General features: G+C 51.4%; 4 protein-coding genes across 5 annotated transcripts; 1 reads left to right on the forward strand and 3 right to left on the reverse strand.

The window, feature by feature from the left end:
* The first annotated feature begins 30,485 nt into the window (after positions 1–30,485).
* On the forward strand, positions 30,486–74,225 carry SOX13 (SRY-box transcription factor 13). The gene is made up of 14 exons (XM_068538463.1): positions 30,486–30,568; positions 62,210–62,408; positions 63,645–63,756; positions 63,842–63,928; positions 65,109–65,281; positions 65,709–65,777; positions 66,218–66,332; positions 68,756–68,841; positions 69,076–69,238; positions 69,748–69,857; positions 69,995–70,091; positions 70,406–70,549; positions 71,417–71,633; positions 72,332–74,225. Exons 2-14 carry the CDS (start codon positions 62,211–62,213, stop codon positions 72,606–72,608), a joined length of 1,848 nt encoding a protein of 615 aa, XP_068394564.1. The 5' UTR covers positions 30,486–30,568; position 62,210; the 3' UTR covers positions 72,609–74,225.
* A 3,532-nt stretch (positions 74,226–77,757) lies between these two features.
* ETNK2 (ethanolamine kinase 2) lies at positions 77,758–95,669 on the reverse strand. The gene is made up of 8 exons (XM_068541552.1): positions 95,412–95,669; positions 93,499–93,758; positions 90,395–90,517; positions 85,623–85,765; positions 84,947–85,030; positions 82,359–82,504; positions 80,583–80,656; positions 77,758–78,954 (listed from the first exon to the last, which is right to left on the reverse strand). The coding sequence occupies exons 1-8, from the start codon at positions 95,667–95,669 to the stop codon at positions 78,882–78,884; spliced, it is 1,161 nt and encodes a 386-aa protein (XP_068397653.1). The 3' UTR covers positions 77,758–78,881.
* Positions 95,670–97,816: 2,147 nt separating this feature from the next.
* On the reverse strand, positions 97,817–108,123 carry REN (renin). Of its 2 annotated transcripts, none has more exons than XM_068538464.1 (9): positions 107,997–108,123; positions 104,796–104,946; positions 104,116–104,239; positions 103,398–103,516; positions 102,232–102,428; positions 99,710–99,829; positions 99,157–99,301; positions 98,771–98,869; positions 97,817–98,145 (listed from the first exon to the last, which is right to left on the reverse strand). In XM_068538464.1, exons 1-9 carry the CDS (start codon positions 108,074–108,076, stop codon positions 97,984–97,986), a joined length of 1,197 nt encoding a protein of 398 aa, XP_068394565.1. In that variant the 5' UTR covers positions 108,077–108,123; the 3' UTR covers positions 97,817–97,983. The 2 variants fall into 2 exon arrangements, with proteins under 2 accessions (XP_068394565.1, XP_068394566.1); XM_068538465.1 differs by lacking the exon at positions 107,997–108,123 and adding an exon at positions 107,355–107,436.
* A 10,635-nt stretch (positions 108,124–118,758) lies between these two features.
* KISS1 (KiSS-1 metastasis suppressor) lies at positions 118,759–121,089 on the reverse strand. The gene is made up of 2 exons (XM_068537643.1): positions 120,987–121,089; positions 118,759–119,072 (listed from the first exon to the last, which is right to left on the reverse strand). The coding sequence occupies exons 1-2, from the start codon at positions 121,087–121,089 to the stop codon at positions 118,759–118,761; spliced, it is 417 nt and encodes a 138-aa protein (XP_068393744.1).
* Between the last annotated feature and the right edge of the window lie 807 nt (positions 121,090–121,896).

Consider the following 121,896-nt stretch of genomic DNA (forward strand, 5'->3'; position numbering starts at 1 on the left):
CAAAGGAAGGAGGCTTAAAGGAGCCCCTCAGCCTTTACAGTTGAACAGGGGAGTTGAGTCAGCACAGCCCTCCATCTAGGAAGGGAAATATCCGGAAGGATCTCTCTCCACCATGACCTGGACCTCCTAGCCCTGTTCAGGGGCCCCACGTTTGCCTCATCAACCCCCAGGTGAAGGGCCCTATATTGTTCACTCAGCGCAGGATAAATCTAGGCCCCTGGGCTGAATGCCAAAGAAGTGAAAGAGACAGCTTCACCCTGATGGTCCTTCTGCCCCTCTGTTCCCCGGGGATCCCACGTGTGCTCCTGAGACGTGAGCCAGGTCCTGGGCGTCATGGCCAGGTTGACACTGCAGCTGCTGTGGAGGCAGCTTTTGTCTGCCGTTCCCTCAACCCTCTTCCTGGGCATCCTGGGAGCACTGAGGCCCATGTCATGAGGGTTTCCAGACAAACTCTGGTGATCCGGGCAATGCAGAAAATAAAGAGCAAACTCAGGGATAAGCAGTGAAACAAGAGTCTTCACCGTGTTATCACTTTGCCACCTTTGTGAGGGGATGTTAATCCTCTAGTTAATCCTTACTAATGTTTCCTTCTCTCTCCTTCAAAGGTTCCTCTGCTTTTCCTTCTTGGCCTGCCCTCCAAGTATCCTCCATCCTCTATTCTTCTCACTATCATCCTTTATTCATTTTTATGGCTTCTAAATCTCCTGAAACCCTGGGTCTCTTTCCCCAGCCCAGATGTCCTCCTAAGCTCCAGCCTCAAATGCCCAGCTATTTCTTGCACATCTGCACCTGGGCTCTAGAAACTTAATATATCCAAAACATAAATTTTTCTTGTCCCCAAATCTTCTCCTACCCCTTCATGTCTTAATGGCACCAATACCCACTATATTAATTTCCTGTTGCTGCTATAACAGATTACCACAAACCTAGTGGCTTATAACATTGTACATTTATTATCTTACAGTTCTGGAGATCAGAAATCCAAAATGGCTCTCACTAGGCTAAAATCAAAGTGTTGGCAGGGCTGCATTCCTTCTGGAGGCTCTAGGGGAAAACCCATTTCCTTGTTTTTCTCCAGCGTCTAGAGACCACCTGCATTCTTTTGCTTGTGGTCCTTTTCCATCTTCAATGCCAGGAATTGTATCACCTTAACCTCTGTATCTGTTATCACATCTCCTTCTCCAAAAGTCTGGCTTCACTCTTTCACTTAGAAGAATTCTCTGGATTACATTGGACCCACCTGAATAATCCAAGATTATCTCCCCATCTCAAAATCCTTAATTTAATTACATCTGCAAAGTCCCTTTTGCCACTTAAGTAACATTTTCATAGTTTCCAGGGATTAGAATGTGAACATCTTTAGGGGGTCATTATACTGCCTATCATACTCACCTAGACTCTTCCCTTTAATAATAATCGCTACCATTTACTGAACTTTTTTTGTAGTTTAGGCTCTGGGCTGTCTTTTTTTTTCCCCTAAGTATTTTCATATACTACAGAGACAACACAAAATGAAAAGAGGCCTTTTGACTCCCAAAATTCAACTGGTAGGAAGCAAGCTAGGAAACTACTCAGCTGCAAACACATGTTAGCTTTCATGAAAAATGAAGGATGACACAGAGGTCAGAACCAAGAACTCAGAGGGGAAAGCCAAGAGCCATGAAGAATTATTCCATCTGCCTGGCTGGATTTCAGAATTGCTATGGACCACTTTCCCCCTTTTTGAATAGCTATTTTATGCCTTTCCCAAAATGTATATTGGGTGTGTAGTGGGTCGGGGGGTGGTCAGATAACTCATCTCTTTGTTTAACTGGTCAAGAGGAACCTTTCATGTACTGAAGGAACTACACCAGAGGAGCCTTATCTGCACCTGGACTTGATTTAGATGATGAGATACAGCTGATGCTATAATGGGGCAAGACTTTTGGGTCTTGGGGGGGTGGGTGGTGAGTGTATTTTGCATGTAGAAGGGATGTGAACACTAGGAGCCAGAGGGCAGAGGTAGCCAGCCTCCACAATGGCCCCCAGTGATCCCAGTTTCCTGATAGTCACACCTTTGTGTAGTCCCTTGAACACTGCACCAACAGCATACGGCAAAACTGATGGCATGCCACTTCTGAGATAGCTTATCAAAAACTGTGGCCATTGTTTTGGGTGTGCTATCTTTCTCTCTGTCTCTGTCTCAGATTACTCACTCTGGACAAAGCAAGCTGCCATGTTGTGAGTAGCCCTATGCAGAGGCCCACGGGGTGAGGAAGAGAGACCCTGAGCCAGAAACACCCAGTTAAGCTGCTTCCAGAATCCTGATCCTAAGAAACTACGTGAGATAATATGTTCATTGCTTTATGTCACTAAATTTTGGGGTAATTTGTTATGCAGCAATAACTATTTCAAGGCGCTAGAGAAGTAGGAGTGAGGGGATCATTTAAACCGATTCCACTGTTCAAATGTCCTCAAACAGCTCTGTTGACTGGGGCCTCATTTGTAGCTGTTTCCGCTGCCGGGATGCCTTATTTTCACATGGTCAACTTTCTTATTCAGTTGTCTCCAGAAAGGTTCTTCTGGCTTCCCAACCCAAAGTAGTGCCTCTGTCACTCATCCACGTGCCTTCCTGCAGTGATTCTCTGCTTGCCACTTATCACTCTGATATGTTTGTTTGCTTGGTTTTTACTGTCTCCCCCGCTAGAATAGAAGCCCCATGAGAACAGGGAGCTAGTCTCAAAACAGTGCTTGGTATAAATAAATGAGCCCAACCAGCTCTCATTTCCTGCCAGCACTTTCCTACGGCCATCCCTCCTGTTTGACCAAACTGAGTTACTTGACATTTCTTTTCAGTCATTCTGTTTCACACATTGTTCTTTCTCCTAGAATGCTTTTTCCCTTCTTCTTCAATTGACGAAAACCTACATATCTTTTAAGAAAGTTCAGCCTCCTGAGTCAGATGTCCCTCCTGCTTGCCCCCATATCATCCAGAGCTTTCCCCACCCTTTTTACCATCCATAAGGTGTGATCAAATGTCTCAGTGTCTGTGCCCTGCCAGAGGCTGAACTCTGAAGGGTCTGGGCTGTGTCTCCTTCACCATTGCATCGCCAGAGACCCAGCAGAGTGCTGAGCCTGTGGCAGTACTCAGCAAGCGTTTGACAAGTGGAGAGATGAATCACAAGAGAGGGAAAAGCCCTGTGAGAGGTGGCTGGCATTGACATGTATCCACACCGTGTCCTTGCTCCTAGGGCCTCGCTCCATCTAAGTGAAACTCACTGTGTGAAAATATCCTTGAGAGAGCCAGGTGAACTGTGGGCATTGGAAATATCCCTGGGGGTGGGCCACGGAGCGACCTTGGTGGCCAGGCACTCAAACCCCAAGGTGAGATGTTGCTGCTTCACCTATCCCCCAACTCTGGATTGGATGGGTTCTATGGAGCTTCCAGTGGTTCTGGGACTTCAGTAGACTAACAGACTGCACTACCGTCTTCCCTGCTCTCCTACCACATAATGGTTGGAAAGCTAAGTTGGGGGGGTGATGGCATTGGTGATAGGAAGGAAGGTATGAATTAGACAGAAACAAAGTGGGGGAGAAGAGGAGCCACTGCTGGCTTGGATGATTCAAGACTCTTCCACTTTGAAACTCCTAACAGCCCCATGGATGCACAACATTCCTCCCAACCCCAACATAAAAAGCCCTTTCTCAGAACAAAAGCCCTGTCACCGAAAGCACTTATTTAACAACAATAACAGCAAAACACACAAGGTACAAAAACATTTTTCTCAATTCAACAAATATTTATTTTCCTGAAAAAGCTGAGCTATATAAAGAAATTTAAAAATGTGGATTTTTTTTCTTGTTTTTGATTGAAAAGCCTATTGGAACAACCAGGAGAACAACATTGCCCCAGTGAGCCAAAGCACAATGGGAAAGCATTTTTAAAATAGAAAAGAACTCTAATATATAAATATACCAAGGTAATTTTAAAACACGGTAGAGCCTCAATGCTTGAGTACGGGATGGGTCTCATGCTCACAGGCAACTTGTGTTGTGACTACCCAGTGGGCTGCCTGGGGATACAGTTTCATCCAGGGTGAGCCTCCATCGTCATGTTAATAAGCCATATGACATAGGGGCACATGTAAAGCTATCATAATAAAGATATACCTAGCTAGCAAAAAACACTGTGAAAAGTCATTTAGAAAGCAAATGAGAGTCCAGACAGCCAGCTTTGGGTTAGGAAAGAACACTCAGTTTCCCCATCTGTAAAATGAACTTGGAGACCTTTACTGGTCCTTCAGATGCTAAAAGGCTGTGATTCTAAAGGGGTTACTCAGGAATCCAAGGGCAAACATGGTAGAGGAGATATAAAAATCCCATTAGGGTCCTTATGGGTACCTCTATTAGAAACAAAGGACCATGGGGCTTCCCTGGTGGCGCAGTGGTTAAGAGTCCGCCTGCCAATGCAGGGGACATGGGTTCGAGCCCTGGTCCGGGAAGATCCCACATGCCGCGGAGCGGCTAGGCCCGTGAGCCACAACTGCTGAGCCTGCGCGTCTGGAGCCTGTGCTCCGCAACGGGAGAGGCCGCGACAGTGAGAGGCCCGCGCACCGCGATGAAGAGTGGCCCCCGCTCTCTGCAACTGGAGAAAGCCCTCGCACAGAAACAAAGACCCACCACAGCCTAAATAAATAAATAAATTTAAATTTCTAAAAAAAAAAAAAAAAGACACAAAGGACCAGGCCAAATGAATTGCAATCCTAAAACTCCTCTAAGAAAAACCAGTGGGCCCAGCCCAGATCCTAGCAGGAGTATGTAACCTGTGTGCCATGATTCCTTCACAGGTTTCAATCATGTGTGAAATTGATCTCTGCCACTGCTGTGATATATTTTAGTGATGTATGTCATGCAGAACGTGGATCTGGGCAAGTTGGGTGAGACCGTACCAGGCCTATCGCCAAGTGGAGGCAAGAGGCTTTGCTGAACGTGAGAGAACTTTGCCGGGATGGTGTCAGAGAGAGAGAGACTACTGCAGTGGTGACAAGCGGGGTGAGTAGGAGATGACTGCAGATACTTTCCTGGACTCTGTGTCGGCCTGGACTGCAATGGTGAGTGCAATAATTAAGCTGACTTGTTTAGTGTTGTTTTGAGTTCTTTCAGTCCCTTCGAGGATACTGCCAACAACTGTAGTATTTGAAAAGGAGCCATTAAAAGTGTAAAGGACGCCTCGGTATGAGGACTCCACAGAGGACAGCTTTCCCCAGGTACCTACCTGCCTTACTGGGCAGAGAATGAGGACCCTCGGGGCTCACTCTGGTTTTCTTCCTGGCCCTGGAGCTCTTGTCGGCCTCAGCTGCCTCTCTACCTCTTCTCCAGTCTCGGTCCCCAACCCTCACCCAACCCACTCAGATGCACCGAGAGGGACCTGCCACGCCCTCTGTCTCCCCCGACTCCCCCCAACCCCCGCCCTATACCCACAGACACCTCTTTCGTGAAGACTATTCCCTGGCTTAATTATTTGCAGACCTTCTTTCTCTTTTAAGTTTCTCAAAGTCCAAAGACTCTTCAGATAATTAAACCTGGAAGGACAGGAGGAAGAGACCCACCCCCTGGGCCTTTGAAATGGGCTGGGCGATTAGGTCATAACTGACCTAATCTTTATTGTTGCAGCTGAAGATTATTTACCTCATTCCCAGAGGAGTTTGTGTCACCCGCCTGCCCCACCTCCAGCTCTGCGAAGCTGAAGCTGACCTGCCTTGGGCCTGGAGCCCTGCCATCAGCCTCCACTGAGAAACCAGGGACAGTGGCTGGCCTGTTTACTCATTTTCTCTCCTTGGGGGCCTCAGCAGTTGTGTCCCCGCCCCCCACCCCAGACTTTATTGCATTTCTCACTCTCCTTGTCTCTGCCACACCTTTTGTCTTTCTGGCCCTGGGCCTCCTCCCCTGTTCAGCCCTCCTGGGGACCAAAGCCCAGGGTCAGAGAGAACTGTTCAAGAACATCCCTGCAGCAGCCTCTGAGCCCAAGTTCAGAGAGCTTTCCCAGGCATGCCCTAGAAAGGAAATCAGGGAGGGAGGAATGAGTTTCCCTAAAAATATATCTAGATTTCCCAGTGGAGGGACAAGTGGGAGGGTGGAAGACAGGACCATGGACTACACACTGGACACTCAGCTCCTCTCTGAGCCCGAGGTGAGGAGGATGCTACTGGAGAAAAGCCTCCCTGGAAAAGAACGGAAAGAGGAAAATTCTTCTACCCGCAGATAAATCTCCAAGGGCTGTCCTGGGCCATGGAGATTAATTACATTATTATTTGTGATAATAATACACTTCATAGAGTACTCTAAAATATTTTTAACTGATTTCATTCTGCTCATCAGCATGACCTCATTTGTCTGGGGCTATGAGGCAGGCAAAGAGGAGCTCCATGTCCTAAAAGAGAGAACTGGGAACAAGAGCAGCTAAGTGACTTGCCCAAGTCAAAACCAGAACCCTAGTGCCCTGCCTCTCCACCTCAGATCATTTATGTGGTTTCCTTGTGACAATATGGGGGTCTCCTCTGGGAGGTTGTGACTTCCACTTTGCTGGGTTGAAATCCCCTGGTAAGATCACCTGGAGATGCAGAGTTTTACCTACTTTTTTTTTTTAATTTATTTATTTTTGGCTGCATTGGGTCTTCGTTGCTGCGCGCGGGCTTTCTCTAGTTGCAGCGAGCGGGGGCTACTCTTCGTTGTGGTGCGCGGGCTTCTCATTGCGGTGGCTTCTCTTGTTGCAGAGCACGGGCTCTAGGTGCGCAGGCGTCAGTAGTTGTGGCTCGCGGGCTCTAGAGTGTAGGCTCAGTAGTCATGGCGCATGGGCTTAGTTGCTCCGCGGCATGTGGGATCTTCCCGGACCAGGGCTGGAACCCGTGTCCCCTGCATTAGCAGGTGGATTCTTAACCACTGTGCCACCAGGTCGTACTTCTTTTAAGTGGCAGGTCCTTCCTGGGCCCCCACCCCCATCCCATGCCATCTTGCTTTAGAGAGCAGTAACCCCTCAGAATGAAGGACTGACCACTGCTGCCATTCATTACTGCACACCCATAGTGTGCCAGGGTCTGTCCAAGAGTTCACATGAATTATCCTACTTAATTCTCCCAGTAACTCTGGGTAACTCTGATGGGATCAGAGACGTCAACCTTCCCTAGGTCACACAGCTAATAAGAGGCAAGATTTAAGCCCAGGACCTCCTGGACTCTGGAGCACATGCATTTACCTGTGAAAGATGTACTGCAGAGGAGAGATGAGAAAGTGGAGGCCCACAGAGAGAGAGGGATTTGCCAGACGTAGAGCCCGGGTATCCTGGCTTCCAGGACCAGAGCGGTCCCCTTGACCCATCTCAGGTCATTGGCAGCTTCCTCCTTCACAGTCATAATTTTATCCCCCACTGCCTGCTATGTCAGATGATCTATGACCATCACCCATTTTCAGTTTATAAAGAAACTTCTTACATTAAAAACAAACCCCCAAAACTCAAGCAAACAAACAATTCCTCAAATAATTAATGAGATCTCTGAGTTATCCTCCTATAAGTGTCCTCACAGATGCCTGATACGTTCAACTCATGTGGTCTCCCAACCCCATCCCCAATCTTTGTTGTGTTTGAACCAGGCCAAAGAAACACCAGAGCAGAAGTGGTCTTCAGCACCCAGCTGGAGTTTTTGGTTTGGCTCCCATCCCTCAGAGCTCAGTGTGGTATAGAAGAGACAACTCTTCTCCTAGCTCCAGCACTGAGTCCAGTAACCTACATCTCACTGGCCACTCCTGCCCCACTACTGCCTGGATGGGGGCCATTAAGCGCTCAGGCCTCCAATCTCCAGGGGCCTCTGTCCAGAGGGCAAATAAGCCACATCTGCTCAGTGAGACCTGGATGGGGAGTGCAGTGGGGTCAGAACAGCACTGAGTGAGCCTTCTGCAGACCCTGTCTGAAAAACCAGCTCTCAAAAAAAAAAATCCTGATCTGTAGAGATTTCCGATTTCTACAGTTTTAAAACCCCTATGGCAGCTGATTGCAAGCTACCATTGGATTTAACACTCCTGAACATTGAACACTTGGCTCTCGCGATCCGGCATAGGCTGGCTCCAGCACACCATTGCCCCCTCCTATGCTGCTCACCCTTGACTCCCAGATGTCCTTGACACAGGGGCAGTTTTTACGCTTTGTCTCAGTCTCTGGCAGGTGTCTGACAAACAGTCTAGGAAAACTGGGTCCCAGACTGTACATCTCCCCAAGCTCCCAGGTCCCAGCTACAGTGCAAAGAAGCAAACAGTATAAAGCCTTGATGTCTAAAAGTTTTTTTTCTTCCAAGGAGTTCAAAGCAGTTGCTGTGTCTGATCTTACCTTATCCTCCCAACACCCTGGGAAAGTAGAGACACAGCAGGAATGATTTTGGTATCCCTTCCTGAAAGTTGGAGACACTGAGGTCCAGAAAGCTTAGCTTGGTCAAGGCCACCAGCAGTTTGGAGCAGAGGCTAGAATGGGAAGCCCAGTTATGCCTCCCATTCTCAACCTCACAGCCCCTTCCCCCACTCTGCCTTCTCATGACCCCATAGCAGGAGGCGGATGGGGATGGAGAAGCATGAGATCTCCCTGTGGTTTTCCCAGACAGAACAGAGGTCTCTACTTCCCAGCTCTCCCAGTCTCAGACCACACACCCTTAGCTCCTCCAGGGGAGCTGGCCCGACAGGCTTCCCTTGGGGCTGTGCCAGCTCTGTCTCCGCTCATTAGCAGGTCTGTTTCCAGGTGGATCCACTGTGGGGTCATTAAAGCAATAAACAAGTTCCCGATGGTGGGCTGGACCTGGCACCCACTGATCCCTGCATTGTGCAGAGTTCCAGCGGGCCCACACAGCCCCCGAAACAATGCCTCACTTCCTCCCAGGAAGACGCAGACCTGAGCCAGTCTCCTGGGCTCGCCCACGTGCTCTGGCCAAGTCATTGTCTTCAAGTCGGATGGGTCCAGCCATTCCCATGACCAGGGTAATTGCATCCTCTTTTCTGTCCAAAAGTAGGAGGAAGACAAGGGGCTGGGGCCAAAGAACCACGGCTCCCCTAAGGATGCTGTTGCTCAAACCCCCACAGTTTCTGGTCCTCACTGCCCACCTGGATTCCACGCTTCAGCCTCTCACTGGAACGGGGGTGCAAAGAAGACTCTAGAAACAAATGCAGGGCAGGAGCCCTAACCAAGCCTCTCAGCTCTCTTGGCACCCTTTTTACGTGCTTAGCTAGGATTGTTTCCTTTGTCTCCAAATGCTTTGTATATATATCTCCCCGGGGGAGGGAGGGGCGAGTGGTGGCAGGGTCCATGAATAATGTGAGCAACAAGGTCATCCAGCCTTGCAAAGAGTCATTCGCCTGCTGGGGAGGAACACTGGCCAGCTCAGGCTGTTCTTTCTCAAGGGATTCTAATGGGTCATCAGTGGGGCCGTGAGCCACAATCACTGCCAATCTGGATTTCTTTCTTTTAAACAGTTCTATTTGGGATTTCCTAGGTGGAATGATGTCTTAGGGGCAGGAGAGGACCTGGGACAGAAGGAGCTAGGATCCGAAAAGAGGATGAGACTCCGGTGGAGAAGAGACCAAGAAGCCTAGGCCAGGAACTTCACGTACAGGCCAGAGAGCCTGGGCCTGTGGTCCACAGGATAAGTGTGGAGGTCTGGAGGCGGAGGTGCCAGAGAGTCTATGTGCAGTCTCTCACCCTTGCCAAGACCCAGTGAGAGCTGGTGAGGCTGATGTGTTTAGTCGAGGGCCAACTCTGCATCAGCTGAACACATTTTGCTAAGACTGGTCAGCTTTGGCCTCAAGCCCTTACCTGGGAAAACACAGACAGCTTATCCTTAAAGCCAGCTGGTCAGGGGTACAGGAGGTTCTGGATTGTGGAGGCTGGTGAAGAAAGGCCTGGCTGGGGGTGGCAGGTGGGGAGGACATGCTGGGAAAGAGACCTTTCCCAGAGAAAGGAGCCCCTGCTGTGGGATGGCTTTGGGGTAAAGATGTTGGAAAAGGGGGATGCTGAAGGGAGATGGGAAGATAGAGACTGAGACCAACCTCAAACTCTACTCCTTCAATGTAGGATGTGGCCAACATTGCCTTTTTTTCCTTTTAAATTAACTTTATTGAGGTGTAATGTACTTAAAGTAAAACATACCATTTTTAGATGTATAGTTCGATGAGTTTTGACAAATTTTTAAACCTATGTAACCACCACCACAATCAAGATACAGAACATTTCCATCGTCCCCAAAATGTTCCCTCCAACCACTGGCCCCAGGCAACCACTGATCTGTTTTCTGTCACCATAGACTAGCTTTGCAAATTCAAGATTTTCATATAAATGGAACCATGGAGCATGGACACTTGTGTCTGGCTTCCCACAGTTGTTGCATGAACCTGTAGTTTTTCTTTTCATTGCTGAGTAGTATTCCATTATGTGACTTCACCACAATTTCTTTCTTTATACTTGTTCATGGACACCTGGGTTATTTCCACTTTGGGGCTGTTATGAATAAAACTTCCTTCAACATTAGTATAAAAGTCTTTGTGGGGCTTCCCTGGTGGTGCAGTGGTCAAGAATCTGCCCGCCAATGCAGGGGACATGGGTTTGAGCCCTGGTCTGGGAAGATCTCACATGCCGTGGAACAACTAAGCCCGTGCGCCACAACTACTGAGCCTGCACTCTAGAGCCCGTAAGCCACAACTACTGAAGCCTGCATGCCTAGAGTCCATGCTCTGCAACAAGAGAAGCCACCACAATGTGAAGCCCACGCACCGCAACGAAGAGTAGTCCCTGCTTGCACAACTAGAGAAAGCCCATGCGCAGCAACAAAGACCCAACGCAGCCAAAAATAAATAAATAAATTTATATAAAAAAAAAGTCTTTGTGAGTATATATTTTCACTTCTCTTGGGTATATATCTAGTAGGGGAATTTTGGGATCGTATGCTAAGTGTATGCTAATTTTATAAGAAATCATCAAAATCTTTTCCAAGGGGGTGCATTTTATGCACCCTTCAACAATATATGAATGTTCCAGTTTCTCTGCCTCCTTGCTCACACTTTGCATTGTCCATCTTTTCTCTTTTAGCCATTCCAATAGGAGTGTAATAAAATCTCGTTGCAGTTTTCATTTGCATTTCCTTGATAACTAAAGGTGTTGAATATGCCTTATTGGCCATTCACAGATTTTCTTCAGTGAAGTTATTGTTCAAATATTTTGTCCATTGTAAAAAACTTGGGTTGTTTGCCTTATTATTGAAACATAAGAGTTCTTTATATATTCTGAACACAGGTCCTTTGTCAGATACATGTATTGTAAATACTTTTTCCCAGGCTGTGGCCTGTGACTTCCTTTATTGTTTTCCCAAAGTGTCCTTTGAAAAGCAGAAGTCTCCACTTTCAATGGAGTCAAATTTATTGTTTCTTTTTTGGTGTCCTTAGAAATCTTTAATAACTCCAAGGTAACAAATATTTTCTCCTATGTTTTCTTTTAGAATTTTATTATTTTTGCTTTTATGTTTAGGTCTATGATGCATTTCTAGTTTATTTTTGTATGTGTTATCAGGTTGTGGTCAAGGTATATTTTTTCCCATAAGACTATGCAGTTGTTCTAGCTTCATTTGTTGAAAAGATATCCTTTCCTCTTTAAATTACTGTGGCACCAAGGAGCCCACCTGCTGCAACTAAGACCTGGCACAACCAAATAAATAAATAAATATTTTTAAAAATAGGCTTAGCATCATATTAAAAAAAAAAGTTATGGGAAAATAAATAAATAAATTCATTAATTACTGTGGCACCCTTGTCAAAATCAATTGACAAAACATGTGTAGGTCTATTTATGGACTCTCTGGTCTGTTTCACTGCCCATCCTTACACCAACACCACACTGACTTCATTACTATAGCTTTAGAGTATGTGTTGAAGTCAAGTCCTACTTTGCTCTTCTTTTTCAAGATAGTTTTGGATGTTCTAGGTCCTTTGAATTTTCCATGTAAATTTTAGAATAAACTTGTCAATTTCTGCAAAAATTACTGGGTCCCTGGGGCTTCTATAACAGAATACCATAGACTTACCATAGGCTTAAACAACAGAAATTTATTTTTCAGTTCTGGAAGCTGGGCAGTCCAAGATCAAGGGACTAGCAGATTCAGTGTCTGGTGAGAGCCTGCTTCCTGGTTCATAGATGGCCATCTTTTTTTACTGTGTCCTGACATAGCAGAAGGGGCAAGGGTTCTCTCTGGGGACTTTTTATAAGGGCACTAATTCCTTTTGTGAGGGCTCTGCCCTCATGACCTCATCATCACCCAAAGGCCTCACACCTAATGCAATCATTGGGATTAGGATTTCAACATGTGAATTTGGAGAGGGGAGACACAAATTCAGTCCATAGTGATTATGATTGGGATTGCATTGAATCTACAGGTCAATTTTGGGAGCATTAACATTTTAACAATATTGAGTCTTCCCATCCATGAACATTGCATATCTCTTTTTTTTTTTTAAAGATAATTTTTTAAAATTTTTATTTATTTATTTATTTTTGGCTGCGTTGGGTCTTCGTTGCTACACGCAGGCTTTCTCTAGTTGCAGTGTGCGGGGGCCACTCTTTGCTGCGGTGCGTGGGCTTCTCATTGTGGTGGCCTCTCTTGTTGCAGAGCACAGGCTCTAGGTGTGCGGGCCTCAGTAGCTGTGGGATACAGACTCAGTAGTTGTGGCTTGCAGGCTCCAGAGCGCAGGCTCAGTAGTTGTGGCACACGAGCCTAGTTGCTCTGCGGCATGTGGGATCTTCCCGGACCAGGGCTCGAACCCATGTCCCCTGCATTGGCAGGTGGATTCTTAACCACTGCGCCACCAGGGAAGTCCCAACATTGCATATCTCTTCATTTAGATCTTTAATTTCTCTCAGCAATGTTTTGTAGTCTTCCATATAAACGTCTAACACAACTTCATTAAACTTATCTCTAAGTATTACATGGCTGTTGATGTTACTGTAAGTGGCATCTTTTCATTTCATATTCCAATAGTTTGTTACAAGTATATAGAAATAGAACTGATTTTTGTATACTGACCTTGTATTCTGCAACCTCGATCAATTGACTTATTAGTTCTAGCAGTTTTTCGGTAAATTCATTAGTTTTCTACATACATATCATTTTAGCTGTGAATAACGTCAGTTTTATTTCTTCTTTTACACTGTGTATGTCCTGCATTCCTGGACTATCCCATTTGGTCCTGTGTATTATCCTTTTGTATATTGCTGGGTTCTATTTGCAAAAATTTTTGTTTTTAATTTATTTATTTTATTTATTTATTTTTGGCTGTGTTGGGTCTTCGTTTCTGCATGCAGGCTTTCCCCAGTTGTGGCGAGTGGGGGCTACTCTTCGTAGCAGTGTGCCGCCTTCTCATTGCGGTGGCTTCTCTTGTTGCAGAGCTTGGGCTCTAGGCACACAGGTGTCAGTAGTTGTGGCACACAGGCTCAGTAGTTGTGGCTCGTGGGCTCGGTAGTTGTGGCTCAAGGGCTCTAAAGCGCAGGCTCAGTAGTTGTGACTCATGGGCTTAGTTGCTCCGCAGCATGTGGCATCTTCCCGGACCAGGGTTCAAACCCGTGTCCCCTACTTTGGCAGGCAGATTCTTAACTACTGAGCCACCAGGGAAGACCTATTTGCAAAAATTTTGTTAAGGCTTTGTGTCTATGTTCAAGGGATATTACTCTGTAGTTTTCTTTCCCTGTAATATCTTTGGTTGTGGCATCAGTGTAACGCTGGACTCATAATATGAGCTAGGAAATGTTCCTTCTTCCTCTGCTTTCTGAAACAATTAATGTATTATTAGTATTATTTCATCCTTAAATCATTGATAGAGTTTTGCAAGTTTTTCAAAAAATTATGAACTCAAGTCTTTAATAGATAGAAGGCTATTCAGATTTTCTACTTCTTCTTGGACCAGTTTTTCTAATGTATATTTCAAGTAATTTGTTCATTTCATGTAAGTTGCCAAATTTATTCTAAAAAGTTGTTAATAATACTCCCTTCTTATCCTTTTAATGTCTACAGGATTTGAAGTGATGCTCCCTCCTTTTCATCCTGATGTTGGTAATTTGTGTCTTTCCTCTTTTGTTGTTGATCAGTCTAGCTAGAAGTTTATCTATTTTACTGATCTTTTCAAAGAACCAGCCTTTACTTTCATTGATTTTCTTCATTGTTGGTCTGTTTCTTATTTCACTGATTTCCACTCTTATCTTTATTATCTTCTTCCCAACATTGCTTTTTGAAGGTCATAGAAGGCATAGGTTCCCACTCCCATCTTCAATCATAAATCATGGAAGGTCTGAATGGAAAGGGGTCTTAGTCATAAACTTGTCCAATCCCTTCATTTTATAGATGAATAGAAATCTGAGGCGGAAGGAATTTTCCTCAGGCTACTTAGTTTTTTTCCAAGGCCAACTCATTTATTCATTTATTTATTCCTTCCTTCATTAATATATTCTTATTCATTCATGTAAGACATATTTGTTGATCTTGTACTATGGGTCAGAGACTGTTCTGTTCTAAGAACAAAGTTGAATAAGTCACAGTCTCTGCCTTGAAAAATCTCCCAGCCTAATGATGGAGATAGCAAGTAATCAGACAATTACAATGCAGTGCCAAGTGCCATAACAGAGGTGTTTTCAGAGTGCCATGGATGGCTGGTGTGAAGATAAGGGTGGAGGTAGGGGTGGCCAGTAAAGACTTCAGATAAGACATTTTAACTGGATTCACCAGTCAAAATAACTCTTCTTCACTCCAGAAGGAGCTTTGCGAATCTACAAACTATTTGTTCTAAATAAGGCAAATAGAAAGCAATGCAAATCTCAATAAGCAGTCATCAGTTAATCAATTAGCTAATTTTGTGTCCAGCATCATGATATGAGGTTTGGGAGAATACAAATTATGCAGATGATTAAATCATGCTTTCCAGAGAATAAATATTCTCTCAGATTCCTGTCTACATATTGATTTTCTTTTTTGCAGATGGCTGATCCCATCCATAGAAGGTAAATATATGTCTAAGCTATGGAGTTATCTTACTGATACTGACACCTTATCTATTATCTCCCTACCTATTGCTGCATAAAAAATTACCCCCAAACTTTGCATCTCAAAATAATAAACACTGTTATCTCACACAGTTTCTGAGGTTCAGGAATCCAGGTGTGCTTAGCTGAGTGATTCTGGCTCAGATTCTCTTAGGAGGTCTCTTGGGAAGTTATCAGCCAGGGCTGTAGTCTCTGAAGACTTGACTGGGGCTGGAGTGTCTGCTTCCAAGCTCACTCACATGGCTGCGGGCAGGAGGCCTGAGTTCCTTACCACATGGGCCTTTCCACAAGGCTGCTTGACATGGCAGGTGACTTCTCTCAGAGTGAATGATCCAAATGCCAATCTGCCTTTTATGACCTGGTCTCCAAATCACATATTGTCACTTCTACCTTATTCTGTTCATCAGAAATGAGTCACTAAGTCCAGCTCACACTCAGTGGAAAGGGATTACAGCAGGGCAAAGGCATGCACACCTAGAGGTGGGCATCACTGGGAATCCATCTTGGAGACTTACTAACGCAGATATCTTCACAGACTGACTACAGTTTTAAGAATCTAGAAGCTTAGTGACATTGAGATTGAAATGGCCAATTCACCTTTGCCTCATTTTCCACATAGAACTGCAAAAAAGGACCTAATTCTTAGAAATGAAATTATTTCATAGATCTAGTTACATCCTAAAATAAAAAGTAATAGGAGTTTAGGGCCAAGACGGAGGAGCAGGAAGACCCTGAGCTCACCTCCTCCCACAGGCACACCAAAATTACACCTGTTTACAGAGCAACTATTGATGAGAAAGACTGGAAGACTACCAGAAAACAGCTTCTGCAACTAAAGATATAAAGAAGGAACCACAACAAGATGGGTAAGGAGGGCAGATATGTGGTATAGTCAAGACCCATCACCCCAGGTGGGCAACTCACAAACAGGAGGATAATCACAATTGCAGAGCTTCTCCCCGAGGAGTGAGCGATCAGAGCCCCATAGCAGGCTCCCCAGCCTGGGCGTCCTGCACCAGGAAGACGAGACTCCAGAATGTATGGCACTGAAGGCCAATAGGACTCATTTCGGGGGAGAGCCAGGGGGCTGTGGGAAATAGAAACTCCACTCTTAAAGAGCACACACAAAGTCTCACACGCTCTGAGACCCAGGGCAGAGCAGTAATTTGAAAGGAACCTGGGTCAGACCCACCTGCTGATCTTGGAGAGCCTCCCGGAGAGGCAGGAGGAAACTGGAGCTCAACCTGAGGGCAAAGACACTGGCAGTAGCCATTTTGGGGAGTTTGTTCTACCATGAGGACCCTGGCGCTGGTAAGTGCCACTTTGGAGTCCTCCCTCTAGCCTATTAGGGCTGGGACCCAAACCTGCCCACCAGCCCGTGGGACCCAGTACCGGGATGCCTTAGGCCATGTAACTAGCTGGGCAGAGTCTCAGCCCCACCCACCAGCAGGCCTGCTGCCTTAAGACTCCCTGAGCCCATAGCGGTCCTGAAACCTGGGCCTGTGCAACAGAGGACCCAGGACCCAGCACCACACACCAGTTCACTGGCACTAGCCCTGGGACCCCTAGGGTCCCGCAGCCAGGACACAGCTCTGCCCACCAGTGGGTCAGCACTAGCCCCAGGACCTGGCCTCACTCATCAATGGGCAGGCACTAGCCCTGGGATCCCATGGACACTGGCCCCACCTGCCAACAGCAGAAACCAGCCCTAGGACTACCATAGCCTTGCAGCCTCCCAAACCAGGACACAGCCCACCCACAAGCAAGCTAGCACCAACTCCAGGACCCCCTGGGCCCCAGCCCCACCCACCAGTAGGCCCATACCAGCTCCAAGACACCTTGGACCCCTCAGCCAGCTGTCCCAGGATCCAGCCCCACTCACCAGCAGGCCAACACCCCAGACCCTGCAGCCAGCCATGTCAGGAACTGGCCCTTCCCACCAGCAGGTTGACACTAGATCTGGGACCCTCAGACTCACAACCACCCACTGCAGAACCCAGCTCTACCCACCAGTGGGCCAGCACTAGCCCCAAGATCCTTCAGGGCCCTGCAGCCTGCAGCCTTGTGACTCAGCCCTGGCAACCAACCAGACCAGGGGCCAGCCATGCCTACCAGACTGCCCACAGTAGTCAGCCTGCCACCAGAGGAGGACCTATGCAGCCCAAATATAGGGCATCCCTAGAACATATAGCTCTGATGACCACAAGGGAGAGCACTGCTGGAACGTACAGGATCTTCAAAAGGCCATTTCTCCAAGGCTGGGAAATGTAACCAACCTACCAGACACATAGAAATAAAAATAGCAAATTAGGCAAAATGAGATGACAGGAATATCTTCCCAATGAAAGAACAAGGTAAAACCCCAGAAGAAGAACTAAGTGAAGTGGAAATAGGCAATCTACTCAATAGAGAGTTTGAGGTAATGACTGCAAAGATGTTCAAAGAACTTGGGAGAAGAATGGATGAACAGAGTGAGAAGTAAGAAGTTTTTAACTCAGTTAGAAAATATAAAAAAGAACCAAACAGAGATGAAGAATACAATAACTGAAATTTAAAATACACTAGAAGGAATCAACAGTAGATTAAATGATACAGAGGAACAGATCAGCAAGCTGGAAGACATAGTAAGTGGAAATCACTGAAGCTGAACAGAAAAAAGAAAATGAAAAAAAGGAATAAAAAGAAATGAGGACAGTTTAAGAGACCTCTGGGACAATATCATGCACACTAATATTCACATTACAGAGGTCCCAGAAGGAGAAGAGAGAAAGAAAGGGACAGAGAGCATATCTGAAGACATAATAGCTGAAAACTTCCCTAATCTGGGAAATGAAACATCCAGGTCCAGGAAGCACAGAGTGTCCCAAATAGGATCAGCCCAAAGAGGACCACACCAAGACACACTGTAATTAAAAATGAAAAAAAAAAAAAATTAAAGATAAAGAGAGAATATTAAAAGTGGCAAGAGAAAAGCAACAAGTTACATACAAGGGAGACTATCAGGTGACTTTTCAGCAGAAACTCTGCAGGTCAGAAGGGAGTGGTAGGATATATTTAAAGTGATAAAACGGAAAAACCTACAACCAATAATGGTCTACCAGGCAGGACTTTCATTCAGATTTGATGGAGAGATCAAAAGTTTTACAGACAAGCAAAAGCTAGAAGAGTTCAGCACCACCAAATCAGCTTCACAAGAAATGTTAAAGGGACCTCTCTAACCAAAAAAGAAAAGGCCATGAGAAACATGAAAATTACAAATGGAACAATCGCATTGGTAAAGGCTAATATACAGTAAAGGTAGTATAAATCAGCCATGTATAAAGCTAGTAGGAAGGTTAAAAGACAAAAACAGTAAAATCAGCTATATCCACAATAAGTAGTTAAGGGATACACAAAACAAAAAGATGTAAAATATGATGTCAAAAACATTAAATGTGATGGGGGTGGGAGGAGTAAAAATGGAGGGTTGTTAAAGTGTGTTTGAATTTAAGAGATCAGCAACTTAAAATAATCATATATATATATTGCTATGTACAGTGTGGGGAATATAGTACATAACTATGTATTACCTTTGTTATAGTGACATATCGTAACTAGACTTATCGTAGTGATAATTTTGAAATGTATAGAAATACTAAATCACTATGCTATGTTGTGTCACAGGAACTAACATAGTGTTGAAGGTCAATTATACTTCAAAAAAAAAAGGCCGGGGCAGAGGGATAAATTGGGAGGTTGGGATTGACATATATACACTACTATATATAAAATAGATAGCTAATAAGAACCTACTCTGTAGCACAGGCAACACAACTCAATATTCTGCAATGGCCTATAAGGGAAAAGAATCTAAAAAAAGAATGGGTATATGTATATGTATAACTGATTCAGTTTGCTGTACACCTGAATCTAACACAACATTGTAAATAAACTATACTCCAATAAAATTTTTTTTAAAAAGCAAACAAATTCATAGAAAAAGAGATCAGATATGTGGTTACCAGAGGCAGGGGTGGCTGGAGGGAGAATTGGATGAAAATGGTCAAAAGGTACGAACTTCCACTTGTAAGACAAATAAGTAAGAGGGATATAACATACAGCATGATAAATACAACCCACACTGCTGTATGTTATATATGAAATTCTTGAGAGTAAATCCTAAGAGTTCTCATCACAAGAAAAAAAAATTTTTTTGTTTCTTTAATTTTGTATCTATATGAGATGATGGATGTTCAATAAATTTTGTGGTCATCATTTCATGACATACGTAAGTCAAATCATTATGCTGTACACCGTAAACTTATAAGTGCTGTATGTCAATTGTATCTCAATAAAACTGGAAGGAAAAAAAAAGTAATAGGAGTTTTTACTGAGAAACCTATCCAGCCCCGTGCTGGGAGAACTACTTTAGATATTAGGAGGCAACTTCAAGGAATCTTCTGGAAGGATGTAACTATTATCCTTTGACAGTTTAGAATTATGCAGGATTATGACTCAATTTATTTTAAGGACTGAAGACAGAAAGGAGTAGGGATGAGGGGTATTATGGACTGAATGTTTGTGTCCCCCCAGAACACACATGTTGAAGCTCTAACCCCCCAGTGTGATTTGGATGTGAGACCTTTGGGAGGTAATTAGGTCTAGATGAGATCATGAGGGTAGGCCTCCATGATGGGAATTAGTATTCTTATAAGAAGAGGAAGAGAAGAGAGATGAAAGCTCTCTCTCTTCACCAAGTACAAATACAGGGAGAAGTCAGCAGCCTACAAGCCAGGAAGAGAGTTCTCATCAGGAATTCAATCAGCTGGCACCTAGATCTTGGACTTCCAGCCTCCAGAATTGTGAGGAATGAATTTCTGTTGTTTAGGCCACCCAGTCTACAGCATCTTGTTACAGTAGCCTGAGCAGACAAATACAAGGGGTTACTGTCACCTGATTGAGTAGAAGCAAGACTAAATTCACAGTGTTAGGATTCTACTGAGCTTTCAGTGGTGGAAGAATCTGCAGGCTTTCACAGCAGCCTCTGTCTGCAGAGGGGCTGGGCTGATGCAGGGAGCTCCAACAGCTGAAGAAGTAACTGAAAGTGTGACTGGGGAGCATGAAAGTAAACATTTTAAGGGCCAACTTGGAGTTCTAAGCCAACAGTAGAAAATTTGGAGAGGAATCCCATTGCTGGTGGAGGGGTGGGGTCAGTATGTTCTTTGGCGTAGCTTCCTCTGATGAAAGATAGTTTTTAACAGAATAGGTTCTTGTGTTTGCATAGTTTTTTCATGAAAAGGATTTTTAAAGTGGGAACAAGAGCTAAGACCTAACTTACTTTTCCAGGACTCAAGAAAACAGGACACAGCAAGGAGGCTTGTACAGTCATGAAATGTGGCAGCTCATCCACCCTCATGCACCCTGGTGACAAGGAAAGGTTCTCTTTCTTGCCTACAGGAGCAACCCAGCAGGGATATATCTAACTCTTCTCTGAAACTTCTCAGAAGGACATGATTCCAGGCTCACCTCAAAAGAAGGGAAAGTTTTGGGGGAGACCTACATGCTAAAGAGAACCGATTCAGCTACTGTAACAAAGGCCAGTGTCACAGCGTCCCGGTTTATTAGCCTCTCCTGTAATTTTCCAAAAATAAGCTGTACAGAGCTTCATGGGGGCTCTGTAGTATCAGAGACCCTGACTCCTTTTTTAATGCCCCATCTCATGGCCTGAGATACCTAGTACAGCTCCTGCCACCATAAGGGAGAAAGAATGGGCAGAATACTTCCTTTTCCAGCCAGCAAAAGGGAGAAAGAATGGGCAGATTACTTCCTTTCTTGTTAAGGATATGACCAGAGAGTTGCATGTATTACTTTGTGTAGGTCCTATAGGGCAGCACCAGGAAGTTGTATTATCACTTCTGCTTAGGTCCTATAGGACAGAACCTAGGCACACGGCTATGCTTAGCTGCAAGGGAGACTAGGAAATGCAGCCTTTTGATTGGCAGTCAGTTTCTCAGCAAAAACTTGTATTATTCTAGAAGAGAAAAACATCTTGTGGGACAACTAGCAGTCTCTGACACAATAACCTCTTTTAATCTTGCATGGAAGGAGGGCAAATCAGATTAGTCATAGGTAAAGATACTTTTATTAGACGATAAACTTTATGACAGTAAGGAGCATAGCTCTTTTTGTGCTTCACTTTGTCATCATTGCCTAGCACAGTTCATGCACATAGTAGGTTCTCAATATTTATCAAATACATGAATGAATGAGAGGCAGCTAAGATGTAAGGATTTCAGAAGACCCTCCACTGTGCCTCTTCCCAAGGACTTTTGTTGCAAGGATCCAGAGAACTTGGTTTCTTGTCAAAATTAAACCTGAGGAGTTATGCTGGGATTCCTTCCCGAAGTGAAATTCCTACCCACCACAGCCACCCTTACAAATAGTGTGGTTTCTTTACAGCCTTGGTCTAACATCTAGTGATGGTTAAGTGCTAGATGATGCAGTGCACATGGAGCGGTCTGATGGCATATGATGTGAGAAAGCCAGGCTCTTCCAACAGTTCTAATGTGCTATTACTGTAAGCAAACCTGATATCTTCCAGGGAGAATTTTATCCCAAGGTCTCCTATATTACACAGATTAATTCTTATAGATGGGAGGAGCTAGCTTTGGAGCAAACTGGGCATCTATTGGGAATTGCTGGGAGGGTCAGCTCAAGGAGGTAGAGCCTCCAGCCTCCTCAGCTTGGGGGCTGGGTTAGCCTCCCAGCTCTCCCCTGAGGGCTGTGTTTCCAGCCTCGGCATTTAATAAGCTGAGAGAATCGAAAACAGTAAAATATGGAAGATAATACAACAGTCAATAAAAAGATAAAGTAAACTAAGAAGAAATAAAAAGATGGTAAGGGCTTCCCTGGTGGCGCAGTGGTTGGGAGTCTGCCTGCCAATGCAGGGGACATGGGTTCGAGCCCTGGTCTGGGAAGATCCCACATGCCGCGGAGCAGCTAAGCCAGTGAGCCACAACTACTGAGCCTGCGCGTCTGGAGCCTGTGCTCCGCAACAAGAGAGGCCGCGATAGTGAGAGGCCGCGCATGGCGATGAAGAGTGGCCCCCGCTTGCCGCAACTAGCGAAAGCCCTCGCACAGAAACGAAGACCCAACACAGCCAAAAATAAATAAATAAATAAATTTATTTAAAAAAAAAAAAAAAAAGATGGTAAGACCAGTTCCAAAAAAAAAAAAAAGGCAGCAGGCAAAGTGATAATATGAACTAAAAACAAACCAAATGAACTAAAAAGAAATTAAAAGATGGAACAAAGACATGGTAAGGCAAAGGTTAGAAATAGAAGATGGAAAGTAAAAAGATAATACAATAACAATAAATCTAGAAGATGAGATAAAAGAAAATAGTATAAAATATCTAGAAGAAAGAAAAAACAGAGATTAAAAATGACTGAGATAAGTAAAATCATTAAAACCAGAAAAATAAAAGACCAAAGGGATTAAAAACAATAAAACGTGTTAAACCGATACCAAAAGAAATAAAAAATTTAAAAGACCGGTCTATGAGGGAAGAGAGTAATAGATCAGTTTTGTTTCAAGTTAAAATAGTGCTGCAATGCAAGTGCAAAAGCCTTCCCCTTCATGCAGACTCATTCTCTGAGTCCAGGCAGCCTCAAGGTTGTGCAGACCTCCCAACCCCTAAGCATCCATAGTAACTTGCTAGGGCTGGTCTAACAAAGTACCACAGAGTGGGTGGCTTAAACAGCAGAAGTTTATTTTCTCACAGTTCTGGAGCCTAGAAGTCCACAATCAAGGTGTTGGCAGAGTTGGTTCCTTCTGAGGGCCACAAGGGAAGGATTCGTCTCCGCCCTCTCTCCCTGGCTTGGAGGTGGCCATCTTCTCCTTGTCTTTCCTCTGTGTGTGTCTGCATGCAAATTTCCTCTTCTTACAAAGACAACAGTCCTATTGGATTAGGGCTCACCCTAATTACTCCATTTTAACTTAATTGCCTCTGTAAAGGCCCTGTCTCCAAATATGTCACATTCTGAAGTATTACGGGCTAGGATATAATTTGGGGAAGGGCCCATAATAGCATCCCTAAAAGGAGTTCCTGGGAGGATACCCTCCAGGCAGAGAGATAAAAGCAGAGAGCAGAATCTTTGACTTTTTGCCTAGTTTGGGGCCTCTGACGGAGCTGAATTTTTTTCTCCTTGATTTGGATTTCTGACTAATATTCTTTATTTCACTTGAACCCACAGGGCAGTAAGGCTGAGCCCGAGAAGGATAAGACTCTGGAGTCCCTTACCCATTTTGTCTCATGACATTAGGGCTGCTGGGAGCAGGAAATGTCCTGGCAGCCAGTCTCCTGTGCCTAACGGAGAGGCCCACCCACAAGGCTGGGCTGGTGTGCCTAGCTTCTCCTGCCAAGACACTTCTGCTCTGGCTACAAACACCTTGTGATATCGAAGGTGTCTTCTAATTCCCTGCAAACCCACAGCAATGATCTCCAGTCAGGTTTTGGCGCTTGTATATCATTGCCTTCTGCCTTTTCCAAGCAGGGAAGCCTTGGAGAGCTGGGCACTGGAACACCCCACTCTTAGGAATGAGTGTTCTGTACTTGGTTTCTCTCTGAGGTGGAGCTCAGAACTCTGTGCAGTGGAGAGAAGCCTGGAAAGTCCTTCTCCTGGGGAAGAGGAAGCCCTGACTCACAGATGACCTAGCCCAGATCACCTAGTTCAATCTCCTCGTTAATGGATGAGGAAATAGAAATCCAGGAAGGAAAGACTTGCTCCAAAGTGTTCTCTCCCTCCCCCCTCAACACGCACATTCACAGAGTAGGCAGGCAGAGCCCAGCCCCCAGGCTGCCTTCTGACAGGGCCAGCTTCCAGGGCCTTCAACCTGTGCAGCCGTACATGCCCTGTGCTTGATTTAATGCTCTGCTATCGCCATCTTGAATTCTTAATACTTTGAAACAAAGACGCCACGTGTCATTTTGCAGTGGGCCCTGTAATTTGTGGCGGCCAGTCCTGCCCCTCGCCCCACTTCCCACTGTGCTCTGATGAGGAAGGAAGCACAAGCCACCCAAGCTCTTTTTGGCCACGAGCTGTCTGGAACAGAGACTTTGGGTATAGTTCTTAGCACAAGATAAGCCCTTCAGAGAAGGAGGAGGAAGGGAGGACGTCCTGCCTTTGCTTCAGGTCCAAGGCTGTCCCTCTGGCCTCGATTCCTCAGTAAGTCCTCAGCTGGGGCACGAGCCTCAGTCACCCACCTCGAATCTGCAGCCTGCAGACTTGGCCTGTCCTAGCCCTGTTCTCTTCAAAATCCCCTCAGTCTCCCAGGCAGAAACCCAAGGGGGCGGGAGAGGGGAGGGATGAAAGGAAAGTGAAAGTATCAGCCTCTCTGGATGGCCCTTCTCCTTCTCCTCCTCCTCCTCCCTCTTCCCCCCCGTTGCCATGGAGACCAGAACAAAGCCTCTCTTTCCCCTCTTTTCTGGATTGTTAATTGTCTTTACTCCATGGTGCCTTTGTTAATTGTTGCCAGTCCCTCCCAGGATGAGGATCTAGGTCTCCTCAAGACAGGAAAGAGAGTTAAAAAAAAAGTTAGGGGGTGGGGGTGGGGCAGTATAAGCCCCCGGGGTGGGGTGGAGGTGAAGAGGAGTAGGCTGCAGCAGGATTTTCTAAATTGCCCAGGCTTCCGGGAAGCAGACACCCTCTTTACCTCTTTCACTCCGTCCCTCAATCAGCTGCCTTTTCAGGTGGGGCCCAATGGCCCCCCACTGAAGGAAGGGTTGGGAAAGAATAGAAAGAAGAAAAAAACAACCATTGTGTGTACGTGCATGTGTGTGCGTGCGTGTGTGCATGCGTGCGTGCGTGCGTGTGTGTGTGTGTGTGTGGCAGGTGCCCTCTCAGAGGGAGGTGGCTGTCCTTGCACTGCACCCATTCCAAGTTGACCGTTGAGACATGTGGCCTGCTTTTTATCCCCAGCATTTAGGACTACTAGTAATTAAATTTACAGAGAGAACCCGTGCTAGTTCTGGAGGTGAGAATGACTACTCCAGCCCTCTTCCCCCTGCTCGATTCCCCATAGTAGCTACACGTGTGAAGAATAGAGCAAAGATGTTTTAGAAGCACGCACGTGCGTGTGTGTGTGTGCATGTGTTTGTATATATAAAGGACTCAAGTCATCAGCACTAGCGCACCCAAGAGTACATGCACTGAGTGGGGTCCCTGCGTGTGCACACATACAATTGTGTTGCGGGGGGTGGTATGGGTTGAGACCTCTATCCTTCCTTGGGAGAAAGTCCTCCACTTGGGGGACAGGAGGCTGACTGTCAGGTAAGAAGCAAGGACCTGTTTCTACTTCTAGGGTCTAAGCTAGAATCTAGGCTGTTAAATAATACCCAAGTGTTAGTTTGTATGGTTCAGAGTCTAAGGACCCCATAAGAAATGAAGCAGGGTGGTATAGTAGAAAAAGCATGGATTTGAGGGCCAGAAACCTGGATTCAAATGTCAACTCTTGCCCCTTCATTATGTGGTCTTGGAAACTTCCCTTTCTCTCTCTGAGTATCATTTTCCTCATCTGTGAAGTGGAACTGTTCCCATCTTCACAGAGTTGTTGAGAGATTAAAGGAGATCACGTGGGACTTCCCTGGTGGTCCAGTGGCTAAGGCTCCGCGCTTCCAATGCAGGGGGCACGGGTTCAAACCCTGGTCAGGAAACTAGATCCCATATGCATGCCACAACTAAGAGTTCTCACGCCAAAACTGAAGATACCGCATGCCGCAGTGAAGATCCCGCGTGCTACAACTAAGACCTGGCGCAGCCAAATAAATAAATAAATAAAAATTTAAAAAAAAAGGGAGATCATACGTATAAAGTACCAGCCTTGGTACCTCTCCTTTCTGTGCACAAAGAGAGGAGCTGGAGGAGATTCCTTCCAGATCTTATATTCTCAGATTCCGATAGGCAAATGAAACATTCTATGAATCCACCTGTTATCTTCCTGATCAGCTTCCATACTAATCAAGACTGGGGTGACTCTCTGGAAAAACTTGGGTTAAACTGAGTTAGAGGCCCACCAGCGTCAGCTGGGAGTGCCTTCTCTGAAAGCCGAGGCCCACCTGAGCGAATACTCCTGATTCAATCCTGACTCAAATGTCTGACTATAGGGATCTAGAAAAGCACTTCCTCGGTCAGTAGGAGGAAGAGCTGGTGCCCAGACAAGCTCTGCTAGGCTGGGCCTACCCTGACCCAAGCTACAAGCTCCCTCCTCTAGGCTGCACAGAGAAAATGGCCCTTGGGAGGTGCCGGTGGTCTTGCGGGAAACAGGAAGGGCTTCAGGCAAAGCAGCCAGACAGGGATTTCCATGTGCTCTCAGCTCACTTCCTCTCCTGGAGCTTCTCTCCCAGGCCCTGCTCCTGTAACAGTGAGGAAAGCAATTCACACGATTCTGTGAATTTAATCCTTTTATACTTCTCCAACATGCATTTGCATTTTACACTTTGTCTCTAACCTTGGAGGTTAAAGCAGTGCTGGGAACCTCAGCATCCCCGGACACTGCAGCCCCCACCAGTGTCTCAGGAGCAGGTTTGCCACCACACGAAGTGGATTGGAGACCACACTCACTGAAGCCAATCAAAGTCATTCCTTCAGCAAATATATTTTGAGCATCTCCTATGGGCTCTGGAAATTAAATGGAAAGTAGAGCAGACAAGTTTCTTCCCTCACAGAGCCTACAGTCCAAAGTGGAAACAGAAAAGCACAAGAAAACAGAAAACCGATAAAATAAGTAAATATCAATTGTTGTAAGTGATATGAAGGCAGAAAATGGGGCCTAGAAGAATAAAGGTGGGAGATGGGGGTAGGGGATGATTGTAGGTGGGGAAGGAGGAAAGATGAAGGAAAGGACATTTGTGTTGAGAGCAGAGAATGAAATGGAGCCACTCTGGGAAGGGCAGGGTTTGGGGAGGCACTTTCCAGGTAAAGAGATATTTATAGGGTTTGAGGTCTGGTTTAAGGCTGATACTTTAATATGGGGATTGGGCAAATTTTGTGAGATAACCATTCAGGATTGGAGGACACAGCAAGGGGAGGGTCTTGAAAAATAAACAATTGTTTGATAAGCTAGTGGTTTGCCAGGTTAAACAAACTATTGTCCTGAGAAGGGGGCTGTTTGAGCAGTCTATTGTTCAGATAAATTGATTTTCAGGAAGTTCCTGAAGCAAATAATGAAGTTATTTACTGGTTTACAGTCTTATCTTCCCGGGCAAGAAATTTCTGGAACAAATATTAAAGTCACATCAATGTAAGCAGCCTTAGTTAAATTATGTGGCTGCAGGTAGTCTCAGTTCTCAGAAGCAGCAAGGCTGTGGTAGTCTAGCTGAGAGATGATGATGGCCTGGGCTAGGGTGGGGACAGTGAAGACAGAGAAGTAAATGGATTGGAATATATTTTTGGAGACAGATCAACAGCACTCACTAAGTAGATTAGATCAGAAAGAAGGAATCAAAGATGACTCCTAGGTTTTAGGCTCAAGCCACTGGGTAGGTGGTGGTACGATTTGCTGAGATGGGAAAGATGGTACAGGGTATAAACAGGCTTGGGGGGTGGCTATAGGTTCAATTCTGAACATGTTAAGTTTAGGATGTCTGTGAGTCCTTGGGTAGAAATGTCAAGTGTATGGTTGGATACATGGGTCCAAAGTACATTAGACAGTCCTGGAGACTTAATAAAAAATTGGGAGAATCATCAGTGCCTCATTTGTATTTAAAGTTATGGAAACAGTTAAAATTTCACCCAGGGAGAGAAAGTAGAGAGAAAGGAAAATGGGGTACAGGAGAGCCCACAGGACACACCCACCTGGAGACAACGGTGGAGGAATAAATATAAACAAGGGAGGCTGAGAAAGGGCAACCAGCGAGGTCAGAAGAAATTCAGGAGAGTGTGGAATCCTGAAGTGTTTTAAGGAGGGAGTGGTTAAATGTGTAATTTTGGCGTTCCCAGGAAATAGTGTGGTAGTATAGAAAGACCTAGAATCTTCAGAGTCAAATAACTTCCTCCCATCACTTACTGGCTATGACTTTGAGCTTCATTTTTCTTACCTAAAGGGGGATAATGATACCACCCTCACAGAGTTGGGATAAGGTACAAATAGATGTTATATATGAAAATAGTACTGTGCCTAAGACACAGTAGGCAGGTACTATAAAGATCCCAATTCAAGTGGCAGTGATTGGGAAGGGTGGACACCAATGAAGTAAGATATAGTGGGCGGGGATATTGGAGAGAGGAAAGCCCACTTCCCCCCTCTCCTTTCTTCCTGTCTCAATTTGCCACAGCTAAGGATAGCTACAAGGAGGGACCCATGAGACTGCCCATTGAAGCTGAACAGGGGCCAGAGAAAACAGCCTGACATATGGAAAACACAGGTATGCTGGCTGGGAGGAGGAAAGGCTTGGTGGCACCTGGCTTCATAGTTTCTGAAAGGGCTTCATCCACATTCGTCCAAAAGCCGGACTCTGAAGAGTTAATGTTGACTTCCCTCGCCTCCTTACCCCCACCTGTTTCCTCCTTTCCATCTTCCTTACCCCCAGCTCAGGCCCACATTATTTTTACCCTGGTTACCGCCATTGTCTGGTCACTGGCCTCCCTGCCTTCAGTTAGACTGATCTCATCAGAGGCCCTGCTTAGAATTCCTCAGTGACTGATTGATTCTCTTCAATCAACCAATTGATCGACAAATATTTATCAAGGATCTGTTCTTTGCCAAGACCTGGCTAAACACAAGGGATCTAGCCAGAGAGACACATCCCTTCCCTTGTGGTGCTTACTGGGGAGTCAGACAAATGAACAGTTACCATATACTATCTATGACTCGGGGGGGCTACCCAAGCCCATACATAGGTGGGGTACCTGACCCAGATTTGGCCATCAAGAAAGGCTCTGGAAGAGTATATATCTGGGCTGAGGCCTAAAAGATGAATAAGACAAGTTAGCCAAGGAAGGTGGTGGGGAATGATGAAATCCAAAGCCTCAGAAAGTCTTAGAGCCTGGCTGACCATCACCTGCTGAGATGCTGGCCACCTGCACTGTGGGCACGTGTTATTTGCAGATCCAGGATTGCCACGCCTTTAATCTGCTCTACTTTCCAAGATGCAGTTCAGATGACACCTCCCCCAAGAAGACTCTGATCTCTGTCCCAGACCCTAGTGCCCTTGATGGTCCCCATGCCCCATGTACCTGGCTGATCTCAGCACTCTTCCACTTCACTGTAATCATGTGTTCACTACCTGTCTCCTTCCAGAAAGGGCAGGGCATTTCTCATTCATCCTGGTATCCCCAGCACTCATTTGGGCCAGGCATAGCCATTTAATAAATACATTGATTTAAAGGAATCCCTCCCACACCTCGCCATATTGAACAGGTCAGGGAAAAAAATAAAAGACTTGAGAGAGTGCAAAATGACAGGAGTAGGGAGTGGTCTGACACATCAGGAAGCAGTCTAGCTGCAGGTGGGATCAGGTTCCTAAGGGAGGTTCTGAAACAGGGTTTTTAAGAAACCCTAAATCCAGGTTATCTGTCTGGAGGGGTTAGGAGACTGGGAGTTGGATTGACAACTTCTTGGGTCTTGCTCTAAGGAGCGAAGATACTCTATAACGACCTCAAACCTGGGCAGTGAGAGTGGGCAGAATTCACCTCTTTCTTCTATTCTTTCCATCCCCTCTCTCCACCTCCACCCATCTCCGCCGCCCAGGAACCTCAGCTCTTTCCTTTCCAACAGAGGATTCCGGCTGTTGATGCCTGGAGGGACCTGGCTGCAGGGAGGAGGAGGGAACTCTCTGCCCCTCCCTCCTTCTCCATCTCCCCACCCTTCCTCCCTCCTCCTCCCCCTGCCCGCTCTCTGTCTCCCTCCTTCTTTCTCCTCTGAGGCTGTGGAGTCGCCTCGCAGCAGCGAGCAGCGAGCGCCCTGCTCCCAGTCCCGGCTTGGAACTGAACTGTATGAGTGCGGGTCCTGGAACCCCGGCCCCGGAGCCGCGAGTCCGGGTCTGAACCTGGGGCGCAGCGGTCAGCCTCCGAGGCTCTGATTTGGGACCGAGCCGAGGCGCTGAGCGCGGAGCGGGAGAGCCGGGCGGGCCGGCGCAGCAACCGGCGAGTCAGGGAGCAGGACCGCGGAAGGCAGGGAGACGGCCGCGAGCTGAGGGCAGAGGGCAGAGTGCAGAGAGCGACCTGGCTCGGCGGAGGGCGCCGCCCGGCCGGAACCGAGCTCTCCGCCCGGGACGGCGGCCAGTAGTGGGGTGCGAACCCGGGGTCGCCACGAGTCCCGAGCGACTCCCCGGCCGACGGCTGGGGGCGTGCCTCCTCCCAGCCCAGCCGCCCCAGCCCCGCGCGCCCGTTCGTAGCGTCGCCGGGGCATGTGAGCGGGAAGCCCAGGCTGCCAGCGCGAGGACCCGGACGGAGGAGGAGCAGGAGCGCGGAGCCGCGAGCCGCGAGCCCAGCGCCCGGCTGAGTAGTAAGTGCGCCCCCTCGGTGCCCGGAGCGCGCCGCCGCGCCCCCCTCTCCAGCCCTCCGAAGTTTTGACACTCGCGACCTCGCGTTTCTGGGCAGACGCCGGCTCTCTTCTCTGCGAGTTTCCATCCTTTGCAAAGTTTTTCAAAAAGGAACGGACCCCCACCTACCCCTCACTACTCCGGCGGTGGCGTCTGTTCGCGGGCAGACCCGGGTCCTTGTGGAGAGGGGTGGCAGCCTGGTAAGGCCGTGGGTGTCTGTGTCTGTGTGCGCACCACACGAGCCGGGCTTGGGGTGCCCCCCCCCCCACGGCCGCTTCTCGCCCACCGGCCGGGGGCACTAGGTCTTTCTCACCAGCCCGTCTGTGCGCCCAGTTCAAGGATTTCCCAGCGGGAAGCCGAGGCGACCAGTGCGCGTCCGGCTTGGGGCTCCGGTGCCCGCACCGAGGCGCGGATCTACCCCTGCCCTGGTTGTGTGGGGTGCCGGGGACCAGCCACGCAGCCCCTCTCACCCTTCCAGGTTCGTTTCCCAGCGGACCAGCCGGGCGCTGCATCCTGTTTGTTTTCTGCTCCGGCTGCTCCAGTTTCACCCCCCTTTCTCCTCCCACCCTGGCCTTCTTCTTACCACCCCTCCACCTCCTGCCTTTGGATGTCGGAGGTGAATCTTTTCATCCCTGTCTCTCTGCAAAAGCAAATGTGTCTGGGAGTAGGGAGGTAGGGAGGTGGGAAGGGGGGCTAGTCGCTCTGTTCCCAGCGGCTCGCCATTGTTTTCCCACCCCGCGCGTTCTGTGCGTAAACACACACACACACACACACACGTACATGTACACACACACACACACACACACGTACATGTACACACACACGTGCGCGCCGGCTGCTTTCAGTCCCCAGACGCGCAGGGATCGCCCGCGGGATTCTCCCATCTGCCCGCCTGGTCTTCCAGTCTGGAGGTGCTCCATTACTTAACTGGAGCTGGGGAGGGCAAGAGACGTGGGGGTTGCCGGGGAGTGCCGGGCGGAGCCGCGAGCTGGGCCTGGGCGGGAAGTGAATTTTGAACTTCAGCCCTGGACCTTTCCGGGAGGACCCCGAGCGCACGAGCGGCGGCCTCCAGCCCTGGAGGGCCGACGGCAGCTGCAAGGACTCCAGCGGCGCTCTTGGCAGCCGCCTCCGTGACAAGGGCTAGGAGGAAGACGAGGAGTTTTCCTGGGAAGTTTGCTTTGACTCTGGGAATTTCCGGGCAGGGCGCCTTGGCGCTGGCGCTTGAAGGGGTCTGGCGAAAGACAGCCAGAGAAGATGCTGCTGCTCTGGGCGGAGTTTCCAGAGACCCTGATTTTCCACTGTGCGCCCTCGGGGAGTGGCGCTCGAGATGCTGGGGTTCAGCATACTTTGGTCCTAATTTCCCGTCTATGGACAGTGTGAGCTTGGGCGAGTCCCTTAACTTTTCTAGATTTTCCCCTATGCAAAATGGTCAGAGTTATGCACACAGCTTTGAAACGGGCATCTAATGATCAGTTAAGGGATACTGGTTTGGAAGGTATGAATGCCAGGATGGTAGCTGGACCACTGCAAGCCTAGCTTAGAGGTTAAGAGACAGGGCTCTGGAGTTGGATCCCAGATACTGCCACTGGAGACATGATCTTGAGAAGTTTAATCTTACTGCTCTGTATCTGCTTGCTCATCTGTGAAATGGGTTTAATGTGAACAGTACCTACCTCATGGGGTTTTCTTAATAAAGTGAAGCTCATACGACAGTACCTGGCATATAGTAAGTGCTGGAGAAATGTGACCTGTTATTGCCATTATTACTTAACTGACTTTGTACAGACCCCAGAAGAGCATTTTGGGGTTGTGCTCATTTAATCAATTATAATAATTGTCCACTTCTGGGAAGGAAGAAACCTCACACTTCTTCGCACCCTTTCCTGATTTTAGCACCTCCCTACTCCTTGCATAGTTCCATCTTGTGAAGTCTTTTTTCTTTTTCTTTTTCTCCTTCCTCTCTTCTTCCCTCCCTCCCTCCCTTTACAACTTTTGCGAAAGGCATTTTATTCCCTCCTTTTCCTCATTCTTAAAAATAAATCTTGGCCCAACTGTAGTGTTCTCAGTGGAAATCAGGCCCCAGGAAGGAAGCATATCCCCAGGAGTGTGCTGACCTGGGCTGCTGGCTCAGGATTGGATGCGCATTTGTGTCTCTGGGGCTGGGTGAATTCATGGAGAGAGGAGCCCCAGTGTCTGTGGCCCTGGGGAAGAATCAGGTGGGATGGGCTGAGGCTGTTCCAGGGGGAGCTCTGCTCCCGAGGTGGCATCTGTGTTGCCTGCTGCTGGGGCTCACTTGGGAACCTGGAATATCCCAGCTGCCTGGGCAGACTGGATGTGGGATTTGGGGTAAGGGGCAAAAGTTTCACCTTCAACTTTCCACTTGCAATTGGAGTGTTTACTAGGAATTTGGGTTGGTCATAAGCTCCTTGTCTGATTCTGGACCCTGCAAATGCACAACACAAGTAAGGGGTAAGCTGTGTGACAGTGAGGAAGAGCAGGCAGCTGCTGCCCACCCACACTGCCTTGGACAGTGGGCTCCTCTCTCTCTTTTCTCTGACCCTCTAACCCCATCCCCAGTCATTGGAGAGGATGGCCAGGAGATTGGTTCTTGGAGCTTGGAGATCCTGCAAGTGGGCTCTCAGTGATGAGAACCAGCATTGCAGTCACCCTCATTCATCCCTTTAACAGAAATTTGTTGAGCTCCTATTATGTGCCAGGCCCTGTGCTAGGCAGTAGGGCTTCAAGGGTGACCAAGACAGGTAGTGTGCCTGCCTTCAGAGAGCCTTCTTTCTAGAGGGAGGAGGCTGGCAATAAATAACGTGAAATAAGTAACCAAGACAATATTAGATCCTATGTGATTTTCAGAAATATGACACGGTGATGTGATAGACAATGTATGTGTGGGGACAGGCAGGGGAGGTCCTAGATGGTGAGGCCAGTGAAACCTGCCCTGGGGAGAGACTAGCTCAGTCCAGGCCTGAAGGATGAGAAGGAGCCAACTGCACAAAGACCTGAAGGAAGGGGATTCCAGGCAGAGGGAACAGCAAAAGAAAAATCCCTGCAGCCAGAACAGGGTTGGCAGTAACAGTGGGGCTGGAGAGGGAGACTGGAGAAGCCAGGAGGGCCAGAGCCTGGTCACACGGGACCTGGTTAGGAGCCTGGATTTTACAGCCAGGGCCATGGGAAGCCATTGGAGAGTTTTAAGGAGGGGAGTGACATGATCTGCTTTATGATTTTAAAAGATTATTTGGTACACAAGACAAAAACCAGCTTATTTGGTAATCAGAGTTGCCCCAGGGGAGGGAAATGGTGGCTGAGGGATGGGATGAAGGAAAGATGGTGTTTTCAATGTAGATTCTTTTGTCCTTTCCAAATGTAGTACCATGTGCATGTATCAACTATGCCAAAAAAAACCCCCAAACCAGAAAGCATAGTTAAAAAAGAATAGCTTAAGCCTGGAAAATGTATGTAATAAAAAGTTTTTAAAAAAATCTAAAACTGTTATTATAGTACCAATTTTGGAAAGACAATGATATGTACATGCACGTCGATCACGCACCTACATAGATGGAAGACTAGATGGCTGCCTCAGTGTTTACAGAAGTTAATTCTGGACACTGGATGTATGGGTGATGGTTATTTTCTCCTTTATCTTCTGTTGATTTTTCCAATCTTCTACAATGGTCATGAATTACTTTTATAAGTGGGGAAAAATGTGAAAAAGAGACATTGCTTCAGCTACTACATAAAGAATAGTTTGAAGGGGAGCAGGAATGGAAGAAGAGAGGCTGGCTAGGAGGCTGATTCTGAGCTGAGATGATGACTTGGATAAGGCAGGCCGATGGGAGATCATTCTGGAGGTAGAGCCAACAGGTCTCACTAGCACACCGTTGCCTAACACGACGCACTGCTCTTGCCTAGAGAGGGCATTCCACCCCCAGCTCAGATTTTGTAGTCAGCAATGCTGGGATCAGTAATGGTGACAGACAATTTCCAGTGCTGCCTTCCTTGGCTTTGGAAATGTCTTGAGTTTTATGCACATCCTTATTTCCATCTTTCCTCCTAATAGGGAGAGCCCCATCCTGAACATTTTGCTACTATGATAATTAGCAGATTCAGGGCAACATGATATATACAATAAGAAGGATTTAGAGCCAGGAGAGATATTCATCACATAACATCTCTGAGCCTCCATTTCCCCATCTATGAAATGGGGCAACAGCAATACTTATCTCTTAGAATTTGGGAGGCTCACGTCTGATTAAGTCTGCAGCAGTGCTCCATGAATGGTAAGGGTCTGGGTTTGCTGTTGCCAGACAAGTGTTTGCTTGAGCAAGGCCTGCTCCTCCAGAGGATCTAGGTGTTCCTATCCTTGAGGGGCTGACACCTGATTCTACACAGGTTTTCTCTTCTCTGGGGGTCTTTGAGATTGGCCCTTGTTGGGCAGCTCCCTGAGTAGGTCACCAGGAAGCTGATGCCACTGGAAAAAGTGGAATTCAAATGCAGCTGTGCCCGCACGCCCCCTTCCCCAGCCTTATTCAGGGGTGAAGCTGAGTGTTTGAAAAGGGCTCTGTGCTGGAAAGGCCTGGCCAGGCCCACAGTAAATCGTGCTTTGAATGGGAATTATTTTTGTGCTCTGTGTTTGCTTAAGAGGGCTCACTCCTGCCTGAACTCGCTGCAGTCCTCACCCTTTGCTAGTCCTCTTCCTGGAACCTGGATATGTTAGCCAGGAAGGCTGTAACAGTGCCTGTCACCACGCGGGGGACCAGGACCCATGGAGGGTTGCTTTCATATCTCCTGTCATCTCCCTGTCTCCCTACTCCCAAGCAAGAAGGCATGCCCTGGATGGGGTTCTTTGGCTGGGTGACAAAGAACCCCTTCTTTGGGTGACTGCCCCTTCCTTAGTCCTCCTTCCAGCTCCTTGGGAAGACTCAATTAGGAGATTTGTTACAGGCCAGCTCAGCAGGGCCACCTTCAGCCTCTGCCAGCTTCTCTGATCAGGAGTGACTCTGTTCCTTTTAAAAATTCAAATACTTTCTCTAAGAAGCAGTGATATGGTAATTCTCTCCTAAGAGAGGGGTGGAGTAGGGTGGATGGGGCTTTCACTTCAGCTGAGTGCCTGTTACATCCATGGGCCTAGCCAGAGACCCCTGAGACCGCCCCTGCTCAAGCCTTATGATGGTGAAGGCCCTTGTGGCTCTCCTAGGAGCAGGTTTCTGTCCAGAGTGACAGTGGTCAGAACTCTGAGAGGCTGTGAGGTGAGGAGGAAGTGGCTGGGGTTTCCCCTGCCTGCTCCCAAGGTCATCAGTGGGTGAATCCAAGGCCTGGGCATGGCCCAGGATGTGCTATATGTGGCCCAGCATCTCAGAGTGTGCACATGAGGGCAAGATAGGAGAGCAGCAGGGACTGAGATTTGTACCCAAAGGTTGAAGATCCCAGCCAGGAGTGTTTTTATTGGGGAGGGGTGTGTTGGGGGGTAGAGGAGAGAAAGGAAGAAGTGGGGACAGTATCTCTAGCTGCCACCTTTTTTCTTAAACAGCATCATTACCCAGGCTCATTTGGTCACTCAGGGAAGCCTGACACATGCCATCAAATCTGAATTCAGTTCTCTTGATACACACAACAAACTCCCCTCCCCTCATCAGTGGTCTTAGCATTTAAATGGCCTTGGCACGAAGCCCCATAAGCAGCCCTAGGGATTGTGGCCAGGTTGGGGGGGAGGGTTTAGTGTTACTCCCCATCTTGTCTCTCTGTGTCTTCTGGGGACATGTCTGAGGTAGAGTGTCAGTGTTTTGGCTTGAAGAGAGGGGAACGGGAAGGGGCCACAGATGGGGCAGAAACACTCAGGCTCCCTTCTCCCCTGGTGGTTTGCGTCTGTAATCCCTGCCAGGCCTGGAGCTCCCTGGGGGATTCGCCCCAGAGGAGGCCAGACTCTTCTCCTCCCCTCAGCCTTACCTCCCCCAGTCCCCACCCCCTGCTTGACTCAGAATGGAATGTGCAGCCTGTGGAACAGGATGGGGTGGGAACTAGTTCCCAGAGGGCCTTGGTCCCCATCCCCTCCCCTCCCCTCCCCCCACAAAGCGGGTAGGAACCTCAGGGCTGGGTCCTGCTCCTTGGCAGGGCTGGAGGTGCCCTGCTCCAATCCCAGGCCCTGTGCTGAGCGAGGGCAGAGGCGGGTACCACGGGGACCCAGCTCCAGCCGTTTGAAGGAGCAGCCAGGGTGGGGGGATTTCTTTCTAAGTCCAAGACGTTGGTGGGTGGCCAGTTAGACTCCAGGGGTATAGCAAGCCAAGCAGAGCCATCCCCAGCTCTAGTAGCTGGGCGTGGCCTACCCCAGACCTCCACCCTTTGTTGACTTCTGTTTTGTTTTAATTGCAGCTTATATTTTCTAATTCCTATATTTCTGTAGTTTCCAAAAGTAGTACAACAATGTGTATCACTTTTGTAATCAAGATGGAAAGGATTTAAAATATATGTCGAATTGCCAGACGGGGAAACAGACAAAGTAGTCAGTGTTTCTTCTCTGGAAGACTGGGAGTCAAGGCTTGACCAAACAGTAGAATATTCTGCAGAAAGAGGGGTCCCTGGCAGGAGGGGCAGTAGTTGGAATAAGATAAGAAGGCCTGTAACACTGGACTGATACCCTTTCAGGATGACCATTGAGTAGGCCTATGGATCCCCCCGGTGGGCTCTGGGAGGGTGGCTCTGGGCTGGGGTGGGCTGTCCAGGGACTGGGCCCAGAGACCTCCTACATTGGCTCTGGCACCTGGGGGGAGGCAGGAAAGGGAGTGAGCTTTGGCTTAAGCTGCCCTCACACTGACTCAAAACAATTAACTCCTGCCTGGCCACACAAGACAGGTCCCGTGCAGCCCCGAGGGGAGGGTGAGGAGTTTTCTGTCTCAGTGTGAGGTGTGAAGCTCTGGAAACCTTGCTCCTACTGAAACACAGCCCTACTGAAGGAGCCTAAAGTCATTCACCCATTCCTGTGAGGCTTTGGTTCCTGGCTTGTCCCTCGAAGGGTGGGGTGGGGGGGTGAGGAGGGAAGGACGAATAAAAGGCTATTGGGGAGGGGCTGGAAGGAAGCGTGTGTGCAGGTACAACCAGGCTGTCTTGAGGCCAGTGGGGAGAGGAGAGTGGGGAGTGAACAGGGAGCTGTTGAAAGCAGAAGGGAGGGGCCCCTCCAACCCCTGACATTTCTCTGGCTGCCTGGCTCCCCTCTCCGTGGCCGGTGGAGAGGGAGGGTATGTGTGTGTAAGTGTGTGTAAGTAGCCAGGCGGGGCCTACACCCTGAAGACCTTGGTCAGCCCCTGCTGGACCCCCGCAGACAAGGCTGTGCCTCTAAGAGCCCCCAGGGGACAGTGGGGACATTAAACCAATGTCAGGAAGGCAAGGGGAGAGTGGACTGGGAGGCAGAAAGAGAGCCTGGCCGGGGCGGTGCTGAGGAGACCCGCAGAGCAGAGCGAGGCCTCCTGTCATCCCTCCTCCCTGAGCTTCAGTTCTCCAGAGCCTCTGGTGCCTCACACAGATTGGGGGTTCATTTGCAGTCCACCTGGTGAGGGCGGGGCAGTGGGTGATCACCCTCCACCCTCCTTTCCCTCTCTACAGAGATGCAGTCTCCTCCCACTGTGTCATTGTGAGCATGGGACTGCAGTCACCCCGCCCCCCAGCAAGCCGTGGTGAGGGTGGAGTGGGCAGGGGAAGAGCTCTGGAGATTCAGTGGGGTCCTGTAGCTGGGGCTGGTGGGGCAGGGAGAGGGAGGCCTCTCCTCTTAGTCGGGGTGAAGGGCTCAGCTGTCACCGGTACCGGAGCCAGGAAACAGGGCAGAGAACAGAGAGAGGGGATCTGTCACATCTTGCCTGGGGTAGAGGTAGGTAGCAGAAGAGCTTTCTCTTTGGTATTTGAGGAAGTCAAGGGGTGAACATGACTGTCAAGTGGAATAAGTATACAAGTCTGGGTGAATGGCGTTCTTGGAGTTGTGCAGTGCACAGTCTGCACAGCTATACATGCTGGCCCTTTTGGAACTCGTTCAGAGCATCAGGTCCCTATGGTTTTCACAAAGTAAGTTCCTTTCTCTTCTACCAGCTCTGCCTGGCCTTAGGTGCATACCCCTCAGCCTGAGACCCCCAATTTGGAGGTTATTTTTGGCTATTTGTTACCCCTTTCTAGGTGTTGATTGACCTGGAGTTTGGGGAACCAGAATTGAGGAGAGGGCTTGTGTGTGAGCGAGGGTATGGGTGTGTTGGGCGGTTTAGAGAGGGTCTGGAGAGTTTGACTGCCACCACCCTCCTTGTGGAGTCAGAGTCCTGTTCGGATAACTGGCCACAGGTGCAGCGAACCTCCTGACTCCTGAGTGAAGGCTGGCTGGGTTTAGGAGTTCTCAGATGGGGCAGGCAGGTGGGGAGGAGGGCAGGGTCCTGCCTCCCCCCACAGTAACCCCTCCCCCAGGCGCCTTTGCTGGCCTGCGACCCACTGGGTCTTCTTTATGTCCCTGCCTTCCTCTCTCCCCCTCCCATCATCAAACTCACTCATCCCTTGTCCTTCAAGATCCTGCTGTTTGATCTCTGAAGAGATGACTGGCTAATCGGATTTACCAATCTAAATTCATGTGCTGGTGGCAAGTTAACAGGTAATTCTTGAAGCTCTTTTAACTGGCCACCAGGCCTTGTCAATCCAAGGGGAGACTGTCAAAGTGGGAACCTGGGGTGGAGGTGGGGTAGGTGTTTGGGCCTGAGAGGGCTGTTCCATTGCCCATCACTCAGCAGGTAGGAGGGGGGCGCCTGCCTCAAAGCTGTGCCCTGTACGCTGGGGCTGAGAGACCAGTGCAGCCCTTACACAGTTTTGAGGAAGATAAAGATTAGACATTCACTGACAAAAGTGAAGGTAGGGGAGGTGCAGGGGAGGGCTGCAGAGCATCAAAGCATCAGGGAGGGGCACCACAACCGGATTTGGGCCATCAGGAAAGGCTCCCTGTAAGAGGAAACATAATGACCTGGAGGGTGAGGAGGAGATAGCTTGTCAAGAGCTCGTCAGAGAGGAGAGAAGGTTGTAAGGACAGATACCCCCATGTTTTCCAGGGCCCCCACCTGGGTCTCCAAGGGCATATCTGATGGTCCTGTCCCTCACCAAGGACCCTGGGGCATCATGACTTTGCGGGGGAGGGTGACTGGTGGGCACTCAAAGGCAGGGTGGCTAGGGGCTCCTGACAACCTTGTTCGACTATGAATTGTGTATGGCAGCATGGGGGAGCATGGGTTTTGGGGTGCACTAATAAACATGGGGTGTGCGGGGGCTGCCTGTGGTGTGTGGCCCAAGTGACCCAGGGATTGGAAGCCCAAACCTCTCCCAGGCAGCTGCGGTGGAGGTGGGGGGCGGGGATGGGGTGCAGGATTGCTAGGGCCAACTGCAAATTAGCCAGGCTGGCGTTAAATGCCTTTGCTGCTTCTCTCCTCCCCTCCTGTCCCTCCCTGCCCTCCCGAAAATCAACAACTGTGTCAACAGCAGGGTAATTGTGCTTGGCCGGCAGCCTCTGGGGCTTCCAGGACCAGGCAGGTGCTGGCAGGGGCTGCCGAGCCCCACGCTGGGAGCAGGCTGGGTCTGGCTGCCAGGGCTGCAGGATAAACAAGGCCTCACACAGGCTGGCTGGGAGGGAGGGAGGCCGCAGGCAGGCAGGAGGGAGAACAGGTGTCTCAGGAGCATTGCAGAAACAAAGGGCCTCTTGTCTCCTCCTCCCCGGCCCCAGGGAGCAGCCCCCTCCCCCCTCTGTCAGGCCCAGCCTCGAGACCTGTGGCCAGGTCAGCCAGGGGGTGCTGGGAATGAGGGAAGGGCAGGTGCTGACCTCCAGACTCCCCTGCATCTTGGTGCTTGTTTTTTCTTGCTTGAGGCAGAGGTAAAACCAGTCCTTACGAGGCACTAGCCCTGGAGGCAGGATACCTGCCTCTGAACAGATCCGCTGGCCATGAGGCCTCTGGGGGTCTCAGTTTCCCACCGGAAAGACAGAAAGACCCGCACCGCTGCTGGGGCACCCAAGGAAGAAATGGATGGGAGACAGGAAAAGGACCTGGAGGTTTTTAGAAGAAAGAAGCAGCAAATGTCAGGAGTGATGGAAGGTGGGGCAAGAAGTAGGGAGACCTGGGCCAAGGGATTCCAGGTGGGATTTGGGGTGGAGTTGGCTGGGGTGCAGCAACACCCTCCTCCCTCCATAGCCCTTAACGAAACAGACCTTTACGGAACACCTGCCATGTGCCAGGCACTGTACTAGGGATGGAGAGGCAAGGAAGAATAGCAATAGTACCCGCACAGACAGACGGACTGGAGCCAGACTGCCTGTGTGGTCTTGGACAAGTAACTTAACCTCTCGGTGTCTTAGTTTCCTCATCTGTAACATAGGGGTGATAATAGCCGCTGCCTCATGGGACTGTTATGTTGGTTGAATGTGTGAAGAGATGCCTATTGTATAGTAAGGGATACATAAGAGAAGGCCGTTATTGTTCCGATATTGTCCTTGTCCCTGAGAGAGTATCAGGGGCTCAAATCTCGTCAGAGTGCAGGAAGCAGACAGGTAAACAAATAATTGCAGTCCAGTCAAGTACTAGAGGCTAGGGATGTCCAAGGGCTCTGGAATGCCCTGGAGGAACAATCAACTCTTCTAGGATTATTAGGGAGTGATTCATAAAGGAGGGGCAACATTTGAACTGGGCTTTGAGTGAGGTATAGGAGTTTTCTGGTCAGGAATGTAGGAAGGGCTTTCCAGGCAGGGGCACCATGTGAGCCGCAGCCCTGAGGTGTGAAGGCGCCTGTTTGCACCTGCATTAGGGTCTGTGAGCCCGACAGCTGGAGGGTGACTGGGCTGGGCTGCAAAGGGCCTGAGCGGCAGGGGGTTTGGGCTCATTCCTAGTCTGTTCCAGGGTCAGGTGCCAACTTTGGTCGTCACTCAGTATCTTTCTTCCTCTTCCCCACACCAATACATTATGAATCACTCAGTCTAATGCTGGAATATTCTTCAACTTATAGCGAAGCAGGATGGTTTGGTGAAAACACCATGGAGTCTTAGAGTCAGAAATTTCTGGATTCGAAGCTTTTGGATTTTGAATCTTGATCTTGGGCCATTTACCTAATTTCTTTGAGCTGCGTAAATTGGGGTCACGGCTTCTCCCCTCTGGCAGAGTTATTGTGGGGATTGGAGGAAAGTTTCTAGATATATAGCAGTTGCCCAGTAAATGGGAGCTGTTAGGGTTACTCTCTGTGTGGTCTTGCCGATGCCATAAACCTTTCTGGGCCTTGGTCTCTATCTGTAAGGGGGAAACAGTGGTCTGTCTACTTCCTTCCATGATTTTCAAACTGGTAATGGGCCAGGCTGCCCATTGCCTGGGTAGATCAGTCAGGCCCAAGACCCAGGACCAGAAGGACCAGCTGGCAGCCTTCCCAGGGCACCAGCTGGTCCTGCTGGACTGAGTGGAGGGAGCTGACCTCCGTGGTCCAGCCCAGGTGCTGCTCCCTGTGCAGCAGGCAGTGGGGCTCCACATCCTGCCTTTCCCACAGGGGTGAAGCCCTCCAGCGTTCCTCCAACAATTGCTGTGCTGGTGTTTGAGGGACCGATGGGCGGTAGAGGCCAGTGGGCACCAGAGGAGACCAAGGCCCTGGTCTAGACTGTGTGTCCTCAGGCCTGTCACTTCACCCCTTAGAACCTTGCTTTTCCCATCTGCAACTTGGGGAGGACCATTTGGACCCCTCCTGGGATAAAACGAGAATGCTGTGTTGCTGTGGCAATAGAGTCAGATGGGGACGATGACAGCTACCCTAGTAATTTTTGTTGCAGTTTCAAAATCCAGATGTGGAGTCGGACACTTAGTCACACTCCCTCGTGCGTACCTGGTGGTGCCCTCCATGGTGTGCTTCCCTCCACGCAGCTTATCTCAGGGGTGCCTCATGAACCTTGTCAGTTAGGAAGGGCAGAGAGTATCTAGCCCCTCATTTTGTGGATGAGGAAATTGAGATTTAGAGACAAGGTGGTGGGGCCTCGTAGTTCCACACTGACTGTGGGTCTGAAGGGATTAGGCTGATCCGCGTGACACGTCTGACCACGCAGCAGCACAAGTGGGAACCCACTCCAGGATCCTGCTGCAGGGTCCCCTGGTCTCCTGCCCTGGCATGCTGCCATTGGCTTTGAGGAACTGGTGATGGGACGGGCTAGGGGCATCGAGGAATGCCTGGAGTCCTTTGGGTCTCCTGACAGTCGCAGGGAGCCCATCCTGGGTCCAGATCTGGAAGGGTGTTTGCCTTGGCGAGGCCACCATCCTCCTCTCCTCCCTCATTTGCTACCTTGGCTGTGCCCAGCATGAGCATGACCCCATTTTCTCTTCCTCCTCTGTACTCACGTTTCTCCAGTGGCTTCGGGGTGAGGTGAGGTCAGGGAGAGAAGCTGATGCAGTAAGATGGGGCTGGGACAGTACTCTGGGGTCTCCTGGCCAGGTGGTCAGATAGCTTCCTAGGTAGCCCTGGAAACTACCTGAGTAAGAGAGAGGCAGAACGAGCAGCAGTGACACTTGGATTTTTCCAAGGGCCATGTACATGTTTACATATAATTTGCATATAACGAATACACTGAACACAATTTTATAATCTATCCCCAGGCGGATTTGCCTTTTACTATTGTTCTTTTCAAAGATGGCTGCTCCTGGCTCTGGCCTCACTTCTATTCTGCTCTCCCCATCCCCCTCACAGAGGGCAGGTGATGGGGGCGGGGGGGTGGGGTTGGGGGGCGAAACGACACAGACAGAGGGTCAGCTTTAGGTCAGCCCTGCTATTGATCGCCCTCCCTGGGGTGAGCACAGAGGGTGGCCCCAGCCACTGAACGCACAGGCCTGGCCTCCCTGCCGCTCCCCAGCGGCCCTCTCACCTATGAATGTGGCTCAGGGCACCTTCACAGGCAGGTGCACAGAGCTTGGCACATAGCAGGTGCTCAATAAATCTCAGGATAAATCGAGATTAGAGACAGGCAGGAACCTTGGAAAACAAAGACATACCCTGTTCAGGCTCCTTGGTGCCCAGCTTTTGTGCCCGTGAAGGACGAGGTTGATGGGGAGAAGTGAGCCTCTGAGGAGTAGCTTTCTCTCCTGACTGCGGCCAAAGGAGGCATTTCTTTCTCTTCTTGGCCTTGCAGGAAATAGTGGTGGGGATGAGAGGAGCAGAAAGAAAGGGCCAGGCCTTCTATTATTTTGTTTTTCAGATTGAGAGTCTGTTATTAGCAATTTATGACGACCAGGTCTGCAGCCAAGCACATTCTGTTCTCCACTGTCGGGGTGGGGGAGACTCGCAGGGCCATGGCAAGAGGCTGGACAGGAAAGATAACCAGGTCAACACTTTTATGATTGACCGTTCGGTGCCTCGGCCTGTACCAGGGGCAGCTTTAGCACGGGGCCAGTTTGAGCCCAGTCCTGTGTGGGGATGGCATGGCCTCCCCATGTGAACCCAAATGGCTTCAGTGAGTGGGGTGAGCTCCCCTCCCACATCGTGCCCACTGAGGCTTGGGCTGCAGATTGCTTTCTGTGAAATGGGGTCAGGGCAGTGACTCTCAGAGCAGAGTCACTGTAGAGTTTCTCAAGGCGGCAGGGCCTGGGAAGAACCCTACAGAGAAAGAGCAGCTGTGTGGGAGAAGACCCCAGAAGAGGGGGAGTGGGCAAGATGACCACCCTTGTGGAAACAATGGTGCACAAGCAAAACAACCCCCTCTCTGCAAAAGAGCTGAGCTGGTGGAATTCAGCTCGGCGGCTGTGAGATCGGGGCAGTAGATAGAGCTCTGCGGGCGCCTGGGCTCTGTGTGTGCAGGTTGCTGTGTGGGGTCCCGGAAGACGATGGAGAGGGCAGGAGCAGCACCCGTGGCGCCCCCTCCACCAGGCTGGCCTCTACGCTTCCCTGGACTCATCACCAGTCCCCATTCCTGGAAGCAAACCCCCTTCCTCCATCCACTCCTCATGTAAGTTGGTTTCATTCTTCCCTTGATTTCCCCTCATTCCCCTCCCAACTGTTTGGCTTTGACTAGAAGTAGCTACATTAGCCATTCTTCAAGGGGTCAGCGTCCCCCAGGGGGCCAAGGTGCCAAAGGGCAGAGAACTTTGGTCAGTGGAGGGCTTCTCAGTGTTAGGGGCGGTGGTGCCTGATCCCCGGGCCTCTGCTTCATGGCTGGGAGGAGCCCAGGCTGCTTCGGGGAGAGCGAACCACTCAAGTGGCTGTTTCTCGCATCCCAACTATGTCCCCAAGCTTGGTGCCGTTGGATAGTTGTTGAAGGGCAGACTTGCTGGAAGGATAAGAAGCTTTTGTGGGACTCTGGAAAGAGCCAGGGCAGAGAATGTAATGCGTTGGGTAGTGGGGGAGAGGGATGTTGGGCAGTGAGAGAATGGGCCTGGTTTCCAGCTGTGAGGATTGGACTATTATCTTATTATTATCCTCACACAGCTGACAGCCACTCAGTCCTGAGACGGGTTCCTTGTCCTCTGTTCTATGGATTGACATCCTCTTGCCCGGCCAGCTCAAGGCTCTTGCCAGGGGTTCATGAAAGGATGAACTCTGAGATTTGATCTGGCATGGATAAGTTCATTAGGTGTGTATGGAACACGTACTCTGGGCCCAGCACCAGACTCGGGGCTCCATTAGCAAGCCCCTGTGTCTTGCTAAGACAAATGTTAGTAGGGCTCCTCTGTGCCAGGTGCTGTAAGGAACAACGGGGACTAAGCTACCAGCCGAGAGGCTAAGGAGCCCTGCTGCGGTAGAAAGGGGGGCGGGGGGCATTAGCTTATAGTGCAGTTAGGAAGAGACCTCCAAGGTCAGAGGGAGCCTTGAATGCAGGCCAAGGAGCTAGGACTTTGTTGACAGCGAGGAACCAGAGAGTGTCTCAGAACTTTCAGAATGGGTGGCTCATTCATTCAGGCTGAAACTTCTCTCTCATTATTCTGCAACAAACTTCCAACAGAACCCTGTGCTTTTTCTTTCCATTCAAAGACATTTTTGCTGCCTTCAGGTCGTGCTGAACCATCTGGTAATCAGACAACTTCCCTTCCCCTGCAGGGCTGCGGCTTCCCAGGGTGTGAGGCCAAGCCTGGCAGCCTGCGGAGGGGAGGTCCCTTTTCCTGGTCTGCCCTGACCCACACTCACCCCGGCTTTGGTCCCGCAGGGGCTCAAGTGAGTGAGTGTGGCCAGCTTTCCTGGGATGTGCCGTTCCTCGATGAATGAGCAAACTTATTTTGTTCAGGATTGATCAATATTAATCTCTGGATGTCTTTTTTAAAGGCAGTGGTTTGATATATATTTTTAACAAATAAGGTATTCAGGGATGAATAAGCTCTACCAATTCCTTATTATGTGAAGGCACTGGGTGAGGCGGGGGGGGGGGGGGGAGGAGGCCAGACCCTGCCCGCAGGGAAGCTGTAATCTGTCTGGGGAGGTGAGACAGGATCATGGGAAATAGCTGCATTGTGGGAACAAGCCCTTTCAGCTGAGTTGGCCTGGGCACCAGGACTGCTGGAGCTGTTTCTGTCTCCATGGGCTTGGTTTCTGAGGCTAGGTACAAGGTGGAGTCAGACAGATCCCAGTTTGAGTCCTGGCTCTGCTTCTTCTGAGCTGTGAGATTTCTGGCAAATACTAGAACTTTCATAGAGCCTAGTTTTTTCACCGACAAAGTGGGAAAAGATTAATACCTACTTCCCAAGGTTAAAAGGATTCAGTGAAGTGAAGTGATGTATATATTACAGTGCTTAGTTTCGGGGCCTGGAGTATAGGAGACTCCGGTAAGTGGGAGCTGGTATTAGTATCGCGGCCACTGCGGTGGTGGTTGTTAGGGCTTGTGCTGGGGTGGGACAGTGAGGCTCTCCTGGGGCCTGTTTGGATGTGGGGCAGCTCCTCCCTTGGGTCATGGGCATGGCCTCTGTGGGATTTGGGAAAGGGGGAGGAGCACCTCTCCCGAGTGTGGTGGGTACAGACTTTGTCGGCTGTGACACCTCTCTCAGCCTCCCACTGTATTCTTCCTTCAGATTTGGCACACACATGTGCTGTGCGACCCTGGCCAAGTTACTTAACTAATCTGTGCTTCAGCTTCCAGAACTGTAAAATGCTGCTGACAATCATACCTGATACTGAGAGGATTAAATAAAAAGGGTTATATGGAAAGTGTTCAGACAGTGTCTGGCACAGGGGGTGTGTCTTATCCAGGCGTTTGCTGCTGTAATTATTGCTGTGGTTATTCTGTTACAGGAGTGACCCATGCACTCAAAGAAACAAGGGAATGAGCTGCTGCCCCAAGTGTTCCAGGAGCTTGGAGCAGGGGTGGGGGTGTGGGATGGAGGTGGGCCGGGGCGTGGACCCCAGTGTGTGGACCCCGCTGTGCTGGCGCTGGGGAGCAGCCCAGAAAAGGGGGTGAACTCTCTCACACACTAGCTGCAGGCAGGGTGTTGCCAGGTATAGAAGGAATGATATGGCTCAGAGTGCACTGCCTTTTGTCCTTTGCCCAGTGTTGTCCCTTAAACTGGTCACTAAGGGGGACAGTTCTACACCAGATAGAATGGATTTTTGCAGAACTGGTGAAATTCACGTATAAGTTGGGATCGCTTGGAAGCATGAAACCACCACATTCACCAAACCCAGCTGCTGGTGAATTTTAATAATTCATAGTAATAGACAGCCTTTAACTAACCTTTGGACTCTGGGCCCTTGGGAGCTGCCTGCAGGAACCCGGCAGGAAGTGGAGGCTGTCCCCCGGCACCCAGCCCCACAGCCGAGAGGGCTAATTGGGTTGGGAGTGCCTGCGGGGAAGCGGCCTTTTCTCCAAGGTCCTTGTGCTGTGGTTTTGGACTTGGAGTCAGGTGGACCTTCAGTGGGATTTTGCTTCCACCCCTTAGCTTCAGATGCTTCAACTATAAAATGGGTTTTGTTGCTGCCAAAAATATCTGTGAGGCACTTAGCTTGTTGTGCTCACTCGAAAAATGGCAGGTGCTGTCACGATCTTTCTGCTGATTTGGGCTGCAGTCTGAAGGTAGAAACCAGGGGCTTAGCAGCACTTATATTTCTGCAACATCAAGACCTTGGAACCCCCACCCCCAGCTTAAAATTTTATCTCTGAGAGAAGAAGTAATAATTCATCCCATGTGCAAATGGAAAAACTGAGACCTTGCAAGGTTGGGTGGTGTGTCTCAGGCCCCACAGTGAGTTACAAGCGTCCAAATCCCTTATACTTTTATGGGGCTTTCTAAACCATCAAGTGTATTAAGTGCTTTGACATTTAGAAAATCACTGTGCTGAGGCTCCAAGCAATCTGGTGGGGTGTATTTTGACTCCCAATTTACAGATAGGAAAATTGAGGCTCAGAGAATTAAGACTTGCCCAGGATTGCACCTTGATTTTGTGGCAGAGCTAGGGCTCAAACTCAGACCTTCTGCCTCCAAATCCAGGGCTCATTTCCACTGTGCACTCAGAATTATCACGTGGGTCTGTGTGATCCTCTCTGCAATAACTTTTTCCCTCCATATCCGTAGATCTGCTAGGGTGGATAGTCATGAGCCAGGAGGGAGAGGGTTAAATTCCTTCCTAAGCGAAGGAGCTGGTTTTGAGCTAGGCGCCTCCAGTGACCCCATTATTGACCCTCACCCCCTGGGTCAGGGCGACAGGCTGTGGGGGAAGGGAAGCAGAGCAGCTTTAATGGCCCTGTGCGGGCAGAGGGAGGGCCTAGGGAGGCAAGAGCAGGGGAGGGGACGCTCATCTCTCTTCTTCTTTGGACAAAGATGGACAGAGGTGCCAGTGGCTTTTTTCAGTTTGCATAGAAAATCCCTAAGGTTCTGTTGCAGTAGAAGGCCATCAGCGTGGCCTGAACTCTTAATCAGGCCATGGAGCACAGGCAGCTCTTAGATACTGGAAACGCTGGGATGTGTTCTTGGGTAAGTGGGAACGGGGATAGTTTTTACCGGTAAAGGTACCAGTAATAGAAAACGGAAATATCAAATGAACCTTAGGGCAGGATGGGACTTTGGTCCCAGCCTGTCATTCATTGAAGAGGAAAAGGATGATTCGAGTGGCCCACAGAAACCAGCACCTGTGCAATAAGTGGATGACTCTGAAAACTGGGAAGGCTGCTCCTTTCCCTCCTTCTCTCCCCAAGGTGGCCCCACCCCAGTCACCCCCTCTGTTAGCTCAGACCTCCTGCTTTAGAGTATCTGTCCTCCCCAAATGGACCTCAAGGAGGTCCAGAGCTGTAGAGTAACTGCCCAGGGTTGTTCGGCAAGTCGGGGGTGGGGAGGTGGGGGGAGAGCTGTTCTGGAAACCAGGCGTCAGCCCAGTGCTTTCCTTGAAACTGCCACCCTAAGAAGGACAATTGAGGCAAGCATTTCCAGGAAAGCCAAGGAACTGACTTAGAGGAAGTGAGCGAAATCTCTTCCTCTATCCCCATCTTCCTGCCCCCAGATCCCTTTCCCTCCCTGCTGAGGAATCCTGAATACACCTGTCTCTGCATGGCAGGTAAAAGCCTTTCATTGTTCCTAGAGGTGAGGGAGGCACTGAAAGGAAGGCCTAGCTGGTGGGGCGGGTCTGGCCTTTTTAGACACTTCAATTAGTTACGTTAATTATGGCTTTGTGAGCAAGGGGCTCTCTAAAGGCAGCCGGTCTCCAACCTGCGCGCTCCCTGACCCCTGGCCGGACATGAGTCCCCAGCCTGTGAGTCTGTGTTATGTTCTCACCTCTGCCTGTCTGCAAGATTAAAGGTGCCATGAAGGTGTAAATTATTAGCAGTTTCATGTTCTCCATCTTTTTTTGGTGGTAGCATACACAGTAATGAAATGTACCATTTTAATCATTTTTAATTGTACAGTTTGGAGGCATTAAATACATTTACATTGTGCAACTGTCACTACTGTCCATTTCCAGAAGTTTGTGTCATCCCAAACTAAAACTCTGTATCCATTAAAGAATAACTTCCCCTTTGCGCCTCTCCCCAGCCCCTAGTAACCTCTATTTTACTTTCTGTCTCTATAAATTTAACTATTAAGGACCTCATATAAGCAGAATCAAGAAGCATTAGTCTTTTTATTATTTCACTTAGGCTTACTTCACTTAGCGTAATGTTTTCAAGGTTCATCCATATTGTAGCATGTGCCAGAATTTCCTTCCTCCTTAAGGCTGATAATATTCTGTTGTATATGTATACCACATTTTATTTTATCCATTCATTCCTCCATAGGCACTTGGGTTGTTTCCACCTTTTGGCTATTGTGAATAATGCTGTATGAGCATGGGTGAGCAACATCCCTTCAAGGCCCTGCTTTCCCTCCTTTGGGTATACACCCAGAAGGGGAATTGCTGGATCATATGGTTATTCTATGTTTCAGTTTTTGAGACACCACCATATTGTTTTCCACAGCAGCTGTATCGTTTTACATTCCCACCAGCAATTGTCTGCATCCTTGCCAACACTTCCTTTTGCTTTTTCTTTTCTTAAAAATAATAGCCATCATAATGGGTGTGAAGTGGCATCTCATTGTGGTTCTCCAACTTTTTATGGGGAAGTCAGGCCCCGAGAAATGCTGAGACGTGTCCTCCCCATTGCAGAAGCAGTCAGGCCCTGGGCCCACGCTTCCGGGCCTCTGTCACAGCCTCCATATTCCGTCCTGTACTCCTTTTGCTACATACTTGTCCCATCAAGAGGAGGCAGGTGAGGGGAGGGGGTATAAATTAGGAGTTCGGATTAACATATACACACTACTAAATATAAAATAGATAAACAACAAGGACCTACTGTATAGCACAGAGAACTATACTCAATATTCTGTAATAACCTATAAGGGAAAAGAATCTGAAAAAGAATATATATATATATATATATATATGTATAACTGAATCACTTTGCTGTACACCCGAAACTAACACAACATTGTAAATCAACTATACTTAAATTAAAAATTGAAAAAAAAAAAAAAAAAAAAAAGAGGCAAGTGAGGTCCTTCTGCTACCTTGCTCTGTCTGCTGATTGTCAGGGCCCTTTCCTTCCCATCTGTCATAGGAGCAGAATGGCCCTGGCCCACCAGAAGTGTCTGGAGGGTAGATGACCTTGTGGGTGAAGAGGAGGTTTCAGTAATATAAGATTTAAAGAGTTGGATTGTTTTAACCCTCGGCATTGGATAAAGTAAATTATGGTACAGCCACTGAAGAGATGTGCAACCGTTACAAATGACTTCATGAAGAATTTTCTTTTCTTTCTTTTTTTCTTTTTCTTTTTTTTTTTTTTGGCTGCGCGGCTTGTGGGATTTTAGTTCCCTGACCAGGGATCCAACCTGGGCCCTCGGCAGTGAGAGTGAGGAGTCCTAACCACTGGACTAAAATTCCCTAAAGAATTTTAAATAATTTCCAGTTTTGTTTTTTTTTTTTTTAAATTAATTAATTTATTTATTTTTGGCTGTGTTGGGCCTTCGTTTCTGTGCGAGGGCTTTCTCTAGTTGCGGCAAGCGTGGGCCACTTTTCATCGCGGTGCGCGGGCCTTTCACTATCGTGGCCTTTCTTGTTGCGGAGCACAGGCTCCAGACGCGCAGGTTCAGTAGTTGTAGGCTCACGGGCCTAGGTGCTCCGCGGCATGTGGGATCTTCCCAGACCAGGGCTCGAACCCGTGTCCCCCGCATTAGCGGGCAGATTCTCAACCACTGCGCCACCAGGGAAGCCCAATAATTTCCAGTTTTTAGTAACATGAAAACTTCCCCTGATATACTATTAAGTGTGTGTGTGGGGGGAATAGTACAAAAGCTTGCTTATGAGCTGAATGATGAAAAAGAAAACGACACACAGGAAAAATATTTGATGGAAAGAGGCCAAATTGTTATCAGTTGCCACCTCTGGATTAATGGGAAGTGAGTGACTTTAATTTCTTTTTGTCTTCTTTATGTTATTCTAAATTTGCAGATTTTCTACAATGAGTACACATTCCTTTTAGAGTCAGAAAAAAATTGATAAGAAAATAAGATGACTGCAACAATAGTTAGGCACATATGTTGGGGGAGCCTATGAAGTGCACAGCTCTGCTCGCTGCTGTTGGTGAGAAGCTAAGGGAGAGAGAGTGGAGGTGTCGGGGTAGAGGACAAGGAAGGATGGCCAGGAAGCAAAGGAGAGGTGATAGCTTAGGCGGCCCTCCAGTGCTGCCCCGAACTCACTTGGAGGATGCTATGTTAGGACCCTGGCTCTGAGTCATTTGATGTCTGCATGTGGCGTTTGCCTTTGACTTTTCTAACATCAACTGAGCTAGGACCTGCTTGGGTCCCTTGACACCCTGCATCATGAGAGCAGCAGAGGGCCAGCAGAGGTTGGGGTTGAGGGGCAGGTGATTCAGGCTCCAGGTGATGATTTTCCATGGCTCTTGGGACCTCAAACAAGTGGAAGAGAAGCCAGTGTAATCCAGTGCTTGAAAGAAGGGACTCGACAGCCGGTCTCTGGGTCAGTGTCTTGCTCACCACTCACTGGCAGTTGCTTAGCCTCCTTAAGCCTTTGTGTCCTCATCGGTAAAACAGATGATAACAGTAACTATTTCACAGGGCTGGGGAAAGTAGTAAAAGAGCTAATGCCTATCCGTGACCCTTAGCTTATTGTGTGCCTGATTCCTGTTGTCTGGTTGAGAGGTGGATTCTGACGCTAGACGACCCGGGCTCAGATCACCTCTGTGCCTCAGTTTCTCCATCTGTAAAATGGAGATCATAATATCATCTACCTCAGATGGTTATGGTGAAGATCGATTAAAGTGATTCAAACAGTGCTCAGCACATAGTAAATACTCAGAAAATGTTAGCTATGATCAGAGGGGTACACACCAGAGTGGCAACCAGTAGTGTGTGTCTGGCATCTGCCAACTCATCTGATTGTCCCAAGAGTCCCATCTCACTGGTTAGTGTGCATCATTCAGTTGTTAAATACTTTGAATGTCACCATTGTTATTTTATTATTATTACCATTTGGGACTCCAGACGTCAAGATCCCTCCCAGAATCATACCATATCCCACCCCTTTGCCAGATCTGGCTCTTTTCTGCCTCACTTTCCAAAGGGTGCTGGTGCTGGAAGTTGGGGTCCCAGGCAGACTGGGGTGCAGGCTGGCTGCTTTGGGAATTGTTTGATGAGCATTTTAGATGAAATCAAAGACTATGAAACTGTTCTCCTCCCCTTGCTCCCCTGCCCTTTTGAAAAGGAGCCAAAGCCAAGAAAAACCAACCACTCATAAATAAAGGGGACCATGAAAATAACAAAAAGAAAGAAGAAATCTTTTGTGGCAGGCTTGTGTGCCGATGTGGTAGATAATGGGAGAGGAAACATGGTCTTTGCAGAGAAACAGAACGGAACACTTTGTTCACTGGAAGAATGAACGCTGCTTGAGCAAGAGCTGCTCAATTGGGGTTTCCCATGAGTGAGCTGGTCTTGGGGGAGATGGTGGTAATTAGGTTTTCATAAGGCACAGGTGGCGTCCCGCGCAGAAACCCTGGGATGGGGGAAGGGGAGGCTATGGGGGAAGAAGCAGACCTGAGCAGGGTGCCCAAAGGTGAGGCTGATGCATCCCAGTTCAGCCCATGGGCCCCGGCCACCATGACTGCAGTGCTGCCAGCCACCTTGTTCCTCCATTGTCGCCCAAGCTGGGGAGCTGGATGCTCAAACCCCTCTGGAAGCCCCCAGACCTTCCCTCAAGGTGTATCTTTTATGGAGCCTTAAGGAGGTACATCCCAGGGAGGAGAAGATGAGGCCAAGTGTATTTGCTGATTAATTGCATGCTGAACTTCTGGGTCAAGACCGTGTCCTGTCAACACTTGCCTGGTGGCCTTTCTTGGTGACTGGCATTTATTGACTCCTCTTTCTTGTACCACTCACCTATCTTGATCGCTGCCCCATTTCCCCTGCCCCTGCAGTGGCTGGCTGAGGCAGGAAGAGGGAGAAGAAGTAGGGAAGGGATCAGATACCTTTCCTGAGCCCTCAGAGACCTGAGGATGTGGTGTAAAGGTGCCCACTTTGAGAGGGGGCTGTGGGCTCGCAGATGTGTGGAGGCTGATATTTGAAATACTTTTAAGAAGGGCCTTCACAACGTTCACTGGCTTGGGGCAGAGTGCTCTGGCTGGCAGAAGTTCCCTGCCAGAAGCACAATCATTCATTCATTCGATCACGATAACAACACTAAGTGCCAGTCTGCTTTGTGCCAGGCATTGCACTAAGTATTTTATATACAATACTTATTAATTCTCCAACAACCACGAGAAGTAGCTATTGTTGGCCCCCTTTACAGATAAAGAATCTGAGGTGTGTAGAGGTTAAGTCTCAAGTATTCACTGGGCTCCCTCTTGGAGCAGCGAGGAACTGGCTGACTCTCCACTTCTCAGCCGTCACCCCCAGCTCCAGATTACAATGGTTATACAGGTTACAGCTGTTTAGCACGGCTGTGTTCAGGCACTGGCCTTTGCCTGTTATATTGTTTACTCCTCACAACCACACTAGTGGGTATATATTACTGATCACATTTATAAAGAAAGTAGTAGGTTTGGAGAGTTGAATAAGTCAGCCTATCCATGCCACTAGTTAGAGGGCTGCTCGGTTTGAACTGACTGCGCATGTCTCCAGAGCCTCCATGTCACCATAGACCCTGAAGGCCTAGTCCACATGGCTTGGACTTGTCACCAAGCAGAAGCCAAATGCTGCCTGGCCCACACCAGCCCCAACAAAAGGGATGTCTGCAAAGATGAGACTTTGCTCAGCCTGGTGTTTGCAGGCCATTCCCACTTGTCCTTTTCCGCCTCTGTAGTCATCCTTCTAGTCTCCACCTTCCTGTCCCCTCCTGGGCTTGGCAGGGGATGGCAGGGGTTAATGGAACAACACTTTACCCTCTAGCTCCGGCTCTGGAGGAGATGAGGGAGCTTGTGAGGGTCTGCAGAACTTCAGTGCCATTGGGAAGGGAAGGCACAGGGGGTTGGTCAGGTAGGCCGTGGCACTGAGGATGTGGGTTTCCTGGGCAAATTCAGGTCCTTTCAGCCTGTCTGCGCTGTGCGTGGCCTGGGTGTCTGGCTCAGTGTAGGCACCGGCCAGGGGAGATTTCAGGGTGGTTGGGGACACTGATGGAACATGAAGACAACCTAAGCAGGGTAGTGAAACAGCGCCAAAGAGAGGGGGACCTACAGGGGACAGGCGGAGATGGAAGAAGATGACACTCCCAGTTGTCCTTTGGGTGTGGGTCTTCTGCATGTTTGGCATGCAGGGGTGGGGGAGGCTTCCCCAAAAGGTGAATGAGAGGGTTCAGTGAGCAAACATTTTTTTTGTTTTTTACAAACATCACATTCAGTCTTCTCAATAATTCTACGAGATAGTTATTATTTGTTCCATTTTAGTGATGGAGAAACTGAAACTTCCCCATAGTCACACAGTAGTATATGGTGGAGCCAGGCTTCAAACACAGGTCTGGGTGACAATAAAGCCCATTTCTTTTAGCCGTATCAGGATGCCTCCCAGCAATGCCAGAGGGTCACACATACCTGCCAGCCTCTGGAAAGCCAGGGCCAGGTAGGGGTAGGTGTCTCACTCTGGGTGGTCTGGGAGTAGGTAGGGAAAGACAGCCTCCTTGCTTTTAGGTCTCTCTTCCTCTCTCCTTCCCTGAACATATATTCTGTACCAGATTCTCTAAGCTTGTGATTACCTTCTAATCACAAAGTAGGTATTGGAATTTCCATTTTACAATGAAGAAACTAAGGTTTTCAGAGGTTGAATCTTTCCCCCAAGTTTCCAAAGTGGCCTTGGTTTCTTTCGATTAATTCTTCCTTGGCTATGACTCAAGTCAAAAACAACTAGAATCCTGTAAGCAGCAAAGACAGTGGCAGATCTATCTTTGCTGGACCGGATCCTGTTATCTGGGGTAGAGGAAGAGCAGCCAGGGCACCAGCCGACAGATGGAAAGACGTGGGTTTGGGCATCAGTGAGGCCTGAGCTCAGATGGCTCCACTGGGCCTTGGTTGGGTCGGAAAAATGAGTGGCGAGCCCCTCACCCAATGCTCTCAGCCAAGTGGGTGTTCTGTCATTGCAGGCTCTTTTTGCTCCTTTCCCTTTGGTTAATGTTCAGGGCTATCCCAAAAGGGAGGCCTTTGACAAGGCCAGTCGGCCTCGGCTACACCATTTCTGCTGTATGCCTGCTCTGGGCTGGGCACTGCTCGTGTAAAAGGCCAGACACTCCCGAATCCAGGACATAGGCTTGGACCTGCACTGGGAGGTAAGACCAGGACTGCAGCTGCTTCCTAGCATTGTGGGTGGGCTGCTGATGGGGCTTGGGAGGGGCTGGAGACAGCATCAGGTCCTGAAGGCAGGAGGCCCCCCAGGGAAGGGAATCCTGGAGACACAGTTTACCTCCTCAATTTTACCCAGGCCCGTGGGGCAGGCACCCATCCTGCTGGGAACCTCAACAGTCCTTCCACGCTGCCCTCTCTGTCTCTTCCTGGACTCTCCAGGAAGAGAAGACTCAGATGGGGCTGTGAATGGGAACAGCACAGCTAGTTTCTCCTTGGCTTCTTCAGTCCTTCGTGCCCTTGGGCTGGGGTCAGCTGAATCTTGGCAGCTGCCAAGGCTCTGTCTGGAGCTGGGCTTCTGGGCCAGAGGTGCGGGGGAGGCTGCCTCCTCTTGCTGACTGGGGGGACAGGAGCTCTTGGGGGTTCAGCAAGCCTCAGTCTGGCTGGTCTTAGCTGCTTGATCAGCCCAGAAACAGCCCAGGAACGGGGGGTGTTGGCTGTGGCCTCCGCCTGAGCAGGGCTAGGCCAGGCTGGGCCACGCCATGGATCTGATACCCCAAGGGCCCACAGAGGCTGGAGAGGGTGAGGGGGCCTCTCAGGAAAGCTTTGTTCCAAGCCTGCAGCCAGCCCAGCTCTCAGCTCTGAGTAAACAGCAGAGATAGGATCGGGCGTAGCCAGGAAGGGTGGCAGGGTGCGGCCTGGGAGAAGAATGGCAGGATGTGGCACCGGGGCACCGTTCTGGGCACCCACGCCTTGGGCTATTGTTTAGGGCTGCCTGAGGCTCTCAACTCTCTGGGGCTTTGAAAGGAAGTGACATTCCCCTGGGACTCAGGCCCTGCCCTTCTCTGCCACGTGGTTCTTTCCCTGGCAGTGCCACTCGGCACCACCTACTCAGGGTCAGCTGGGGAGTGGGAGTCTCAGTAGAGAGGTTAGGTGGGTGCCCGGTGGGGAAGTGTTGTCATTGGCCCTCCTGGGAGGGTCTGCCTGTCTGTTCAGGCTGTCTTCCTTTACCCCTGGGTCTGAGTCACCTGTCATGCTCCGATGACTAGAATTTATCTCTATCTTGATCTGTATCTAGATATTTCTGGGGGGAAAAGGGCTGTCGCTGTGGAGGGAGAAAGGTCTGAGAGCAAGAAGTCCTTTGATTCCAGTCCAGCTGGGCTGTTGTTGGCTGATTGGGAGAGGAAGTGGCTGGTGATTTGTTTGGGGGAGAAAGGGGCTTGGTGTGTGTGCGCCTGGGGTGGGTGGGGGTCAGGGGCGGGAGAGGGTTGGTTGTGGGGAGGAGAAAAAGGAGATCAGCACCTGTAGTCTGCTTTGTTGCGTAAGAACCGTGCTTTGAGCCATTGGCCCTCTGTGGAGGGCAGGCATCTCTCTATGCCTTGTCCTAGGCACTGGATTTGGGGGCCCAGGGCCTCACAGACATCAGCTCAGAGACTCAAGACGCTGCGGCATCCAGGTTGAGGCTGGCCAGAGTCCTGTCTCCCTAGGGGCCTTCACCTCCTACAGATGCTCAGGTGAGGTAAGGCCAAGGAGAAGAAGACAGCAGAGGGTCTATGGGTTAGGTTCCCCAGAAGGGAAGGGAAGGCAGAGCAGGAATACTGTTCCGTGTCCCAGCTGGTTGAAGGTCTTCTGACTCTGTATTCCTGAAACAGTACTGCCCAAACAAGCCACGTGAACTTGACCTCTCTGGGCCTCAGTTTCTCCATTTATAAAATATGAGTAAGGCTGGGTGAGAGGGAGGAGATTGGGTACATGGGAGCACTTCCACCTGAGTGAGAGTCCCACTGGAGAGTCCTGTGGGCTTGTGGCCTCTGACCAGGACCTGGGTGGGAACTGGGGGAGTCCAGTAATTCACATCTCCTGTGTACTAAAAGAGTCTTTGACTTCTGGGCGTCTGGGGAGAGGGGACGATGTGGCTGTTTGACCTTAAAACCTCCTGAAAAACCATGTGTATGATTGAAGCATGGAGCATGCTTTGTAGGGAAAGGGTAATAAGGGAATTTTTTTTTTTTTTCAAGTCTCTGGAAGAGACTTAAGGGAAGCCTCCAACAGGGTCTTTAAATTCAAAAGGTGTGGAAAATGTTTCTTACCTGTCCCAAGGTAGGAACAAAAGGAAATGGACTTGCTTTGCTACTGGGAGATTTGGGTCACTCATAGGAAGAACTTAGATGCAAGGAAGATGCAGCTGAGGATAACTGGGTGTGGGAGGTGGAGATGTGGGAAATAAACCACAGAGAGCAACATCTATCTAATAATGATGATAATAATAGCTGTCACTTATGCATTCAGGTCTGCCTTGTGCTGTGCTGCTGAACTATATTAAACTCTCTGAGTGTTGTACAAGGATTTATTGAGCACCTGTATGTTCCAGGCACTGTGCTACACTCTGGGGCTACAGTGAAGAGCAAAAACAAGCACATTTCCGCAGTGTGAGGTTGGATGGGTTCTCAGGCTACAGGGCGAGTCAGAAATAAAACATGTGAAGGTATCATTACCAGCTGTGAAAAGTACTTTGAAGGCCAAGTTTCAGGGTGCCAAGAGAATGTAAAACAGGCACATCTTATAGGGTCTGGAGTGTTAATGGAAGGCTCATCCCTTCATATTGGGGGGTTTTATTCCCATTTCACTGAGGAGGAAACTGGGATTTAGAGAGGTTATGTCACGTGCCCACCATTGCACAGCAATTAATTAATCAGAGTTGGGATTCAAATGGACTCAGGTAGAGACTTTTCTCTCAACCACCTGGCTCTAGGAGCATCCTGGGCTATATGACAACTTAATGGATGCTCACCCTGTATTATTTAATTTTCATGGACACCTGTGACATATGGATTATTATACCCATTATATGGATTAGGAGATGGAGGCTCAGAGTTAACGTCCCAAAGTCACACAAGTCAGCTGGTGGCAAAGCATGGATTTGAATCCAGATTGTTGAACCCAAAAGCCTGCACTCTGCATCAAGCCTGGGCTGTTGCTTCTCCATAAACCAATGGGTCCAGAGAGGGGACCAACGGAGAGCCAGTGCCAGTGCCTGAAGTAGAGCCAGGCGCCTGTGGGAATGAAAGGCCCTTGTCTGGGCTGCTAGCAGGGTCTGGCAGGGTTATCTGGTGGGTACCACGCCCTGGTGAACAGACTGACACCTCCACGCTACCTTGGCTGGTCACCAGGAGCCATTTTCTTTGTTACCAGGCGCTGTGCCAGAAGCCAGGGTGAGTTGGGAGCTCCAGGAGGCAGGCTCCCCAAATAAAGATAATCCCAGTACCCAGGTGGAAGTGCTCTTGGGGGTTAAGTGTGGGTAGAAAAGGCCATCAAGCTCAAAGGGAGGAGATGTCTTAGTGCAGCACGCTCCAACAGAAATATAATGTGAGCCACATATATAATTTTTTTTAAAGACTTTCTTTTAATGTGGACCAGTTTTAAAGCCTTTATTGAACTTGTTACAATATTGCTTCCGTTTTATGTTTTGGTTTTTTTGGCCACAAGGCATGTGGGATTTTAGCTCCCCAACCAGGGATTAAACCCGCACTCCCTGCACTGGAAGGCGAAGTCTTTAACCACTGGACCGTCAGGGAAGTCCTCACATATATACTTTTAATGTTTTCTTGTAGCTACAATAAGAAGTGCAAAAAGAAACAGGTGAAACGAATTTTAACAATGTATTTTATTTAACCCAACAGTATCCAAAGTGTAATTTCAACGTGTAATCAACAACCAGTTATTAATGAGCTGTTTTACATTCTGTTTTTGTACTAACCCTTCCAAAGTAGGGATGTAGTTTGTGCTTAGCACGTTTGCATTGGGACCGGCCGTGGTACAGGTGCTCAGCAGCCGCGTGGCAAGTGGCCACGGTACTGGGCAGTGCGGTCCTGGAGTTCATTAGGGCAGATCATCATCTCCTCTGCCTCCGCCTTCAGCTGGGGGGATGCACAGCGGGTCCGCAGCTCTGGGTGGGCGGCTGGCGCTGGGGGCCCAGCCCGGTGTCCGACGCTCCCCTAACTGTGCGCCCTGCGGCTGCCTCCGCGGTCTCTGGGCTGCAGTGGGAAGAAAGGCTTTGAGGTAGGCGCTGGAAGGCCATGAAGTTGGGACCGCCGGGAGGAGAAAGCCCTCAGGACCCCAGCCCCGAGCGAGGAGGCCACCCGGCGGCTTGGCGGGCGCAGTGGCGCTGTGGGTGTGGGCCCGCGGCGCGGAGGCGGCCGGGGATCAGAAGCCCACAGGCCCGCATTGTTCGCCTGTCACACTTCCTTTGGCTTTATTGCCTTTGTCCAACACCCTATTGTCTGGTTTCCTTTTGTCCCCATTTCAGCGCTGCTGTCTTTTATTTTCCAGCCAGCCTGGTTGTTTTCATTTCTTTTGTCTGAAGTTCCTGAGAGGAAGGTTTTATTTTCAGCGGTTTGATTAATTCACAGCTTGAGCCCCGGGTTTGTTTGTTATGTAATTGCTGCCCTCAGCTTCAGGATAATACCCCTCCCCGACTTCCCCTCCCCCACGCCCAGCCCCCCTGCTCGGGGCCTGGCTCTGCGCCCCTCCCTGTGCCCGGATGGGCCGAGCGCCTGCTTCCTGGCTGCTCTCCGGGTCCCTGGGTGGTAGGAGGGGACCCAGAGCTGCACCCTAAAGCCTCAGGGTGAGCTGGGCTGGGGTGTCTTCTCCTGGGCTGACGTATGCCTCCTCTCCTCATCCTGCAGTGCCCTGTCCTGGGTCCCACGCCAGCCCCCAGGGCACCCTGCCCTTTGAAAGTGGCAGGAGAGTTTAGTCTCGTCTGATCTGTAGGATGGCATCAAATCAAACACATTCAGTTATTTCATGTAAAATACTGTACATGTATTGTACACAGTGTATACATCTATTGTACATGGCACATTGCATCATTCATTATACATTACAAGAAACATTTTATTATACAGAGTTGATATAATATACAAATATTATACTGCACCTGCAGTTTAATTTAAGGGATGTTTTACTATATATAATTTTTGCCTTACACTCCCCTCCTAAAAATTTAATGCCCATGTAAGCAAAGTTTTAAAAAATTTTTATTTAACAGTGCTTTTCAAACTAGTATGTATCAGAATCACCTGGAGGGCTTGTTAAAACAGATCCATGCCCTCACCCACAGAATTTCTGAGTGACCCATGACTTTGTCTTTCAAACAAGCCTCCCACACCCACCCCCCCAGCTATGTTGAGGCTGCCGTCCTTCTGCTGCATTCCACCCTGCAGTGCTTTAACAAAGGCTACTTCTGTGCTTACTAGTACAAAGCATTATTCTAAACACCTTGTAAATATCAATTCATAGCCCTCACACCACCCATTTTACAGATGAGGAAACAGGTGTGGAAAGGTTAAGTAACTTGCCCAAGGTCACTCAGCAGCTAGTGAAGTAGCTGAGGCAAGACCCGTGCCTGCTTGGAACCTGCTGTGTGTCCCCACTGGTCTTGTCTCAGTCACTTTGGAGGGTGAGCAAGTGAGCTCTGGGCAACTGCTACTCTGGCCTTGAACTTGGCATAACCACTGAAAACTTCTCCCAGGATCCTGCTCATCTACGTAGTGATCCCACGCAGTGGGGTGTCAGCAACAGGAGGCAGGGGATGCAGTCTCTGCTTATATTACACCAGGGACTGCAGAGGCCCACAGGGGCCAGACTCTAATTGAGAGACTCTAATATAAGAAAATATTTTTCTGAAAGCTACTCATCTCTCAGCTTACTTCATTCCTCACTTTTGGTAGATAGATACACGGATATAAGAAATTGTTCCAAATAGTTCACTTTTATCTTGCCTCTACTATAAGGAAAACAAAGAATAAGTGTATAGGGTAGTTGATACTTGGTTTCCCTTTTTGGGGAGTAGGAGGGAGTGGTGGAGAGTAAGGCAAACTGGCCTGTTCATAGGCTGCTCAATTCCAGCCAATTATTGCCACAGACCAGCTTCAAGAGAAGTTCAAATCCAGATTTTTATGGGATATCTCTTGATTTTTAAATTTTGATAACTAATTACAAATACGTACATACACAAACATACAGAGACACGTACTGTATATATGATCTTGGCTTTATTGGGCTCAGAAGGAGCCAGTTAACAATCTCTAGCCTTCTCAGGGAGACCCATCAGCCCACTAGTTCCAACACTGCAACAGGCAGGGCAGGCCAAATGTTGGCCCAGTCTTCTCTAGACCTTTCTGTTAAAAAAAAATAGGCGGGTGGGAGGGGACAAGAATCTTTTCTAGTTTGTCACAGTGAGTTCCAAATGGAAGCTTGCCTTTTGCATGAGTGTACCTGTTTGGGGCTGGGGGAACAGTCACTGCCTTGGGGTTCAGGACTCGCCTCCCTCACTCTGCCCCTCCTCACTCAGGATGTCCATGAGGAGCCCCGGCTCTGCCCAGCTGGCCTTGGATGACGTTGGCACCATGGTGAACTGTACTGTCAAGTCAGAGGGGAAGAAGGAGCCCTGCTACGAGGCCCCCCGGGGCTTGGCCACCGCAGCTGAACCCCAGCCCGGAGATCCAGCCCGGGCTCCCCAGGATGGTGCTGACCCTCAAGCTCCAGCCCAGGTGCCCAGCACTCTCCTAGGGGCTCCTGGGTCAGTGTCCCCACCCCGCCTCTGTAGCTCCTACGCCTGTGCCCTTCCCCCTAGTGGGTGGAGCAGGCACCCACCAGCCTAGCTGGGCAGAGGGGCAGGCAGAAGCATTCTCCTCTGGGGCAAGACTTAGGTGGGTGGGTGGGTCAGGCTACCTGTCTGAGCAGGACATGGACGCACTTCTGCCCTCACTCACCTGATTTTTTTTTTTTTTTTTTCACACACACACACTGACTCACCTGATATTAACTGCTCACCTATGTGTGAGCAGTCCTTACCCTTGAAGACTAGTTGAGAAATAGGATACACACGCTCACAGTCTGGCTTAAAGATAATCTACTAGCTTTTTCATATGTATGATTCGAGAAAAGCAGCCTTATTAACCAAACCAGAGTTAAGTTGTTATTAAAGACAATACAGTTCCTCACCCTTAAAATGAAGGAGCTGAACTACATGAGTGGTGAAGATTCTTGCAGCTCTTAAAAATTCCATGATTCCATGCAAGAGATGTAAAAAGGGAATACCTAATCAAAAGCCAAATGAGTGAAAGTGAGGAGAGTTTTAGGGCTCTGAGGAGGGATCCAGCCAGGGAGGAGTATGTGAAGGTGGGCTGAGGGGTAGGGGTGGTGGTCGAGGAAGACTTCCTGGAGAAGTAGGGCTTTAAGCTGGGTCTTAAAGAATGGAGAGGACTCAGATGAGAAGAGGAGAGAGGGGACAATGTCTTAAAGAGGGTGAGGTGGGGGCCTTGAGAGTAACCTGCCGGGCTGGAGTGGTAGGTGCATACAAGGGAGTAATAATTAATAGCTGGCTTTTGGCCTCTAAGTCTGCAGTGGCAAACCTCATTCACATGCGTTATCTCCCTTGATCCCAGCAACAATCCTATGGCAGGGGACGTATTAGTATTTCCATTTTCGGAAGAGGGAGGTCAGGTTCAGAGAAGTTCAGGAACTCGTGTGGGCTCAAGCACCTTGTGAATCACTGAGCCCAGGTCTCTTGTCTTTAAACCTTTTGTTCTTTTCACCAAATCTATCAAGCCAAGTCAGAGCAAAGGTCGGGAAGGTGGGAAGGGAGGGAGGGCCCTACTGGAGGGTGGGGCTGGGTAGATTCTGGAGTTCCCCCAGGATACACATCCCCGGGGCACTCAGCCCCCCACAATGCAGTCTGCCCCCATTCCCTTGGGGGTGACAGTGACATTCAGTGTGTCTTACAGGACAGCAGCTCCCTGGAAAGCAATGGGTCCCCAGAACCCAAGAGACCAGGAGGCTCCGAGGCTGCTTCTGGAAGCCAGGAGAAGCTGGACTTCAACCGAAATTTAAAAGAAGGTAAGACGTCTGCCCTAGTTAGACACGGGGGCCTGGGTGGGGAGGTGTTAGGACAGTTACTCCTTAGCCCTTTGGTATCTTCCAGTCGTGCCGGCCATCGAGAAGCTGCTGTCCAGTGACTGGAAGGAGAGGTTTCTGGGAAGGAGCTGTGTGGAAACCAAAGATGTCAAAGGTGAAGGCCCATGTGGGTGGGCAGGGGACAGATGTTTGAACCCCTTTCCCTTCTCCAGGCCTGGCCCTGCAGTCTAGGCCTGTAGGGCAATTTCTGGGGCTCTTGGTGCCTTCACACCCGGCCTGTGCCACTCTGGTTCCTGCCTGGCCCTAGGGGTCTGCACCATCCCTCACCCGGGGGGTGCAAGCACTAGGCTTATTGCCATGCAGCAGAGGCCTGGTGGGAATCAAATCCCCTGGGACCCTTGTGACCTTGGGGATGTCTTTGCCACTTCTCAGATCTCACTATAAAATGAGCCAAATGTTCCCTTTCACTGCTGGAATTTAATTCTAGGCCACCAGGACCTCACTAAGTGAATTAAAGTGTTGTTGCCTCGGTTCATCAGGGTGATAAGTTTCCCAGTGTGGTTGATCACACTCCCAGAGGAATCCTTAAAACAATGCAGATCCCCAGGTTCCACCCCCACCTACTGAATGAGAACCCCAGAGGATGGGGGCCCAGGCATCTGTATTTTTCAAAGGTTCCCCGAGTAATTCTGATGCAGATGGTCTGCATCCTGGCACTTAGGAGTAACTGCTGCATCTGACATGAACTGGATTAGAGACAAGGAAGCACTGACATTGCTAGTTGAGGACCATGTGCCAGATCTGGGACTAAGCTTTACATTCAATACCTTTAACCCTCACAGCAACCCTGTGAAGTGTCGATCGTTGTGCTCATTTATAGATTCAAAAACCTATAAAGTGCAGAGAAGTTGGTAGCTTGCCCAACAGCTCCCAGGAGGGATGAGTTAAAAGGGGAGTTTGAACCCAGATCTGTCTTGCTCCAAAGCCTAAGCGTGTCACTCTGGGCCCTCCTGTGGGTTAGTTATCCACCCTGACCCAGTGGCACTGGGCACTTGAGGACATCCCAGAGGTGGGCCAGGGCTGAGATATGCCCCACCATCAGCATTTCCAGGGCCTGGAATCAGTGACTGATGGTGGGGACCTTCTAGAGCAGCTAGTTGTCAGGTGACAAGATGAGGAGCCGCCTCCAGGGCAAGGACTGTATCTCAGTCGTCTCTGTGGTCCAGCCCCTGACAGGGGCCTGGGGCATAGCAACTGCTCAGTGTCATATGGATGGACTGGTAACAGATGAACAAACAAAAATCCTCAATGGTGCTTGCGTCCGTATGGAGCAGGGACCCAGGAGAGCCTGGCAGAGAAGGAGCTGCAGCTGCTGGTCATGATCCATCAGCTGTCCACCCTGCGGGACCAGCTCCTGACGGCCCACTCGGAGCAGAAGAACATGGCCGCTATGCTCTTTGAGAAGCAGCAGCAGCAGATGGAGCTGGCCCGGCAGCAGCAGGAGCAGGTAGGCCCTGCTTGGTGTCTCAGGGCACAGAGAGGAGCGTGGTGGGGGCAGGCCTAGCTGGTGCAGGCTGAGGCCTGGGGGCAGGCGGGGAGGGGGCCGTGGGCAGGGGCTGGGCGGTCCCACCTCTGGCGGTTCGTCAGCCCTTGTGAGGGGACAGGGCGTGGCTCCGCGGGGCTCTGAGTGAAAGCAGCTGGCTGCTTCCTGCCTAGCCTCCATCTCTGGTCTCTGAGGAAGGGGTGGGCTCTCCACAAAAGGAGAATAAATTCTGAGGGTTGGCTGTTTGGCTTCTTGCCCTGTCCAGCTGTCCTCCATGTCCTTGCGCTAGGCATGGGAGGCAGGGTGTGGATGGGGCCACAAAGGCTTGTGGGAGGTGGGATCCTGGGGCCTAAGGTACATGCTCCCATCACCTACTCTTTCCTTCTGCCAGATCGCTAAGCAGCAGCAACAGCTGATTCAGCAGCAGCATAAGATCAACCTCCTTCAGCAGCAGATCCAGGTAAAAAGAGGGGAGGGCTGGATGCTGGGATCCAGGTAAAGGGGCGGGAGGGCTGGGCTCTGGGGGAGCAGGGGCTTGAGGGGTTGACACCAGTGTGGAGAGGTACTGGAGACAGGGAAAGGCAGGGAGTGTGGACTGAGCAGAACCACTCAGGCATGACCCTAAGGAGGTGGGCTCATTTGTGCTCTAGCCCCCTCCCCTGTTTTTGTCCCCTGTTTCAAGGGCAGGGCCCAGAATATCTTCCTCCCAGCTGGGACCTGAGGGCAGGAAGACAGAGGCCCACAGAGGGGGCATAGGGTCAGATGGATCCTTTTGAAAACTGGCCCTGCCCCAGGCCTGCGTCTCTCATCCCCGGGTCCACCCTCTGTGTCCAGGGATGACCACAGCTGGGTAGCTGGTTGGGCCCCCCAGGGACTCACACAGGGTTTCTTTGCCCTCAGCAGGTCAACATGCCTTACGTCATGATTCCAGCCTTCCCCCCAAGCCACCAACCTCTACCTGTCACCCCCGACTCCCAGCTGGCTTTGCCCATTCAGCCCATTCCCTGCAAGCCAGGTGAGTGTGGGAGGGGAGGGTTGACCTGAGGTCAGGGAAGGAGCCCAGGAACCACTCTCATCCATTAATGTGCAGTGCGGCCTTTCTGGGCCTCACTTTGGGATCTGTCTAGTCAAAGAATAATCCCTTCTTTCTGAATTTCACTGGGAGAATGAAAAGAAATAGCACACTGAAAACCATAAAGTGCTTTCCAGACATAAGAGGATGTTGCCTATCTAGGTCTAGCCCCCCAGTTGTGGGACATTTCCTGTACCAGAATATTAATGTTGTGAATGTTAACTGAGATTTACCCATCTCCCAAATTCATGCTCTTACTCTGCCCTGACCGTGGCACTGCTGCCTTCTGCCCTGTCACTGCGACTCAGTGACCACAGATTGAGCAGCAACAAGCGTCAGGTGCTGACTGGTTGTTGGGCAGCCACGAGGGTGATAAAATGTGGACTTTGAGCTCAAGGAATTTACGGTCTGGGGAAGGAGACAGAAGGATACCAGCAGCCGGGGAATCTGGGAAGGCTTCTTGAGGAGGTGGTGCTCGCTTGGGTGCTGGGGGAGTAGACTTGTGAGGGTGAAGCTGGGAGCTGAGGGTGGAGGGCAGGGGCCTGGGTCCTGAGGCAGGAAGCCCAAGGGGGTGTTGGAGTTGAGGGGAGCACATGGCAGCTAGTGGGATATGCCTGGGGAGGGCAGTCGGGGCTGAGCACGGACTTTGGGATTTATTTTCTAGAATGTGGGATGCGCGGGAACATTTCAGCAGAGGATGTGTTGTCACACTGGCTGTGGGTGGTGGGGAACAGAGGGGTACCCACTGGAGGTAAGACGGGGTAGGGGCTGCTGAGGGGATTCTAGAGATGGGGGATGACAGCCTGGACTAGGGCAGTGACAGTGGGATGGAGGCAGAGATGGAATTATTAGGCTACGATCATTGATTCCTTATGAGAGGTCCTGGGGACAGGGCAGAGATGCTGCCCATAATTGATCCAGGAGGGGAAAGGGTTTTAAGTCAACTCCCTCTGGTCAATGCTCCCTGCTCCATGTGAGAGAGAAGGCAGGGGAAATCTAGCCGGGTGAGTTCCTACGGGTCCACCAGCAAGGCCTTTGGGCCGTGGGCACAGTTCATAGGCCAGCACCACTGACTCCTGGGTGGGGGAAGGGAAAACACAAAGGACTGAGAAAGTCAGGCCCTACTTTGAAGGCAGTTTCTCATTTGGGGTGAAGGAGTGGGGACTGGGAATGGGGAGGGGTGAAGGGGGAGGACAGGTTGCACAAAACCATTACACCTACAGATGTCCATAGAGCCGAGCTGCACGGGTGAGGAGGGCAGGGGCCTAGTTGTGGGGAGGGGGCCACACCTTGCTGGACAAGGGGGGCAGGGGGCAGGAAATAAGTTGTGGAAGACCTGGACTGGCTAGGCTGCCCCCTGCTTTGTTTGCTCCTGAATCCTAGTAAGCAGGAAGCCTATGGCTGCCAGATGTGACACCACCTCCCCCGCCCTGGCTGAGTATGAGTAACACCTCTCCCAGCTCACAAGCCTTAGGTGGTGCCTGGGTGCCTATAGCATAGGGTCCAAACTCCCGGGCTCAGCCTTCACAGGCCCCGAGCCCTGTTTGCCCATCGAGCGCCAGCCTCATTGCCCACCTCCCGCTTTCCCACCTGCCCGCCTGCCACGCCCGCTCATGGCCTCCCCTCCCCCCAGGAAGCCTGCTCCAGTCACCCCAGCTGAACAGAGTTCTCTGGCATGCCACCCATGCAGCCCATATCACCGCCAGCCATGTGGTCAGTGGTTTGTCTACATGGCTTATCTCTCCACCTCAATTGTCAAGTCAGGGATGCTGGTCCTCCTTGAGGGAGAATGAAGCCAGCTAGGTAGCAGAGAGAGAGTGCATGTAAGGGGGAAAGATCTAGAGGATACGGCTGGGTTCAGGTCTCAGATCTCAGTGCTCCCATTTATTAACTATATGGGCACCCATGTAACTTCTCCCAGTCTTCATTATCCATAAAATGGGATGATGTATTGAGTACCTCTTATATGCCACATACTAGGGATGATGTTGAGATAATGCACATGAGGCCGGCTACAAACCAGGCAGCTGCTTTTGTACCCTGCACGTAGTAGGTACAAAACACAAGTACCTGTAGAAAGAGTAGATGGTGTACCTGATCTCGTTTCACCATCGAGTGGGAACTCTGCGGTCAGTGGGTCGGGAAGGGCAGGAACAGGGTGAAGATGCTGATCAGTGTGCCGGGCAGTGTGGGACGAGGGCACAGGAGGTCCTCAGCAGCGCTTTGGGGCTGGGAGGGCAGTGGTTGGAAGCAAGCTGGGCCAGCTCCGAGCCTCTGCCCACTCTGTGCTGCCGGGACCTCGTCAAGCAGGGCGTCTGCTGTTCTGTGCTCATCCAGGACTTTTCTCCTTGCTGCCTTTTCCGTAGTGGAGTACCCGCTGCAGCTGCTGCACAGTCCCGCCGCCCCAGTGGTGAAGAGGCCTGGGGCCTTGTCTGCCCACCACCCCCTACAGGTACTGCTCCACCCACTGGCCGGGGGCTCCCGCCCTCACCTGTGGTGGCTGGCTGCCCACCTAGGGGACCATGGGGTCCTTTGTTCTTGTTCTCCTGCTTCTTCTGTCTTCCTTTCCTGTCTCCTTGTCTCTTCTGGATATGCTTGTCTCCTCTGTCCCTCTGTCACCCTGTGTCCCCCCAGTCCCTCCGTGGAGCTGTCCTTTGGTGTGTCTAACCCTCTGGGTCTCCCTCAGGAGCCCTCCCAACCCCTGAACCTCACGGCCAAGCCCAAGGCCCCCGAGCTGCCTAATGCCTCCAGCTCCCCAAGCCTGAAGATGAGCAACTGTGGACCCCGTCCTCCCAGCCATGGGGCCCCCACACGGGACCTGCAGGCCAGCCCTCCCAGCCTGCCTTTGGGTAAGCCCCCTACACCTTTCCCTTCAGCCCTCTTCTAGGAGAGAGCTAAGAGGGCAGGATATGACCCTGAGCGTGTCCCTTCCCCTCTGTGGGTTACAGTTTTGTTTTTTTTTTTTTTAAACATCTTTATTGAAGTATAATTGCCTTACAATGGTGTGTTAGCTTCTGCTTTATAACAAAGTGAATCAGTTATACTACAGTTTTTATAAAACAAGGGGTTAGACTTGCTCTCTTTGGCCCCTTTTAGTTTCAGCACTCAGTGTCGCTGAAGAAGATCCCCTTCCTGCTCTCCCCACTGTATCTGATTGGGCACGCTGAATCAGGGATTCAGGCCATTCTCATTTCCAGTCTACTGTCACCAGGACTCCAGTGTAAATGGCGCCCCCTTGGGGCTATGCAGTGCAACAGAGAGGAAGAGGGAGCATCACCCCAGGGTGGCAAGACATGAACTGGGTGTACCTCCCTCAATAGCCCCTCCTGTCCCTTCCTTTCCTTCCCCTGTCCCATAGGCTTCCTTGGTGAAGGGGATGCTGTCACCAAAGCCATCCAGGATGCCAGACAGCTGCTGCACGGTCACAGTGGAGCCTTAGAAAGTTCCCCCAACACCTCCTTCCGTAAGGTATGGGCTCCCACTACCCTGCACCTGGGTGGGCAGGGGTGGAAGACACAGTGTCTGAGGCTACCAAAGGGAAGAGCAGGGGAGGGGAGTGGGGTGCTGCAGAGGAGGCTGATGTACAAGTTGTCCTGTCTACCTAGGACCTCATCAGCCTGGACACATCCCCAGCCAAGGAGCGGCTGGAGGAGAGCTGTGTGCACCCACTGGAAGAAGCCATGCTGGGCTGTGATGTGGACGGTGAGGGCTCCGGGTACTGGGCTGATGGGCAGGAGGGCCCACCTCTGCTTCCCACCAGGGCCAGGGTGGGTCAGGTTGTGTCTGTCTCCAATCCCTTCTCTCCCTTAGTCTGTCTGTGGAGTCCCCTTATGTATCTGTCCCTTGTCTGTCTCGGGGCCCCTGCTTGTCTTACTCCTGGCCATCCCTGGCCCTGTGGGAGCCTCCCGGCGCCCTCTGGTGGTCAAGTAGGGGATTTTTTTTCTGCCAGCCCTGGAGGACTCTTCCTTACCCCACACTGGCTGCCCTGCCTGGCTGACTCCTCCCCTGCTCCCCAGGCTCCCGCCACTTCCCTGAGTCCCGGAACAGCAGCCACATCAAGAGGCCCATGAATGCCTTCATGGTGTGGGCCAAGGATGAGAGGAGGAAGATCCTCCAGGCCTTCCCAGACATGCACAATTCCAGCATCAGCAAGATCCTTGGTAAGGGCCCAGTGGGCGGGGTGGGGTCTCGGGGGGCTCTAGGGGCTCCAGGAGCCGTAGTCCAGCAGGATCTAGTTGCAGGAGTCAGCTGGGTCTAACTGGGGCTTTCTGGGTGATGGTCCACGCCGTGGTGAACTCCAGTGGAATCTGATGGTGCGTGGGAGGCAGGCAGGATGTGGGACAGCTGGGTCCTGGAGTCTTGTACCGTTGTAGGGCTCTTCTGCTAGTACCTGCACCGAAGAACTCAGGCGGGAGAGAGTGTGTGTGTACATTCTTTAGCTCCCCCACCCCATCTCTCCCTAACCTGTTCCCCTGTTTGCCCAGACCCTTGGAGCTGGCTCTGGCAGGAGACAGGAGAGACTGGTATTCTTGGGCTATCAGTAGAAAGGTTTTTGAAATTATATGTCCTCTTTGGAGGCCAGGGAGAAATGTGGGGCAGGGCAGGTGGAGCTAGAAGAGGGCAATTGTTTCCAAACCTCAGCTCCTCCAGTTCAGGTCTCTTGTCGACTGAGACACCAGGTATTTTGTCCTCAGCAGGGAGCCTCTGGGGTTTGTTGGGGGCCTGGGTGGCTACTCTTTTGTTTATGCAAAACATGCAGACCAGAGGCCTCCCAGAGTCGCTGTGTAGTTTGGTATGTGAGTGGGTGCTGTGTCTTAAGCTAGCAATTGGATATCCTTATACATGCCAACCTCATTCATTTGCTCAGTATCCATGGAGCACCCACACTGGGCCAGGCGTTTGCTGTGTATAGGCGCTTGCACATATATCTAGGGGCCAAAACCTTCTCGGGGCCTCCAGGGTCTGCAAGGGGCTGGGGGTGTCAGCAGAGCCCAGCGCTGACTGCCTGCCCCTGGGGGCTGGGCCAGGCTCCCGCTGGAAGTCCATGACCAACCAGGAGAAGCAGCCTTACTACGAGGAGCAGGCGAGGCTGAGCCGGCAGCACCTGGAGAAGTACCCTGACTACAAGTACAAGCCACGGCCCAAGCGCACCTGCATCGTGGAGGGCAAGCGGCTGCGGGTGGGCGAGTACAAGGCTCTGATGAGGACCCGGCGCCAGGATGCCCGCCAGAGCTACACGACCCCGTGAGCAGGCTTCCCCAGTGCCTGAGACTGTGTGTGTGTGTGTGTGTGTGTGTGTGTGTGCGCGCGCGCGCGCGTGCGCGCGTGTGTGCAGCTCTTGTGAGTGGCAGGGGTTAGCGTGTGGCCTTAGTGTGGGATTCCAGGGGAGCTGTGTGTATGCACGCATGTGTGTGCATAGGTTTGTGTGGGCGTTATGTGTGTGTGACTGTAGTGGTGACTGTGACTATGGTGAGTCCCTGGTGGCTCAGGATATAGATTTGTGACTGACTGGGGACTAGTGGGTATCTGGAGAAATGTGTCCGTGGGTCCCCTTGACAAACTCAATAAAAATTCAGGGGTACTAAAAATCAAGGCACTAATAATCAGAGGATTATTCCGGAGTTGACCAAAACAAGCATCCTAGTGGATTTCTTTAAATAGGAAGCTCCCTGGGACATATGAAATATACAATTTCCCAAAACTGGATTTACACACAATCCTCTGGGAATGTCTGGACCCGTGGCCCTGGGGCTGCACGTGTGTGGGGGCTTGTAGCTGACAGTGAATTTGCCATCAGAAAGCAGCCAGGGAGCAGGGTGTATGTGTCTTGGAGCCAAAAGGGTGGGAGCTCGGAGGACACGACCTGAGGAAGACCGGAGGAGAGCAGGGTCGGGCTTGAAGTGCAGGTGCATCTGTAACCATGCCTTTCTTCTGTCCCGCAGCCCGCAGGCCAGCCAGGTGCAGATGAGCCCCTCAGATGTCCTGTACCCTCGGGCGGCAGGCGTGCCCCTGGCACAGCCCCTGGTGGAGCACTATGTGCCCCGCGGCCTGGACCCAAACATGCCTGTCATCGTCAATACCTGCAGCCTCAGGGAGGAGGGCGAGGGCACAGAGGACAGGCACTCGGTGGCTGATGGCGAGATGTACCGGTACAGCGAGGATGAGGACTCGGAGGCCGAGGAGAAGAGTGACGGGGAGCTGGTGGTACTCACAGACTGATCCCGGCTACGTGGGCCTGGCCCTCCTCCCTGGGGAAGACCGGGCCCCACGCCAGCAGGCACAGCCACCCCACCTGGACTACATTGGTACTTGGACTTGGGCATGCCCGGGAGATGGGCACAGCTGTGCATTTGTAGATACATTCATGATGGGAGATGCCCCCTCCCCACCACACCTGTGGGCACACCTGAGGAGCTGATGGCCTGAGTGGGTCCTGCATGGCGGTGATGTGCTGGGCTGGCTGAGCTCCGTGGTGGCCCTTGGGGCTCGTGGCCAGGGGACACTGTATGACCCTCCCCTCCTGCAGGTCTGCCCATCCCAGGGGTATGGCAGCTACAGACCTGTTCCCCTAGGGCCACATGCTTTGTTTCCATTCTTGTCCTGGCTGGACCAGCCACCATGGGACCAACACGCACCCCCCACCACAGTACCCCAGATCGCTCCTCTACCACAAGGATCGCTTTGTACTTTGTGCAAAAAGGTCTGGCTCTCCTCCATGTCTCTACCTTATGCCAAGCCTTTCGTGCCTCTGGCTGGTGTGTGTGTATGTGTGTGTGTGTGTGTGCGTGCGCACGTGTGTACCCATGTGCGCAAGTGCACATGTATTTTCATCTGTTCTTTCATTGCACAAGGTATTTATTGAGTGCCAGGCACTGTCGCTGAGTTCCTGTGGGCGTGTCTCTTGATGCCATTCTTGCTTCTCCGGGGGGCTCTTTCTGTGCTTCTCTTTGTCCCCAAATTGCTACCTCTTTGTCAGTCTGGGTGTCTCAGGTTCTCTGTGTCCTTGGTGCACTTCTCTGTCCTTGTTTCTCTGCAGGGCCTTTTTTTGTGTCTCTCCCTTCCTCCGTGTCTGCCCTTGCCCCTTTAACGCCTGCTGGGTCTCTGTAAGCCCCTGGTCTGCCCTGGGCTCCCCAGCCATCCTGACCTCCCCTGCCTGCCCCTTCACTCCCTCCCTGACTCTGCATGTCAGTTCCCATGGAGCCATTTTTAGCTCCCAGCAGCATGGGAATGTGCTCAGCCTCCAAGGGGCTCCGTCATGGTGCCCCAGCCCCTGGTCCCAACCTGAGTGCCAGGAGGACTGATGGTGACCCTTTCTGTAAGTGACAGAAGCCCTGGAGAGGGGGCTCTTGTGCAGCTGGTCTCCACTCCTCCGTCCTGAGCAGGGGATGGGAGCTCCCCACCCCCACCCTGTCCTTGGAAGGCTTCATCCTCTCCCACCCAGCTCTGCCCCTACACCTGCCCGCTCCTCTCCCCTCCCCCACTCTACACCCGTAACTTGCCTCAGCTCCTGATCCCTTTCACAAGGTCTTTCCCTAAGAAAATCAAATCCTGTTGGCACCTGACTCCAAAGATCCAGAACAGCCCTGGGGCAAGGTGGGAAGGGAACCCCAAATCCTACAGGGACAGATGTGGAGTCTGTGTCCGTTCCCCCATCTTCTCCCCTTCTACTTCCCGTAACCCAACTTCTCTCCAGGCTGTTTCTTTTTTTTTTTATGACTGTAAACATAGATAGTGCTTTATTTTGTTAATAATAAGATAATGATTAGTAACTTAACCAGCACATTTCTCCTATTTACACTTGGGGGAATTTTTTTGTTTTCTGTTGACATAATAAAGACAGACCATTTCAGAATCTGGCCCTTGCTGGGACGGGATGGGGTGGTGAGGCTGGCCCAAGTCCAGAATTCCTAAATGTGCCATCAGCCCAGGCACCACTGCCCCCGGTGGCAGCTCCATGGAACTTCAGGCATGGAGCCAGGGAGGAAACATCCTAGGCAAGGGAGGCCCAGGCCAGATGCCACCCCCAGAGCCCACACTCGAATAAGACCCTGCCCCTGCCTCAAGGAGGTGAGCAGACCTCACCGCAAAGTGCCCACGCAGGTCCTAAGAAAGAAGGCAGTGGTTAAGAGTACTGTAATAGGAGTCAGGAAGCTCAGGTTCTCCCCAGAACTAGCCACATGGCCGTTTGTGTGTGTGTGTGTGTGCGTGTGCGTGTGCGCGTGTGTGTTGGGCAGGTGTGTGTGTGTGTGTGTCAAGTCTCCCCTTTGGGCCTGATTGTCCTCATCTGAAAACAAAGAGGTTATGCCTTAGCCATGGCTCTTATCCTCTTTCGGAGAAGGAGCCCTTTGAAAATCTAATGAAAGCTGTGGACCCTCATTCCAGAAAAGGGCTCACATGGACACCACGAGCCCATTTATGAGCCCCCCAGGATACTGATTAATGAAGCAGGGTCTCTATTTATGTACTTCAGGGCTCTGTGACCTTACGCTTTGAAATGAGATTTCAAAGACCTACGTGTCACACTAAGAGAAATAACAGTCCCATAGACCTAAAAGAGCTAGGTGACTGAAACTCAAAATGCAACAAGAGTTGATAAAAAGACCAACTCTTGTAGCTGAAAAATTAACCCCATTAATATGGAGTGGGGGCAACAAAGCTGAACAGTACCGTGTCAAAGAGTTGGACTTGGGTTGGATTAACAGAAGCATGTGTTAACAACAAGCAAGGTGACGGGCCAGTGTACACCGCACAGTCCCAGGCCCCTCAATAGAAAAGGCCATTCTCACACTGGAGGGGCCCAGAGGCAGGCATCCTGTACAGAGGACTGGAGGGAGCCTAGTGGATGGACATGTCCTTCAAGGAATGGTTGAGAGGGCCAGGGATGTTTAGTCCAGAAAAAGGGAGACTAGGGTAGGGCAGAAAGGACAAGATTGCTTTCTTCAAAGCTGTCAGGTGGGCAACACATAGATATTTGATGTAGCTCATAAGGTAGCACTAGCACTTGGCCTTTTGATGAAAGTCTCAAGGGTCAACATTTTTGGCTTAACAAACTTTTTGACAAAGATGGTCAAAAGTGATAGTGAGCTTCCCAACACAGAAGTATTCAAGCAGAGGCTCTTGAATGCTGGAAAATGGATTTCTAAATTGGAGAGGGTAGTGGTGAGAGAAGGTAGGTATGGTTGATTCCCGGGCCACAAACTTGGTAGTAAAGACACCCCAAGAATTAGCGTCCCGATCTTTTGATCTAGGGAGGATCCTGGCTGCTAGCCTTTGCTGGTTTTTCCCAGCCCAGCCTCCCAGAGCTTTGAGTCTCCTTTTCCTTGCCCTCCCCACCCCAGGTCACTGGCAGGGCAGTGGCAAGCAGCAGAGCCCAGCCTCTTGGGCCCCTTGAGGAAAAGATGAAGGTGATCTTTGGGAAGAGGAGCTTGGCCGACTGTGGCGCCTGCCCCCTAGTGGTCACAGGAGAGAGTTGCTCATTTCAACTTCCCTGTCCATCTCCGCAACCCTCCAGTCCCCACCACCACCCCTCACTATGTTCCAGACCAAATCTGGGCAGTCTGGTCAGGACACTCCTGACCAGGCTCGCCCTCACCCCCTGCCAGTCCTGAGTTCCTCTCACTTCCCTATTCCCAGGTCCTCTGTGGCCTCAGGAGAGCCTGAGGCCACTACTACCCACCTCCTACTCCCTCCAGCAACCCTTGTCCTGTCCTCATTCCAGCTGCTGAGAGAGAGTCATGTGCCCTGCATCCTCCTAGGGTGGGAAAAGCTCTTCGCGGGAACCTGTGGTTGCTGCCCTGGAGCCCCACCCCCCTGGCCCCCAGAGAGGCAGGACCGGGTCAGATGGGTTAAAAGGCCAGGAACAGAGCGTCCTGGACATTACCATTACCGGGAAGGGTGGGGCACGAGCTTGTTCTCTGCCCTCTCTGTGCCTCTCCGGAGGTTAGGGGTGAGAGCCCAGCAGAGATGAAGAGTCCAGGAGTGCTTTGCCCGGAGAGCCTGCTAAGTGTCAAGAAGTGGCCTGAGGGAGTGGAGCCAAGGCCACCCTCGGAGAGTCCAAGGCCTGGTGCTGAGCCCGGTGGGCAGGGGGGCTGGTTAGTGCCGGGTGGCAGTGAAAGGCGAGACGGTGGGCCTCCAGGCTTTGTGTGGGAGGGGTGTGCCTAAACTCCCCTGCCCCCACCCCTGCCCCCACCTGCCCACTCCCCTGGAGAATTGGAGGAATGAGGATACTTTCTCAAAGGCGGTAGTGGGATGGTGCCTGCAGGTCAATTCCTTTGGTGCTGGTGGTGGCCGGGCCGTAGGGGCACAAGATGATACCTGGGGGGCCCTGTCCCAGCCATTCCCCGCTCACCGCTGTACCACCATCTCAGTGCTGTGACATCAAGACCCCAGGAGGCTGGAAACGAAGCTGCCTTCACAGTGGTTATTTCTGCCCTCAGCTCCAGAGGTGGATCTGAGAGGAACAAGGAGGGTGGGCACTGCCATACAGACCTCAGGAAGGTGGTGCCCATGACCACCTGACCCCACAGATGACCTTCAGAGGCCCTACCTGCCCAGCCCTGGCACCCTCCCTATGCCGGGGCAGACCTTTCACCCGTGTCCTCCACTAGCACCCTTCCTAGATGTGATACTGCTACCCGTCAGGGGCCTGGCCACCCTGGATCACCATGACCTTGAACAAGGCCCCAACTGCCAGTGCCAGCTCAGCTCCAGTGGTTGCCATGGCACCCTGGTACTTTTGCAGGCAAAAGGCAAACAGGCAGAGTCCACCTGGAAGGCAGCTGCTGCTGTTGTGGTTGCTACCACTAAGGGTGCCAGGCACCTTCTGGGGGCCCTGGGAGTGCAGCCTGGGAAGCTGGGAGGGTGCCCCACTCACCTTCGAGCTTCCGTTCTCCCTCCCTCTGGCTTTCTGAGAAAGTGACATATTGGGTCCGGAAATCACCCTTGCCTGCTCTCAGGCACAGCAACCTCCCGCTCAACTCCCTTAACAGCTTGGGGCCAGTGAGGACCAAGGAAGAAGTCCTGAGCACTTCCATTTGGGGTCTTACTGGTCCATCACCTGGATAGGCCAAGTTCTTGGAATCCACAGTCTAGTTCCCTCGAAGCTGTGCCCTCTCAGGGTCAACTTATTCTAGCAAGATGGTCAAAAGCAGAGGAGCTGTGAAACCACCAGCTCTGCCCAGGTCTACCCCAAATCAGGACCCCAGGCCTTGTGAGCCAGGTAAATGGATGGCGTGGTGCAAAGTGTGCAGCCCAAAGGGACCCCAGAGAGGAGGGACTGGAGCACCCTGCCACCCCCCCACCGCAGGAGAACTAGTCACACCATCCGAGTCAAACCCTACCAGTGGCACTCAGACACAGAGTGGTCCATAAATGGCCGTTTTAATGCAGAAAACCATGATAATTTACAAATGAATAATTTTATAGGCCAGAGCCAGAAAGGCCTGAGGCTGTGAGGGCAGAAAGGAGGTGGAGGCCATTGGGAGTCGGGGCAACAGCTCCTTCAGCACCTTCACGACTGATCCCACCCAGGCTCCTGCAGGCTGGGCAAGCCCCGGCGGTCCCTGGCCCCTGCCCTTTGACTCCCACTAGTCATTCCCCAGTGGGGAGACCGCGGGTCAACTTCAGGACAGAAGGTGGACATGGAGAGACTGTTCCTTGGAAGTGAGGGCCTGGAGGGCAAGGGAGGGAACAAGGCAGGAGGCTGCTGGCTGTTGTCCAGCCACCCCACTCTTGGCTCCGTCCCCTCTGGCCAAGCCACAGCAGGAAGCAGAGCCAGGCTTTGGTGGCCCATTCCCTTGCCTTCCCTCCCAGCAGGCGGCAGAGGTACAGAACACAAGCCTGGAGCAGAAATGGCACTGGAGGAGAGCACATGTCCTCAGGCTGAGGTTTGGGAAGGGGTTATTTGATTGGATATGGTTTGGAGAAAGGGAGTAATCTCAGATGAGGTGGCTGCTGGGGGAGCCATCAAACCCAATTCTAGACCCCACCCCCCCAAGGTATGTACATCCATCTGTCAGAGTTGGCAGGATGCTGGTTTGGGCTTAGCACCTCCCACATGGGGCATGCAGGGGTAGACAGGCTGGAGGCTCAGGGCCCTGGAGGTAGAAAGGAGCCCTCCCACCTTCCCCCTTCCCCAAGCCAGGAAGGTCAAAGATACATCTAAGGCAGCCCAGATGCCAGGATGGCGCGGGGCTGGGAATGCTGGCCTTTCCAGGGTGGTTGTGGTCTGAGCCCTGGCTGGCTGCAGGCACTCCCCACCACCCAGTCTGGCAAGGTGAAGAGGACCCCCAGAGCTGGGGCCTATCAGCCCCTCCAAACAAGAATGGTCACCAGAAGCATCACTGGGGGCTGGCGACAGGGGCAGAGCCTTCTCCTGGGACACCCACCTGTCCCCTCGCCCACCTTGTCCAAAGGTGAAGACCCCAGAGCAGAATGGAGCCCTGGAGAACAGGTCTGGCCAGGCAGATGGGAGGGGAGGGATGGGAACGCTGGTCACTTTGGCATCTCCAAGGCTGACACTTGAGGCTTCACCTTGAAATACTGGTTGAATCGGATCACTGCATACCTGCCAGAAGACAGGAAAGGGAACTGGGGGTGAGAAGGGTAGCCAGGTGAGCCCTGCTGGGGGCACTCACACCATGAGGAAAATTTCTCACCAGCTCAGCCCATCTAGGTCTGGGCAAATGGACCCTAGCCCAGGCTGGGGTTTTTTGTTTTGTTTTGTTTTCACTTCAACTATAATTTTATTTTTCTTCTTAGATTAGACTGGAGCAACCTCTCCCCAAACACATTGGTTTGTTTGTTGAGTCTTTACAGCTCAGTGTGGTCAGTACGTTCACCTTGTTGAGCAACAGATCTCCAGGACTTTTTCATTCTGTAAAACTGGACTCTTATCTCCCCCACACAGCAACTGCCCAGCCCCCAGCATCCATTATTCTACTTTCTGTTTCTATGGATTTGACTACTTTAGTTACCTCATCTAAGTGGGATCATATAGTATTTGTCTTTTTGTGACTGGCTTATTTCACTTAGTACAATGTCCTTAAGGTGCATCCGTGTTGTAGCATGTGACATAATTTCCTTCCTTTTTAAAGGAATAACATTCCCTTGTGTGGATAGACCACATTTTGTTTATCCATTCACCCATCAATGAACACTTGGGTTGCTTCCACCTCTTGGCTACTGTGAATAATGCTACTATGAACATGGTTGTGCAAGTATCTGCTTGAGACCCTGCTTTCAATTCTTTTGGGTATATACCCAGCAGTGAGATTGCTGGATCGTACAGTAATTCTATGTTAACTCTTTGAGGAAGCACCGTATTGTTTCCCACAGAAGTTACACCATTTCACATTCCCAACAGCAGTGCGCAAGGGTTGCCATTTCTCCACCTCCTCACCAACACTTGTTATCTTCTGTTTATTCAAAAGTAGCCATCCTAATGGGGGTGAGGTAGATGTGATTGTGGGTTTGACTTGCATTTCTCTAATTTTTGTGAACACTTTAAAGCCAGCATCCTTTTCAGCTGAGGGTGGGTGGGCAGGACAAAGACAAAGAGACTGGACCAGAATGGAAGACAAAATGATTCCTGGTTTTAGGGACATGTGTATCTCGCACGACAGGGCCGCCTAAGTAGTCAATACTCAAGTACAGTCTCGGTACAGCCCCTAGTATATCACTAGGGGCCACTAAAGGAGCAGTTGGGTCTGATACCCCATGCAGGGAGGCAGCATAGTCAGCTAAACCACCAAGGGACCTCAGCCAGTCATCCCCGCTCTGGAACTCTGGCCCCTCTGCTATAAAATGAGGTTTGGACTCATGATCTTTCAGACTAATTTCCAGCAGTTCCCTTCAGCACCGGGCTCTGTGGGGAAGAGCACTGGCAGAAGAGCCGGGCAGTGAAGCAGACAGCAGGCTATAATAGGGAAAGAGGAATCAGGAGGCAGGGTGCAAGGGCTTCTGACCACTTCCAGAGAGGGATTCTGGGCACACGCGCTTCCCCAGGCATCCCTGGAGCAGTGACCCGCCTCGCATGGGCTGGCTGGAATGGGGATGGTGAGCAGAGCAGGGCAATGGACCTGGACATTCTGTTTGGGGTGTCCTTTACCCCCACGTACTGGGCTCAAGGCTCTTCCGTTCCTCCACGCCCGCCCCCACCAGCCCACTGACTTTCAACTTGCTCCCTGCACTCACCTGAGGAAATTAAAGTCGATGGTGGAGAACTGGCTCTGGATGAGGGCCCAGAGTGCCCAGAAGAAGTGAGACGCCTGAAAACACATCAGAGAAGATCAGTGTAGTGAGCCCCCCAAAACTGTCATGGACCCCATAGCTGGAGGGACACAGTCACTGTGGAAGACGCAGAACTAAGACACTGGCAGAGACACAGTGGGGTCTCCCCAGCACAGGTGGGAGATATTCCAGAGGTCAAGTCACTGGATGGTATTTGGGGACTCCACTCCTAGAAAAAGGCAAGCAAAGTAGGTTCTACCGCCCTCAGGCTTAAGCAGACTTTCAGCTTGTTCCCCAGCCTAAGCCGGATCTGAACTCCAGCCCTGGCCGCTCCCCTACCCAGGAGAATCTTCAAGCCCAAGGTATCCAGGACAAGAGAAATCCCTAAGGCAGAGCTCGGGCCTGGTTGCCAGTGGAGGGGGTGGCACCCCATCTGCAGTGCCCTGGCCACATGGGCATCAGAGGTCCAGTTGCTGGAAGACCTCTAAAGTGACTTCTTTCACCCCTTACCCTCTCTTCTATCACAAGGTGGGTGAGGTTAGACAGTGAGTGTAGACATGAGCCGGGCTGCTGACCAAGGGTTCAACTGCCTCCCCAGAGCCAGACCCCCCCCGGGGCCCAGGCCACCCTAGGCTCAAGAAGCTAGAGCGCCGTGGTTCCTGCTGCTCCAGTGACCCCAGGCCAGGGCCCCCACTCCTGTGGCTCTCCTGCCCCACCCCAAGTCCTGCTCACTCTGGGGTTGGCTCTATAGTACCTCCCCCCATTTTATTCTCTTTTCACGACTTAAAAGGAGCAGAGATCAATTAGCAAGTGGGAATGGTTACTAAAAATTTAGCAAGAGGAAGGCATAGGTGGAACAGTTAAGAGGAAGAACTTGAAAAAGAATCACTTGGTTGTACAGCAGAAATTAACATAACATTGTAAATCAACTATACTTCAATAAGTATTTTTAAAAAAAGGAAGAACCTGATAAGAATCAGTTTTACACCAATGAGGAAAATAGAATAGGCAATTTAAAATTACAGGTAATTAAAGATTTTATTTAAGTTCTCTGATGTATTGTGAAATTCAGGGCAGCTGACTTGTCTTCTTGCTTATGCATGGCTGACATTAGTAAGACTAGTTAGCAATCCCCTTGGTGCATACCAGTGGAGACCTGGCATGAACCATGTACCTTGGATAATCAGCACTCAAAATCAAGAACTGACAGTACAGTAATTTGAGAAGAAAGAGCCTGATGGGAAAGGCTTACACAGAGTTCTGAGTGAGTCAGTGGAGATAGTTAACAAGGAGGATTAGAACTGACATTCTCTATCTTCTCCAAAGACAAAAAAAAAAAAAAACACAAAACTTAAGGGATGTATTTAACTGTAGCATGAAAGGCTAAGGTTAGACACTGGAAAGAACTTGTCCAAATGAGAGACTTGCTAAAATAGGAAGCTGGGATCTTTCTTGGAAGTAGTTCTCTAGGAAGGAGAGAACCTGGACTTGATGGAATGGGAGGAAAGCAGGGAACAGGGTGTCAGTATTAAGAGGATGCCCAAGATGGCTCTTCCCAGACCCCCCCTCTAGGATGGGGTTCAGGAGCATATGATGGGACTCCCCCAGGACCTCACCCCTGACCCTGGGCTCTGCTTCCTCCTCCACCACAAGGCTGTGAGAAGGCAGGAGCTGGGGGTGGGCCCTGAGTCCCTCCCCCCAGCTCTCCTTCCCCCACCCCTTCCAGTCACAAGCACTCACCAGGGCAAACTTGTTGACTTGCACATAGAGCCTCTCCACCTCCCTGGGGGTCACAGCCATCCCCTTCTGTGCCTGCAGGTAGTAGCGCAGCCACTGCAGCTGGGTCTCCCGCGCTGGGTACCGGCAGTAATCGACCTCATTCACACCTAATGGGGAGGCAGCCGCACAGAAGTTGCTGGGAGATGGGCCTACCTGGGGGTCTCCTCCAGCTCAGTAGGTGTTCCCTGATCCCCTCAAAACTTCCATGTCCTGTGCCCTGTGGGGCTGTGCAAAGAATGCAGCTTCTTTGACCACCAAACTCTAATGTGTGGAGGGTCGACCCCCATCCCAGCTGGGGGCACTGCTTTCAGTGGGCTGAGCTGGAGGAAAGCACAGAGAGAGGCAGACTCGTTGAGGGGCAAGGCACAGTCCTGGAAGTGATGGGGACCCCCTAAGACAGCACTACTGTGTCCCTGAGCCCTACACAAAACCACGGCACAGTGGAGGCACTGGGTCAAAGCCCTGAATCAGGAGCCTAGTTGTCTTAGATCTGATGCTAACCTCCAGTTAACTTCGGGCAAGCCCTTTCCTTTCACTGGCCAAAATCTCATTTGTAAAGCAAGGGCTGGACGTAGTGCACCTCAGATACTGCTTCCTGAAGCAGTGTTGAGGTGGTTAACCTAAAAACATTGCCTGGAGTGCTTGGCGAAAATACAGATTGCCAGGCACCCACCCATGTCCAACTCTCCAGATGATTCGGAAACACAGCCAGGCTTGGAACCCCTAAGATAAATGGCCTTGACTCCTTCTAGTCCCACCCTTCCTTGAGTCCTCAAACTGCCAGCCCCGTACGCACCAGCACATCTTGGGCATGATGGCAGAGAGCCTAGATTCAGAGCTGGTACAGAAAGACACAGTATATTAACGACAGGACCAGGACTGGGCCACCTTGTCTGGTCTCTTCCTCCCTCTTCTTTTCTTCCTATCTTTCCCAAGCTTCCCTTATGTCCCTGGAGAAACACACTCAGTCTTCGGGGCCCCCAAGAGTATGGCTGGAGAACAAGGTCCTGGCACGGATGTAGACACTAAGGCCCAGATAGAAGAAAGCTGTTCAAGGTCACACAGCCAGTTAGAAGCTGGTTTTAGCTCCCAGGTTCCTCCTCCTTCATTCTCAACTTGGAAGCAGGATGCAATCTGCCCCCTTGGAGAAATTCCAGCTGGACTGGGTGAGAAGGACTTAAAATGCTTAAAAATTATCCCTTTTGGAAAGGCCAGTGGGTCTGGCAGCTGAGCAGTCACAGGCCCAGTGCCGTGCGGGTGCCAGCCTCTGCTCCAGGCCACACCCCACAGCTCAGCTGCTCTGCCCAGCTGAGGCCCCATCTGTCCCTTGGGTTCCTAGATGCAGCTGGTGGCCACCCTGGGGAGTCATACCTTCAGGTACAAGCAGTGCTTGACAGCCCTGGTCACCTGGGGTTCCAGAAGGGAGAGGGTTGGCCTGTATTGGCCTGGGGAGTGCCTCAGGCTGGCCCAGGTGCCGGCTCTACAGTTGGTCTGGGCGTGCCTCACCTATCCTAAGCCATAGGGACTGGCCACATCACGCCGAGCACCCCACACTGCTAGCCTGGGGATGTCCCTCCAGCCCCAGTGTCCACCTCCATCCACCAGTTGCCTCTTTAGCCCCATCGAATTGTTTAACAATTAAGCCCTCGAGCTGGAAAAACCTGCCCTGCTTCCTTTACACAAATGATTCTATTGTACACACCTACCTTTATGGAAGGACGGCCTACACCAGGACACACCCCAAATCCAACCTCTTCCATGGCTGCTCCAGCCTCCCTCGGAGGCAGAAAAGCTCCCCTGCCTCTGACATCAGCAGTAAATACCAACGTGGAGCTTAGTATGTGCCACACTGGTGTGTGTATCGCATATCAATACTATGAAGTAGGCACTATTATCATCTCCATTTTACAGAGGCACAGGGAAGGTAAGTAACCTGCCCCAAGCGTCATGCAGCTAGTAAGCAATAAAGCCAGGATGTGAAGTAGGGGAGTCAAGTTGCAAAGTACACACTTTTAACTAGTTCCACCATGATTAATCTCATCAGGCCACCAGGCAAATAGCTACTTGCAGCTTGTTCTGCCCCTTATCTGCCTGCAGGACCCCTATTTACGACTGCACGGGTTGACTGGGCATAAAGGAGCTTGGACAGGGGGTGAGTGGAGGCCGACATCAAGCTGAGCTGGGCCAGCTGGCGTGCGCTGTGTCTGCCCAGCGGAAGGAAGGGGTCTCTTTAGAATTCACATGCCAAGCCGAATGTCCTCAGGGATCCTACAGAGGGCACATTTTCCTAATTTGTACCAAAGTGCCATTTGGGCTAGCAGGGGCTTGCTCTGTGTATGTGCGTCTGCCCCGGCCCACCCCACCCGCCCCATGAGACCTGGAGCTTTCTCAAGGCAGGCTGTGCCTGGCCCCTCCCTCAAGCTGTGATATCTTGAGGACAGGGGTGTCCACCCTCCATTCCGCATGCACAGAACCCCCTCTAACCCTTCCCCTGGACCTGGCCCTCCATCACAAGGAGGATATAGGCCAAAGAGTAATGCCCTTCTCACCTGCAAACTCATTGAAATGGTTGCCAATGTCAAAAGCTTGGTAGTTATAGCCGGCATATTCATAGTCAATGAACCGTACATGACCTGTGAGGTGAGGAAAGGCAGTGAGGGTTGGCCCCAGATCTGGATATAGGGCTTGGTCAAGCTTTCACAGACCTCAGGAATGCACCCACTGACTCTCACTGGCCTCTGCAGCAACCCAGCCTAACCCAACTTCTCAGTGGCAACTTTCTTCTAAGTTGCTTCCTTCCATCTTTCCACCTGTCTGTCTGCCCTTTCCCCAGCTCCAGCTGTCCCTCTCACACAGCTGGGTCCTCAGACTCTCCCCAACTAAAGACATCTGTCCTCAGCATGGCTGAGGACCAGAAAATAAAGCCAAGTACTCCATGGGGGTGAAGCTATCATCAGGAACACAGGGAAGGCTCAGAGCAGCCAAGACGTCCTCGTTGTCAGGGGAATGGCTCCACAAACCATGATTTTGAGTTCTTTCTTGGCAAAGATTTTTCTAAGTAGGAATTTGTTTCTTTCATTTCTCTCCTACAAATTAACTTGAGACCTACACCAGAAGGTCTCACTTTGCTTGTCCAAGTACCAGCCTGAGGAGGAGAACCCCAACGCCAGCTGATCCAGCAGCCTGAACCCCGCTGCTGCCTGGCCAGGGCTGGGGAAGCCGTACCTTTGGTGCTGTCGTAGATGATGTTCTTACAGAGCAGGTCATTGTGGCAAAACACCACGGGGGAGTCCAACTGGGGCAGGTGCTCCTTCAGCCAGGCCAGCTCCCGCTCCAACACCTCGACCTCAGGGACATCTGCAGAAAGGCTGGGCAGTGGCAAGAAAGGTGGCCGGTGGAGGGAGGGCTGACGGCAGACAGGCACATGCTTGCCCTCAAAAGCCCTGGGCTCTGGCCCCATCACTACCTCTTATTGCAGAGGGACCTTGGACAAATGGCTGACCTTTCAGACCCTCACTTTTGTCACTTGTAAAATGGCCTTTCCTATCCTTCTGACTTCCTGTGGTTATTTTAATCAGAAGCTGATCAAAACATGGGCATAAAAGCATTTTGCAAAGCATAAAAGTCCCTGACCAAACAATGTCCTGATACTTCGTGAAAGGGAGAGGGAAATAAGGATGGAGGCACAAGGAGGTGTCAGGGGAGGGAGAATGAATGTCCAAACTCAATTATTCCAGAAAGAACAAGGGCAGCAGGGGAGGGATGCAAACAGACCTGCTCTTGGGATGTGCGGAACAACTCCTAGGGGGAGGTGAAGCTCTCTAAAACAAGACCCCAGAGCCCCTCCAGTGGAAGAGTGACAGTGCCCTGGCAGTGGCGGCAGCACTGGCGCCCTCTTGAGGAGACAGAGGGACGTTCCTGTGTGTCTCCCTCCTGCTCTGGTGGCTGGCGTCATGGTTGGAAAGGACTAGAGATCATCTAGACTAGCTTCCCATCGCACAGCGAGACCACTCAGGTCTACAGAAGAAAGCAGAACAAATTGCTTCTTGGGCCCACTCCTCCAAGGCCAAGGGGATACGAGGCCCTTTCAATTGAAAAGCACTTGCTCTGTTGCGGCTCAATAACTCACCTCTTCCCCCTTGAACTATGGGTGTGTTTCCCTGCCCCGGCCCCCTGCTTGTGTAGGAACAAAGATGCATGAAGGCCACCTGTCCCTCGGCCCACCCCATCCTGTGGCCCACGGCAGGCATTTCTGCTAAAAGTACATGTTGAGGAATGAATGAACAGGTCAGTCAGTGATGTTCTCAGAGGTCATGGGGAAGTTGGTGAGGGTGCACTGTGCTCCAATGCTCTGAACTTTGATCCCAGGAAGCACACAGTTCTGTGTGTACTGAAAAACCAAATAGTTAGCAGAGCCCTTAAAACCCTAGCCTCCCTCCTCCCCTCCACCCCATTGGTGGTTCCGGGCTTTTATCTCCATTCACATGACTCCTGTTTGCTTTCTTGTCCAGGGCAGTGAGGGTACACGCGGGAGGATGTGAATGAGACATGTCCTCTCTGACCCTCCCCCAGGACGCCCCATTGCCCCTCACCCAGCCCAGAAGCCAGAACACAGGGAAGAGTAGTCAGCGACTAAGGCATCCCCATGTTCCCCTGGAAAAGGATGAGCGGCGGGCTCCCTCCAGGCTCTGAGAAGGTCAAAGCTAAAGAGGATCTTAGGTCTCCAGTCTAACCCCATGGGGAATCGGAGGCTCAGGGGAGGGCAGAGACTTCCTCCCGCCTCCAGATGTGTCTTACACAGCTGGATACTCTACTCCTTCACCTAAGGAAAGCAGTCCTCAGCCTATCCAAGAATCCAAAATCAAGCTGAGCCTCTGAACTGAGGGGGCCTCAGTGCCCCTCAGGGGCTCTGCACAGGCCACTCTGAGTCTAGGGGTCTATTAGGGGTGGGATGGGGGAGGCCTCCCCTCACCCTCGTTGGAATTTATCTGTGTTGACAGGTCTGCATAAGATACATTTTAATCTGGGCTTTTCTTAAGAAGCTACCTTTTCCTTTAAGATTCTTTTTTTCCCCCTTGGACTGAGACCATCCAAAGATAAGAATTAGGAGGCTTCCTTTGGTTTGCCCAGGTCTTAGCCTGAAAAACCTGTCTTTGACATCCAAGATGCCTGCTGCCCAGGCCCTGACCTCTGTCTGACCCCTACCCTACCCACCCCAAGGCCACACAGCTGGTTACTGTGGGAACAGTCCAGGCCTTCTACCTCCCTGGGCAGCCCTGCTTCCCTCCCCTGAGCGCTTGAAACGTCACCAGCTTTGCTACCTTCAGCCCTGACATCACTCGACTCTCTCAAGGCTGTGGGGATGGCAGAATAGTAACCACCACTGCATCACAGAAACTTCCACATCCCAGGTGAAGGGGCTGGGGGCCCTCCTCAGGGAAGCCTGGGGGTTCCCCTGAAGGGACTGCTGCCTGGCAAGTGTCCACTCAGCATTCAGGATCCGGGCGGGGGAGGGGGAGGAAGTACCTTCTCCCCACAGGGAAAGGACTTTCTAAGTGTTCAAACTTACTGACTCATCACCTTTGCCCTCATACCAATCAACCCATCCAAAGCTCCTCTTGATGCCCCTTAAGCAGTTATCAACCCCACCTTCCCCAGCCATGCTGGGCTCCTCCATGTCCCACCCAACACCAAGACTATCAAATCTGTTTCCACAAGATCTGACTCATCCCCCTATTCTCCATCCCTCCATGAAGCTTCCCTAGGGCAATGTTCCTCAGAGCATGGTTCCTTGATCACCTGCCTCAGAGTCACCTGGGGAGCCTGTCAAAATGCAGATTCCTAGGGTCTAATGCAAGACCTCCCAATCAGTCTCCAGGGTTAGGCTCGGAATCTGTACTTAGCAAGCACACAGGGGAATCTCATGCTCCAATTTGGGAACCCTAGTCCTAGATGTTGCCCACTGAATCACAAGACTCCCCCAGCTGGCCTCCCTGCCTCGAAGCCCCCAACTCCCACCCAAATCTGTCCTTTACAATGAACCCCTGGCTCCAACACCTTTACAATGACTCTCCACTGCCTGATAAATTAATCTGGGCTCCTTAACCTGGCACTGAAGGCCCCTCACAGTCTAGCTCCAACTCACCTCTGCAGCCCCATCTCCCACGACCCATCCCCAATCCCTCCTGAAGATCTGCTCCAGCCAGGCCCTCATCTACTCAGCATCCACAAGCAAGCTGTGCTCATGCTGTCTCCTCCAGCCGGAGGCCTCCCTTCTCATCTCTGCCATACTACCTCTGCCAAGAAGACTTTCCCTGGTGCTCCCACCCCTGCATACATCACACACACTGCATAGCTAGGTCCTATTTACACGGACGGTTTCTAAGCTCCTTGAGGGCAGGGCCCATGTCACCTTCAAGTTTTTTGCTGTTTTAAATCCCAATCAATCAGTGTTTGTGAAATGAAGGACTGACTAAATCAGGGTTATTAGGCAATGACTGGAGCTCAAGTGCTTCACCCCATCCGAGTGATTGCTCATCGCTGCCCTGCTTGCAGCAGGTTAGACAGTTTAAGGCAGACATCATCCCCTCAAGAGGCTCAATTTAAGCAAATTGATTTGCCTAAGGTCAAAGGTGAGACAAGAGAAAAGGAAGTTGGCCAGCTCTTCCTCAGGGCACACTCCCCTCCCAACAAGGTCACACCCCGAGGTTACACAGTGACAGTACAGTCAAAAGAAGCTGCAGTAACAAGGGTCATGCCCGAGCATCAGGCCTGGACTCTAGTCCTTGAATTGCCACTGATCAGTATAACCTTGGGCAAGTCCCATCCTTCCTCTGGGCCTCAGTTTTTCCATCTGTCAAACGAAAGTGGTGGGCTGGGTGATCAGAGGGTCTTGCTCTCCATGTGCTGTTCTAGTCCTAAGGGGGGAAGCAGTCCTTGTCCCAGAGCCATTTGACACAGAAGGTCTGAACAAAGGCCGTCCTAGACAAGTAGTCTCAAAGCGGTGCTTAATAATCTCTGAGAGGGAGGATCTAGATAAAGTCATGTGTGCGTGCATGTGACAGAGACACACGATCTGGATGGTTAATTATTACCATCTTAGAGGGAGAAGGAGATACCCTTCCTCCAAACCTCTTCTGTGCCCTGCTCCCACAAACATTTGGAGAAGAGTGATGTTCAGCCCCAGTGGGGAACATGGAGGAATCGGAGACCCACTATGGCCTTTTCTGGGGGAGGCAGGGATGATGACCTCAATCTTTTCTCCATGCCACCATCCTTTTCTCAGCGCTCAAGGGTATGCTGGGGAGTCAGGCATCTGAAGGCTAGAAGGACTCTCAGGCTGCTGGCGAGAGCATAAGGATAGGTCCAGGGAACTGCGTCTTACCTGGGGAAAGGCAATGTCAGGATGGGTAGAGTGCACCCCTCCCTGGGAAGAGCAGTGAGGAAGCAGCGAGCTGTCAGCTTGAACAAGGTGAGGAACCGGGGCCCCAGAGCCATGTGGGGACAAGAGGTGCCCAGGCAAGTAGCAGGAATCTTGAAGTCCAAGGGCTTGTCAGCTGATGAGCTGAGTTCTTCTGACTGACTCTGAACTCAACCCCACCCCATTCTCAAGAAGGCCGGTCCCTCCCTTCTCATTGCTCAGAAGCCAGCTCAGGTAGAAAGGGCCCTGTGTGGAAACAGAAGCCCTGCCTCTGACTAGCCCTGTGACACTGGGCAAAGCTTAGTCTCTGAGCTCAGTATCCTTCAAGTGAAATGGGGAGATGCTGACCCTAGTCCCCGCCACAACCAGAAAACTGAAGAAGAAATAAGCACATAGGTGTAAAACTGCGGAAACAAGTTCCTGAGATTTCATCAATCAGCCCAACTCTGCTTGGAGACAGAGGCTCAGGAATCAGGACTGAAGCCACTAAACCTTCTGTCGGGGCGGGCTGGGGAAGGGAGGTCATATTAAGGCAGCAGAGACAGTGGTAGCCTTGAACCCTCTCAGATCTTTGTACCTGGGGTTGATCTCGTTCTTCACAAGGGTGAAGTAATTGTGCATCTTGTGCCAGAGGATGGGCTTGGGCAGGCTGCCGTTGGCGTGGATGGTGTGAATCTTTGCCATTTCTAAGGCAATTAGCCTACAGCAGAAAACAGGAAGAGTAGAGTATGAGTGTGGGGCAGGCCCTCCCCAGCTCAGCCACTCCTGGGCATAAAGAAATGGCCCTACAAGGTCCATTGGGGCCAAGTGTAGGACTATTACAAATCTGTTAGGAGCTCTTGGTCCTGCAGAAGGAAGGTCTCAGCAGAAGATGTGAAAATGAGATAAGGCCTTCAGTTCAGCAGCTCCCCTTCCAGAACCAGAGCCAGCGGGGCTTCAGGGAGCGAAAGGGCACAGCAGTGGGCCGTTGGCCACAGGTCAATGACCCTGCCCCACCCCAAGGTTGAGTGCCTACAGCAACCCCTGAGGACAGACGGGTCACCTGGGGAGGGGGGCGGAACCCCTCCCACCCCCCACCCCAGCCCCGCCCCCTTGGACTCAGACCCACGCCCTCAGGGGGAGGTAAATGCAGGGCACCAAGGAATCAGGGGGTGGTAATGCCACGCAGGGAAGAAATGCTTGTCTCTTATCAGCCTGGCCAAGGTGGGGAGGGAAGCAGGCTGGCCCAGGGCAGCCCCTTCCTCTGCGGCAGGGAGTTGATGCTGGCGGCTGGGTGCCAAGGACGCAAAACAAACCAGCGTTCTATTTTCAAGTTCTCCTGTGGACATTATCCAAGGTCCCCGGAGAGAAGGAGGGGGCGGTGGGGAGAGGAGAAAGCAGAGCTGGGGAAGGTTGCTGGGAGAGGGCGGGGGTGGATGGAGGACTGACCGGGCAGAGAGGGAAGGCCTTGATAAGGACCCCAGCGTCTGAGGCCCTGTGTCCCAGCTGGGCTCCCCCAGTCCTCTGCCTGCTCTCCCTTCTGGAGCCCCATCCCCCACTCAGCTGCCAAGCCTCCAGCATTCAAGCTTCCTTCGCCTCTGCCTGTTGCTCGAATAATAATCACTGGGAAAGACAACAAAGGCATTGGCTGTCTGAAACCTTGTTACTGAGCTGTTCCAGGGACACCCCCTCCCCTGGCCGGGTCCTTGGAAGGGACAGCCATCGCCCAACAGGATGGCAGGGCAGACTAGGGGCTCCTCCAGAAGCCCCCAAGGCTCCCACCTCCTAAAGGGTAGAGGGGGCAGGGGGCGTGGCAGCGACCGAGTGGGTGAGAGATGAAGGCTGTGCTTTCAGAGGCGAGAGGCCTTGGGGCAGGAGGGTGCCCGCCAGGGCTTGGGCAAGGCAGGGAAGCAGCCCCTGAGACCCGGGGTTCCCCTACCCAAAGGAAGATTCGGAAAAGAGCCTAAACAGAGTGTTTCCTTGAATATCAATAGGGCTGTTGTCTGGAATAGCAATGAAAGTAACCTCAACAGTCAGCGTTTTTATGCTGCAAAGCCTCGGCAGGAGGCGGAGGTCCGGAGGTGAGGTTCAGGGGAACCTGGGGCGGTGGCTCCTGAGGCCTCTTCCTCCCTGCCTTTCCCTCAGAGATCCACCTTCATCCCAGAAGGATAATGGTCTATCCTGGGAAAATCATCAAGGAAGGGTCTACCTCCCATACTTATCCCAATTTCTGGCTCTCCCCCAAATGCAAAGTTCTTCTTATTATCAAACCTAAATCCATCTTCAATCTTCCTGACAATGGTAATTGTTTCCATGAAAGAATGAGTGACAGCATCAGATTCCCAGAGGTGGCGGGAGACTGGGAGTGGTGAGGACCTGACAATATCTGAGCTTTTTGTCACAAGACTGAGGGAGAGCTGGGAGGGGTACTGTGGGAGAAGTCAGGACAGAGTTCCCCCGGCCCGGCTCTGACCTCACATCTCTAGCTGGGTGCATTTTGAACTATCACCTGAAGCCTGAGAAGACCCTCGCACAGGGCTGCATGTCCCACCCCCACCCCAGATACACACACATACAGCTACAACGTACAACTACTCCACATGAATATCCTGAGGCTCAACCAGCCCGAGAGGCAGTGCTCTCAGATTTCCTTCTTCTAAGTCCCTAGAGGGCCTGCTAGGGGTTCACTGCAAATAGGGCCAGGCGCACTAGCTTGAGGTCAGCTGGGTAGCAGGTGACAGCTAAGAAGCTTCTTGGTCTACTCCCTGCATGGGCTTTCCTGTTTCCCTTCAAGATTTGAAAGGCTCCTTCCCCTTAGGTGGGACAGGACAGATCCCAAGGGTCTCAAGCAGACCCCCATGCTGTTGTTCCCGGTGTCAGGGGTAAATTTCGGTTTGCCTCAAGCCTCACTACAGTCTGAGTGCCCTGCACATGGGCGTGGCATTGTGGGGAGGAAGAAGGATCCTGCCTGACATCCCTGCTCAGCATGGTCAGAGGAGAGCATAATATGGGCTCTTCTTTGGTTCTCCCCCTTCCAGACCCCCAGCAGTGGCATCCACAGGGCTTAAAGGTTAAGTCCAGTTCCTGGGTCCTACACATCCAGGCGCTTAATAGGAGCAGCTCCCTGGGGGCCATGGGTCCTTGTGAGCCTCTGGAAGGAGGCCTCAGCAGTTCCCCAAACCTGGGCTCCTACCTTGTCAGGAAGCCCAGAAGGAGCTCAGACTGGGGTGGGGAGGCATCTCTCTGGGTTGGTACAACCACACTCACCCCGATAAGGCCCATTTTCCAGGAATGCCTGAGCCCTCGGCAGGAGGGGAGGAGCAGGAAACCCTGAGCACTCTGGGGATTTCACTTCCAAGGCTCCGAGATGTTTCCAGGTCAGACTTGGGATGGGTGGAGGACTGAGGCATGGGCCAGGAGGCAGATCCCCCTTTGGTCCCATGTTCACCAAAATTCTCACTTGCCTCCCCAAGAACACATCCTTTCAGCAGACCCCACTGAAAATCTACACAAAACTATAGCTCCTCTCCGCAGAGCAAGGCACATAAACACACACACATTTTTCATGCAATTTCAGGGAGCTCACAGATCTTAAGAGTCTCTTTCATGGACGCCACTCCACCAGGGAAGCTGGCCAACGATTTCAAAGCCCAAGGCCTGTGGAATCATGGAGATGAATGATACACTGGGCACCCTCCTCACCTGAAGAGCCGGGGCTCACGGATGTGCTCTGGCCCCAGGGCCATGCCCCTCATGTACTCGTAGCACAGCCCATTCTGGAAGGTGCAGTAGAGTTTGGGGGCGCAGCCATGTGCTCGCAGCAGCTGGAAGTTCCTGACCTCACTCTCCCGGTCCACCAGCAGCTCCGTCCGCTCCCCGTACACCCGGACCAGCACACAGTCCCGCATGTCCTCCTCCACGTAGCAGGCCACCAGCTTGTTGGTAATGCCATCAGTGAAGCGCTGGCATGGGGGAGAGGGCAGCGCAGGGACGTGTGGGGCAGGGACTCTGCTCTTGCCCCGTGGTGACCTAGCTCCAGCACAGGGTGCTCGTTTGAATGCTGAGCACAATCGCACAGAACCCCCGTCCTTTAGCCCTCTCACTTAGTAAAGAGCTCAGCACTGCTCCTAACCCTCCACCCTCTCCCAATGCTTGAGGTAGACCAGAGAGTTCAAGAAAAAAATGGCAGCTTGGGCTCAGCCCAGGCATGCTTCTCCTGGGTCTGCCTCTAGTGGATGGGATTTGGCGGTGGAGGAATTTTCACACCACTTACCTCCCCCCCCGCCCCCCCCACTTTTCACTCTCGCATCAGGCCCTGAAAGAAACCTCCATGGACCAGGATGCGGCAGAGGGCGGGGAGTCACCTAGGATGGGTACAGCCTGACCCAACTTGCCTCTCACCACCTGCCAGGCAGAGGGCTCCTTGCTGTCCCTCTTGCCCCACGCAGCGGCAGAGGTACAGGAGGGTACTGAGGTTGGCACCCACCCCAGGGCCAGGTGGTCAGAGCTCCTTAGGGCCAGAAGAGACAGAGACAGTAGATCCTGGGCAGGTTCTCTGGGTAGGGTGACAAGGAGGAATGAACCATGGAATTTATGGGGCACGGTGTGAGAGAGCTGGAAGGGGCCTTAGGGGACATTTGAAGTAATAAAAGGTGGGGAAACTGAGGCCCAGAGAGGGGAGGGACTGGAAGACAGCATGTTAGGCCAGTGCTGGAATTAACCTCAGGCCTGCTTGATGCCCTGACGGTTTTACACCAAAGTTGTCTTTTATTTTGAAAATGTTACCCACTCACCCCTCCCCCAAAAGGGGTCTGTCAACCTTCACACATGGTCCTGAACCTCACTTTTCCCCACCCAGAAGGCCCAGCAGCATGGAGTCCCTACCACCCCAGCACAAGCTGCAGGTGCCCACTCGGGGCAACATCCTCCACAGGCAGCTCCCAGAGGGAACGGGACAGCTGAAGACTCTTTACAGAGGAGGCAGGTCTGCTGGGAAGTCAGCCTGAGGCTCCTCAGGGGGAGGCTCTGCCCACGTCTGTCCCTGCCAATGTGCCCAGCAGAGCGAGGAGGTGCCCTGTGTAGGGGGAGCTGAGGCAGAGCTAGGGGCGATGGTGAGGCTTTCCACGCAGCTCAGGGCTCGGGGCTAGCTGGAATTCCTCAGGGACCAGCAGGAGCAGTTCGGAGCCCGGAGGCTTTGCTCCCACTACGGGGTGTGTGAGTGTGGGGGGTGCCCTTAAAAGTTCCTGCCTCCGCAGGCTTCTGAGCCGGATGGCTACTTGCTTCTGGGCAGCGAGGGGCACCGGCGCACAGCGACAGGGGGTGGGGCCCCCACGCACAACGTGCTGACAGTGGGCAGGTGGATCTCCCGCGTGCCCGAGAGCCCCAGGAGGAGGGGTGTGTGTGGAGGGCCGAGGGAGGCGGGAGCCTAGCTTTGCTTAGGGACCAAAATAGATGGAGAAAGAAATACATACGCAAACCACCATTTCAACCCTCTTCTGGGCAGCAGCCGCGCACCCCTGGGACCGACACCCGGAAGGATGCACGAACACACGTCCACGCATCCCCCTTCCAGCCCCGGCGGGGCCCCATCCCCTGCCCCGCGCCCGCTCGGCTACCTTAGTCCGAACTTGCTGGGGCTTCCAGTGCGGCCGCAGCTCCCGGATGAGGCGCAGGGCGCCGGGGAGGATGTCGTCCTGGTCCACGGATATGCCGAAGCACGGGACGGCGGCGGCCCTCGGGGGGCCAGGCGGTTCCCGGCAGCCCGCGCCGGCCGCAGCCTTCTCCTCCATGCCCCATGAGCACTGCGGGCAAGGCGCCTGCCTCCTCAGGTAAAAGGGAGAGCACGGCAGGGGAGCCGAAGGGGGCACAGCCATTCCCTGCAGCCCCACCCCCTCGGAGCCGCCGCGCGGACGCTAGCCCCCGCGGGGGGGCCCGGCGCGGGAGTGGGAGTGGTAGAGGAGGGGCCAGGGGAAGTCCATGACTCAGGAGCCAGCAGCCCGCTTCAATCGCCGCCTCGCAGCCGGGCGCCCGAAGCCGACCCGGGAACGCCGGGGCCCGCCGCGATTGTGACATCACTGGCCGCGGGGCGGGGGCCGCGGGAATGCCCCCACCCCACCCCGCCCCGCCCCGGCCCGCTGGCCCGCGGGGGTGCGCTGCCTGCCACCGCGGGCGGCCGCGGCCACAGTTACCTGGAGAGCCTGGCGGGGTGACGCCCCCGAAGAGGCCGTGACGCAGGGGGCGGGGCCGGGGTGGGCCCGGTGGGCCCGCCCCAACCCGGGTCTCAGGCCCGGTATCCCCCGGTTCGCTCCCCCCGCTTCCGTGGCAGCGAAGTGGCCTCCTCCTTCCCACCTCGGCTGGGGCCGCTCTCCCTGTGTAACCTGGGGCAGGGCCGGGGGAAGCCTCTTCCCGCCCCCCACTGCATCCTGGAGTGTGGAGATACCGCTGCTCCCAGGAGGTCAGCTTAGGCTAGACCACCTGTCCCCCAGCTTCCTGCCCCCAATCCCTGGACTCCTGGAAAAGGCTCCGCGGGAAAAGGCCTTTTCCGATGGCAAGGGGACTTTGGGGGATGCATTTTGGGGGTGGGTGTGCCAATGGGGACCTCACTAGTCACCTGGCCGCGTGGGAGAGCTCTCACTGCACCACCCAGAAAAGTGCCTATTTCCCCACGTTGCCCCTTTCACCTATTCAGGAACCTCTCAACCACAAGCCTCCTGTCCTGATTGCTGTCCAGAATCCAGCTCTGCCCAGTGGAACTTCTGCGATGATGGACATGTCCTATATCTGTTCTGTCCAGTGCAGTGGCCACCAGCCACATGTGACTATCCAGCAATTGAAATGCGGCTAGTGTGACATTTAATTTAATTTCATGTTTAATGTAAATAGCCATATATGGCTGTCTTATTGAACAGGGTAGGAGATGATTGGGGGGGCCTGCCTACTTAAGGTCATGGGGCCCCAGTATGTTGAGCTGGAAACGACACTGCCTCCAACCCTTCCTGCAAACAGTGAGGAAATAAACCTAAGCAGGCAAGAAAACTCAGAGAATTGTGCTCTTGCCTCTGCACTGGGATGCTGGCAGATGTGGGAGTGCTGCCCTAGAGAGGCCCTGGTGTTCTATACAACTCCAAGAGCCTGTAATTCTAGAGGTATGAGCTTTGCTGGGGCCTGGGTGGGCCACTCAGTGCCTCACCCTCTTCAGTCAAAAGAAGGGTGAGCAGCTGTCATGAAGAGGGACAGTGTCAGTGGCTTAATTCAGGTAGATGCTGCCTCTCATTCCCCAAGCTACACATCTCCTGCAGATTGTCCAAGGGGTCAGAGTGGGAGAAGACATCAGCCTGAGTCCCAAGTCTTGTGAGACGGAGGACAGCAGTGCATACATCTGTGTGCTTGTGCACCTGGCCCCATACCAGAGTGGGTGAAGCTCTGAACCTGTGAAGGTACAACTGTATGTGGTAAGGTGGGAACCCCCAGACCTGAGTCAGACGGGCAGCTAGAAGGCTAGTCTGGATTTTTCACACTTCACTGAGCACTCTTGGCCAAATGCTTTCATTCTCTGAGCCTCAGTTTCTCCACATGTAAAAAGGGAGCATCGGTCGGATCTCTGGTGTTCTACGTTTTTAGGTGTTGGTGCCTTAGACTGCATGGGTAAATGGCTATGTGGGGTGGGGGGTTGCAGTGCCTGAGCGCAGAGCCTGAGCTTGAGGCTGGCTTCCATGAGCTGGGACCATCTTTCTGGCCCACAGTCCGCTGCCACAGTGCTAGCCCTGGTCCTCAAGGGGCTGGCTCTCTGCAAACTTCCCACCCAAGGTTGTGTAAACCTTCAACTCCACTCGAACCCCGCTGATGTCAGATGGATGGCATCCTCCCCGCACGCAGGAACCTGTGCTTGTGAGGGAACATATAGTTTGTCATTCTGTCACGTTCCTGTCTGCACATGATCTCTTGGTTGTGCTTCCCTCTGTTTCAAACCCTAGTGAACCCAGGTACAGTGGGGTTGTGAACATGAAGTCTTTATTCTGTTTGTCCTCAAAGTAGGGAAGAGCTGGTGCTGGGGGCAGGGCGCACATCCAGGAGGTGCTCCATGCCCCTGAGTGAGGGCACAAGCACAGGCAGCGGTTGGAGAGTCCCGGAGAGTGCTCTAGCTCTGGGCTAGAGCTGAGGGCAGGACTGGCAGGGCAGCAGAGGGCCTCAGCGGGCCAGGGCAAAGCCAATGCGATTGTTACGCCGATCAAACTCCGTGTAGAACTTGCGGATGAAGCTGGCACCCAGGACCCAGACTGGCCCCGTGGGCGGTGGGACGTCCAGACCATGGAGGGCCAGTGTACACAGATCATCACTATTGTAGGGGTCCTGGCAGGAAACAAGAGGGTTTCCCCACTGCCCAGCTGATAACCACGTTGCCTGACTCCAGCAGCCATCCTCAGCAACATGCCCCCACCAGTCCCCCATCCACACCGGGCCTCCATCACATCCTGGCCCTTTGAACCAGCATGGATCGCACCCCTCCGAGACGCAGGCACTAAGCTGGATGCTGCTAACAATGCATCAGGCACAGTGCTGCCTTCAGGAGCTTACAGTCTGGCAGAGCTTCTGGTCCTAGACGAGGTATTTAACACCTCTAAACCCACTGAATATAAAAAGCAGGTAAGAGTATAGGAGCATAACCATTACCGGGGGCATTTGATGAGAATGGAGATCAGGAGATGAGCACAGTGATCCCCAAATTTGGCTGCAAGTCGGAATCCCCTGGGGAGTTTTGAAAACACTGATGCCCAGGTACCACCCCCAGAGGTATCAATAGGTATGGGATGTGGCTTATTATGGGGATTTTTAAACGCTCCCAGGTGACCCTAATGTGCAGCCAAGTTTGAGAACCACTGGTCTAGCAGGTAATCTGTGCATAACGACTTGTCTCTTTTTGAGGGCCCCTGCCCACCTTTCCTCCCTGTTGCCGAGGGGCAGACTAGAGCCTCACCTGTAATACATAGTCCGCACTGGTGAGCGTGTAGGCTCTGCCTCCGAGGTGGAAGGAGATGTCAGGGAGTGTGGGCACTTGGTTACAGTTCACGACGTACTGGCGGCGGGGAGGGTCAAGGGAGCCCCTTTGAGCGTGGGAGGTCCCCCAGCAGACACAGCCCTGTGCTTGTGGCCTGGCCCTTCTCCTGGAGAGGGCTGGGCACAGTCCCCAAGTCCCCAGTCCCCTCTCCCAGGGACCAAGCCACATATGGGAAGAGTGTGAGAGGCAGGAGAGGAAGGCCTGAAATGGTCTCGTTTGGGACCGAATGTTTCCTAGGGTCATTTGGGGGCCTGGACCAGGTGATGCTCCCCCCACCCCTAGCGCCCTCCCTGCCAGCTCCTTACTTCATCTGTGCTCAGCTCCTTGGCCCCCAGGGTCTCCATGAGCAGCCTTAAGGAGCTGGTGGGACCCGAAATGTAAGATGCACCGGTATCCACCACTACCATGCAGCCCTCCTCACAGAGCAAAGTGGTCGACCTCACAGACACCCTGGGGGAGGCCACACAGTCAGACAGACAGATGGACAGCAGGCTGATGGGGCACCACCAGGCTGCATGGCTTTCCTGAGTGAGGGCAGATGATGGGAGGGAGTGCTGGTGGTCCTGTGATGCAGTGAAGGAGGGGTAATGCGTGAGCTGGAAGAAGAAAGGTGCTGCCTGTCCCTCAGCATGTGGCTTAGTGACCCTCCGCTTCCTCTCAGTAGGACCCCTCCCCTCTGAACCATATATCTCAGTGTTCCCCATCCCTGGACGAAGCAGGCAGAGAGCAAATGTTGGCTGGACCTTAAGAAGCGGCTGCATTAGGAGAGAGGGCAGGATGGTAACCCTGCCCCTTCCAGACCCCACCCACAGCAGCAGCAGCATTTTTAGAGAGTGAGGAGGGCTGAGGATTCCTGACCCTTTCATTCTGATCTGCCAGGAGCCAGTCTTGCTGACGCTCACGTAGTGGAAATTCTCTTGGTAATACTGCGGGTCGCTGCCTCCCAGCACGATCTCTCCCCCCAGCAAGTGGGAATTCCTAAAGAGAAGATCAGAGGCTCTTGGAGACCCACAACCTCGAGACTCAGTAACCCCAGGAACAAGGGAAGTTGGGCATAGGTGCAGGGTGGGGCAGAGGAAGGCGGGGCGGACGGCAAGGCTAGGGAGCTGCAGAACATGCCGCTTCTCCACCTTTCTTGCCCCTTCCCAAGCCCAGTCAGAGGTGGTTCCAGGATAGTCTGGCTGCGCCCAATAAAGCACCCCCAGAGAGGTCACAGAGAAGGAACAGGCACAAGGACAGTGAGTAGAGTGCAAACAAGACACAAATCAGCCCCACCCTCACTTGGGTTTGGGTAGCTGTGTGCTGCGCAGGGGCACGGGACACGGGATGGGCCTCTGGGAGCTGTCGGGTGGGGGTGGGCAGGGACATGAGGAGAGCAGGAAGGAGGAGCAGAGAACTTGGGCATCCAGCGGAGCCTGGGCCTGCTGAGGTGAGTTTTGGGCAGGTGGCATGTGTGATTCTGGGCCAGGTGCTCTGGAGGGTCAGGGCCAAGTGGGGGGGTTTCCATCTCCTTACTTGGAATTTCTGCAGAGAAAGAGACACAGCAGAAAGGAAGACTTTGTTTCAGGTGAGCCCCGCCAGCCTGTTGTTTGGCAGGGTGGGTATTACGCACTCTTTTTACCCTACAGACAATGGAGTCACCAGGAGGTGAAGTCACTTGCCTGAAGTCACTTGCCTGAGTGGGGGACTGGAGCCAGGGCTCCTGGTGCCCAATCCGAAGCTGATGCCCCTTGCTTTCCTCTCCTCCAGGTGACATGATGCCTCCCAAAGCTCAGGGCCTACCTTAGGGCTGGTTTCCTCTATGTGTGTGTGTGTGTGAGAGAGAGAGACAGAGACAGAGACAGAGACAGAGAGACAAAGAGAGAGAGAGAGATGGGATTTTCCAGCATTCATAGTAGAAGGCAAGTGTGCATGCACATGGGTGCATAGCGTGTAGATTGCACGTTATTGGTGCAAGTGCAATTAATTGCATTTTTATAAATCCAGTACGTACGCATATGTGCTAGCACAATTTCCCTCTGCCTCTCTCCCAACACTTCAAGATCTCTCTGGATGTTCCCTCCTTCTCATCCCAGTGTAAAGGAAGAGGCAGGCCCTCTCCTCAACAAGGCCCGCCTTCCTCCTGTTTGCTGGGATCCTACTCCCTTCCATGGCCTCCAGGCTCCTATACCCTCAGTTATCTCCTCTTTTTTTCCACATTTTCAACCTCTCACTTTCCACTGGCTTCTTCCTCCACCTGCAAGCATACTCAGGCATCCTCCAGCATTTAAAAACACCCACCCTTCTTTTCCCTGCTTCTCTGTGCAGCTCTGTCTGCACCCCACCTGGCATTCCCTCCCCTGACGAATTTCTCAGGGCAGCCTACATCTGCCTTTGCCTTCCTGACACACATCCACGTCTTCACTGCTTGCCATCTGCCCTTGCCTGGCCTCTAAAAACACCTCTTCCCAAGACTGCCCCTGACAGCCAATTGGTGGCCTTTTCTCAATCCCTCCCTTTCTCTCACCAAACCAGACACTCCTTTTCATTTCATCTCTGTGATTTCTCTGGACACTGACCCTCCCCTCTGTCCTCACTGCTACTGGCCTCCTGTTCTCACCCTTCTGATCTCTTGTCTCCAGCTCATACCCAGCAGCTGAGAGCAGATCACATTTCTGCTCAACAGCTGATAGCAGCTTCTCCAAGATTGGCTGAACTGCACATAAGCTCAGCCTAGAGTTGAAAGCACGGGGTTTCAGCCTCATGGCCCCTGTTGTTGCCCATCACGTTGTAATGTTTCTTGTCTTCCCTGCCGGACTGTAAGCTCTGTGAGGGCAGGGACTCTGTCTTGTACACCGTGTTCATGGCTGTACCCCCAGAGCCTCGCACAATGCTTGTCATATCAGTGCCCAATATTTGTTGAATCAGTGAATGAGCAGATAAATGAAGGGATTAATGAATGAATGAAGTCAGCTGTCTATGTGAGAGGAGCCAGGGCCCTTACAGGGAGGTCCGCCAGTCACGGCAATGCCTTACTTCCCATCATCCCCACCCTGCATTCTCCTCTTGTTCTAGAGCAGTGCTGAACTGAACAGAAAGTAAAAGAACTTTCCACAAAGATGGAAATGTGCTGCACCTGTACTATCCAAAGTGGTAGCCACTAGTCACTGTGGCTGCTGAGTACTTGAAATATGTAGTGTGACTAAGGATTTGAATGCCTAATTTTAATTAATTTTAATTTAAGCATTGGCTTCCATATTGGATAGTGTAGCTCTAGATATGGATTGAATACCACCTGATCCTGAATACATCAAAATCCTGGCCCAGAACTCTCTTCCTACTCTCCCAGCTCTCCTGCCTCCTTCCCTCTCCCCGCCTCTGCCCCTGGAGTCCAGGCCTACCTGCTGTAGTAGACAGAGAAGACGTCCTCCTTCAGCACCCTTTGGGAGAGGATGTGGTCAAAGACAGGGGTGACCCCCTCAATGGCCTGTGCAGGGAAGCCCATGCCCAGAACACCATCAAACTTGGCCAGCATGAAAGGTATCAGGGGCAGCTCCGTGACCTCTCCAAACGTCTGTGTGACTGTGATTCCACCCACCTGTTGGAGGAAGGACCAGAGGAGACCAAGCCCACGGCCTGTATCCTGGCCAGGGTCTGGTCTAGGCTTCCACACTGGGGCCCCCGGGCACACACAGGCCCCAGGGTGTGACGATCTGGGGTAAGACCATTTCATCAGCACTGCATGCATATCACCTCTCCTAATACACATGTAGGCGGTAGAGTCCAGAGGGACTGGAAGGGGCAGAGGCTGAGAAGGTGGTACTGCCAAGCAGTCGTAGAAGAGATGCCAGGAGCTCCCCAGTGGCCCAGCTTTCACATCGGCAGGGCTGGGCTTTGGCCCCCTACCCCCATGATGGGCCGAGGATTTCTCCAGCACAGCCAGGCCTGCCCTTCATGCTCCTTTTTCCCTAATCTCATGGACAAGGGGGAGTAAGGGCTCACACTGATTTCCTCTCAGTTCCATTAGCACCCTTCCCCTAACTCTGTCAGAGCAGTAGCTGGAGAAACCCAGAAATGGAGGAGGATCAGACACAGGCCAAGTGACAATGAAAACCAGGACTGACCTTAATCCCAAACTCTAAACTCAACTATGACCTTAAAACCTAAGCCTGACTCCAAAAGTGATGCTGACCATAAGGATGACAATACCCCTGACCCTGACTCTGACTCTGGATTTCAGTCTAGGGTCTAGTTAAGAGCCCAGTCAGAGCTGGGTGACCTCAGGCAGGTTACTTGACTGCAGGCTGTGGGGCTCAGGACAAACTCTATGAGTGCATTAGATGTAAAGGCCTCCACAAATCACCCAGGTTGAGCCAGGAGCTCAGGTCTGCTCTGCCCCAGTGCTTTGCAGCTCTGGAGAGAAGTAGCAGGGGAGGGTGCTCTTCAGCTCTCCGGGCTCCACGGTGGACTGGCCTGCACCTTCCCCAACCACAGGCCCTAGGGTGGCAGGAGACGTCTAGGGACACGAAGGGCAGGAGGTCAGATGACCTGGGACAGCCTCACTTACAGTCACCAGGTCCTGGCTCAGGAAGCCTTTGACCTTCCCAGATCCATAGTGGATGGTGAATTCCGTCCCATTCTCCACATAGCTGGAGGATTCCGAGGAGTCGTAGAGGCTGTGAATCTCTGGCAGGGAGACATAGGCTCAGGGCCAAGGGAGGCCCAGGCAGGGGGCTCGGGGGCAGGCGCTGGGTATGGCCCATGTATTGAGGCCTGAGTGCAGAGACAGGGTGGCCCTGAGCTTGGAGGCTTGGAAAATGTGTTTCATCAATCAAGGACTGTGTACCTTGGGCCCCTGTAATGTGCTCATATCTCTGAGAATTTTGTCTCAAATGAAGTATTTTAAAGTAATTGCTAACACTAGGGTGAGGAGAAGATTCTGGTCACGGTAAGCATTCAGTAAGTTCACTGAGGGTAAGGACGGCAAAGCCCAGGAGCCTGGAATGGGTCTGAGAATTCAGTCCTCTCCCAATCTCAGGAGGAGTGAGAAATGGCTTTCTGGGTGGGCTGGGGGCTCCTGGAGCCTGCTTTTTTTTGACCTTGGTGGCCATATAAGAAAAATGGGGGACATTTTCTTCTTCTCTCTTCTCAGGGGCAGTGGGAGCAGAGGCGGGGAGGAAGCAGCTCAAGTGGTAGCAGGAGGGATTTAACTGGGTGTGAGGTGGGACTGCCCAAGCATGACAGGGCAGGGGCTTTGAGGAGGCACCCCAGGTCCCGGGTCTCACCACAGGCCATGTAGAGAGGGCTGCACTTGGTGGAGGGCACCCAGAGGTTGGCTGAGCCCGTGTCAAAGATGACTTTGAAGGTCTGTGGTGGGGTGCCAATGCCGATCTCGCCATAGTACTGGGTCTGCAGGGATGAAACGAAAGAGGTGGCTTGAGGGACTCGGGGAGCCTTGGGCCTTGGGGTCTTGCCTGATACCCCCTTTGGCACTTGGGGCCAGATGAGGCAGATCATGCAGCCTCTCTGGGCTTCCATTTTCCAGCAAGGATGGGGTGGGAGGCTTAGCACTGTCTTATGACGTCCCAGGAAGTGGGAGTCTCGGTGAGACAAGAGGGCAAAATAAAAGTACTGCAAATGAAGCAGGAAGGTGCCCCAAGCCTTAAGGAACCACTGATGCAGTAAGTAGTCAAGCTGCACTGAGCCTGGTCACAGAAACCTGCATCTGAGGTCATACACCCCTCCTGCCCACCCCTGACACCTGGGCTTGGGGCCCAGAGCCTGGATTCCTGAGTGCCAAACCTGACCCTGCCTCTGGGCTCCTTCCTGCCCTCTGTGCCTCAGGCTTTCCAGCTGTGAAATGGGAATTTTGTGAGGTGCTCAAAAAGGGCAAAGAAAGCCTTAGGCCCAAGAGAAAAAGGAGAGGGCGGGTGGTGGGGGCCAAGGGACCGAGCTGGGCACTCACATCCAGGTAGTTGGTGAGCACCACGGGGGAGGTGCGGTTGCCAAAGGAGAGTGTCTTGGTGAGCTGGCTCCACTCAGCACCCAGCCTGGCCACGTCCACGCCTCGCTCCTTCAGGCTTTCCCAGACGGAGGGCATTTTCTTGAGGAAGATCCTGGCCCATGACGGAGTAAGAAAAAGTAGAAGGGCTCTGTCCTGCCCCATAATAATGGTAGAGTTCCGGAAGCTTCTGATACAACTACCCCTAACCTTAGCCCAGGCACCTAAGAATCACTCTTGAGCCCTTAGGCCTCTAAAGGAGAATTTACAAACCTCCATGGTCACCTACGCTGGTATTAAATAACCCTCAACTAACTCCTCCTGTTGTCTACTTTTGATCCTTATCACTGCAAGGCCATTTGTTCATTCATTCATTCCATAATCACAGGTTGAACACCTACTCTGTGCCTGCACCGTGCTGGATACTAGAGATATAAAGATCATCACTGCCTTCAAGGAGCTCCAGCAGGCCAGGAGACAGAGGAGGAAACAGCACTGACTTCCCCTCTAAGGAGGTGAAGGCTGGGAGTGCCCCTCTCAAGGCTGGGCAGGAGGGGGCAGTGCCACATGGGGCCTGCAGGTGGCAGCAGACACCCTCAGTGGCCTGTGGGGGCTGTGGGATGCTGCGGGCAGGCGCCCAGCCGGGACTGTGGGGTGCAGTGGACGGAATGAACTGGGTGCGGTGGGGGAGAGGTGGGCTTCTCCAGAGTGCCTGTGCAGCCTGTCCTTGGAAAGATGTGCCTTCTGGAGCCTCAGTGCCAGTCCCTCGGCTTCTTGTCCTGACACTTTCCTATCACCTTTGGGAGGCAGAATTAGACCTGGGAAACTCACAGCATACTGAGCTGCCACCACATGAGTGCCAAACACTGTGCACGCCACCCCACCCACGTAACCCTCATGACAACTCTGCAAGCTGGCTGTCGTTATCCTCACTTTATGATAAGGAGTGAGGTGCCTCAGAAGCGATGGAGCAGACATTCAAAGCGGCGTGATCGGCCCCGTTTCCCATATAGGGTCCCCTGGGCTCTGACATGAAGGCTGTGTGCCAGAGGCTGGAGGATGTCCTGAGCTGTTGGTGGGGGGTCCCAGGGTTGCAGCCCTCTTTCTTTTTCTGTACTTGCACTATCCTTTCCTTCTCACACCCCGTGTATTCTGTGTACCCCATTACGCCCACAAACATGAAGGCAACTTTCATGCCTGTCGGTATAATATTTTAACGGAAATGACTTGTCAAATTCATAACATAGTCTGCTCTTCAACAAAGTATTTTCACAATTATGATCTTCTTTGATTCTCAGCCATCTCATGAGCTGGGTAATTTTACAGATGGGAAAATGGAGGGGCAGAGAAGGCTTGACCCCAAGGAGGGCTCATTTTCCACTATTTACTATGAACAACCTCCTCTCTGGACCTTTACTTTTACCTTTCTCCTTTTAGAAAGTCCCTTCCTTCTCCCCTTCCCCTTCCCTCCCCACACCCCAGCACGTTCATCCTTCGAAGCCTAGCATGCACCCCCGTCCCCAGGAAGCTTGCCCCATGAACTCCCTCCACAGTGGCCTCACCTTTGCTTGGCCTCCTGCTCCGTTTTCGCCGGGTGCTCACAGCCAGCACTGCACAGCCTCATGCTGCCTGGTGCTGAGGGCATAGTGGTTGTGGGGACATGCTTGAATCCCTTCCTACCAGCGTGATTCTGAGCAATTTACCTAACCTCTCTGGGCCTTTTCTGAGCCCCCATTAACTCCTCTATAACAATGGACTGAATGGTAGTACCTCCCACGGAGAAGCACTTTGCAGATTAAGCAAGCTGCCCACTGCTCGGTAAGTAAAAGGCACTTGTGTATGTAAAGGCAATGACACACCTTGAGAATGGGGTCTGCTGTTTGGATCTCCCAAAGAGCCTTGCATCATGCCCTGCACATGGCAGGTAGCAAAATTCCTGTAAGTATGTTTTGAAAGCCTGACTCCCTCTTCACCTTGGCCCAATTCCATTCTTCTTCTCTTTCTGAAGAGAACAAGGGAGAATGTTTCTACCTTTCCCTGCCTTTATCCTGGGGGTGGGGCCGCGCTCAGTCACACGCTGCTGCTGGGAAGCCCCCCGCTCTCTCACACCATGCCCCCAACCCAGCAGCTACTCTCCATGAGCCTTGGAGCAGGGGAAACCAACTTTGGAAACCAAAGGCCCAGTGTGTGTCCAGGCTCAGCCTCTTACTTGTGACCTCCGGGAGCCTCAGTGTCCCCAGCTGCAAAATGGGACTGCTGAGTTGTTTGGAGGATGATTTGAGATGAGATATGGGACACGATCCTGTGAGTTCCTCAGCATTTTACAGACTTAGCAACTATTACTGTTATTAAAACCTGCCCTCTTACCTTCAGGTCTTCTGGTCCCATCTGCACTCCCCAACCTGAAACCCTTTCTCCACAGGCCCCCCACCCCCCTGCCTCTCCCCTTCTGCAGGCTTCAAGAATTGCTTGTTCCCACAGGGCCTGGAACCAAACATGGATGTTAGGTCTCTCTCCACCCACCTTCGGGCTGCCTTAAGCCTTTCTTTTAACATTTGTGATAATCCACCCTGGAGTATGATAACAGCTGGGTTTTTACAGCGTTCCTGCACCAGGCTGAGGGATTTACATGCAATATCTCATTCAGTCTTCAAAGCAGCTCTGTAAAATAGGTGTTTTAAAAATGGTAAACTGAGACCTGGAGAGGTTCAGCGTCTTGCTCGTGGTTCCAGAGCTAGTTGGCTCTGCTAGTGGAGCAGAATTTAAACCAAGACTACCCAATCCTGGAAGCCTTGCATTTAACCACTATGTTGTGCTGCTTCCCTGGTAGACTTAACCGTACTGCGCCCTTCTTAGTAATTAGGCTGTGAGCTCCTGAGGGGCAGGGAGTATGTCTCAATCATCTCTGGGTGCCCCCACTGCCTAGCATGGTGATCTATGCAGGAAGTGAAAGCTCTGGTCAGGGATCGAAAGACACTGCTTCCAGGCTTGACTAGTGCCACTGCTGGCTGTGTGATATTGGGCGAGTCACCTGACCTCTCTGAATGGAACCATAAACTTTGCTGCCCTGCTGGTCGTGAGGACTGGGTGACATCACATATCTGAAAGCCTAGGTGTTAGGAAAATGAGGATCCCTTCTCCCCTGCCACCCTCTCTCCCAGTTACCGTCTGAAGGCGCCAGTGTCTGCGGGGAGACCGAAGGTGCAGGAGCCCCAGAGCACCAGCAGGAGTCCCCAGCGAGGCATTCTGCTCCACTGGTCCACGCTTCCCCTGGGTCCACGCTTTGCCTGTGTCCCAGCTCTCTCTGGGATCCACTGAAGAACCCTTCTCCTTTTGTATGCTCCACACTTGGGATGGCTGTGATTCTGCTCTGCCCTAATTTATTACCGTGGGGCAGATGGCAGGGCAGCCAGTAATAAATCCCTCCGTGGGACTGAGCTAAGTGGGTGAAGGGTGATCAGGCTTCTGACGCGGAGCAGGGGAGCCAGAGGAAGGAAGGTTGTGGGAAAGCAAGGCTGTGCCCAGTGACGCCAGTAGCCCTGTCTCGGCCTGGCCCTGTGACCCCTCAGGGAAGACAGAGGCTGATGAGAAACAGCACTGCTAGGGGACAAGGTCAGGGCTGGGACAAGCATGGAACCCAGGTTTCCAGTCCCTCAGCCAGTCTCCCTCACCCCTTGCCTTTGTAGCTCTGTCTTCTGGGTTAACCTTGGCTGTGCCCCTGACTAGCTTCTCCTAGGCTGCATCTCAGTGTTCCCATCTGGAACATGGGTGACCCCTCCTGGCTCGTTTCCTGACAGAGCCAGACCCAGGGGCCTCGAGGCTGCCTCCCTCCAAGCCTCTGTCGGCAGTGGCTGTTTATGGGAAAGTGCAGCACAGCCCTTCCTCTGGAAGTAGGGACCTGGGGGCAGGGGGCGTGTGTCCATCCTCAGTTGACCTAGTATTGGTGGAAGGGAAGGGCAGCCCTGGGGGTGTGGGGAGGCTGCTGCCAAAGAGCGAGGTGGGGCAGCTGGTCTTCCAACCCCTCCTCCTCCTTCTGCTTGGCCTTAACTCCTTTCTGGGCTCTGTCTCTGCCCCCTTCCCTTTTTCTTGTAGTTTACAAGCAGTCAGGGGCAGCTCACCACACACTCACCTGGCCCCTAAATCCCAGGATGGGTGCTATTTATTCAGCCTAGGATGTCCTCTCCTGGCTTCTCCCTGCTCGCTCTTAGGGCCCACTTCAAATATCACTATCTCCTCCGGGAAGCAGGCGCGGATTCAGCCTGGAATTGACTGTCTCTGCTGGGGTCTCCCACAGTGCGGACACGAGCCTTCTGTGAGAGCACAGACCTCAACTGTCCTGTCTCGGAATTATTTCTGTGTGTGTATATCTGCCTCTCGCCCAGAGTGGTGCTTACTACTCATCAGATGAGTGCCCAGTGAACCGTGATAAGCAGTGCAAGGAGCCCTGGCATCGCTGTCAGGGACCTGGCTTCTAGTTCTGACTCTATCACCAACTTGCTGTGTGGCGTGGGAATCCCCTCCCCTCTCTGGGCTTCAGTTCTCCAATCTGGAAGATGAAGTAGATGCTGGGTGGCCCCAGGGCACCCTCCTGGGTAGACAGTCTGGTATCCAAGTCCTGTGTATTCAGGGCACTGCTCTCTGCACCGACTGTGGGCAGTAAGAACTTAACCAGAGGAGCTAATCTCTGTTACCAACGTGTTGTCTAATTAATGCATTTGGATCTCTGAAATTATAACACCCTTACCAAGTGATGGGAGAATTTGGTGTTTCTTGGTATAAACTCTCACTGGAGAATTTTCAGGCCCTGTGGTTGGCATTGGGGGAAGCATTTGAGGGCAGGGGAGAACTTTTAAGAACCCCTCAAAGTGGGAACATCTGTCTTGTCAGATTGAATAAATATTTATTAAGCATCCCTGTAGGTCTCGGTGCTCTTTCATTTATTAGCAAGTATCCACTGAGCATTTCTTATATATTAGACACTTTTCTAGATGCTGGAGTTACAAAGGTGATGGAAACGAACACCATTCCTTCTGCACAGCTCTGTGAAGTGGGGACCCTCGTCCCCACTGCTCAGACAGGAAGCTGAGGCTTCAGAGAACTTAGGGAAGGACAAGCTGAGTGCTTTGCCTTGTGACTCCGGGCCCCTCTCTGGGGCTGTGTGTGTCACAGATGACCGGCAGAGCCAATAGGATGCGAAGGAGAGGGGTGCTGGGCTGTGGCTGAGTCTGCCAAGCCCACAGAGTTTTCTGTGGGGGAGAGGGAGCTCTGTAAAGCCCCGGCCTCACTGCAGTTTAGATGCCCGGCACAGTGCAGCAGGACCCTCACCTGTATTTCAGGTCAGTACTCAGGACTCTTCTATGGCAAAGGCAGGGCTGGGGGTCCCAACAGCCGGCCAAGCCCTCTGGGGCCCCAGGCACTCTCCAACCAAAAATGCCCTTCCTGCCCACATCCCTGTCTCCTGCCAGTGGGTGCAGCACATGTGAGTACTGACCCTGGGACCAGCAGTGGGTACAAGTGTGAATAAGAAGAGTGAATAACTTCCCCAGGAAAGACACAACTGTCAAACTATAGACCAGAGTTGCAGGGACCAGAGGAGAGGAAATCAGCCCCTGGGAAGGTAGCTGGGCCCAGAAACGATGGTATCTTGTCTCTCCTGATGACTCCAGCTCAGAGGCTGGGAGGGGCAGCCGCTCCTTGCTCTTCTCACACGCTGCTCTCAGCCCACCCCCTCAACTCCTGTGGGGCTCAGATCCTGAGACAGGACAGTGGGTACCACATCCCAGCAAGACTGTGGCCTGGAGTCAGAATGAGCAGGGATCCTGAAATCAAGCCGTGAAGCTTCGTGGAGGGCAGCTCTGCAGAAGCTTAGCTGGGAGAGAGAAGCCCCAGGGATCATAAAGCCCTTGAAGGTTCTTCCACAGAAATTGGAGTCAGACCCGTTTGTACAGCCTCATCGTACAGAACTGAGGACCTTAAAGGGTGGCAGGGAGAAAGAATCCGGTTTTAGTTCCGTTCTAAGGAAGAACTGTCGAGCAGTCAGCACTGCCCAGTGAGAGCGAATGCCCTGCGTGGGGTCACCTCCGGCCCTGGGACAGTCAGCTCCAGTATTTTTTAGGATTCTATGTGTCCTGACTTCCTGCCAGGTGGCCCAGCCTGTTACTCCCCATTTTCCCTGTTGGGTGAGGATGATTGGAAGGCGGGTGGAACTCCATGAGAATCTCCCTCTGAACTTGGGCCTGCCAGTGCCCTGGGCTGTGGGAGGGACGGCGCATGGGTAGGGACCCTTCCCAGGTTATCTCGCAGGCCCCATCAGCCCAGGGGTCCAGTGTTTCTCACAGAAGCCCCCCAGGATCCCACGTCGAGGCCCCAGGCTGCGTCACCTGAGGTCGGGGGAAGCGGAGCTGGAGGCAGAGGGAAGGGCTGGGCCGCACCTGCCCTTTCCCCTGGGGCAGACCCATGACGTGAGAACCAGTCCGGAGAAGCATAAATCCCGCCTGGGTCCTGTCCTCTCCTCTCTCTTCAGATCCCACGCTGGGTGTGCAGAGTGGGGGGCAGGGGCATTCAGAGGGGTGATGGGGTTCTGGGAATCTCTCAGGAGGCAAGTGGTGCTCAGGATTTCTCTAAAAATGCCCCCAAATCCCACTTTGCTCCAGGATAATCATCCCAAGGAGATTTGGGATTGTGATCAAGACTGGGAGGGACCAATGGAGCTGAAGTGTGGAGGGAGAGAAGGCTGTGTGGTACCAAGAGCCTGATTTCTGCTACTTTGAAAGGAGCATGGATTTATTTCCACCAGCATTAGTTTAGTGGAAAGCTCTTGCCATGGCCACTGCCCTGGGGAAGGTGGCAAAGAGGTCAGACTCACTGAGGCTTGGAATTGGGGAGCTAAATATCTCTGGGCCGGTACTGCTTCTGTTCATAAAAAGCAAACGAGAAAGCAGGAGAAAAGATAAAAATGGACACGTCTTTTCTTCACCTGTATTCCTCCCCATGTCACACTTAACTCCCCAACCCCGGAGGGCCCGGCTGCTTCCTGGGAGGAATTTTTCAATCAGATGGGAGCACTGAGCTTGCAGAGATGAGCAGCTGGGGCCTTGAGAGGAAAAAACAGACCCGGAACAGAGTTTAATAACCAGCCAGGGCTGCCTTGTGTGGGTGGACCCTCGAGAGGGAATAATTACTTGGAAGGCATTGGGGCTGGGACTGGGAGCACCTTGGAGCTGCAGGGAACCAAGTGTCCTTAGCTGTTTGTTCTGAGGGCCTTGGAGGAACAGGAATTCAGCCACAGGGTTGGGGTGATCCCAACCTGAGGCCTGCTCAAGTGGTGGCCCAGGAAAATTGAAGGCAGGTCACCCAGGTCTTGGGAACTACAAGCGCCTGGGAGGAGGACAGGATTGGCAAGGGGGCGGGGGGCTTGGTGGGAGAGCTTGGTCGAAGGAGTACTCCTGAAATGAGATGCACCCAATGTAGTGGGACCAGACACCGTATCCTGAGGCATGAAAGCTAGAAACATAATAAACTGCTTTTCCCCAAATGGCACTGGTGGTCTGTTTCATCATCAAACAAAGCTTAAACTGGAAGGTCCCTTTTCCAGAGGAGGGGTAACGGTGGAGCAGCTCAGTGGAGCATGTGTGTGTCTGTGCTGTGCGAGGGGTGGTGATGCAGGGGCGGGGGTTCTGATGCGAGGGTGCTAGTGGTTTGTGCGCTAGAGTGTCACCAGCAGAAGTATAGGGAAGTGGTGGTATCCCGAGAACATTTCCTAGAAAATGGACCCCTTTCTTCCTTTCTTCTCGCTTTCCTTTTTTATCAGAAAAATAAATACTCTCAGGGTTTTCTTTTTGAATTTTATTTAATTTATTTTTTTATACAGCAGGTTCTTATTAGTTATCCATTTTATACATATTTGTGTATATATGTGGTGGTGGTGTGATGAACTGGGAGATTGGGATTGACGTATATAAATACTCTAGTTTTAAAATCCAGTAGAACTCAGAGGCTTTTAAGGATAACCAGCATCTCCAGTCCTGCTCTACAGAGGCAACGCCTTTCAACTCTCTCAGCAATTTTGCTACTGATGGTTGTCCATATTCCTAAAGGTTATGCTTAAACTGCCATTTCTTAATTTTTCAATTTTATTCATTATTTCTTCTTCTTTTATGGTAATTAAGGATTTCTCTCTCTTATGCTCCGTCCCTCCAACTTTGGCAAAATCAAAAGCCAGTACTTAGATTATTATAATTAAATTAACATTCATGGTGTATTACAATGACATTTCCTTGTGTAATTTTTTGCTTTTCATTAAGTTCATCATTGCTCCCGCCCCTTTCCCACTCCTTGTTTTTCTGTGCCCAGCTGCTCCACAACCCCTTTCGCCTGGTGTGATGCCCAGGTAATGCACCAGTGGGATTTTCTCCTGGGGGCTCGGTGCTCCTGGGTCTCCTGCACACCAGGAGTTCAGTGCTCGGTGCTCCTGGGGGATCTCTTTGCTGCTCTCCTCTGTGGCTTCCTACATCCAGGTTCTGGGGTTTTCCTCTTTCTCAGGTGACACTTGTATTTAAGTGGAAGATGTGTTCCAAAGCTTGCTGAGAAAGGGTGCAGGAGAAGTAAACACTTCGAGTCCTGGCAGGTCTAGAAATGTTTCCATTCAACCCTTACTCTTTAGAGTTTGGGTGTGAATAGAATGCTAGGTTGAAACTTATTTCCCCTCTGAAATTAGAAGTTGTTTTTCCAATATCTTCTGAATTTAACAAGTCTGGTGCAACTCTGATTCCAGACTCTTCTATGGTTTGATCTCTAGTGGGTTTCACCACCTTTCCTTACCCCTGGCATGGGTCTTTTTCCATTCATGTGCTTCATCCACTCAATGGATGCCCTCAACCTGGCAATTCGTGTCTTTCCGTTCTGGGAAATCGTCCTGCATTAATTCTTTGGTCATTTCTTCCCTTCCATTTTCTCTTTTTCTCTCTTCTGGAACTCATATTAGTAGGATATTGCAACTTCTGTTTGTTTTCTAAGTTTCTTGTATTTTATCTCCTGATTTTTTTTGTTGTTGTTCTACCTTCTATGAGATTTCTTTAACTTGACGTTCCAACTCTTTTATTTCTTAAAAAAAATATATCCTCCTGTAATTTTAACCTCTGAAGGCCCTTTCTTATTCTTTGATTATTCCTATGTTTATTGCATCCACTACTTGTTTTATGAGTGCAAAATTTTCTCTTATGCCCTCTGAGGATATTAATTACAGACTAATTCTTTTCATGGTGTCTCTGGTTTCTCTGTGTTGTTTGCTTTGGTCTTCTCTTCCAAACTAGAGGTTTTATTCAAGCTCCTGGGACAACTTGGCTCTCCATTCAGGGTTAAGACAGACAGGTGGAGGGGCCTAGAAACTCGGTGTGCAGGGGCAAGGCTCACAGCTGGTGTACCCCACTCTAGATGGGGGCTTTGAGCAGATTTTCCCTGGAGCACTGCCATAGACTGAATGTTTGTGCCCCCCAAAATCATATGCTGAAACCCTAACCTTCCATGTGATGATATTAGGAAATGGGGGGCCTTCATGGGTGATTAGGTCATGAGGGTGGAGCCCTCATGAATAGGATTAGTAGCCCATATAAAAGAGACCCCTGAGAGCTCCCTGCTCCTTTCTGTCATGTGAGGATACAACAAAAGCATAGCCATCTATGAACCAGAAAGCGGGCCCTCACCAGGCACTGAATCCGGGGTCCCTTGATTTGGGACTTCCCAGCCTCCAGAACTGTGAGAAATAAATTTCTGTTGTTTATAAGCCACCCAAGTATGTGGTACTTAGTTAAAGCAGCCCAAACGGACAAAGGTAGGTACCCTTCAATGTCAGTATCTGTCGGTCTTTTCTTTGGGGCTTTCTCTCTCCCATTTGGGGAGGTGGTCCTTGTGCCCTGCATTCTGGGAAGAAACTGGGAAAGGGCTCACCCAGGCAGACTTTCACACAGTCCACTCTCTTTTTTCCCTCTTTTCAGACACTCTCTTTATCCCCACCCTCATTGTGCTTGTGACCCCCTGACTAGAGGTCTCTACTGAATCCTCGAGAGAGAAAGCCTCTAGCTTCTTCCTCATGGGGGAGCAGGGTAGCCGGCTGGGTTAGCTGGAGATAGGGGACTCAGGAAGTCTAACTTCTCCATGTAGAGATTTCCAGCCAGTCCCCTGTTTTCAGTCTAGAAATCGTCCCAGGTAGCTCCAAGTACCGAGACTTGGTCCTCGGGGTGAATCAGTTATGGCCCTTCAGTAGACCTTTTTGCTGGCTTTGAGGTTGTAGCTTCCTTCATTCTGCCAAGCCCTCCATCTAATTTCCATCTTCAATATCTGGTTGTCATTTCTCATCTGCTGTGGTTTCCTTTCCCTTCTCTTTGTCCTTGGGAGTTTGTTCCTTTCTTGTTCCTTTGCTATCTTTTAGGGGGCTTAGGGTGTGAGCAGACATGAATGTGTCAAAAGTGGTACCTTTAAACGTTTTGTGAAGGTAACATGCAGATGAGACTGCTGTTAAGACTCTATTGGACAGATAATAGAGAAAATATAGGTAAGCAAAACCCGCGAAGAGGATGAAACTTGGGGCTCTTTGTTCTGCTCTGGCTTTCCCAACAACTAAAACCAGTCCTGCTGGCCTCCAGGCTCCCTGCTCTGAGCTGAGTATGGAAGCCTGTTGGGCTCTGATGTTTTAAAATGGAAGAAGGGCGAGGAAGGGCATACTAACTCCCCTGGGACTTGCCATCTTCTGCCTCCCTATGACCAAGTCTGGACCTGGGGAAGGGGCTTCCAGAGAAAGGAGACAGACAGGGGCAAAAGTCAGATGCCTGACCCCAAACAGTAGGTTTGAGGGGAGGAGACCTGCTCTGGGGATTGGTAACCTCACCTGTGTTGTCATTAAAGAAGTTGGAGAGGCATCGGGATAGAGTTACATTGGCTGCCAGAGACCTGCTACCCAAGACAAATCATTCAGGAAGAGGGTTGGCTCTGCCACACAGCAGGGCCAGAGAAAAAGGAAAGACTGTAGTGTACAGGAAGATTATGATACTTGGAATTAGAATGTGAGAGTCTCACTCTGGGCTCTCTAACTTGCCAGCCAAACTTGGGCGCACTACTTGACTTCTCCAAGAATACTGCCCACCTCTCGCAGTTGTTGTGAGGTTGAAATGGAGTAGCCCTGTGCTTGGCACACTACAGGACTAAAAAATTGCTTGTTAATATATTACTAGTGATACTAGAGGCATAAATCCCCCTGCATCCCTCCCACCCCCGCCCCCCATATTCCTTTGCTTAGGGGCATGAGACCACTTCCCTACTAGAGCAACAGACTTACCAAAAGGAAAGGAATATGGAAAGAGATGCTCTTACCTCCCATTTCCCAGGGAGGATGCCCAGGTCCTCCTGGTTTCTTGCCCCTTGGGGACTGTCTAGACTTCCCAGGAAGGAGAGGGTTTGAGAGCCCCTAGGCAGCCCTACCTCCAAGTCTTTGGGCTCTGGTGCCCTAGCTCTCTGAGCCCACCCAGAAGTCTTGGGAGGTAGATGGGAGTCCCTGGGGCCCCTCACAGCCTGTACCTTCCCTCCAATCAGTTCAGAGTCAGGCTGGGAGCCTCATGAAACCAAAAAATCCCTTCATCCCATGGAGATCCCCATCCCTTCACAGCATATGGGGCCAAGAACTGCAAAGCCTGGCGTCTCACAGGCACAGTCCTGGGCAAGAAGACCAGGACACGTGGATCCAGCTCTTCTCCTGCTACCCACTGAAGCAGCTGAACATAGATCCTGGAGAGCACTTGGGTTGCAGTGGGAGCTGGTAATGCCTGAAATGTAGTTAGAGGGGCCACACCACACACAGCATCACACAGACACATGTATGTTTCTCACATTTACTCTTCTTACACATACCTTCTCACACACAGGCCTGCTTCTTATACCAGAGAACACATTTCACTCTCCTGCCCCTGAAGCAACATACACACACACACACCCCTGCCTTCTATCTGCCTAAACTTGAGGTCACGAGGAAAAGTTAGGGGGGATCACAGGAAATTTTGTAAAATTAGGTTGGCTAAGAGCAGCTTTTAGAGATCCATTAGCTTCTTCCTACGCATAGACTTCATCAGAGAAAGGTTTGGTCCAGGGAATAGGAGAATAACTCACTTAACAGAATAGCTGTTGAGTTTATGATTCCTCTCCCAGAGGTACAGAGACACACCCCAGGCCGTTTGGGGGATGAAATATCAACAGCATCACCCTGTCATGCATGCTAGGACATGAGCTCACAGCAGTACCAATAATTTGAGAGATCCTGGAGGACGGTTTCAGAGTAGAGATGGGGGTAGGGCAGGTTGTCGTGTTCCCATAGCAGCCTATCTCATTGCCATAGCAACAAGATTCTGCCTCCATTCTATGGAGTCCTGGTTTCTGTAATGGGTGGAACACTGGTGTTTCATGGAGTGGTGGTGGACCACACAATCCTTCTAGGAAAGAACATTTCCATTCTAAACCAAGCAAGGTAGGGACTTCCCTGATGGTCCAGGGGCTAAGAATCTGTCTTTCAATGCAGGGGACATGGGTTCGATCCCTGGTTGGGGAACTAAGTTCCCAATGCCGCAGGGCAACTAAGCACGTGCACTGCAACTAGAGAGAAGCCCGTGCTGCAACGAAGAGCCAGCGCAGCCAAAACCAAGCAGGGTACGCGTAGCGTGAGGCTGTCAAATAGGGCTGGGTTTTCTTGTGGGCTTAGAAGCCTAGATTTCCTGGAGTTTCCCAACTGACAAGCTCTACTCCTTCCTACAGCAGTTTAAACTCCCCAGCTATTGGGGGCCCCCAGGAATGTCCCCACAAGGCAGATTGACCATTCCTGATGTTCACCACAGCTGACTCAGATGGAAACCCTGCCACGTCAGAGAGGTGTGACAGTGCAATGGGGAAGCCAGGAGCCTGAAATGGCTTGCCACTCATTGGCTGTGTGCCTTGAGTGAGATATTTATCTTTCTGAACCTCAGGATTCTCACTTGTGAAAATGGGGTTGATACATGCTCAGCCCCCTGGGTGGTTCAAAGGATGTAGAGAAGTGATGAACATAAAGCACTGGACCCATCCAGGGTTTCCGGGGCAGGGGGAGGGGGGGTTGGCAGATGGATGGCCCAGTGCACTGCTGACACTCCTTGCGCATGGAGTGGGGCTTCATTGTGGTTGTGGCCAAGCACCCCAGTGGAGGTCTGACTGGGGAACTAAGGTGTTATTTAAACCTCAGTGGATGGGGCAATGGTTGGCATCATCTTCCAGATCAGGCTGTCCGACTGGCTAAAAACTTCCCTGGGAAAGGGGAAGGTACTTAAGCCATCTGCCTTCCCCTGCCCTGGATCAGTGCTACTCAAAGTGTGGGTGTCGGCTCATGGCCCTCTGAAAAATGTTGGTTACCCATCTGCAGTGACATAGGTCTAGGAATTAAGAGAACATCTTCAGAAATTCTTATAGCTATTTGATATTGCTGTAACACCACCCAAGCAGCATCCAATTTGGGCTTCTTTTTAGTTATTTTTTAAAGTCTTATAGAGATTCATTGTGTGTGTGTGTGTGTGTGTGTGTGTGTGTGTGTGTGTGTGTGTTTAAAAGTACCGATCTGCCCCGAATTGGGGGAAAAAACAACTTGGTCCTTTACCTCTAGTTTGAAAATCATTGACCTTGATAACACTAAAGCCATCGTAAAACCAGCTAAGGATCCAGCCGAGAGAGAAGGGGAACAATCTCATCCGCGCCGCTTGCAAAAATTAGCCACAGATCACCAGCGGGTGAGACGGCAGCATTTCCTTTATTGCTTCAGGAAACAAGCTGCAGGCCCCTCCCACTGCCCCGCCCCCAGCCCCGGCCCCGAGCCACGCTCGGATCCGCGTCCGGGATTGGAAGGTCTAAGGCCGCACCTCCGCGCTCAGCTTTGCCCGGCGCCTCGGCCGCGGCTGCCGGGCGGCGCCGCCTGCCGCTTTCCGTAACGTAGGCCGAAGGAGTTCCAGTTGTAGGCGGACAGGTCCTTCTCTCGCTGCACCAGCACGCCGCCGCGCGGGGCGGGGATCAGGCGACTGCGGGGGGCGCACAGGCCCGGCAGCTGGGGCCCAGCGGAGCTCTCGGGAGGAGGGCACAGCGAGGCCCCCCGAGGGCTCGGCCCGGCAGCGGCGGGCTTCCTCTCCGCGCACCGCGGGCTCTGCGCCCCGAAGGCCAGAAGCGCCGGGGGTCTGAGCCGCGGGCCTAGGACAGAGCCACAGGGAGAGGCGGACGTGAGGCCGGGGCCCGGGAAAGACGGCTTTGGAACACCTACTCACATCCCCATCCTCTGCTTCTCTTTTGTTCCTTGACCCCTAGGAAGCTCAGAGCTCAAAGCTCAGCAGCCTCTTAGCTTGGGTGGTGTGACCATTTGCGCCTCCTTCCTTCAACATAGCTTTGATTTCAAATGTTTTACAGAATTGTCTTGAATGTCTTTTATATTGAATTACTTTTTTTTGTTTTTAGGAAGCAAGCAGGGTAGAGCTTGGAAATAAAGAAAACTCAAGTATTTGCTGGACACCCAGCTTTGCTCCTCTTCGTGGCTCTCTGGCTGGCCCGCCCCTGCATCAGGCTCCCACTAGACAGAGCTCCTTGGGGCGGTTAGGGCCATGTTCATTCATCTCTGAGCCTCTCAGAGTCTTGAAAACAGTGCCTTGCACATACTAGGGCCTCAAAAATGCTTGTTAAATATATAAAAGCTAATGAAAAGCTTGTAGTTACAGAAATGAAGAAAGTGAAGCTAAGACCATTGTGCCTGCACACGCCCAACAAGTGTGAACCCTAAAAGGCTATATAAGGACTTCAACAAAGAAGGGAAATTATCTGGGTCACCTCGACCAGCTCACCTCCCCCACTCCAGGTATAATCTTTCCCCTTCATACTGAGGGTTAATGAGGCTAATTTGGAAGGCACTTCACATGCAAGGCTCATTAAGTGCACTATACTTTTTAGCAGTAAAGTAGTGCAACTAGCTCTCAGCAGACAATGACCCCAGCGAATTGTGTCAGGAGATGAGTGGAAATGAGGTCTGGGGTGTGAGTGGGTGTGTGTTGGGTGGAGGGTAGTTGGCTTTGAGCCCTGCTCTTCAATGCCGTGGCATACTCTGGAGAAGAGTGGGCATGGTCCAGAGTTAGTTATAATCTTCCTAGGAGGACCCTGGGCCTGGCTGAGGTGGGAGGGACGGTGACTTCCTTTCTAGATACAGCCACCATCCCAGCAGTAGGATCACTGCCTAGGCTATTGTTTTTAGCATCACCTAAAAGCTTTTGCCAAAAAGAGCCAAGAGCTCAATGTCCCCAGGGCAGTGATGATGTTATTCTCTGGGGGATCCTCCCTCACCCAGAAAGAACACCCGATCCCAGGAGAGAAGACACACTTGGCAAAGGACACCCAGGGCCATGTTCTCTTTGCTTTGGGATAGCTTATGGGCACAATGATATCTTGTGTATAGAGAGAATGCTGCAAGTTCCATAGCTAGAGGAACTGAGGTCCCCAGAGGCCAAGCTGACCACCCAGCAGTGTTAAACCCCCCTCCTGACTTGGGGATGAGCACCGTCCTAGCTCATGCCCTGTAGAGGGCACTCTTGGGGAGCTCAGTGCCTGCTGGGTTTCTGCAGCATTGGATTGAGTGACTTTCGGAACGTTTCTTTACCTCTTTGGGCCTCAGTTTCTCCAGGTCATCAGTTTCACAGTGAACTCATAATGTTGACAGATATTAAGGATCTGTCCTTTTGTGTAGGTTATTATTTTTTTTTTTTTCAAATTTCCCATAAAGGAACTGAGGTCACTGATAAGACAAACTTGCATAGTAAATTCCTTCCTAGCAGATCTGCACAGAGAGGTGGTTGGCGGAGAGCAGAGAAAACCATGCAGGAGCTCGGTGGTTAACAAGCACCTGAACCTGGGTGAGCCTCCTGATGTCCGTAACAGTGGCAAGACATCCCTTGCTTGCAAAGTTAGTGAGGCCCCTAAATGTGTTGCATGTATCAGTCTTAGGTTTTCATTAAATGCAGCTTTAAATTCACGTCGAGAGACTAGCCATATCTGAAAAATATGGCAACTCTCATTTTGCGACAACTCACTTGCTCCCTCCCACCCTTCTTCCCAGACAACACATACCTGTGGCTCTAGGATTCTCCATGGGCGCCGCCTTTTCTAAGGTCTCCCTGAAGGAGACGGCACAAAGGAAAAGCATCAGCTGCCAAGAAACCAGTGAGTTCATCCTGGTCCTGGAAGTGCCCTGAGACCAAGACAGAGAGAGGGAGGAGGGACTAGGTTAGGCACGCCCTCTGGGCTGGGTGGTGGGGCAGATCCCAGTGTGAAGTGGGACCCCTGGAAGGGAGGAGACAGCCCCTGCCCTTGGAGGCCCCCAGTGGAGGGATGAGGCTGAACAGACACAGCATGGAAATGGGACTGAGACCACTTGCACCGTATAGTCCAAGCTGAACTCATGCTAGGTGAGGATCATAAGGGAGGGCTTCCTGCAGGTGAGGCCAGTAAGGTTAGGAAGGAAGGAGAGAAGGAAAGGAGGGAGGGAGGAAGGATTCATATCAGTGGAAGGGGCAGGACTGCTTGGGTTGGAAAATGGCCAGGATTCTGAATCTCAGGTTTGCTTGAGAGGAATGTTGGAGAAACAAGGAATGAGATGCAGTGTGGCAGTGAGCAGGGAAAGGTGAAGTGAAGTGGGGCAAGGAGTTCCACTGAATGGAGGATGCCGAGCTCCCAACCTGCTCTCTGGAGCCTGGGAGCAGGCGCTTCTTCCTTCCATGCTGGGCTCTGCATAAATGACAACTTTCTGTGCTCCACTCTCCCCGCTAGAATGTGCCTTCCCGAACCTGGCCCAGTTCCCTCCTGCTGTAATGGGAACTTAATTCCTTTCCTTTTTCAAGAAAAAGGAAGAAAGAGGCAATCATCTTGCTCGCTCTCATAACCCTTCATAGCCTTGAAAACCGTCATTAAATTGTCTTATTTCCTGTAATTCAGGAAAGAGAAAAAAACTTTCCCTGATTTATCAGGTCACTGTCTCCAT

This window comes from Eschrichtius robustus, chromosome 3 (assembly GCF_028021215.1).
Source record: "Eschrichtius robustus isolate mEscRob2 chromosome 3, mEscRob2.pri, whole genome shotgun sequence".
NCBI lineage: Eukaryota > Metazoa > Chordata > Mammalia > Artiodactyla > Eschrichtiidae > Eschrichtius > Eschrichtius robustus.

What these genes read in the sequence shown, in the direction of transcription:
- KISS1 (XM_068537643.1), bottom strand. Translation starts at nt 121,089, where the DNA reads ATGAACTCACTGGTTTCTTGGCAGCTGATGCTTTTCCTTTGTGCCGTC. An exon ending in GGAGAATCCTAGAGCCACAG is followed by an intron (nt 119,073 to 120,986) that starts GTATGTGTTGTC and finishes GCTCTGTCCTAG; the next exon opens with GCCCGCGGCTCAGACCCCCG.
- SOX13 (XM_068538463.1), top strand. Translation starts at nt 62,211, where the DNA reads ATGTCCATGAGGAGCCCCGGCTCTGCCCAGCTGGCCTTGGATGACGTT. An exon ending in CAACCGAAATTTAAAAGAAG is followed by an intron (nt 63,757 to 63,841) that starts GTAAGACGTCTG and finishes GGTATCTTCCAG; the next exon opens with TCGTGCCGGCCATCGAGAAG. An exon ending in CCCTCCCAGCCTGCCTTTGG is followed by an intron (nt 69,239 to 69,747) that starts GTAAGCCCCCTA and finishes CCTGTCCCATAG; the next exon opens with GCTTCCTTGGTGAAGGGGAT.
- ETNK2 (XM_068541552.1), bottom strand. Translation starts at nt 95,669, where the DNA reads ATGGCTGTGCCCCCTTCGGCTCCCCTGCCGTGCTCTCCCTTTTACCTG. An exon ending in CGTGAGCCCCGGCTCTTCAG is followed by an intron (nt 90,518 to 93,498) that starts GTGAGGAGGGTG and finishes TTTCTGCTGTAG; the next exon opens with GCTAATTGCCTTAGAAATGG. An exon ending in CATCTACGACAGCACCAAAG is followed by an intron (nt 85,031 to 85,622) that starts GTACGGCTTCCC and finishes CTCACCTCACAG; the next exon opens with GTCATGTACGGTTCATTGAC.
- REN (XM_068538464.1), bottom strand. Translation starts at nt 108,076, where the DNA reads ATGCCTCGCTGGGGACTCCTGCTGGTGCTCTGGGGCTCCTGCACCTTC. An exon ending in CCCTCTCTACATGGCCTGTG is followed by an intron (nt 103,517 to 104,115) that starts GTGAGACCCGGG and finishes TCTCCCTGCCAG; the next exon opens with AGATTCACAGCCTCTACGAC. An exon ending in TGGCAGATCAGAATGAAAGG is followed by an intron (nt 99,302 to 99,709) that starts GTCAGGAATCCT and finishes GGCCTCCCCCAG; the next exon opens with GGTGTCTGTGAGGTCGACCA.